The sequence below is a fragment of the Vipera berus genome, assembly GCF_964194415.1.
Source record: "Vipera berus genome assembly, chromosome: 1".
Classification (NCBI taxonomy): Eukaryota; Metazoa; Chordata; class Lepidosauria; order Squamata; family Viperidae; genus Vipera; species Vipera berus.
Window position 1 is genome coordinate 258,649,695 of NC_138202.1, and position 144,179 is coordinate 258,793,873.

A 144,179-nucleotide genomic window follows, 5' to 3' on the forward strand; every position below is an offset into this window, starting at 1 on the left:
ACATAGGCAGGTGGCCTATGAGCCCTGGATGACCTTCTCAGGGTTTGCTCACTGACCTGGGCAGCCTCATCATGAGTTGCGACCTGGCTCTGTGCCCCTTCGACCACATTGTCCTGGTGAGCCAGGGCTTGATGTTCCAGTTGTTGTTCAGTCCTGCCAAAACTTCCTGGTATTAGTTCAGTGTCTGTGAGGTCCTCCTCCATCCCAGGACACGTGGTAAGGGTAGGCCCATGAACCTGTGGCTTTTCAGGACCCTGTTTCCTGATTTGGTCAATGTGTCGCCTGACCTGATGGCCCCCCTCCACCTCTACAATGTAGGACAATGGCCCTGTTCTGTCAATCACCACCCCCTGAACCCACACATGACCCGGCCCATAGTTTCTGACCCAAACCAGGTTGCCAGTGTGTAGCTCTCTGGTGAAGATGGGTTGTTCCGCCTCTGCAGCCACTCTGTCAGGATGGAGTCTGTCCAACTTAGTGATGAGCCGTCTGCCCCAATGCAGCTCTGCAGGGCTCTTGCCAGTGGTCGTACACGGTGTAGTGTGTTGTGCAAGAAGGAATTGGGCCAACCTTTGGTGCCAGTCTCCACTGATGATGCGTCTCAATGTGTCCTTGGTCATCCTCACCATATGTTCTGCTTGCCCGTTGGACGACGGGTGGAAGGGCGTGGAGGTGACGTGTTTAATCAAGTTGGCCCTCATGAAACCCTGGAAATCAGATGTGAATTGTGGGCCATTATCCAAGACTATCACATCAGGCAGGCCATGCATAGCAAAGAGTCCCCTGAGCACCTGGACCGTCTTGGCTGTGGTCATGCTAGTAACTGGTACTACCTCAAGCCATTTGGAGTAGCTGTCAACTACTACTAGGAATATTTGACCAGTGGCGTAGCGTGGGTTGTCAGCACCCGGGGCAAGGCAAGTTTGCGCCCCCTAACCCGTGGATTTTAGCACTCGAGTCTGCCGCAGGGAGCCCCGCATCCTGGGCGTCCGCCGCACCCCCACCCACGCCTCCCCCGGGAAAAGGGGGAAGGTCCAGCATCCCCTCCCTCACGTGCGGCAGAAGCGCCGGGACCCGAGGCCGTGCCAGGAGGCGGGCGGCGCAGCAGAGCCTCCGCTTCGGAGCTGGCGGGGGGGCAGCTGGGGGCGCCGCCATCCCTTTCTTACCTCTGATGCCTGGAAGAGAGCGGGACCCGCCAGCGCAGCTGCCCGTCTCGCTCAGGCATGCACTGCGGCTGGCCGGGGCTTCCGCCGGGGGCGCATCCGGGCACGGGGAGCAAGGGAGGGGGCCGGCACGACGCCCCGTGAGCTTGTCAGCCCTTGGCCGGAGCTGCGGCTGAGCCTGGAGCCGCACCAGCCCGCACCTGCTGCCCCGGGAGAGCTTGGCTCGCTCCTCTGACCCCCCTCCCGCCACCGCCGCCCCCTCAGCCACGTGCGCCGGGCCGCCACCGCGGGGGCCGCTCTAGCGCGGAGAGGGGGAGGCCGGTCCCCGTTCGGCCCGCCAGCCCCGGGAGAGCCCCGCGCGAGCGCCTCGCCAGCCGCTGAACTCTGGCTTTTGAGCAGGAGCGACCTTGCCCTGCTTGCCCTTGCCCGGCGCCGGGAGCAGCCGCCGCCGACCACCCCGCTTTTCGCAAGCCCCGCTACGCCGCCGCCACCTGCTGCGGGGTGAGGGAGTCGGGGCCGCACCGGTGGGCGCTTCTCTGGCAGTGGGGCATGCTGGTGCCCTGTACTGCGCTCCGTCTGCGGGGGCCGCCCTGGGAAAGGTGGAAGTGCAGCTGTGGTCTGGGATGGCTCCGAGCCCTGTCTGGCCGGCTTTGTGCCTCCGTCCCCCAAGAGTAGCTGGTTGTGAGTTGCTGCTTCCCCGAGTGCGCCTCAGCCCCGGATCCCCCCCGCGGGACTCCAGCCGTGCGAAGGGCGCTTCGGCGCGTCTTCCATCCCTCCCGAGTGCGAGTGTGCCCCCCCCAGATGTTGCGCCCGGTGCGGCCGGCCCCCCCTGCACCCCCCACGCTACGCCACTGTATTTGACCCTGAAAAGGGCCAGCATAGTCAATGTGGACTCTAGACTACGGTTTGTGCGTCTCCTCCCACTTGTGTACTGGTGCGTGCGGCTGTTCTGGACTTGACCTTTGGCACGTGTAACATCCCGCGACTTGTTCCTCAATAGCCTTATCAAGGCCCAGCCACCACAAGTAACTCCTGGCTAACGCCTTCATCCTGACTATGCCGGGGTGACCCTCATGTAGTGACTGTAAGACCCTATCCCTGAGTTTCTCAGGAATGATGACCCTGCTACCCCACAATAGGCATCCCTTATGAGAAGACAGCTCATGTCTCCTCATGAAGAATGCCTGAAATTCCGGGCCTGGACTCTTTTCTTGCCACCCTGAGGCTACCCATGCCTGTACCCTGCTCATGACCTTGTTAGCTTTGGTACCAGCAGCAATGTGCTTAGCGTGGAGCAGGCATTCTGGTAGACCCTGGATGTCCATTATCTGCTCAGCAGGTGCCAGATCCAGTTCAGCAGTGGCTAGTGGTAACCTGCTTAATCCATCCGCATGGCCCATGTCCTTTCCTGGTTTGTGCACCAGTTTACATGTGTATGCTGATAGGAATATGGACCACCTCAGCATCCTGGGTGATAAGATCTGTGGGGTTTGTCTGTCAGTCGTGAACAACCCCAACAGAGGCTTATGGTCCATGAAAATAGTGAATTCCCTGCCATATAAGTAGTCATGAAATTTTTTGACTCCCGTCACTATTGCCAGGGCTTCCTTATCTATTTCGGCGTAGTTCCTCTCTGCCCTTGACAGTGTTTGGGAGTAATAAGCAATGGGTCTCTGCTCCCCATTGTCCTCTATGTGACTTAGGACAGCACCCACCCCATAGAGGGATGCATCCCAGCGATGCAGATGGGTTTGTTTTCTATAAAATGTGTGACAGTTGAGTTACAGGACAATAGGTCTTTTAAATTCTGGAAACTATGCTCGTGAACCTTGGTCCAATTCCAAGGAGTTTTTTTGTCTAAGAGCCTGTGCAAAGGCTCAGCAATTGCTGCTTTGTGGGGCAAGAAAGCATGATAAAAATTTAGTAACCCCAGGAAAGCTTGCAATTCAGCTTTGTTTTTAGGGGTTGGAGCCATCTTAATTGCTCTTACCTTGGAATCAGTGGGGTGAATTCCCTTGGCATCAATTCTGAACCCCAGGAATTCAGTGGATGCCACTCCAATGCTGCATTTGTCCTTTTTTACTTTTAATCCTGCAGAGCGGAATCTGCTTAAAACAGCCTGCAGCCTGTCAGCCAGGACCTCTTCAGAATCTCCAGTGATAAGGACATCATCAAAGTAAGGGCATACTCCAGGTATGCCCTTCAGAGTCCTCTCCATCACCTCCTGAAAGATTCCAGGAGCTACAGAGACACCAAACTGCAAACGGTTAACTCTGAAAGCCCCTCTGTGTGTAACAATTGTCTGAGCATCAGCCGTCTCCCTGGTAACAGGGAGTTGCTGATACGCTTGCGCCAGATCGAGCTTAGCAAAGATGGCGCTGCCCTGGAGTGAGGAGAGGACGTGTCTTACCGTCGGGACAGGGTAAGCGTGGGGGTTCAGGGCCCGGTTCACTGTAGACTTATAATCCGCACAAATTCTAACCTCCCCATTTGCTTTAAGTGGGGTGACTATAGGAGTCTCCCACTCTCCCCCTTCTACTGGTTCTAACACCCCTTGATCAACTAATTTGTCCAATTCGCTCTCAATCTTGTGCTTGAGAGCGAAGGGAACTCTTCGGGCCTTAATTCTCATGGGAAGGATATTCGGGTTTAACTTAAATTTTATGGGGGGGGGCTGTGTATTTGCCGAGCTTGTCGAATACATCTGCAAATGTTTTGCAGACAGATTCGAGGCTTTTGGACTGGGTGTTATGGATCCCTGAGATCCCTATTCCCAGAGCCCCAAACTAATTCAGCCCCACTAAACTGGTCCTCCGTCCCTCGGCTACCAGGACGTCCAAGGGACCCTGGAAGTCCTTGAACCCCACTAACATGGTGGCCTCCCCCTTAACCTTAACAGGGGCATGCTGGAAATCGGATAACTGAATGCTGGTGGGTTTCAATTGAGCCCACCGTTTGCTCCAGCCGCAAACTGCTTTAAATGTCTCATAAGAAATTATGGAGACTGTGGACCCATAGTCAAGTTCCATCTTGCAAGGTACACCTTGCAAATGGACCTCCAGTTTGATTTTTGGTGTGAGTAACTGGTGGATCTCCATGTGAGACATGGTTCCCCTCTTCTCACAAAATTTGGTATAGGTGGGCTGAGGGGACTCAGTACCTTTAGGCCACACGTCCATCGATTGGCGTTCATATAGGCTGTCTTGTGTGCGATTCCAGCAGATGGCTGCGATGTATCCCGTCTTGCCGCAGGACCGACACCTTGCGGTTCGGAATTTGCAGGTCGCTCTCGGATGATTCCCTCCGCAACCGGCACACTTTTGGGTGGTTTGTCTGTAGGTGCAGTCAGTACATTTGGTGCATTTGTCGGCCATTGTGGGCTTCCGCTGGCTTCCGTTGTCGCGCCACGTTTGATGTCTCCCTTGCTTTTGTTGTAATGCATCGATCTCCGCCTCCTCCAACGCGTCCCCGCTTCCGCCGTTCGCAGCCTCTCCGAAATGAATGGAATCACCTGGACTGCTGGGTCGGACTTGATGGGTCGCGTTGACTGCCCCACTGGCGGCTTCACTGGCCAAGATCTCATCCTGAGCATCTTGGAGTGTGATAGTTGGCCAGGCATAAAGTCGCTGCTGCAGATGTTTGTCCCGGAGCCCACACACCATGTGATCTCACAGCCTTTCTTCTAGGTTGCTAAAATTACACAGACAAGCAGCATCCCGCAGAGCTGCGATAAATTCAGAAGCCGACTCACCTGGCCATTGGCACCGCTGGGCGAACTGACCTCGCCAAGCCAGTTCAGATATTCGCAGCTTAAAATGGTTGTTCAGCTTCTCTACAATGTCCTTCTACGACACGGTCTCGATCGCCATCGGCGCTCACAGGTTAACTGCCAGGTCGTGGATTGCTGGGCCACTCAAACAGGTCAGAGCTGTGGCTTTTTGAACATTGTCGGTGATGTGGTTAGCCCGCAGGAACGCTTCTACCTGGCTGAGGTGAGATGCCCATCTCTCAGGGCAGCAGGTGTCGAACGGCGGAACCTGTCCAAATTTTGCCATGGTGTGTCCTGTTTCTCTGTTTTCTGACCGCAAGCGCTTGCTTGCCGGCCGTAGATGGTTTGGGGAAAGATGCTTCTTTCCTCCAATCCTTAGTGACTTCAGCTCCTCAGGAGAAACAGGATCCCACCTTCGTCACCACTATTGTGTAGTGGGTTCAGACTGCATGGCAATACGATGGACAAAGGTTCAGCATAACAGCTCTTTATTGGTGGAAGTACTGAATTGGACAATAGGGGCTACCTGTACCCCCTTATATACCTGGCTAGGTACACAGGTAGCCAATCCCTTTATGTGGTTTTCCCACCGGGCACTTATCAGCCAATCCTGTCACGGTACAGCACCACCTGATGGTACCAGCGAGCCGTTGCTTGTATTTTATTTATCCCCATACATAACAGTAAACTGTACAACTGCTCTAAGCTCTGTATTTACAGAAGCCAAACATTGCTGTCTATTGCTATGTAATTCCTCATTCGAAGAAGGGCACTACAAGCAAAACAAGCATTATTGCAAAAGAGTCAAAGTTTTTTCCCCCAGGTGACAAAACTCTGGATCTTATCTGCATGTTCCCACTGGCTATAATTCAGCTCCAATTTATGAGATATGAAATACAGCCAAACAGCGAGACTTGCCAGAAGATTCAGCTTAAGAATGGGTATCTGGAACTTTGCAAGCATAGGAGGTGATAGGTACATGGCATAATTAATTTAACTAGATAAGTGCTTGCTGAATCTCTTTCTAAGCTAAGTGTTAATTATGAATTCCTTCCAGTGTTATAAAAGCCCAAAAGAGCAACCTCAGTAGAGAGAAATGTGTGCTGATTGAGCATAGATCACCAACTGTATGTTCAGCTTCTGTTGTACTGATAACAAAGGCAGGGGTGGGGGGTGGGGGCTGAGGCCAATTACACTGATCATTTTACACAGCCTGAATACTTTTTTCTATCTCATATAAGAAGTGGGCATAATATTTGAAAACATGCCTAGTTCAGCACAAATTGAAGACGGCATTGGACAGAGCAACGGATTTCTTATTTTACTCTTTAAAAACCAAACAAATGCAGCCATGGAGCTGAAAAAGAGCACTGAAGCTCTTGCTAAGGTAATTTTTAAAATATCAAAACATATTTTGAATGTACTGCTAAAATATGTACAGACAGGTATCTTCAGGGGAAAATACTTTAAATATTGCATTCAAAACAAAGAATTGTAGTAATATACACATCCTTTGTTTCAAATGTTCAAAATACTCCATATTTACAAATCCGTGGGGGAAGGCCAATATTATCTTCGTACTGTAGAAGGGAGGAAAGAGACTGCACAGCAATTTCATACGTTGAAAGTAGTATTTGGAGCAATTCAAGATCAATGTACATAATAGCACAAGTTCTACAGCAGGGAGAAAACGAGACAGCAATTTTCAAGCTCACCATAACATCAACTTAAAAAAAAAACACTGGCAGAAATGTTAACAAAAAAAGCGCAGAGAAATAGAGAAGCAACCTTTTGGGAAATAAATTGTAATAAGATTGTTCTCAAGAAGCTTCTTTAGCATAGACTAGGAAAAGAATACACAGATGACAGTTTAAGGATACAGAGAAATCCTGCTACTACATTATAAACTCTTTAAGCACTTACACAGATACACAGATTTTCAGCTGCTTTCTCTTTGTATGGACATTTGGCCAAGCTAGTTCCTAGAAATCCCAGGAATAGCTTATTTTGGCTTCAGAAATCCAGATGGCCAGCAAAAGGCAGCAAAGAAACATAGGAAACCTCAATTCTTTGCTAGTATTTAGTGAACCACTAAGATAAATACAACCAGCTAGGAGATGTCTAGCCTTAACAAGCTCAGCCTACTATTAGATGAAACCATAACATCATCATTGTGATTTATAATATGCCACTTATTCAGAACTTTCAAATGTCCCAAACCGTTTGTAATCGTATAATTCTTTTAACACCGTTTACCCATCAGATCAGGAGGGTCTATACAAAACAGATTGCTTCATGATTTGCAGGAGCCAGGTTCAGCAGAATAGTGAAATGACTTACGTGCCTCTTCATTGGACATTACAACTAGAAGATATGACTTTGTAGCTCATCAGCCAATGACTGAAATAAGATATCAACAGTGAAAGTTTTCACTTCATACATGCTAACTCACAGGAAGGCAGTCTGCACTTTCAGCTGCAGCTTGCTGAGAAGCACAGTACAAATTGACAGATATGTGGGCGTAGGTAATTCAGAAATTCATCACTGAGTCTGCAGTTTCTCTCCAGGGTTTTTGAGTAGAAAATTTCAGCTATATGTGGAGTTTGGTCTCAGCACATTCTATGAGCAAAGCAGGTACTTTGTGACTAAGCCCTAACCTAAAGCTGTTGTTCCAAAAGCATTTCTTTAGGAGAAAACCCCACTAAATTCCAGGCAAGTAACTTCTAAGTTGTTACGCCTGGGGCCTGCATTTTAAGTTCCCAGGTTTTTTTTAAATCCACAGTTGTTTCTTCTGTCTTTCCTCTCCATTTCATCAGTAAGAGGGCAATGGAATTATTACAGTGATGGTAGGGGTTGTTTTTCTGTTGCTGGTTCGGTGTAACTGAAATGTGGATATATAAGTACATAGCAGGAGATAGATCAACAGAAACCTCGTCTAGTCAGGTTCAACCTCTTCCATGCACTGCAACCCCCAAATCCAATTGTAACCTTAATTTGGTATCTGTCTTTTTCCCCTCTTCCCCAGCTTCTTTACAACTGAAGAGCTGTAATGCTGCTTATTGCACAGTAAGATGAAAATGATTATTCTCTCTTGACAGACCTGCACAGCACTCTCTGCATTTAACCAGGGCCCTTACAAGTGGGATCAGGGAAGAGACACTTGATAGCGGAGGCTTCCATGGTTGAAATATTTGTGAAGTTAACGCATAATCTGAAAGCAGAAGCTAATAAATTATAAGGTGCTAATTGGGGCCCGAGTGGAGCTGTCAATCACATTTCCCTAAACACACAGAGACCCTCCTAACCTAAAAAGGCAAGAGAGTCTCCAAGAACAGCTCCCAGTTGTCACCAGCCATGACATCCTGATCCGTCTCAACAAGGGCATACATAAGCTGTCAAAGCAGACCATGTTCAAAGACGTTAGGTTGTCATCCTATGTGTGCTTTCTTGGCAGTTCCATTCTACACAGTACGAGAGAGCTTTTTCAGAAAATGTATATCCCAAGGCTGTTCTTTCAAGAAGCTCTTGTAAAGGTCAAGCTTTATATCTGGGAAGACACTCCAAATCGAACTGCAGCAAGCAATCAACCCTCTGTTTGCCAAACATTTAGCAATCCTGCACCTATCCCTACTCACCACCACCACCACTACCACTAGAAAATGAATTTCAAGGACAGAAACTTCAGTCTCACAACAAACAAGATTTGGTTTTATTTCTTCATAGAATTCTACAATTGTACCACAAAGTTTTTTTCATACAGGCAGCTGTTGATAGCAAAACAAATTGTTGTTCATGTGTTGTCCCAGTTAATAAAGGTTCTCCTTGCAGCCACGTTACACAAAATGACATCTCTGTACTGAAATCTTCAGTAACAACTTATCACCTGCTTCAGTCATGAAATACTTTCCTACCACTAAGTATTTTCAGTTTCAAATGCATAACATTAAACCTACCATAACACAGTGGGAACAGCACAAGCTGTGAGGTAGAAGATCGCAGGCTGACTATGAACTTGGACTTGAAATTCTAGATGGCCTACTATAATGTAAACACTTGCCTCCCTGATTGGGGCAAATGCCCAACATAGTTTTGAGCAAACCTCTTGTATCTTGTGAATTCCAGTCACATTTCTCATTTACAAACACCATGACTGCCCCAATAGCGATTCAAGTTTGAGAGGCCCCCAAACTAACCTCCCTACCTCAAAACTTAGCAGACTCAGAATTTGTTTGTTTTGCTATAAAGGGAGAATTGAAACCATCAGTGTTATTTTATTTACCGTGTTCATGAATTTCCCAAAAAAATCTCTGTGCAGCTTTTTTTTCCTGATGGAGAATGTCTTTGCAATGAAGTAAAGCATGTTATTTTTTTCTGTGGAGAATGTATCATGTAGAATAATGGAATGTCCATTTTTATTTGAAGTACAGTATCTTCAGCTCTTCAATGTTCAATTGATAAAATCTGTTTTTTTATCACAACTGAGTGTTTGCTTGACTTCTCCTCTGAGATATCTTGATTATTTATTTTATTTATTTTAATTCCATTTATATCCCGCCCTTCTCCGAAGACTCAGGGCGGCTTATAAGCTTAGCAGTAGCCTTCATTCTATGTATATGCCTGCTTATTAGGGCTTTCACACACACACACCCAAGCGGCATTATTACAAAGTCAGCTTAATTGCCCCCAACAATCTGGGTCCTCATTAGTTATGTCTTCCAGTGTTCTTTCCTTTTTTGCTTTCCCATCATGATCATCCAATAGGAAAGCAGAGGACAGGGGGGAAAAACCTAATACCAGGCTAACTAAAATTTCTAGGACAGATGACCATGTACCACTCCTTTGTCCCAAGAGTTCATTAAGCTCACTTCCTGTTCAAGAAAGCAGCAACGAGGGTTGTCCTGGTTTCTGGAAAGTTAGAAAAATGGCCTTATCTGTCTGGTTGCACTTTACTGCATTGTTAGCAATGAGGAATAAACTAATGAAGCTTCTTTGAAACAGGAGCCTTTTGAAATAGCCACATCATTGCTTCCAAGTATACAGTGACATAACAACAACTAGAAGAACTCCGAGGTCCCTTCCAGCTCTATTCTATTTGAGAAAATTTACATTTTAAACTGCTACAAAATAAAAATTGGAAATGCATATCAGGATAATTCACCCCATTTCTATTTTCTGTCCACCTTGAGCTACTTACTCCTTAGCTTCATGTATGTAAAGATTTGTGTCCACAAAATAATTGCCATGCAATTCAGTGCATCATTACAATGCAAGCATACCAGAGTACTTGAGGTTATATATGACAGTTTTCACAAAATATAAAAGAAAAGCATATACTGTCTGCTAATCACCTTATTATGTTGTTATGGAATAATTACCCATAGTTTTGAACTTTTAGGCCTGGGGAGTTTTATCAGCAATTTTGGCCTGCATGCAGGCGTGGACGTGCATTTCTCCCCCACTCACGCTAGTGCCTGTGGCCGTTTGTGCATGTGCGTGGGCGCAAACAGGAATGCTAGCATGGGGCAGTGTCTGCAGCCCGTTTGTGCATGTGCCGCTAGCCCAGGTGGTTTTCACTGCCCCTTTACGTATGTGCAAATGGGCCACTAGCCACCGTGGACGAACGGGGCTGATAGTGCCGCACCAGTGTGCATGGTCCTGTGCATGCGCACACCAATTTTGAAACTGCTCTCCTTCCCTCTCGTCCTCGAGCCCGGAAAGTTTGGAGATCTCTGATCTAGAGGCTCTTTTAGTTTCATCTAACCATTATTGCCCATACATAACGGTAATGACAGGCTTTAGCAATTAGACTTATATACCACCTCACAGTGTTTTACAGCGGCAGCCCCCAACCTTTTGGGCACCAGGGACCGGTTCCATGAAGAGGGGTTTTTCCATGGACCAGAGGGGGTTTGGTTTCACATGCTGTCTGCATCCTGCAGATGGGGCTTCGCTATTTGAGTGGTCCGGTTTCTGGCATGCCACAGATCAGTACCAGTCCACAGACCAGAGGTTGGGGACCCCTGCTTTACAACCCTCTCTAAGAGGTTTACAGAGTCAGCATATTGCCTCCAACAATCTGGGTCCTCATTTTACTGACCTCTGAAGGATGGAAGGCTGAGTCAACCTTGAGCTGGTCAGGATCGAACTCCTGTCTGTGGGACTTCAGTTAGCCTGCAATACTGCATTCTAACCCCTGCACCACCACAGATCTTGATGTTGGAAGATACTATAAGTGACTAATAGGAAAACGGAAATGCTATGATGCAGTAGGGAGATTTCATTCCATTTTATCCCATAGACCCAGGCAGTGCAGATAATAATAAAATGTTAATGATAAAACTGTATTTGTTGTTCCTACCACATGTAGGAATATATCCTTTTCTTCTTTTTTGAAAAAAGCAAGCTGAAGAAGGAGAAAGGCTAACTACTTTGAAAAGTTTCTGTTCCAACATATCAATCATCTGATGGAATGAGAAAAATAATAATCTTTGTGAGTTTGTCCTTCTCCCTTGAACCTCTTGCGTTTCCTCCTCTTAAAACCTGCTCCAGAAAAACCAAACATTAGACTCCTGTCCAACCCTCACCGGGCATTAATATATGCAGCTTTAGTCCTTGACTTACAACAGTTCATTTGGTGACCATTCAAAGTTACAACAGCACTGGAAAAAGTGACTTGTGGCCATTTTTCAAACTTAAGACTGCTGCAGCATCCATGTGGTCCATGTGGTCAAAATTCAGGTGCTTGGCAACAGGTTCATATTTATGACGGCTGCAGTGTCCTGGAGTCATGTGATCAGCTTTTGCAGCCTTCTGACGAGCAAAGTCAATGGGGAAGTCAGGTTCACTTAATAAATGTGTTACTAACTTAACATCTGCAGTTATTTACTTAACAACTGTGGCAAGAAAGGTCATAAATGGGGCAAAACTCACTTAACAAATGTCTCACTTAGCAACATAAATTTTGGGCTTCATTGTCATAAGTTGGGGGCTACCTATATTTGTGTCTGTAACCAGGATTACCAAGATAAATCTGTGGAAATGTTTGTTTATTATTGTACCAACTATTCAGTAGGTAAATTCTTTTTAATTAATATCAGTGCTACTGCAAAAGGCAATATTTAGATTTGCGCTCATTTAGGAAGAAAAAGCAATACAGTTTCTTTTGGGGGGGTTCAGTTTTAAAATTATTTTTACTAGCTAATTTACTAATTAGCTAGTAAATTAATTTACTAGCTAAAATTATAATTCAGAAAGATATTATCTGACCCAGCTGAAAAGAAGGAAACAGGTTTTTAAACAAAATAAAATCCTCAGCCATGATAAGAAATAGCTAAGAAAATATTTCATACTTGCATTCCAGTTAGAATTAAAGTAATATTCATTAATTCAAATCTTTCCCCAAATATGTTATTTTTAGTATTTAATTTTTTTCATTAATATTGTCACAGGGACATAAAGGACAGACTATCATAAATAGACCCAACTAAGTATAGAACATTGGAGAAGCAGTCACATTTCTTCCTTACATAAATAACTAGAGATGATGAGGTGAGCTAAATACAAATATGTATGTCACTGTGTTTTTACCAGATATAGTATAGATTGTTTATTTTATCAGTAGGACCACAAAATAAACAAAATACTGCTTATCAACCCTTAGTTTTTCCTCCCGATTCACTTTTAAATAGTGCAAATTTCACTTTGATACACAATTGTGATATTCACAATACAGTACAATCATACATTCACAATCACTTATCAATCAGATGAAAAGTACTGTATACATTTAAAATTATTTGCATACTACTCTTGCAGGAAAAATCTTCATCATGGTTCAGTCCAAGCCAGGAATAAACAACATGGCGACTGCTTTAGAAAGAAGGCAGCAGTTTATTGAAGAGGAGAGCCAGACAGAAAGATGGCTCTGGAAAAAAAGAGAGCAAGCACATGTAGGGAGTGGGTTTTTATAGCCTCTGGAGCCTTTTGTTTGGAGTTGTTCCTGTGGTGTGAACTTTGACCTGAGTCTGAGTGTGCCCTTTGGTATCTGTGGGTTAATCCTATTATGTCCTGTCTTAGAGTTTGGGTGGGGTATGTAGATTTTAGGTGTCTTTGTCTCCCTAAGCTTCTAGCTGGGGACCTCCAACCTTCCTGGATTATTTACATCTGCATTTCTACAGAGCTGGTTTCTGCTTGTGGGAGGAAGACCTGGAACTATTAAGAAAACTGGGCATGCTTTTCTGCCTCTTTAAGATCCTTTGAGAAAATATATTTTTTCTGTCTTTTTAATATTTCCTTCTCTGGGGGGCTGACTTACCACACTACCTATGTAAGCAATATGACCTATCTGTTCCTCTGGATTACACCATTTCATAAAAACAATTTTAAAAACAGTCAGCATTTAAAATAAAATTATATGTTCTCCTGATCACGAAAACACACACACACACACACACACACACACACACACTGTGTGTCTCAATAAAGACATTCACTCTGAAATCATATATGCTTATATTACTAACATAGTACTTTCCTTATTTGTGGAATTTAAACTTCCTTCCTTCCCTGTATCATGGCTATTGATATTTGGAGGCAAAGGCAAGGTCAGTGAAGGCTCCGTGCAGCATCAGCACATAAAGGAGCATGAAGGGGAAGCAGCTGAGAAATAAACAGCAAAACCCAACGCTTCTCATTATTTTCAGAATTTTATATGAGGGATTACTGAATATACCTTGAGCCACTTTGGAGATGTACAAATTTGCTTCTTCTTCTTCCCAATATGCAATATTGTCCTGTGTCTTAACAGAGCTCAGTTGTCCTCTCCTGTTCTTCACTAATTTTGGAATGCCAAATGCTTGGAGAATTTGATTTTGAGAAAAAGGGAGGGCAGAAAACCTTACTCCAAATGAAAGGGTAAACCCAGGAAGGTAAATGTTGATAGCAGATGGTGGCCAGTGGCCAGGGAAAAGGGGGCAGCCCTGTGCCTTTGGATATGCCAAATCAATGTTTTCAACCTTGACAGTTTTAAGATGTATGGACAAACTCCAAAACATATATGGGAAGGATTATAGATTTAATATTTCAAGGTATGGTAGAACAGGGTTGGATTAAGAGGTAAAAACTCCTTTTATCACAGTATGCAAAGAGGCCATGTGAGATTAAATTTGGGCTGATGGTGAAATGAACTCAGGCTTATAAGGCTGCCACAAAAAGGAGGGGGTCAATTTATTTTTCAAAGCACTAGAAGACAAGACAAGAAACAACAGATGGAAACTAATAAAGGAGAGAAACAACCTGGAATTAAGGAGAGACTTCCTAACAGTGAGGACAATTAACCAGTGGAACAGCTTGACTTCAGACATTGTGGGTGCTTCATCACTGGAGGTTTTTAAGAAAAGACTGGACAGTCACCTGTCTGAAATGGTATAGGATCTCCTGCTTAAGCAGGGGGCTGGAATAGAAGACCTCCAAGGTCCCTTCCAGCTTGATTCTGATTCTGAATCTGAAGAAATATATTAATGAAATAAAACAAATAAAATAGTAATGAAATAAAACAATAAATAAAAATATTAATGAAATAAAGAAATATATCATTAAACAGCATTTTGGAGATGATTTAAATTGCATGTGGAAAAGAGCCTAAGTGAGTATCTTTCCAAGATTCTGCCCAGTATCCATGAAGTTCAGCTCTTCTTTCAACTTGGCAGGCTCCAGATCTGTTGGGTCTATACCCCCAGAATAGCTAAATAAAAGCTTTTCTTTGCTTTAGCAATATTTACCACATTAAAATTAAAATTGATGAATTTACTACGGCTACTGCTTCTCATGAATCTTCAATGGGATTTTAATATTGAGCTATTTTTCAACTTAAGCTGGCAGATAATTTTGTTTTCAGTCTCCTGAGAGATGCACTCCAGAGATCCTAGGTAGGACCACACTTGAAAAAAGTGTTCTAGAGCAAATAATAATGGACCTTACTCATATAGTAACTTTTCCCCATCTATGGATTATCTCATGCATCCTCTCAACTTTGCAAAGTCAGCTTTTTCTCTCTCCTGAATTGCAAACTGAGCTGAGGCTTTGTTACCTCCGGCAAGCTACTGAAGAGGTAGCAAGACTTGAGCCAAGAATTTCTTGGAATTCAGGTCATTAGTTTCTTGGCCACACCATTTTACATCAAATCACCTATTGCTGTGCTAGAAAATGATGCTCTTTGAGCAAATACCTTGCGGCAGAAACAGCCAAATTTATCTACGTATCTCTATTCATATCCATATCCATATCCATATACACACTTTTGTGGGAAAGAAATGGATAGCCATCTGGACTGCCAGTTAGGAATTCTATGTTTACAGAAAACAAATTTATATATTTATTGGGGAAGGCAGGACTAAAAAAGAGAAGGCATGATGCTTTCACCAGAAATATGCTGAGAACAAAGTACTGTATTGTTCTCAGGGATTGAGAACTATGTACAGAAATAGTACGGGCCAAGAAGAAAGAGCAACAGTGCAGACCTTGGTAGGAATTCAAGTATGTTAACTGTGGCAAAGCAAAGCAAGGTCTCATTTAAAAATTCCAGCAGGCATCCAATGATCACTTATGATATAAATAAATGAATAAATGAAGAAAGGAAAAAAGAAAGAAAGGAGAGAGAAAGAGAAGGAAAAAAGAAGGGAAGAGAGAAAAAGAGAAAGGGAAGGAAGAAAGAAGGAAAGGAAGAGAGAAAGAAAATTTCAGTCTTCAACCATATTTTCTACGGCATATCCAAATCACATCCAAGAATCCCATGGGCAAAAATATTTGTGTGCTTTGGCTGATAGTTTCAATGTAATACACACTGAAAATAGAAAAGTATTTTATTTCATTTAAGTTCTATTTTAAGGGTTAAAAAGCAAGTTGATGATATGAGATAGACTTTGGACATTTTGCTCCAATCTCTGGCCTACGCCCTTTTTCATGAATCAAATTATGTGAGCTGGCAAAAATGCTACAGTTTGAATGTTTCATCACAGATCAGACCATACTCCAATCATGGCTATGTATCAATCACAGGTTTAATAAAATAAATCTTTAATTTTGCCCTTGTTTATCTGCACAACAACTTTATAATAAGACATATTAGGTTCCCATGAGAACACATCTAATTCCCATTTCACAGGCAGATTAATTCAGCACCATTTTGGAGTTTCTCTCAGTCTAAAGCAAGTGTATTGTTCCCTAGCAAGGACAAGGTGAAGAGGATTCAGTCACTGTTAAATAGGAATGCAGATGAAAATCCTTTTAGCTCAAAACAGATGCTGATTGAAGAGGATGATGATGAATGATGAGAGTCAGTCAGAAATGGTAAGATAAAAATAATAGTTGTTTTCAGCTGCTCTCACAGACCATTGATGCATAGTGGTTACTTTTTCCAATGGAGAATTTCTGGGACAGCTGGTGCCTGCAGGGAACTCTGGGATCTTTTTGGATCAGGTTGCATCCAGACTTGGCTAAGCACCAGAGGATTTTAGGATTTAAGCAGCTGTAATGTGGATGGCTACAGCCATTAACATGAATGGGACACTCGATGTAGGCATGGAAGGGCAGAGTAAAAGGACTGAAGGGACCCAAGAGTGGCCTAGACAGATTATAAGAGACAATGAATTTATTTATTTTATTTATAAAATTTATTGGCTGCCCATCTCACCATAGGGTAACTCTGGGTGGCTTACAGTAACATCTAAGTTAAAACATAAAAAGTTAAAACATAAAAAGTTAAAATCAAACATTAAAACCAAAGACATATGGGTTGGGATCTGTTATTACCCGCGTTTCCCCAAAAGTAAGACCTGCCCCCAAAATAAGCCCTAGCTTGATTTTTTGGGAGTGGGCCTAATATAAGTCCTATCCCAAAAATAAGCCTGGGTTTTGGGATGAGGCACACGCCTAAAAATCAAGCTAGGGCAGGGATGGGGGGGTGGAGCTGCCCCCATGCGCCCTGCACCCTCTTACCATTGCAGCCAGACCTCCCATGAATTGACACCTGCCTCTCCTCGCTGGCTCACTTCTTCTGCGGCATCCCCCGGCCTGCATTTCACATTCTGGAAAGGCTTCTGCAAATTCAATCCATAGCTCAGTTCTCGGCTGCAGAGGCCTGGAAAGGCCTCTGATGGTGAAATGCAGGCCAGAGAGCCATTCTCAGCTGCAGAGGCATTTTCTTTGGCAGAAGAAGTGGGCTGGCTGGGCGGGGCTGTCAGTGCCACTGCCATGAGGTGAAAGGAAAAGACACCCCTGAAAATAAGACCTGGTGCCTCTTTTGGGGAAAAAAAATAAGAAGACCAGGTCTTATTTTCAGGGAAACACAGTACTCAATCAACCACCTCCATTGTGTTATTCCCCCACTGGGGCCCACAACCTGACTGGCAATCCTATGTCTTTATGCCCTTACAAAAAAACAGGATAGGCGGGTTGGGGCCAATCTCACTGTATGATCGTTATGAGTCTATGGGGATTTGACCCAGTGATTTGAAAATCTCAGTCCAGCACTCTGGTTTGATAGTGGTATAACAAGTAAAGCTATCATCTCTCTCCCACCTATTTCAAAGTGGCTTATACTGAAATGAAACCACCCATTCATCTTTACAGGTAGTCCTGGACTTGGACCACAACTGAGCCCAAAATTTATGTTGCTAAGTGAGCCACTTGTTAAGTGAGTTTTGCTCCATTTTGCGACCTTTCTTGCCACATTTGTTAAGTGAATCACTGCAGCTGCTAAGTTAGTAACACGGTTGTTAAGTGAATCTGGCTTCCCCAATGACTTTGCTTGTCAAGAAGGTCGCAAAAGGTGATCACATGACTCTGGGCCACTACAACCATCATAAATATAAGTCAGTTGCCAAGCATCCAAATTTTGATCACGTGACCACAGGGATGCTGCAACAGTCATAAGTGTGAAAAATGGTCATAATTACACTTTTTGTAACTTTGAACAGTCACTAAGTGAACTGTTGTAAGTCAAGGACTACCTGTATTTACCAACTTCCTATCACCATCTACTGTACATACATGTTTCAGTGGCACAGGATAAATGGATGGATGGATAGATGGATGGATGACATAGACATACAGGCAGACAGACAGACAGATTTCTTCTTTAAGAAATCTTAATTGTGTTTTACACAATTAAAACATGATTACTTAGTTGATATGACAAATAATTAATGCTTTATTAAGGTAATAGCAGAATACTGTCTCACAAATCTGATATGTTAAAGTTTGATCCAGTGATTTAGGATTGACTGATTGAAAGAAAGTCCTGCATGTACTTAAAATTTCAAGCCTACATTCAATGGCTATAGAGGAAACCCAGTGAATTCAGCAGGATACCTATTAAACATATTCTGGATCACATTATATATTTTCTCTTGAAAGTTCAGTAAATTCTGAATTTCACAGAAACTGCACAGTTGTATTAATATATACCAATGAACTATATAACTACTGAAAGTCACCCATTTCTGATTTTAAAATGTGTCATTTTATACAGATTGGACTGGATGGGATTTTTCTTGTCTTTTCCAGATCTTCCCTGGCTATTTTAATTCTGCTTCTATGGCACTTTTGTCCTTCATTTTAAAGTTGGAGCTCCTGATTTCTGATCACATGTGAAAAAATCTGTCCTTTATTTAGGTGCCAATTTGAAAGCTGAACCCTTGAAAACCTAGCACTAGGTATCAGTGAAAGATGAGTCAACTTTTCCAGGCATCAGGCCCAATATTACAAGATGCTGGCCACCCACATCTTTTATTAATTTCAAAGGGTACTGTAAGTTCACAGCATCCTGGAAGATGGTTATATACCTTACTTACATGCTTCAGAGCAGATGAGGTATCAGATAATCCAACTGGCCATAAATTATATTCAGATTACAGTTTGCTGCTTGCTTTTCTTGAGAAATATAGCCAACATATGCTATCTGGAGATTCTTTGCAGGTTTCACCATAATAATAATAAATTGAAGATGTTCAGTTTTGGTTTCCTTATACCTTCAGCCAATCATTAAGTTATCATCTACAATGGACTTGAATTGATCTGAATTAAGGAACTCATTATTCCTTTACAATATATAAAGGATCAGTATATATTGCCAGTAATGAGAGGCATTGTTTACTACACTTCTTCACATCATCTCTCTTTCAGCCTGCACCTCTAGACAAAATCTCCCTTTGATGTTATTCTGGTTGCAAAATTTACCCATCATAATAGTATACTGATGGGAAAGGACACCACACATCTTTAGCCTGACATAGAAAAGAAGATGACAGCACATTCCCAATTCAGAAAGCTGGAGCATTCTTTGTACTCTTTTTAGTTTTGACCCCTGTGGCCAGGAGGTCAAAATCTGTTTAGTGTGTGTGTGTGTGTGTGTGTGTGTGTGTGTGTGTGTTATTTTTTGAAGCAATGCACTTTGGTTGACTGACTCCACAAGAGATTAGTTGGATGCCCAAGATCCAAGAGTTCTTTTCCTGTGGAAGGCTTAACTGGTTGAGAGAGAAGGAATGGCATGACCTTGGCAGGAAAAGCCATCTCAACTCAGCCAGCAAGTTTCTCATAGTTTTTAGCTGGCTGTCAAGTATATTGCTGTGCCCTTCTACAGGGTCTCATTTTGAACTGTCAAATAATATGATCCCCAAGGAAATGAAGGTTAGCAAGTCAGTGAAGAAAAGCATGATTCTGCATCAGAATCAGGGGCTGACTAACATTCCAAGAGTCAAATTGCTAAGAAGAGAGCTGAGGTTTATCGGTACCTGTTCATAGTTCTTCTCCCTTCTGGATTGCTGGAGCAACTTAAATGTGCAAATAATAATGTCAGCTACAGCACTAATAAACAAACTTTGGCTGAAAGTTTTAGCGTGTGCTTCAATGTTATCCGGCAATATCTGTGGCAATAGCATAGCACAATATAGGAGAATAAACCCATCAGGACAAGATTGCATTTAGAAGACAAAGGTCACTCATTCGAAGACAGCAAAGGTCCACATTTTGGACAGAGAGGACTGCTGGTTTGAAAGAGGGGTCCAAGAGGCCATCTATGTCAAAAATTGAACAGCCCCCTCTCAACAGAGGGGGAGGGATACGACATCATCTATCTCAGTCCTTTCAACAGTTCCAGGAAGGCTCCACACCCATTTGCACCACTCAGGTGACCCTGATGACACAGATAAACCTCCAATGACTCTCTAAAAGAATGCAAATGACCAGCTGTTGGCATGGGATATAAATCCTTACATTCCTCACCATCCAGTCAGAGCTGAAGAAGCTTCTTGAATGCGAAGCGAAAGGTCTTCAAAGGAAAAACAAGAAAGTCCAGTTGCCTCGTGAAAAAGCATCTTTGGGACAACTATGAGCTGGATGACTTGAGAATCTTCATAGACATGTGGCAATAGCAGTTAACAAGTTGCCTAGTTTTAAAACTGGGGCTGTTTGGGGTGAGGGGAGTGTAATTTTTTTATTATTATAAATTTGTCTGAATATGTAGCATTCCACTTTGGCAGTGTTTTATTTATGAAAGGGGACTTGGAAATTTAATAGACAAACAACACAGTTATTTATTTCAATGCTTGTTTAGAAAGCATATTTTTGTGAGATTGTAGATCTTTTAAACACACATTTCTAGAGTGGATTTTTTTTGTTTATGAAGCATACATATAATAATTTGCTTATTTAAGACAGTTCTAGCTTATGAGGTATTATTTTATTGTCATGATTGCTATTAGGAATAAGAAGCAATACTCATCACAGAAATAAGCCAAACAAACAAGCAAGCAAGCAAAAGGATGCTATAGGATCAATCCAAACACTTACAATTGTATATGGAGAAGATGTAGTGGATTATATGAAGCTCCCTTATGATGTGAGAGTTAGACCCTGATCTAGGTAGTGTTGCCTACTCAGATGGAGGTTCTTTAGGATTTTTGACCACCATTTTTCTTGCAATCAAACCTTCTTAGTTATAGATGCTGAAGAACTGGCACATGGAATCTATCTCCAAAGGGGAATGAAATTTATTTGAGAAAATTTATATTGCCGCTGAACTCACTCTCATGTCTCCAGGTGACTTACAAGGAGAAAATCCCAACACAGAAAAATACAAAAAACAATACCCCACCACCACTCCACTAGTGATAACAATCAAAGAGCTATTTATTTAGTTGATATAGTTGTTAAAAGGCATCAGTAAAAACTCAGGAGACCATGAGTTCTGCTTAAACACAAAGCAATCTGAGTGGCTTTGGATAGTCACTTTCTCTCAGCCCTAAAAAGAGGAAGGCAATGGCCAAACTATTTCTGAAAACCTTGCCAAGAAATCTGCTGGGATTTGTCCCGGTAATCATCAGGAATTACATCTGATTCAAAGGCATGTGCTTTTTTCTCATATGAAAACAAGTCTTCTATTATGAATGACAGCCTTCATTCCAGAACTAAGTACTCATATAAGTTTTATGTTTGAAAAATAGTCCAAATATATCTCTAGAATGCAAACTGATTAAGATGCCACTGGAAAGGCATAAATTGTCAGTGAATTCAAGATCTATTAATTCTAATGTTTATCCACCCAGTATTGTAAATGTCATACATGTCCACCCTGTTGTCCAAAACTAGGAAATCAGCAGTGTTTCTGGCAGACAGAAGGGGAGATAAAGAATTGGGTGGACAGGGTGGACGGATAAGAATTCAGATTGGTTGGATCTACTGTGGTTTGTTAGAATCTCCTACCCAACAATCAGAACTGAACGGGGGGAAAAGAAATAAAATTCAAAACATATTGAGTTTATTCTGAGCTCAAAAGTGTTTCTTCAATACCAAAATGTAACCAAGGTCCAATCATTTCATACACAAATCAATTTCTATTTTATTTCATGAGCTTTCTTCATTTCCATTGTATAATTTGGTGAGGAAAGAGATTTGATTGTTAAATCAGTAATAGGAATGTGATAACAGAGGGGAAAGAATCCTTTCTTAAATGGATACATGCTTATTTATAATAGATAAATAGAGTCTTGGGGTGGGGGCACCTTTGTAAAGACTTACATGAGCAACCAAAAAACCCCTCTATATTATCATAGCTAGGTCAATATTTCCATATATTCACAGACCTGGTTTACAGCACTAGGAAGGTATACCTGGATGAAAGCTTATACAGCATCAAATATGTTTAACCATGCCATGGCTGGCAATCCTCCACATTTCATAATCATATTATGCCTTAGTAGCAAAAGGAAAAGGTGTGTGTGTGTGTGTGTGTGTGTGTGTGTGTGTAAGTCCATTGCTGCTCCAAAACAAACACTGGTATAGCACGATGGTTTAACAAACATTACCTCACTTTTGTGAAAATGGACAACAATTAAAGAAATAAAAAGAATGGAGAGAGGAAATTACCACACTATTCTTTGTGAAATGCACAGAGGAAAGGGTAGCATTATTTTGCGAGGACCAACATATAATTGCAGTTTAAGATAGTACTAGTTTCAGCCATTTCAATATTTTAACTGAGCTCAGACCTCTCTAATATCTTGTTCTGCATAATTCCTAGATTCTTCTGTCATTCCTATTTCTCAGATTAAAAGTATTGCAGGCTTGGAATTGTGTGGACTCTATTCGCATCCAACTGGAAGGCCAGAAACGAAGATATTCTTCTGTCACAGAGTCAGTATAGTTATTATTACTGATACTTTCATGGCATTTTCATCTTGGTTCAAGCTTACTGTAGACTCTCTTTGCATTCAAGGACGGTTTCCAGCCAGGCTTCGGAATCCTGCCACAAGACCAGAGATTCAAATGCCTTCTTAGAAAGAACAAGTGCCACAGAAGTCATCTGCAACATAATTTCTCTTGTAAACAGATACTTTCATTGACATCACATTCATGATCTCTCTTGCTGTATATGATCTTATGATGTTTAGGCCAGCTCCTATCTATGTTTTTAATTATTATTTAATCTGATTATTTTTTGTCATGAAAATGATTAATTTCAATAAGAAAATATTCATTTCTGTATGAGTTGATATTTATTTCCTTTGAAAACTCTCTCTCTCTCTCTCTCTCTCTCTCTCTCTCTCTCTCTCTCTGTGTGTGTGTGTGTTTGTGTGTGTGTGTGTGTGTGTGTATATATGTGTATCCTACACATATGTAGGATAATGGTGACACCCTGTGGTTGGAATAAACTACTACGACATAGTTTTGTCTCATTTCCTAGGATTTCATATTCAGCCCTGGAAGAAGGTGGTATTAATAGAGATTTCAGAAGTAAGTTGCCCCAACTGACCTCAGAGGATTCCACCCAACAGAAATTTCTCCTACGCAAGCCCCACTAAAATAGGTTGGGGCTGATTTATGAAATGCACAAATAATTGCCCAAAACTAGTGGGATTCCTTGAATCACTGGGCAAATCAGAATTTCATACAAATACACATGCTCAGATACTATATTTGCAGATGTTTCTATCAGATGTCTCATAGAACAACACCTATACCTGAGCATTGTAGCATAATTCCTCCTTCAATTCTATTCCCTTGTACATTTCCTAAGCCAACTCTGGACATCTAGGGATTGGTATGATTCGTTGTACCATGCATAAAATGATGACAGGGGCAGTGCAGGGCTGGGGCAAGAACACCACCAAACTCAGAGAGCACCAAGGACCTCATAGAAAAGTAAAGGGAAATCTAACCTCAAATGGATGTCTGTTCATGTAAAATGTTAAGATGCTGAGTTCTCTCTCCTTCTGCATCAACAGTGTCAAATTTCCAGATGTCTGAGAACTTTTTGCAAAAGATTTTATCAGCCTGGCCACCTCAGATGATTACTTTTAGGAGGAATTCTGCTTGTCCTCTTCTCAGCTTGGTCTTTTCTGAGACCACTTCTCCCTAATGCAATGTTATGATCCACTTTTGTTCTACAAGCTGCTTAGTTCTTCTTCAGGGCAATCCCTTATGATAGTGTCACATTAAGGCAGAGAAAAAAATACACAGTATTCAGTACATAGAATCACTGAGTGCCCTTCTTTCCATTGGTCACAAAAACAGACACATTTTTTCCACAGTATGACAAATATTATTCTCTAAGTATAGTATACTATGGGGATCTGCAAAGTACCATAAGGTGCAACATAAAATTAGCCTCTTTAAAATTTTCCTGAAAAATTGCAATTATCTCTGTTGGGAAGAATATCTGTGGAAATGACTGTATTCCCTCAAATGTTGTTCTTATTTCAGAGACTACCTGTTTTGAGAACTGAAACAGTGGCAAAAAGATATATCTAGATTTATATAGCAGAGGAAGAAACCAAAGGTTAAATAAATACAGGATTCGCCAGGAAAAGAAAGTGGATAATTGTGATTATCTGATTTAAATTGTATTTTGCTGACTTGTGTTTGATTTGGATGAAAGAATGGCTTTTGTTAAGAAATTAATAAGTCTTAGAATTATAAGATCATGATCTGAGGCTTGGGTGGCACAATTATTTATGGTAGGATAAAGTTAAAGGAAGATTTTAAAAATCATGTCAGGAATGACATATAACAAATATGGAATAGCTATAAAACCAGGCTATGCCCAAAAATACCTTTATTGGCCAGCTCAAGAAGTGTTTTACAGAAAAGAAACAACACGCAAAGACAAATGGCTAATATACAGTGATATGTTTTCCTGTACAGTAGAAGAGGAAAATGGGAGGCTTAAAATGAAATCAAGAGAACAATTGCATAGGGATTTAGTTTTCAATGGCTGTCATATTAAGATAAATATTTAATATAGATTTAAAATGTACTGGAAATAAAATATGATAAATCAGAATTTGAAAATGAAGCATTGCATGTACAGGTGGATTGGATGACCTTCCTTGCATCAGCAAAGAGGAAAACACATTACTGTTGTGGTGAGGCCAAAAATGTCAGAGGAAGGTCTGGGGCAAGCTGAGGTTGACATCATACATTTCTGCTCTTTCAAAATGGTTGGAGGCCTGGCCTCACCTTAACGTAAATAAGTCAGGGTTGGTCATAAGAGCTAATAGAGATGCTAATCCAAATTCTCTTAAGTCAGAGGTCTCCAACCTTTCTTGGTTGGTGGACCAGAGGGAAAGGGAAGCAATTTACACACATGCGCGCATACACACAAACACACAAATGGGGCCACGAGCACACACAACGCAAACGGGGTGGTGCTAGCTAGCACCGCCCAGTTTTTGTGCCGCATGCCGCCTGGTTTTCCCCCATTTTCGCACCGTGAAGCACCTGGTTTTCATGCACAGCCCGGGTTTTCGTGCTGTGCACTGCCTGGTTTTCACACCATGCGCAGCTTGGTTTTCCTCCATTTTGTGCTGTGTGCTTCCATTTGCATAGTGGTGGTGCCCCATTTTCACTGCACAGCGTCCCGTTTGCATAGCAGCGGTGGCACTAGCATGAGTGGGGGTGTGTGCACACCTGTGCGCTCTGGCCAATGTGTACCACAGCCTGGTGGCCAGTAGGCCACAGATTGGTAGTGGGCCGCGGACCTCAGGTTGGGGACCTCGGCTCTAAGTTATGTCTATATAAAAAATCTGGCAAATGTTCCAGAAGCCAAGTTTTCTTCCTTTCTGAGAAGTGAATTTAAGATTTATTTCCAGTAGATGGCAGTGTAACATGCTGTCAATTAGATTTGCCAATGAAAAACAAGTTTAAAAATCCTGGATTCTTTTGATTCCATCCTACTGGTGATACGTTTCTTCTTCAATCTTGGATCCTCTACCTTAGAGTTTGAGGGTTCCTATAATTTTTCATTCTTGCTACTCTTTTGATTTATCATCGGTGTTTTCCTTTAAAATTTTAAAGACACAGCTAATTTCCTTTGTAGATCCTGTTAAACATCCTTTCCTAAGTCATTGTTTTTGGCCTGTCAATTGTATATTCATACATATCTCTGCCTTGACAACATTTGTTTGATATTTGTCATTTCTTCAATAACATCTTTTGGGGAAGTCTATCCATAGAAGTAAACATCATTACTGACACTGTTGATATTGTGGCTACTATTTTCTGATTTCATTCTTCATAGGTCTTCTTCGGTACTTTTATTGTTAGAACATTTTGCAACATTTCGCAGGTTTGTAAATCTTTCTTCTGCCTAAAATAATTAGTCCTCTCTATTTGCCAAGTTTTTGAAATCATAAGATCTTTGTTGGACCTTGGAAAAATCTAAACAGGACCTATTTCCTATGATAAGCTGTTTGTTCTTTGTAATTAATTACAAAATCTTATTGTAAGTTTCAATATTCCAGTTTTTATCTGACAGCCTCTTTACAACTTTCTAAGATCAAAATCTTATTTGCCTTTTTGTTGTTGGTTTCCTTTAAATTCCTAAGCTTTCTTTCACACAGGATTGAAGGCAGACTCATCTGGTGTTTTCAGACTTGTTGGTCTCAAGCTATCTAATAGTAGTTAATGAGTAATTTCTGAAGTGATTAGAAAATGAGGTTTATGAACTTAAGTGTTTTTAATGACTCAACCATGATGTGAGCAAGATGGCTGATCCTGTTGTCTCCAGGTGCTCAAACCTGCAGAAAACCACTGTCTGGGGTCTCCTTGCACATAACAGTCACCCAAGCACATGTGGGCAATCTTCCAACATCTCCTTATCTGGAGATGTCCCAAGGAACAGGTCTTCCCACTGGCTCTGTGGCTTCTGCTTTTGTAGCGCTGTCTTCAGTTTTCCATGACTTCCCCAGAGGATTCAAGGATGATTTCCACTGAACGGAAATCATATTCTTGAGACAGAGGTATGAGGTTCCAGTTTATTTATTTATTTATTTTATTGGATTTATATACCGCCCTTCTCCGGAAGGACTCGGGGCGGTGTACAGGGCAGTTAAAACACAATATACAAAGTTAAAAATAAATTAAATTAAATTAGCCCCAACAAGTAAATCACATTCTAAAAATTTAAAATCCCAAACCCTCAGTCCAGGCTGGCAAGCTCAAATAACCAGGTTTTCAGGTCGCGGCGAAGAGCGAAGGTTGGGAGCCATCCGGAGCTCAACAGGGAGCTGGTTCCAGAGGGCAGGCGCGCCCACAGAGAATGCTCTCCCCCTGGGGGCCGCCAGTCGGCATTCCCTGGCCGACGGCACCCTGAGGAGGCCCTCTCTGTGGGAGCACACAGGACGATGGGAAGTTGACACCGGCAGGTGTTCCCGTAAATATTGTCTATTCCTCAGCTGATGCTCATAATACTTTGTGCATCTTTGTACCCTACTTTGTGCATACTTTGTACCTTACTTTTTCCTAAAACTATAAATGTTAAGATTTGTCTACTTGCCTACAATAAGTACTAATTTATTTATTTATTTTGCTAAAGAGGAAAATTAAGAGAGGGAAAGGGTGCAATTTATAGGAATGATGATAAACACTTCTGTGTCGCATGTATGTTCTGTAACAGTAAGGTAATGTAATATCAAGTGCACTGCGGTCGAGTCTCGGTGAGAGAGGATCTAGGAATAATAATAATATAATAATAATAATATTCTTCACTGGGAATAGGGGTCGAGGGAGAATCCAGGGACTCCTGCTTTGGAAATCGAGCTTGTTATTAAAAGTCTAAGGTTTGATCAGCTTTCCTCCGCAACAACCGTATTTTTTTTCTTCCGAAAAAGCCGGGTTCCTCCCCCCCCCGCCCCGCACTGCCAAATGCTTTATAACAGGGGTCTTCAAACTTGGCCCTTTTATGACTTGTGGACTTCAACTCCCAGAATTCCTCAGCCAGAATTCTGGGAGTTGAAGTCCACAAGTCATAAAAGGGCCAAGTTTGAAGACCCCTGCTTTATAACGTCACCTGCACGGCGACCAGACGTGAAGGGAGATCGACCGGCCACGCGGCGAACGAGAAGACAACAGATCCTTTTCCCACAAGGACCCAGAGGGAGGGGCTGGACCCGAGGCTCCGCCCCTTCCCGAGATCCAATCAGAAGAGCGGTGCTTCTTGCTTTCTTCCTTCCTCGCTTCCTTTGCCCGCGGGTGGGAGGTTGGTAGCCAGAGGGAAGCGCTGCTCGTCTGGCTTCAGAGGATACGAGGCGTCTCTTTGGGGACGTCGCGTCCTTTGAAGAAAGAAAGAGCGGCTGCGGCGCATCAAGCTTTTTTTCCCCAGCCGGGCGCGGGAGGAAGTTTTGAAAAGGGCTGGGAGAAGCAAGCGAGCGGGGCCAGCAGGTCCAGGGACTATATGGGGTGCAGTCGGGAGCTGAGTGTCCTCCTGCTGCTGCCCGCTTTGTTATCCTGGAGCTCGCCGGCGAAGCTCGGTGAGTCGGCCTGCCTGCTAGGCTGCACGTTGGGGTAGGAAGGTTGAGTGGAGCGAGGAGTGGGGGTGAGAGCCTGGAGGTGGATGGACACCCGCTGAGGCACGATTCTTACGTGCTGACTCTCTGGACCGAGCGGACGAGCCCTTTCTTTGCATGCCAGACTTTTTCCCCTTTCGGGCGAAGCTCCTTTACACCCGGAGGTCGTAAGAGTGCTCGAGGTTTCTTTCTAGAGGCGTTCGAAACCTTCAAGCTTGCCTTTTATCCCGGTGCATCTTCAAAAACGTTGGCATTAAAAAACGGGCTGGGCTGTTTTTGTTAACGCTGAACAGACTTCTTCTCTTTAAAAACCTGGAATCGAGGCGCAACCAAAGGCTAGAAGTTGTTGATTGCCCGAGTTAAGATTTGTGGTATTCCGATATTGTCTGTCGTTTTTATCCTGTAGTAGTTCTTTTTACCTGCTTTCAATTTCAGCGATTGTTAACAACAACAACAACAAAAAACACCTGAGTTGTGTCTATTTTGCAAATGGATAACTGGGCCCGTAAAGTTCCCCGATCCACTCTTTGACCTTAAGCATTCTGGAAGTAGAGGGTTTTTTTGTTTGTTCGTTTGTTTTAAAGAGCCTTGGATTCTCCAATGTAATATAGAGGGTTCTTCTGGCATGTACATCTGAATCCTTCATTACTATCATCTTGTTTGCAGGGTATCTTGGTATATTAGAGATGGGCACATGTATTGCTCAGAAGTGAGGTAGCCATATTGAGAACTGTGGGCTTGTCCTGCCTAATAAATTCCTACCTTTTCACATGGAGTAGAAAAATCAGAATCAGGATTCAGTTTCTAGTTTGGGAATACCTGCACAGTCACGGAAAGGGTAAGAGATTCCACCTGATTGCAAAAAGAGACCTGCACAGTTACAGTTTCTTTTCCATTCTTCCTGAGCAATGTGGAGAAAGCTGTGAGTGGAATGAATGGAGTTAGCACATTCACATTTATGAATGCCTGAATAAGGCTGTGGGTCATGCTGGGATAAGATTCTGATGGGTCTCACTCCAACATGTGTACCTAAGGTTTGATAAATGTTGTGTTGAAATGAAATATTACACTGATAATATTGACACTGGTTAATTCAAGTACATGTTACCAAACACCTTTTTATCCTGTAGAAGCTGGGTCTTGTCTGAGGAAAAAATCATCTGCAAATCCCAGAAATCACACTTAACCTTTAAAAAGCATGGTGTGTGAAATGTATCTTTTTAAGGTGTTTGGAATTTGTGGCTTTAATTCCTCTAGCATACCTTTCAGGTTTTCTCTGCAAAATTAAATCCCAGAGTGATTGTGGACCTGTTTTAAGCAACATGGTTTACGATTAGCAAATGGGTGATCATATTCTTTATTATTAGCTGCTTGCTTTTCAACTTCAAACTAGTTTTTCTACAGCATAGTCTCAAAAAGAAACCCCCGCTGTGTACTAGGATGTACCCTTGATTTGCTTTCTTTTTAAAGGAATAAATCCTTCAGTATTTATTTTGTTCAGGTGAACTTTGCTATTTGTAACCTTGTGGGAATTTCAGCTATCAGAACAATCAGTTGTAACTGAGAAATAGATAACGGGTGAATACATGTTAGCACATGCAAATGGTTCCTTTAAAATTATACTGTGCAAATGCAGTGTTCTAAAATTGCTGACTTTTTGACATACAGTATGGTTCTTACTTCCTCTGAAGTTTTAAACTTCCACAAGACTGCCTTAATACAGTATTCTGTTAATTAAGAAGACTAAAAATACCCAGTTGCTGTAGTTAAACAAAAATATTGAAAAATATGAGTAGATCTCGCAGAGGATGGCCAAATACAGCAGTGGTCCTCAATCTTTTCTTCCCCATGACTCCCTTTAAATACCTTTTGTAGCCATGGACCATGGTGACAGACCCCCAAGGCTTAACTCAAGATTTAAATCACAACATTTCTTCAAGCTTTCCTGGACGCTCTTTGATGACATTGTGTCCCCTCCAGGAGTCTGTGGACCACAGGTTGAGAATCACTGTTCTACAGCAATTTAAAAGGGGAAAGATTCTTTCTTTTGAACTTTGGTTTGTCTAATAAGCTAGAAAACATGGCTTTGCAAATAGAACCTTGAGTTATACTGTATTAGTTGATTTGAGTGCTTTATATTGTTTGACCCAGTTATTTCATGACAGCTTTATCTGTTTATCTAGTTATAAGATTGTAAAAGAACTACTTTGAGGGGGAAAGGGGGAAAATACAAAATCCATAGTTTGGTCAACATATTCATTAGAATTTATAACTGTAGTTTTCTAAAACAAAAGGTGGTGGTGGAGAATAGTAAGGTTCCGAATTCTCAAGAAGATAATACACAAAATAGGAGATAGGAGAAAAAATGTGTTTAAGGAAATAGGACAACAGTTCTGATAAAGAAGCCTGCAATTTAAATGGAGAATTTTGCAAAGTGCATTAGTCACTGAGTATTGCAAGTATCTGATTGTATCTAGTGCAGTAAAGAAGTAATACATACAGTTTCTTAAAACCCTTGAAGATCAGCTATATCTTAGACCTGTTTTTCACTTTGGGCAAAACTAAGCATTAATAAAAAATATTTTATTTGTTATACCTTTTAAAAAGCCCAAGAATGAGTGCTGAGGGATCAGTTGTTTCAAACTTATATTAGTAGGTAACTAGGCAAATCAGTGCTTGTATCTCAGCTTCTTTCCCATCAGCATTACAATACAAAACTGCCCATCATACGGGATTGTTATAAAGAGTAAGTCAGATAATGTGACATTATAACTTGTATTAAAAATAGATAACTGCCAACCTTTTCCTGATGTGTGGCTTGAACTAAAATGGAGGATAGGCTGATGAGCAAAGATTCTCTCTTATTGTTTGTGCATATTATGTAAAACAGTAGTCAAAGAGAGTTAATTGTTAGCCAGTAAAACAGAAGAACATAAAACCATAGAATTCAAGAGTTGGCAGGGACCCTGAGCATCATCAAGTCAAATTCTCCTCAGTGTGCAGAAAAATAAATTCATGAGAGGTGGTGTCCAACCTCTTCTTTTAAAAAATCGACAGATGGTCGACCCAGAACTATTCCACTGTTATACAGGTAGTCCTCGACTTTCAACAGTCCGTTAATTGACTGTTCAGAGTTAACAGTACTGAAAAAAGTGACTTATAACCAGTTTTTACACTTATGACCATTGTAGCATCCCCATGGTAATTAATGGTTGCAGCGTCCCAGGGTGGTTACATGGTCCCCTTTTGCGACCTTCTGACAAGCAGAGTCAGTGGAGAAACCAGATTTACGTAACAGTTTGACTAACTTAACAACTGTAGTGATTCACTTAATAACTCTGGCAAGAAACATCGTAAAATCAGACAAACTCAATTAACAAATGTTTCACTTAGGAACAGAAATTTTGGGCTCAATTGTGGTCATAGGTTGAGGAGAACCGCAGGTTATATGTTATACAGAATGATTTATTTCTAAGGTTTGTCAGCAAGGATTTAATGCACAGTGGTTGATTAGTATACTAATTATGTTTATTTCATAATTATCTGTAATTTAGAAAATTATTCTTGTTTTTTTATATTATTCTTACAAGGAGTAGAAGGCAAGCCACTGTAGGAATCCAACCACGGTGAGAATTAACATTTTAACTTTAAGTGATCCTTCTTGAATTTCAAATATATTAAAAACTGCTTCAGCTTCTTCTGTCTTACTGTGGCTGAATGCTTTTAGAAAAAGTAAAAATGGTGCAGTGTGTCATATTATCTTGAGTAGCATCCCAAAAATAAAATTTAAGAAAAATATCATTATCATTGCTTTACTGGAGATACAGCTGAAAAGATTACATTTTAGTTTGTAAAACTTAATAAGGTGATGATTGGGTTCACATATTGCACTGAGACAAGCATGTCAAACTGTCGGCCCGCAGGCCGGATGCATCACACCGAAACAACGCCCACCCCATTGCCGGCAATGGGGAAAAAGTCACGATACGTCGCACGACGTCATGTGACGTTGCAAGTTTGACATACCTGCACTAAGACATAATTTGTTTAACCCATCACTTATTAAATATAGTTGGATTTGTCTAATATGCTAAAGTGGCTAAACCATAAACTTTTGTTTGCAAACTGTGGTTGTACAAGATAGCAAGCCAAAATTTGGCATAAGAGCCATGGTGGCGTAGTGATTAGACTGCAGTATTGCAGGCTAGCTGCCCACAGCCAGGAGTTTGATCCTGACTGGTTCAAGATTGAGTCAGCCTTCCATCCTTTCGAGGTCGGTAAAATGAGGACCAGATTGTTGGGGACAATATGCTGACCTGGTAAACTGTTTAGATAGGGCTGTAAAGCACTGAGAAGTGGTATACCGTATATACTTGAGTATAAGCCGACTCGAGTATAAGCCGAGACCCCCAATTTCACCCCCCAAAACTGGAAAAAGTTATTGACTCGAGTATAAGCCGATCCGCCGTTCTGCAAGCCTGAATACACAGGAATACCCTGTGTGGCCGCGGCTCGTCGGCAGGTCTCCGTTCCTCCTGCCGACCTTTGGGGAGGTTTGGGCGCCTCCCCAAACCTCCCCAAACGTCGGCAGGTCTCCGTTCCTCCTGCCGACCTTTGGGGAGGTTTGGGCGCCTCCCCAAACCTCCCCAAACCTCGGCAGGTCTCCGTTCCTCCTGCCGACCTTTGGGGAGGTTTGGGCGCCTCCCCAAACCTCCCCAAACCTCGGCAAGTCTCCGTTCCTCCTGCCGACCTTTGGGGAGGTTTGGGCGCCTCCCCAAACCTCGGCAGGTCTCCGTTCCTCCGCGCAGACCTGCCGACCTTTGGGGAGGTTTGGGCGCCTCCCCAAACGTCCCCAAACCTCGGCAGGTCTCCGTTCCTGTTTGGGGAGGTTTGGGCGCCTCCCCAAACCTCCCCAAACCTCGGCAGGTCTCCGTTCCTCCGCGCAGACCTGCCGACGTTTGGGGAGGTTTGGGCGCCTCCCCAAACCTCCCCAAACCTCGGCAGGTCTCCGTTCCTGTTTGGGGAGGTTTGGGCGCCTCCCCAAACCTCCCCAAACCTCGGCAGGTCTCCGTTCCTCCGCGCAGACCTGCCGACCTTTGGGGAGGTTTGGGCGCCTCCCCAAACGTCCCCAAACCTCGGCAGGTCTCCGTTCCTGTTTGGGGAGGTTTGGGCGCCTCCCCAAACCTCCCCAAACCTCGGCAGGTCTCCGTTCCTCCGCGCAGACCTGCCGACCTTTGGGGAGGTTTGGGCGCCTCCCCAAACGTCCCCAAACCTCGGCAGGTCTCCGTTCCTGTTTGGGGAGGTTTGGGCGCCTCCCCAAACCTCCCCAAACCTCGGCAGGTCTCCGTTCCTCCGCGCAGACCTGCCGACCTTTGGGGAGGTTTGGGCGCCTCCCCAAACGTCCCCAAACCTCGGCAGGTCTCCGTTCCTGTTTGGGGAGGTTTGGGCGCCTCCCCAAACCTCCCCAAACCTCGGCAGGTCTCCGTTCCTCCGCGCAGACCTGCCGACCTTTGGGGAGGTTTGGGCGCCTCCCCAAACGTCCCCAAACCTCGGCAGGTCTCCGTTCCTGTTTGGGGAGGTTTGGGCGCCTCCCCAAACCTCCCCAAACCTCGGCAGGTCTCCGTTCCTCCGCACAGACCTGCCGACCTTTGGGGAGGTTTGGGCGCCTCCCCAAACGTCCCCAAACCTCGGCAGGTCTCCGTTCCTGTTTGGGGAGGTTTGGGCGCCTCCCCAAACCTCCCCAAACCTCGGCAGGTCTCCGTTCCTCCGCGCAGACCTGCCGACGTTTGGGGAGGTTTGGGCGCCTCCCCAAACCTCCCCAAACCTCGGCAGGTCTCCGTTCCTGTTTGGGGAGGTTTGGGCGCCTCCCCAAACCTCCCCAAACCTCGGCAGGTCTCCGTTCCTCCGCGCAGACCTGCCGACCTTTGGGGAGGTTTGGGCGCCTCCCCAAACGTCCCCAAACCTCGGCAGGTCTCCGTTCCTGTTTGGGGAGGTTTGGGCGCCTCCCCAAACCTCCCCAAACCTCGGCAGGTCTCCGTTCCTCCGCGCAGACCTGCCGACCTTTGGGGAGGTTTGGGCGCCTCCCCAAACGTCCCCAAACCTCGGCAGGTCTCCGTTCCTGTTTGGGGAGGTTTGGGCGCCTCCCCAAACCTCCCCAAACCTCGGCAGGTCTCCGTTCCTCCGCGCAGACCTGCCGACCTTTGGGGAGGTTTGGGCGCCTCCCCAAACGTCCCCAAACCTCGGCAGGTCTCCGTTCCTGTTTGGGGAGGTTTGGGCGCCTCCCCAAACCTCCCCAAACCTCGGCAGGTCTCCGTTCCTCCGCGCAGACCTGCCGACCTTTGGGGAGGTTTGGGCGCCTCCCCAAACGTCCCCAAACCTCGGCAGGTCTCCGTTCCTGTTTGGGGAGGTTTGGGCGCCTCCCCAAACCTCCCCAAACCTCGGCAGGTCTCCGTTCCTCCGCGCAGACCTGCCGACCTTTGGGGAGGTTTGGGCGCCTCCCCAAACCTCCCCAAACCTCGGCAGGTCTCCGTTCCTGTTTGGGGAGGTTTGGGCGCCTCCCCAAACCTCCCCAAACCTCGGCAGGTCTCCGTTCCTCCGCGCAGACCTGCCGACGTTTGGGGAGGTTTGGGGAGGCGCCCAAACCTCCCCAAAGGTCGGCAGGAAGAACGGAGACCTGCCGAGGTTTGGGGAGGTTTGGGGAGGCGCCCAAACCTCCCCAAAGGTCGGCAGGTCTGCGCGGAGGAACGGAGACCTGCCGAGGTTTGGGGACGTTTGGGGAGGCGCCCAAACCTCCCCAAACAGGAACGGAGACCTGCCGAGGTTTGGGGACGTTTGGGGAGGCGCCCAAACCTCCCCAAAGGTCGGCAGGTCTGCGCGGAGGAACGGAGACCTGCCGAGGTTTGGGGAGGTTTGGGGAGGCGCCCAAACCTCCCCAAACAGGAACGGAGACCTGCCGAGGTTTGGGGACGTTTGGGGAGGCGCCCAAACCTCCCCAAAGGTCGGCAGGTCTGCGCGGAGGAACGGAGACCTGCCGAGGTTTGGGGAGGTTTGGGGAGGCGCCCAAACCTCCCCAAACAGGAACGGAGACCTGCCGAGGTTTGGGGAGGTTTGGGGAGGCGCCCAAACCTCCCCAAAGGTCGGCAGGTCTGCGCGGAGGAACGGAGACCTGCCGAGGTTTGGGGAGGTTTGGGGAGGCGCCCAAACCTCCCCAAACAGGAACGGAGACCTGCCGAGGTTTGGGGACGTTTGGGGAGGCGCCCAAACCTCCCCAAAGGTCGGCAGGTCTGCGCGGAGGAACGGAGACCTGCCGAGGTTTGGGGAGGTTTGGGGAGGCGCCCAAACCTCCCCAAACAGGAACGGAGACCTGCCGAGGTTTGGGGACGTTTGGGGAGGCGCCCAAACCTCCCCAAAGGTCGGCAGGTCTGCGCGGAGGAACGGAGACCTGCCGAGGTTTGGGGAGGCGCCCAAACCTCCCCAAACAGGAACGGAGACCTGCCGAGGTTTGGGGAGGCGCCCAAACCTCCCCAAAGGTCGGCAGGTCTGCGCGGAGGAACGGAGACCTGCCGAGGTTTGGGGAGGTTTGGGGAGGCGCCCAAACCTCCCCAAACAGGAACGGAGACCTGCCGAGGTTTGGGGACGTTTGGGGAGGCGCCCAAACCTCCCCAAAGGTCGGCAGGTCTGCGCGGAGGAACGGAGACCTGCGGAGGTTTGGGGAGGCGCCCAAACCTCCCCAAACAGGAACGGAGACCTGCCGAGGTTTGGGGAGGCGCCCAAACCTCCCCAAAGGTCGGCAGGAGGAACGGAGACCTGCCGAGGTTTGGGGAGGCGCCCAAACCTCCCCAAAGGTCGGCAGGAGGAACGGAGACCTGCCGAGGTTTGGGGAGGCGCCCAAACCTCCCCAAAGGTCGGCAGGAGGAACGGAGACCTGCCGAGGTTTGGGGAGGCGCCCAAACCTCCCCAAAGGTCGGCAGGAGGAACGGAGACCTGCCGAGGTTTGGGGAGGCGCCCAAACCTCCCCAAAGGTCGGCAGGAGGAACGGAGACCTGCCGAGGTTTGGGGAGGCGCCCAAACCTCCCCAAAGGTCGGCAGGAGGAACGGAGACCTGCCGAGGTTTGGGGAGGTTTGGGGAGGCGCCCAAACCTCCCCAAAGGTCGGCAGGAGGAACGGAGACCTGCCGACGTTTGGGGAGGTTTGGGGAGGCGCCCAAACCTCCCCAAACGTCGGCAGGTCTGCGCGGAGGAACGGAGACCTGCCGAGGTTTGGGGAGGCGCCCAAACCTCCCCAAACGTCGGCAAGTCTCCGTTCCTCCGCGCCCTGCCTGCCTGCTTCTTTCCGCTGCGGAAAGAAGCAGGCAGGCAAGGCGCGGAGTTTGGGGAGGTGCGCGCGCACCTCCCCAAACCTCCCCAAACTTCGGCAGGTCTCGGACGGCGGTGGCTTGGGAGAGGTGCGGGCGATCCCGGAAGCACCAAAGCCTCGGCCGCGCACAAGTCCTCGGTAAGTTTTTTTTGTTGACTGGAGTATAAGCCGAAGTGGAATTTTTCAGCCCAAAAAGTGGGCTGAAAAATTCGGCTTATACTCAAGTATATACGGTATATGTCTATGCCCTATTGCAATGTGTGTTCGTTTTTTCAAATTGTGCTGTATGAATCAAATAACCTTTTTTCAAAAGCCTTAGTATTCAGCTGGGTACAAAAAAGAGAACTTCAGACAAGCAGAGAATGCCAATTTTTATCCAATGTGTCCTTTAGAACCAGCCATATTACCATGGGATGTGATTATCAAGAGACCACTCCTGCAAGAATACAACCATTGATCAAATAGAGATTGTTACCTCCAGATATCGGATTGTTTGGGATATACAGTCCTGGTGTGCTAAACCGTAGCCTGGGTGCTAAACCATAGTTTAACAAGTTAGAAGAAGAAAGCAGGTCTTTCCTCTTTTGCATGTTAATCTGTTTTATAACTGAAATAGAGAATTGTGGTTCAATATGACTTCACCTAAGAAGTTATGACACCTATGTGGAACACAAAGTGGAATGAACAATTTGCCTAAAATTAAATGTGTTTCAATACAGTAGATTTAACTCTATGGCAGCTGTATATACTGTAGAATATACACAAGAACATTGTTCCATCAAATAATTCCCACCACTTTCCTGTGAAACGCAGTAAGCAGTTATTGTAAAAACAGTGGTTTCATAATTATTTTGGAAGCAAGCAAAAGTGCTTGTTGGAAATCTCTGGTCCTACTTAGTTTGGGCAGATATTCCTTCCCTTTCTGCGTTGGATAAAATTCAGACAAGGAAAGATTACTTCTATTTAACTGTGCTGTGAAAAGAAAATGGGAGAGAGGTTCCAGCTAAGGAACAAAAGAGAAGAGTTAAGCCAGAAACAATGCCATTCCTGGAGACCTACTATTTCTTTTTCAGGAAAGAAAACTGGAGCTGTTTTCTGGGTGGCGGAAATCTGCTTGAGAATTTAACTCCTTTTAGCTTAGTTAATATGGAAGCCAAACCTGCTTCTCAACTGAAAAACTAGTGATGCATTCAAGCTTCAGTAAACTACGCCCACTTCCTATGAAATGCTGAAAATCTTCTTTTCTGTCATTCCATTAATTGAAGAAGACAAAACACAGATTCCTTGACATTAACAAGTGGGTATTGTACCTGTACAAATCAGAGTATTCAAAAGATCAGTTTAATATAATATGAATATGGGGGATCACTGTCCAATTTAAATGATACTCAAACATTTTCAGTTGAAGAAATGAGATCTAGTGAATAAATTCTCTGTTCTCATATGGATCTTTTCTCAAAAACCTGGAATTGGTGGCAGCTGCTTGAAGGCATGACTGCATTGAGGCTCTCCCAAGCTCTGGATGTGGATGTGCCTGGCTAGGAAACACTTCTACCAGAGCCAAGGAGAATATCTTTGGGACGTGCATGTGTCTGTCCAGCAGGCCTTAAAGCAACTCTGCCTATCTTTTAATCAGCTGTGGCTACTTTCACATATTTCAGCAGCTCTGCATTTGAAACCTGGGTCTATTTTTTCTTGTTTGCCAGAGGAATCTTGATTTTCCCTTAATGTAAAGTAGCAAACTATGGATCATATATCTAGGTATATAGCAGTGGTAATACTTGCAAGCTCTCTCCCACTACTACCTCTGCCCAGAATAGCAACATTTTAGGTCATATCTTCCAAACATATTTGAAATTTTGAGGAGTTGGATAGACAACAGATGGGTAAGGTTGTTCCCCATCATTCTGTCAAGTTTCTCATGATGCTTTCTAGCATCTCAGTGTAACTTGTCTTTTTTTCTAGGCTTCCGGGCATATTATTAAACAGAACACCACACTGTAGTCACCACCATTTTATTTTCCAAGAATACTCTGAAGTGTTCATGAGGACCATCAGCTTTGATAGAAAGATAGATCCTATACTTCCATGTGGGAAGCACCGAAGCGCTTTCATGGTGAAAGGATCAGCTGGTGACAGCACCGTTGCCTGGGAGTTGGTGGCTCCTTTCATGTCCCCTTTCATGTGCCCACTGAAGTGGTACCTATTTATCTACTCGTATTGACACATTTTCAAACTGCTAGGTCGGCAGGAGCTGGAGCAAATGACAGGAGCTCACCCTGTCACATAGCAGTTTTGATAAAAATAGATGCTGTAAATCTATCGTAAAGCATTGATAGATTGAGCTGTGAAGAACATGCAGTGCAGGAGACCAGACTTTCTATAACGGGTCATGCTTGCTGGCATACATTTTTCTATGTACAATAGTTCCTTGCTCTATACCCGTTTTTAATTTGCTTTAAATAATACATTATTTTGTGCTTTGTGGTCTTTTGCGCCAAGAGATTTGTCAAGAAATGCCATGGGATGGGTTAAAATATTACATTAAGCCATTGTTCTAACTGTAGGTTAGCATATTTTCTGTGGCATATTTTGTTTGTTATATATTTTATATGATTTTCAATATTTCCTTTGTATTTTTACAGAGAAGTAGGGAATAGTAAATAATGTATAATACATAATATTTTGTAATAATAGTTGTTGCTGATTAGTTGTGATGTACATCGCATATCATTAGGACTACTAAATTTTTATGTGAACACTATGCCTATAAGTTACCGGTACAAATAAAACCATTAGTTTGATGCTCAAATGTTGTGTCTTCCTTGCCTGCATTCTTGCCTAAAAAGCATATGATTTAATATTTATTAAAAGGCTTAACATTAATAATTTCTACATTTTTATTCTTTTATTAAAAAACAATTAAGAGATTTTCATGGGCCCTGGGTATTATGCCTCTTGTGCCTAATGGGTAAATTGGTTCTAAGCACATTTTTTTCACTATTATTTTTGACAACAAAGAACATTTTTTCATGCAAGTTTAATAACCCCTGAACTGATTCATGCCTCCCTTTGTTTTTAAGAGATAATTGAGAACCTACTTGAAAAACAGATGTTCAAATCTAGGAGAATAGTAAGTGGGCAGTGATATTTTAAGAGCTGAATGTGTGGTGCATTGCAGCAGATAATATACCTATTATTTTCATCTTTCTTCAAATAGGTGATGGATGTGGTTCTGTAGTCATCTACCAAGACAGTGGAACTTTAACATCCAAAAACTATCCTAGGACTTATCCCAATCATACTCTCTGTGAAAAGAAAATTCAGCTACCTCATGGAAAGCAACTGATCTTAAAAATTGGAGACTTGGATATAGAATCCCAGAAATGTGAATCTAACTACCTTATCATCTACAATTCTACAACAGTGTACGGTATGTAAAGAGGTGATGGTGCAACTGATTTGTTGGAAGGCATTTCCACAGTACTGTTGTCACTCCCTAAATCATCAGAATCATTTTCAGGGTGGAGACCCATCCTCATCCTAACTGCCGGCTCCCACGTTATTTGGATGAGCTGCCCAAAGCTCCCACATACTGACCAATAAGGGAGTATAAAATCAGCACTCTACCTTAATCTTTTCTCATCCTTATCTGCACTGTGTTTATTCAGGAATTTGATTTATTTTATTTTATTTTTAAAAAGCACCAATCACTGAGGGAGCTGTAGATATACAAGGACACTTTGATAGTCTGGTGGTTAATCAGCTACAAAAAATAAGGATGAGCCCAAAGATCAGTAATCACTCCCATCAGGGTGAGATGGGAGTTATCATTACCTAGTGCTTCACTTTTTCTTTTTTTAAAAAAAAAGCAGCTGAAATGCACAACTGAATATTCGTTCTGTGTTAGACTTATGGCACCTAAAAGCAATAGCACAAGTTAGCTGATGCAAGAAAGGATGATTAAAGTGTTTAGAAAAAAGGGTGTGTAGATATGGTACAAAAAATAGTGCCCAGGTCATCACAGTGATTCAATTGGCCACTCTAGGCCTAATTCTGTAAAGAAAGGTGGAAGACAGGATTTATGAATCCAATTAGAGCTGATGCACACCACATATACAGTCATGGCCGAAATTGTTGGCACCCCAGAAATTTTTCCAGAAAATCAAGTATTTCTCACAGAAAAGTATTGCAGGAACACATGTTTTGCTATACACAGGTTTATTCCCTTTGTGTGTATTGGAACACAACAAAAAAAGGGAGGGAAAAAAGCAAATTGGACATAATGTCAAACAAACTCCAAAAATGGGCTGGACAAAATTATTGGCACCCTTAACTTAATATTTGGTTGCACACCCTTTGGAAAAAATAACTGAAATCAGTCACTTCCTATAACCATCAATAAGCTTCTTACACCTCTCACCCGGAATTTTGGACCACTCTTCCTTTGCAAACTGCTCCAGGTCTCTCTTATTGGAAGGGCGCCTTTTCCCAACAGCAATTTTAAGATTTCTCCACAGGTGTTCAATGGGATTCAGATCTGGACTCATTGCTGGCCACTTCAGAACTCTCCAGCGCTTTCTTGCCATCCATTTCTGGGTGCTTTTTGACGTATGTTTGGGGTCATTGTCCTGCTGGAAGACCCAAGATCTCGGATGCAAACCCAGCTTTCTGACACTGGGCTCTACAGTGCGACCCAAAATCCTTTGGTAATCCTCAGATTTCATGATGCCTTGCACACATTCAAGGCACCCAGTGCCAGAGGCAGCAAAACAACCCCAAAACATCATTGAACCTCCACCATATTTCACTGTAGGTACTGTGTTCTTTTCTTTGTAGGCCTCATTTCGTTTTCGATAAACAGTAGAATGATGTGCTTTACCAAAAAGCTCTATCTTGGTCTCATCTGTCCACAAGACATTTTCGCAGAAGGATTTTGGCTTACTCAAGTACATTTTGGCAAACTGTAATCTTGCTTTTTTATGTCTCTGTGTCAGCAGTGGGGTCCTCCTGGGTCTCCTGCCATAGCGTTTCATTTAAATGTTGACAGATAGTTTGCGCTGACACTGATACTCGCTGAGCCTGCAGGACAGCTTGCATTCCTTTGGAACTTGTTTGGGGCTGCTTATCCACCATCCGGACTATCCTGCGTTGCAACCTTTCATCAATTTTTCTCTTCTGTCCACGACCAGGGAGATTCGCTACAGTGCCATGGGTTGCAAACTTCTTGATAATGTTGCGCACTGTGGACAAAGACAAATCTAGATCTCTGGAGATGGACTTGTAACCTTGAGATTGTTGATATTTGTCCACAATTTTGGTTCTCAAGTCCTCAGACAGTTCTCTTTTCCTCTTACTGTTGTCCATGCTTAGCGTGGCACACACAGACACACAATGCAAAGACTAAGTGAACTTCTCTCCTTTTTATCTGCTTTCAGGTGTGATTTTTATGTTGCCCACACCTGTTACTTGCCCCAGGTGAGTTTAAAGGAGCATCACATGCTTGAAACAATCTTGTTTACCCACAATTTTGAAAGGGTGCCAATAATTTTGTCCGGCCCATTTTTGGAGTTTTATTTGACATTCTGTCCAATTTGCTTTTTCCCCTCCCTTTTTTTGTTGTGTTCCAATACACACAAAGGGAATAAACCTGTGTATAGCAAAACATGTGTTCCTGCAATACTTTTCTGTGAGAAATACTTGATTTTCTGGAAAAATTTCTGGGGTGCCAACAATTTCGGCCATGACTGTATATACTTGTAGAAATGATGTAACAGCCAATAAAACAAAGCTTCTTGGATGAGAAGCCAAACGTCTTCAGAGAAAAACAAGAAAGTCCAGTTGCCTCCTGAAAAAGCAACTTTGGGGAAATCCAATAAAATAGAACTGATGACTAGTCTAGTCTGAAAATGTGATAATCTAGGAAAATAGGCAGTAGATCTTTACTCTGATATGACTAAATAGTGCTCATTTTACCATGACCTTAAGGCATAATCCTTTTCCAAGTTGTGGTGTTTTTCTTTACATAAACTACCATACAGTGATTAGTATAACAATACAAGAGCGTGCAGTTTTATTCTAATCTGTCAGTTATGAGAACTTGTGAATAGTCAGTCTTAAACAGGCTTCCCAGAGAGCAATTATGATGGAAAGTGGCTCTTATTTTTAAATAGATATGGTCAGATTTGTGTTATTAAATATTATAAAGAATAAAAGTTAGGAATCAGGCTGTCTTTTGAACCATAAAGGTGTTTTTATTTTCAATTAGCACTTGATGGCTAAAGAAAGATTGTGAGAATACCTGATTATAAAGAATCAAGTAGCCAAAATAGAGGATAACCTGACTTATGTTATATGGAATATTGAAAAAAATGGCGGAAGATTAGAATTTTAAGGTTACATTTTATATCATTCCTGCCTGACAGAGAAGGTGGGGGATACACTATAGAAGATCTGTTCAAATAGCTGTTTTTATGCAGTCTTGGATTCTGAGTGCTGTTTAAATCTTAATAATTATATATTTTAACACCATTGCTTTTCACCTTATAAAAAGACATAAATAGTTGTTTTTCTGTTTGATAGTAAAAATATACATTTTAATGAGGCAAATATTTCTCCTTAATAAATATGAAAATGCTGACATTTATATGGGATAATAGGCTTTTTAAATGAGGCGCTTGGAAAATAGACTTAGTTAGATACCATTGTGGTAAGTACAGAAAAAGAATTAGGGTGTTATTGCAGTACATAGAAGCACTCAAATGAATTATATATTGCGGAACTATATAACATTAAAATCATCCATTGGGCCATTTAATACAATACTGTCTCCCTTGGCAGTGATTCTCCAAGATCTTGAACAAAGGCTTTCTTCAAGTTTTGCTATCTGAGATTCATTTAAATAGAAAGATATGTCTAACTCTGGGACTTTATCGCATGTGCTTTAATGCAACATTTTAGTTTTCTTCAAAAATTCCTTCAGCAGGAGTTTGGGTTCTCTGAACTAGAGACGGTAACACTCTTCAATTTTCCTGGAATTAGACCTGTATTATTCACAAGCTTTATGCTGAATTATTGATAACTGTTTCTTTACCTTATACTTCTCTTTTACAGAATTGTGAAAAGTATTCTTGTTTGATCTGTTGATTCTAAATCTGAGACTTGGTTGACTTCTTTCGCAAGTGCAGGCATGTCTGATTTTTTTTTTTGTGCAGAATTTATTTTACAGTATCTGGAATGCTGTATGTTTCCTAGCCTCAGACCAGTCAACCTTAGAATGAATCAGCAGTCTTAATTACTCTACACTTGAGGGCAAGACAGGTCGTTAGGAAATATAAGAGATACTAGAAGCGTATCTGTGGGAAAATGTCTGGAGGCAAATTTAGTCTGAAAAAAAGGAATGGGGAAAATGTATTGTAACCTTTAAAACATAAAATAACCATTTCTTTCCATTCTATTTTTTAAAGTACACATTAAGTATTGACTTCCAGATCATTTCCAGATTTATTTTTATTCATTGAACAAATCAATTTACAACCCTAATAAAGCCCGGAATTAACGATTGTAATTCATGGAAGGTCATTATGGGATCACACCCAATTTTATGACCTTTTTTGCACCAAATGCCCAGTTATTAATTGAATGCCATAGTCATTAAATGAACCTGCTTCCTCTAAATCAAGGGTAGGCAAACTTGGCTCTTTTATGACTCGTGGACTTCAACTCCCAGAATGCCTGTGCTGGCTCAGGAATTCTGGGAGTTGAAGTCCACGAGTCATAAAAGAGCCACGTTTGCCTACCCCTGCTCTAAATGGAAATTTTTTTGCTGGAAAGCAGCAAAAAATGCCAAAACCCATTGTCACCTGACTGTGGGATACTGCAAATGTGAGCTGGTTGACAAGTGGTCCATACATGATCATGTGATCATGGGGTAATGCAGCCATCAGAACTTTGAGAATGGGTCATCAGGAGTTCTGGAGTGGCCTGCCTAACTTTGAATGGTTGCTAAGTGAAGACTGCCTATATATATTGCACAAGAGCCTTGGTGGAGCAGTGGGCTAATGCCTCCTTAAGTAACACGAGCTGCCTGCAATTAGTGCAGGTTCGCATCCCACCAGGCTCAAGGTTGACTCAGCCTTCCAGCCTTCCGAGGTAGGTAAAATGAGGACCCAGATTGTTGGGGGCAATTAAGCTGACTTTGTAATAATGCCGCTTGGGGTGTGTGTGAAAGCCCTAATAAGCAGGCATATACATAGAATGAAGGCTACTGCTAAGCTTGTAAGCCGCCCTGAGTCTTCGGAGAAGGGCGGGATATAAATGGAATTAAAATAAAAAATAAAATAAATACGCTGACTGGGAACTGATAAATCAAACCCTGGATGATTATGAAGGGACAGTCAAGCTGAGGTATTTCACTCTCTCCAATGTAATATTACCATTTTTGTGAAGAATCACGGCTGCATCTGAAAGCTTCCTCGGTCTGCTGTTTAATGCTCCAGAGACTTTTATAGCCAGTATTAGTTTCTCTTGAGGAGTTAATTGCAGTCCTTTGTGCCTTCAGTTGTTATATTTTTAAACCATAACAGTTATTTTTGTGGTAGAAATACCACCTAGAAGTATTAATAGTGAAAGGCTGGTAGAAATGGTTTCTAATGATATAAAACACTTTAGACTACAGCAAAACAAGCTGTGATTATGCTTCATCACATACCTCTTAACTCTTAAAGCAAGTAAGAACATTTAAAAGTGTGTGCTACACTTTTTGGTGGTCTGTAATTTAGGCCTTCTACTAACATAATTCAGACTTCCTCAAATCTGTCTTTTATTAAAATAAAAACTCTTAAGCAAGCATAATTACATCCTGCAATGGCTCTTTAGCCTTAAGGAATGTTTAAGGTCTTAGTAATTTAACAGGAGACAGGAGACAATAATTCCTAGGTGTGTGCAAAATGTTTTGAATTCAAACTTTTGAATTTGAAACATCCTGTTTTGAGTTTGAAACCCTCTGTTTTGGATGTGAACTTGGTTGTTGTGATCATTTTTGAGGATTTTACACTCAGAGTAAAAAGATTAAACCTTTAATCTTTGAATACTTTCTTTGTCCTTCAGGACATCAGATCTTACATTAAAGATAACTTTCTCTTCCAAGTATTTCATGCAACTTTGAATTGATTTCCCGCTGATATGTACATAGGTCTGGTCAACTTCCATGCTAAAATGAGGTCACATCTAAATGTTTCTGAAACATTTTGTTGTTAGTTTTATCTCCTAACTAACCTATCAACTTGACTCACAATCTTTATACCTACAGAATTCTCAATAAGTGAAACCTACAAAAACCTGAATTACTTGCTTTTGTGGACATTGTAATTCTCTTTAATGTTTATATATTATATAATAATACGTATGACTAGATCTAGAACACAAGTGTCAAACACATCACGTGACATGTCGCAACATATTGTGCCTTTTTTCGCATTGCCGAAGCTGGGGTGGGTGCGGCCTCTGCATGATGCAACCGGCCTTTGGGCCGGCAGTTTGACACCCCTGGAATAGAATAATACTGTTTTACATCCTGCACATAATAATTATCTTTTACAATTTATAGATTGCTATTCACTCTCTTTATTTTCTGCTATCACTAGATCTCCTATCTTTTTTCCCTAATTTTTTTCATTTTAATTTTTACAAATTATATCTCCAAATTGTTTACTACTTTCAGTTGAGCATTTCCAATTGTTTTCACCTTGCTTTCTAACAAATATTTTATAATGCTTTGAGGAAAGTAATTCTGCATTAATTATTAAAAATTACAGTTAGATAAAATGGCGAACTAAGCCAGCAAAATCATTTCCTAATTTTCTAAAGAGTTCAAATATAAAAAGCAACATCTTAAAATGTTTTCATTAATGAAATTGGTTCCATTATAATGCTCTATAGTTTGGATCTAAAAATGTTTAGTGCATTTATCTTCCCATGTAAAAAAATAAAATTGTTACTGAACTTTTAATAAACTATTTCTCAAAACAGAAGAAGAAAATAAGGAAAAGGATTACTGTTTTTGTTTTTCATAGAAATAACTAAATGTGAATATATATTTTGCAAATAGTGCTACATATATTAATGTATTTTAAAAATTTATATGGCTATCTTAAAACATGACGGACAGTTCACAGCAGTAATAAAACTACAAATCATAAATTCACAAAACTAAAACCAAGAACTAAAAAATCATACATTATATGAATATATTTATTACATGTTTACATATTTATTACATTTATTATGTATGTAATTATCACACATACTGTGTTAAGACCTTAAATGACAATTGTCGGGTTTTGTTATTTACTGCTCTTTTAAGAAAGCTATACTTTCAAAACTACCGAATTCTGGTTACGTTACAGTACTTGAAACTAAAATAATCTGAAATGTTAATATCAGTGTTTCTTTTTTATTGAATGAAAGGTGGCAAGATTTTAGCTATTTTAACTAACTTCAAAGATTGCAAGTCAAATATGCACATAGTAAACTAAGTTCTATGGATTTGGTGGGGGGTTTTTTGGGTGTGTCTCTGTTGTATGGAGCAAGCCTCCAATTATACTTGTTCTGTTTTTAGGACCTTATTGTGGCAATGTGCCCATCCCAAAAGAAATAATCTTGGATTCTCGTGAAGTAACCATTCGCTTTGAGAGCAGGTCCCATATATCTGGTAGGGGTTTTCTCCTGTCCTTCACCAGCAGTGATCATCCAGGTAAAGTGGAAAACCTCAAATGAATATAGGTAGGAATTGAGATGAGCTGTCAAGGGAACAGTGACTACAAAACCAATTGGTCACTGTTCTCATTCCTTAGTTTTGGGAAGCAAGAATAACCTCAATGCTAGTGACCTCTAATCACCGTCCCTTATTTGGCTGCCTGCTTGTCTTGCTTCTTATGGAAATGGGAAGGTGGCCAGACTGCAGCGAGAGTGCCTTTTTTGCTGGCATGCCAAGCATTCTGAACAGAAAGGAGAAGCAAGCAGAGGGAAATTGCCTTTCATCTTACTATTTCAGTACTAATGGTTGCAGTCAGAAATTGATACTGGAAAAATCTGTATGTTGGCATGAAAGAACTTGAATCTCTACTCTGTTGCCAAGTTGTACATAAAAGTCTTATCTTTTCTTGTTCTTGATTTATGACGGAGCATGTAAGTCTGACTGACTATCATACCAGGCATAAGACAGTTCTTGCTAAACTAGAATTTCACATAAGTAAATTCTGACATTAGGGTTCTAAACGATGACTCTTCCCTCAAGACATTTGTTAAATTGAAATTTTGCTGTAATTATTTTTTTTTGGGGGGGGAATGTAGATCCAATTGAAGAAATCTATGTGAAGGATAGGGAAGGTAAAACAAAGATTATGAAGGGGGAACAAACGTTGCAGGGCCTCTGTGGCTCTTAATTCTTCTTAAATGACACTTTAGCTTTAACTGACTAAGTCTGTATGTATGGACTTACGAATATAAATTCACAAGTACTTGTATCTTCCAGATTGAGAAATAACTTTTACTTTGCACAGATATAATCACATGTCTGGAGAAAGGCAGCCACTACACAAAGCTGGAGTATAGGTACGTATAGGCTTAAGGGCTAGACTCTGGCTGTCAAGTTGCATCTTGCTTGTAACATGTTTATTGCTGTAACCAGATAATAGATATGACCATAAGCCAGGAACCCCACTGCCAACCACAGGAATGTGTTTGTCGGGAAATACTTGGAGGCATCTGCCTATGTGATTATCTACTTGATGCTTGTCTGAGTCTCAGGCAGTAAGGACTTCTTTGGGAAAACTTTACATTCCAAATGTAATGAAGGAATGCTGCAGCAGAACACTGCACCGTCCTAATATATAGTGACCTGTGATGCCAAAATAAGTCAGGACTGTGCTTTTGGTATTGATGATGTCTGGCTCCTAACCACAAAAAGAAGTATCTCATGCAGTAGCTTGGAAGATCAAGGCACATAAAGCAAGAAATAGTTTCAGAAGATGGGCATCTTTTTTAGCTGGACTTGCTGCTGGCTAATGAGTCGAGGCATATGCGTGTGACCGTACTGTTATTCAGAGCATGCATGCTTTGTTCACACCCAGAAGAATTTTAGTAAGGATGAATGAGACCACAAAGCAGACTCTCAGGAGTGATCTCACTGGTTACTTTCCTCTTTTTATTGCTTTTTTTTTCAAACTCGTTGTTGTAACACTCAGAAACCTCCAGTGTCTTTGATAGCTGCTGCTAGTGGACTCTGTGCTAAAGCAGCAGCATCTTGGAGAGTTGTCCACATCTGTAAAAGCTACAGAAACAGTTTAACATACTCCAAATGCTAACAAGGTCTAACTAGCCATGTTGGGAGGGCAGGTAGAACTGTGACAATATGTAGTGGGTTATAAAACATCTCTTTGTACATAAGATCCAGCTCAAGTATGTCAGCAAGAAATGAACAATATACATTCCAGTTGCTGCTGTTGTGGGTGTTTCTGCTATTCCATAGAGCGTGAGAATTGACTGGAATTTTGAGGGGGAAGGCCTTGGTCTTGGTGTCATTTGTGTTTATGCCTATATTTATGAGTGTGTGTGTCCATACTGCACTTCATTACTAATCTCTACTTCAAATAATGAGCCCCCCCTTTTTTTTCCCCTGGCAGCAGATACTGTCCACCTGGTTGCAGAGATATAATAGGAGATATTTCTGGTAATGTCATAGAAGGCTACAGAGATGTAAGTACCCCAACATAAGAGCAGATTGAGAAGAAAAAAGTAGCAGCACTGTTTTCTAGAAGTTTTTGACTAATCAATAAAACATTTAACCTAGGTCAAAGCAGGTACAATAAATTATTATGCAACATGGAGCATATTAAGATCTGGAAATAGTGATATGAACAGAAGCAGATAATCTTGAAAAATCAGGCTTTTTACATAGGTGTCTCAGTGTTGCTCGCTGGAGCAAAGCAGCGCTTCAAATCTAAAAACAAGCTCTGCCCCATTGCCTCTAGTAGTTGATGCTTTGAGGCAGACCACTTCACGTGTTGTTTCGCTTGAGTGAAAATGTCTTCTGGCACATATGAACAGAACAGCCAGTAAGACAGTTGCCTTGCTACAACATTGCAGCTTCACTGTAAGGCATAGCAAAAGAGGTATTGCTTCACCCGAAGAGCTGCATTGATGGTCATGGAAAGATCAGTTGAAGCCACATGTATATTTAGGCTTTGCACACAGTTTGGAGGTACAGAGTGAATTATGTATGTTTTGATCTGGTCAATGTAATGACTGGTTGTTCTTTTATTATTATTCTCATAATGTTCGCTTGTATGTATATGTGGGTGTGTAGTTTCATTTAGATCAATTGCCAATTGATATAATCTTCACGCACCATTCCTTTTGATCCACTTTACATATCAGGCTTAATGGACTCTTTTAGGCAATAATCCAGTGTCCTCCTCCTCATTACAATTAGAGTATCTAAAGTAAAGGACCCAAGCAGGTGGCAATATTCCTCTCCACCTGTATTTTGAGGAAGTGGCACTTAATGATTTCTGAGCAAGGAAAGATTGCTGCATTGTAAAATATTAACCTCAGAACATATTTACCTAACAAGTCAAGTTGTTGCAATCTTTTCCCAAGTAATGCTGTCTCTTCTCCAGTTAAATAGATAATTTGCAGAGAAAGGGTACTTTCCTTTTCTGCTAGACTTGATTTTTGAAAGAGTGGCCTCTTTTGTTGGCTAGATGGATGTGAGTTATTTACTAAAATATAATCTTTGGTTTGTTTGTTTGTTAATTTGACTTTGTTACGCCAGACGTCCTTTTTGTGCAAATCTGCCATACACGCTGGAATTATTGCAGATGAAGTGGGTGGCCAGATCAATGTAGTTCAGTTGAAAGGAAAAAATCGGTATCAGGGTATCTTGGCCAATGGTATCCTTTCCCAAGAGTAAGTATTGTTTTGTCTTTTGGCTTATGATATGCTTACTTAAAGGCAGGATATAGTAGTGTGCAGCATATTTCCTTTTCTTTCAGAATTAAGTCATAATTAAACTAGAAAGCCTAAATAACCGTAATTTGATCTGCAACTAAAATTATGTCTGCGTATGCCATCCTTAACATAATGAAACATATAACTGTGTTCCCATACAAAGTTGTTTCCCTTTTTTTTATGCAATTGGTCTGCACGTCCCTTAGCACGAGCAACTGAACCATATTTTCTAAAGTTAAATATTGTTCTGTTGTAATTAATACGGACTTCCCAGTTTGCTTGATGAATCATTCAAAGAGAAAAGCCAATTGTGGGAATTAGCTTTGTTCAGTTATTAATTGAAGATATATGTGTCAAAACTCAGTGGTTGGTTGCTAAAATGTGATATTAGACTACTTCCTGAACTAAACAGCAAATAAAATGCATTTATTACTGGGGTCCTTCGCACAACCTCAACACTACAGTTAAATAATAATAGGCATCAGATCTGTCACCGTTATTCAAAGTCATGGAAGGAGTTCATCCTTTGAAATAGAAGTGCTAACAATATCATACATAAAATAGCTTTGATTGGTTGGTTGATAAATATAGATGAATAATACACACAAAAACATATCTATGACAATAGATAATTAACATTATGGTATCTTTTTTTCTTGACAGTGGATCTCTATCAAACAAGCGATTTATTTTTAACTCAAACGGTAAGGAGTGTTATTATTTTGCTTTTTTTGTTCAATGAAGCCTAACTATTTTAATTAGTACTTCAAAGCTGTTATCATTATAAATATTATTCAGATATTACTCAGAACTAAATCCACTAGCTTTGCTATTGAGTAGGCGTTTAGACAGGCTATCCTCAACTTACAACCATTCAACGACCATTCAAAATGATGATGGTGCTAAACAGAGTTATTACCTTTGTCTGAAGTTATGGCTGTTGCAACAGCCTCACTGTCACATAGTCAAGATTCAGGCGCTTGGCAATCTACCCATCCTTGTGATTGGCTGCAGGGGCACTGCAACTGCCCCTACCTATCTCTCTCCCCCCCCCCACCATTTCACCAGTTCACTAGCACGCACGAAGCTGGCTTGGCACTTTTTCTCACCACTTATGTATGTGTTGTTCTGCAGCTGCTGACATGGTATGCCCAGACAACACAAGACACAGCCTTCCTGTCAAGACTGCCTCATCTCTTCCTGCAAGTGAGTCACCTTCTTGTAACGGTTCAAATTGCCTGATTTGGGGAAGGACCCTTTGAGACAATGGGGCCTGCTTGCAGGATGGCACGAGGTGACCTTGGGAGGAAAGCTGCGCCTCACATTGGCTGGGAGTATCTGTCAGCAGTTACTGAACAACATAAAAGGTAAGTAGACCTGGGTGTGATGGGTCAGGGAGAGGACCCAGGCTTCTTGGCTCATGGTAGGTTTTCAAGTGCCAGTGGGTGCTGGAGGTCTTCTACTCGAGACACCCAACGCTCCAGTTAACGATATGTGCAATCACTTAATGACAGCAGCTGGGAAGTCTTTGAGTGAAGCAGTAAGGTGGGTGTCTCATTTAACGACTGCTTTCCTCAGTGTCTAAAATTTCAGTCCCAACTGTGGTTGATAGTCAGTGACTACTTGTAACTTTATGTAGCTGAATTCTTTTACAGTGTGCTTGGGTTCAACACACTTTGAACACCAACTATTCTTTATTGCGTTGTTGATGATGCAACTTAGAATTAAGACTATTGCCAGAATAATACCATCTTTGGAAATCCAAACCTTCAATTTGGAATTTATCCAATTCTGCTAAATAATTTGTTAGTGCTAAGTTCAGATGTTGGGTTCTGATTTGAGTAGAGCATTAAACATATCCAGGATAGATGTCCTACTGGGCAAAGCAAGTATTTTTATGAAACAGTGTGTAGAGTGAAAACAAAAATGCACATTCTTTTTATAATTGAAAGGTTGTGACAAAGCACTGAATTTAGGAGGTGGAGATGCTTTGAATATTCAGATGACTGCATCATCATCCTGGGATGAAATCAGTGAAGTTGGGGAATTAGTTGAGTGGTCTCCTCAGAAAGCTTGGCTTAAAGTTCCTGGACCATCTTGGGCAGCAAACCAGAGTAACCATCAACAGTGGCTGGAAATTGACTTGGGAGAGAAAACTAGAATTACAGGTCAGTTTGTAGGCTTTCTGCTCAGTACAGCAGCATATGCTTTTGACATGTGTCCCATGATGTCGTGCGTAGTTATGGTAAGTGTGGTCTTTGCATCATGAGGGCACAACCACTGCTTTTTCATTTTGAGTGTTGGATCCTGCAGATGCTTCTGAGTCAATTATTCATGGAATATAATGATTCCATAATTCAATGGTATGTTCAGATGGCATGGTAAGTTAGAGCTAAACAATTCTGGCTAGGTGTTGCTGCTTTGGGCTCAAACTTTCTCACTTGGTTCTGATGCAAAAGGAAGTGGCTAAATAAATCTAAATCTCTGTGTCTTACAAGAAGAGCCCATGTTTGTGTACTGTTCATATGGTCTTGCTTTGGTTGCATTTCTTGTGCTCTGTGTTTAGAAACTTGCTTTTGCATCCGGAAGCCTCCATTTTTTAAAAAGAATTGTATAAACCAATCTGGTGTGGATGATAAAATACAACGTGAGAATTGTTCCTAGTTGCTAGCCAGTGAAATCATTTATGCCTTATTAATGTGGGGTCGAACTACATTTGTATGTAAAAATCACAATCCAGAATTTACATATTTTGTGGTTCTTATTACTATTTGTGGAAAATTATGCTTCTTGAATGGACACATTTGTATCTACTGATAGAAGGTATGCATGTAAACAAATGTTTAGAACATCAGTAGTGGAAATGGTGATAAAATATAACGCTAACAGTGACACTTTTAAGTTTGGTCTCAATATGTTAATATTATTTGAAGAAACGTTTAGTTTAATTTTTACTAACTAATAAAAACTATATTTCTCTTTTGTTTCATTACAAGGAATTAGAACTACTGGGTCAACTGTGCTTCATTTGAATTATTACATTAAGACATTTGTTGTGAATTATAAAAATAATAACTCAAAATGGAGAACTTACAAAGGAATCTTAAGCAACGACGAAAAGGTAATGCTGGTTAGGGGATGGGGAATGGAGGAAGAAAGGGATTATTAGGTTTTATTCCTTCAATACTTTGGTCTTTTTTATGATTGGAGCAGCAGTGTTAGACTCATCAAGGTGAAAATCTTGATTGAAATGAGGTTCCAGTGGCATTAAGTGTACCGAATAGCTTGCTATATTCCTAGCATTCATCCTCGACTTAACAAAAGTTCATTTAGTGACCATTCAATGATACAGTGGCACTGAAAAAGGTGACTTATGACCATTTTTCACACTTAGGACTGTAGCAGCATCCCCATGCTCGTTTGATCAAAATCAGGTGCAACTGACTCATGACAGTTACAGAGCCTTGGGGTCATGTGATCATCTTTTGTGACTTTCTGACAAGCAAAGTCAATGGGGAAAGCCAGATTCACTTAACAACTGTGTTACTAGCTTAATATTTGCAGTGATTGACTTAACAACTGTGGCAATCAAGGTTGCAAATACAAATGTCTCACTTAGCAACAGAAATTTTGGGCTCAATTGTGGTTGTAAGTCAAGGACTACATGTATTTTTATATGTGCTCCGTACACTAGCAGTAATGAAATAAGAAATTTTGTTAACAAATGGACATCTATGGAGATTCTCAGTCATCAAGATTATGTTGTCCCACAGGTGCTTCTTCCAGAGGCAACTGGACTTTCTTGTTTTTCTTTGAAGATGTTTCACTTCTCATCCAAGAATCTTCTTCAGCCCAGAAGCAACTTCTTGGATGAGAAGCGAAGCATCTTCAAAGAAAAACAATAACGTCCAGTTACCTCTTGAGAAAGCACCTTTGGGTTAACAAATGGACAAAATCTTAAACATCCAACAGAAAGGTTTGCGCTTATAAACCTATTTTTTCACATGCAAGGCAGAGTGTGGACAGTGTATGCCCTCGTTAAGAAAACTGTACAAACATTTAATAGCAATTTGTTTATGTAATGCTTCTCTGAAAATTTAACCAAAAATGATATTTATTTACTAAAACCTGGGGAGGGGAGGGATTAGAAAATGGTTCCGAATGGGTCGGTTTTTTCCCCAATTTCTTTCAACAGGTGGGAAAAGGCCCTCCTAGATAGAATGAGGTAGCCTTTCCGTTTTCCAGATGTCTAAGCTTACAATGGCACATAATGATCCTGTAAATTTCATTACCATAGGATACAGAAATAGCCACTAGCCTGGATAGCTTTAAAGGGGAACTGGATACATACATAGAGAATAGGATTATTGAGGGCTATTAGTCCTATAGATTCAGTATTCTCTTGGGGTGGGGGAAGCATGATTGCAAATAGCAGTTGCAAACAAAGTTGGATGGAGTTTTGAGTACAAGGTTGACCACTATGAGAAACAAAATATCCATTTAAAATGGGCCTTGGCCCAAAACAGTAGGGCTTTTTGTTATTGTGCTGACTTGAAAGTTTGTGGCATCCAGATTCGGATTCTTCAGTTCTATCAAGTAGGTTTCCTCTATGCCAGACACTGCTCAAATTAGGGCCTGACAGAGCATTTGCTATTAAGCCAGTCAAAAAAACTACGCTATTTCTATTATTGTAGTCATTGAGAAAGCAGACTTGAATTGCTCAGTTTAACCTCCTGTCACAATATTTCCTTGAAAGATTAATTTGTGGAATAAGAATTATGTTATTGTCTTTTATTAATCTCCATTTTCTCTTTCTCTTACATTGATCATCCTGTTTTGTGTGTGTTGAATTGTTTCCCTCCCTGTTGCAGGTATTCAAAGCCAACTCAAATCATGGAGATGTAGTTAGGAATAATTTTATTCCCCCTATAGTAGCTCGCTTTGTAAGAATTATCCCACAGACCTGGCACAAAAGAATAGCCCTGAAGGTGGAACTTATTGGTTGTCGAGCAGCCCAAAGTAAGCCATTTTTATCGTTACAGATCTGATAAAAAGTAGAATCGGATTGTCCCACAATTGGGATGTTGACATTTTTTTCATCTGTTTCTAGGTAACAGCTCTCTTATTCATCCACTCGGGCAGAGACCAAGTCAAAGCACAAGTGTTTCAACTAAAAAAGATGACCGATCAATCACAGAATATATACCGTTAGTTGAAACCAATTTAGGTATGACGGTCAGTGTAATCTTATATATGTGAAATGGAGGAGAAAAGTTGCCATCCATTCTTAGCTGTTGAGAACAGCCATTCAAAAAAAAAAACGGTCACACTGCCCGGTCCCCAGGCAGGCAGTTCCCATCCCTCCCCTCCTCCCCCCCCAAATATAGACATTTCCTGTGCTTATCTGCTTTCCTCATATTTGTCCAGCATCTCACTTGTGGCTTCTGCTTCCTGAGATGGTATCACTGCAGTCTGATAGGACAGTCTTTCAGTGGCATATTTTGCTTTCTTCAAAACATAAAACGGAAGAGGAAGTGGGCAGCAGTCTGCTCCCATTTTCATCCTTAATACTCTCTCCCAGTAGTCTGAAATCACACCATTGGAATTCTGCCATGTTGGCAGCATCGTTTAATCGTGATGGGCTTGAACCAGTGATTCGATAAGCTTATTGAATAATGAGCCCTACGCCAATGTGATCCAATTATGGAGGACAAGATATTTGGCACTTAACACTAGCCATTTTTCCATCACAACCTCTCTGATATGTATAGGTTTTTAAAGTCCTAGTAGGCTAGCACTCCCATCGATTTTGTTTTTGTAATAGAATAAAGAGTGCCTGCTTTACAAGAGGTGTACTCCTATTTGTGTGTATGATAATGCAGTGTGATCATTAGTGCATAATGCAGCTCTCAAGTCAGCTTTCTAGCTTTGTTTTCAACATATTTTAAATCTTGATTTATATTTTACTTAAGGATTGAATCTTATGGCTGTCATTATTCCAACGCTGGTGGTGCTTTTGCTGCTCCTGTTACTGGGAATCTGGATCTTTATTGCACTGCGAAAGTATGTGATTTATTTCTCATTTAGAACTGAGATACATAATCATTGTCATAATTTGGATAAATGCAGCCTCTTTATTCATTATAATGTTTCAAAAGTAATTGGTAGATAAAAGCTAATTCCAATGGGGAATATATTGTTTTGTTTAATGATTTTATATATTAATTTTTTAAACTATTGCGTGTCTGATACCTCATTTAATTCCCAACAGTTTTAATTACCGTAGTCTAGTTTATCAGGCTCCCACAATTCCGAGTCTCCAAGAGATGTACGCTTTCTCTCTCTCCTTCCCTCATTCACGTAACATTCATTCGCATACCGTATATACTGGTGGATAAGCCCATCAGTGAATAAGCTGAGTCTTGAATTGTAACCAAAATACCATGAAAAAATGTGCCACGTGTAAATAAGATGGCCCTCCAAATTTTTGAATGTTTTCATTTTTACAATTGGCTATCAATGGATGGTATAATTTTCATAGTATTTTGTTTAAAAATTCCAGGGTTGACTTATCCATCAGAATATACACAATACATGGGTTCTTTTTTAAAAAAAACAACAACAACAAAAACGTTACTGTATATGTTAGCTGAAAAGCCCCATCGATGGATAAACCAAGCCCAATTTTGGTGGTGTATTTTGGAATCTACAATTCTTGGTTTATCCATGAGAATATGTGATAATTATAAATTGCACCTAACAAAAAGGGAGAGATTTAGGGAGAGCTGACTGTATATCTTGACAAAGTGTGCCAGCCCAGAAAGGTTCTTTCCACATTTTGTGGGCGAGCATAGCAGAAGAGCAAGATCAAAGCATTGTTTCAAGATGCTTTCAGGCACCTCTGTGAATTCGTTAAGTGTTAGTTATTTGCATGAAGGATTAGCTCAGAATAGGATAGCTGCACTTGGTTTAGCCTTGAAAGAGAGAAACAATTTTTTTTAAATGCACTCAATCATTAAAAGAGAGCTGAGGCAGAGGGGGAAAAATGCTTTGTAATGAGGTATTGTTGTGATTTCTGAACTTAGGCAGAAAGAAATAGCCTACGAAAAATATCCTCAGAGCAAGTTATTTTTTTCTCCCTCTCTTCCTTCTTTCTCCTTCTTATGAAGACACTGTTAAATAAGACTGTAGTTTGGTGATTGTTGGCTGATCATGGAACAGAAACTTATTTACTCTGAAACCTTGATTTAAAGTATTGCTCTTTAGTAAATATTAGATGCAAAGGACCAGATTTCAATCTGGATGTCCACCCGTATAATGGACAAATCATCTAAATCCAAAGTAGTCTAGACGAGACAGATATAGTTACTGTGTTTCCCTGAAAGTAAGACCTACCCCCAAAATAAGCCCTAGCTTGATTTTGGGGGATGGGTCTAATATAAACCCTACCCCCAAAATAAGTGCTAGTTTTGGGTTGAGGTGCACACCTAAAAATCAAGCAAGGGCGGGGATAGGGGGTGGAGCTGCCCCATATGCCCCGCACGCACTTACTTTGCAGCCACTCCTCTTCTGCGGTGTTCCCAGGACTGCATTTTACAGTCAGAGGCCTTTCTGAAAGGCCTCTGCAGGCGAGAGCCGAGTTATGGATTCAACCATAGCTTGGTTCTCGGCTGCAGTGGCCTTCCAGAAAGGCCTTTGACTGCGAAATGCAGGCCAGAGCTCCATTCTCAGTTGCAGAATGAAGCTGCTGCTTTAACTTCAGAAGAAGTGGGCTGGCTGGGTAGGGCTGTCGGGGAAGGGCTGTTGGTGTTGAAGGTGAGTGGAAAAGACACCTCCCCCCAAAAAATAAGACCTGGTGCCTCTTTTGGAATATGTGTGTGTGTGTGTGTGTGTGTGTGTGCGCGCGCACACACACACACAGAGCTTTTTTGTCATAGAACGCTCAGAATAGAGTTCCGGCACCTTTTTTGGATGGAACCTTGTAGGGTAGGCAAGGCGGGTTGTATGACATGTGTGCATTCCAGCACCTTTTGTAGGGTAGGCAAGGCGGGTTGTATGACGTGTGCATTCCGGCTTATATATTATGTTTTTGTAGATTTTCACGGGTATAGGTATGTAGGTCTTGGCGTATTCGGGTCTATTCCCGTGTAGGATTGAGTGTGTCTTGGCGACGTTTCGACGAGGTCCCACTCGTCAGGCTGGTGGCTTCAGCTTCGTTCTTCTGGGAGAAGTGTGTGGTAGTGGCTGTTTGTTCCTCTTTTTTAAACTGCCAGAGGGGGTGTGTTCTGTGGGTCGAGGTGTGCTCTGATTGGGTGGGGGGTTAGCTGTGTTCTGACTGATATGCATTTCACTGTTGTGACTACTGCCTGTTGATGGCCTTTGGTTAGGCCGAAACAGGAAATAAAGATTTGTCCCATGTTTGGGGCCTAGCAAGGTAATCTAAATAGTTAACAAGCATTTAACACATATCTCCCTTGCTTCTCAGCTAACAAAGTGAGATAGAGCTTGTGGCCTAGAGGTTAAAACAACTGCCTAATGTGCAATCAGCCCAGGTTCGAATCTCAGAAGGGTATGGCTAACTGATGAAAACAAATAAGTTTGAAATGCATATCAGTCTCCCTTTAATTCTTTGTTAGCAATCTAAAAAAATTTACACAAATATGAGCTGTCACTGTTGTGACTACTGCCTGTCGATGGCCTTCGGTTAGGCCGAAACAGGAAATAAAGATTTGTCCCATGTTTATATATATACATACACATATACACACACACACATACACACACACACACACACACACACATACATATACATACATACACACACACACACTGCTCAAAAAAATAAAGGGAACACAAGATAAGACATCCTACTATTAAATACAGTACCTTGTGTTGTTTTAAGTGTTCCCTTTATTTTTTTGAGCAGTATACACACACATACACACACATACATATACATACATACATATGTGTGTATACACATATACATACATACATACATACATATAATATGTCCCAGATTTCATTATGTGGTTTACCTTTCAATGTGCATAATACATTAACAAAAATCACTGATTATGTACTGTACTTTCATATTTAATAGACATTTGGGAGTATTCAATACCCCCTTCCTGCAAGTTATTCCTAGTAAAATAAGGTTTCATTGTCCTGTAGCTTTTCACCATGCTTTCGTTCTGAATTGTATTATATATCACAGTAAGCCAAAAAAAGTGAGTTCCACAGAGCTGCATGGAGATTGCTTTTTGAGTAAGCACATGTTCGAGCTGCTGGTGAACAGGGAGAAATTTGCAGGCATGGACACAACCTGATTGACACACTGAGTTGACATCCTGTCAAATCATCTTACACTCCGTTTTCCTCCTTGCCAAGTCATCTAGTCTTAGTGAAGAATGAACTTTCTAACTCCTCTTCACCCTAGAACCTGATGAAAGGAATAGCATTACTGTACAGGCAGATACGAACCGGTTCCTTATCTTAAGTAATCTTTCCAAATAAAGAATTGAGTAGGAGCCATCTGCTGTTTTAAGCCACCTTGAACTCATGAAGGAAATGCTATCAATTGAATAAATAAAGGGGGAAATTGTTAACTTCTTGATTTGTTTGTTTAATGAAGCTGTGAATATAAATAAAAATTATTTAAATCAAAGCCCCATAGCACTTGAACTTGGAAGTCCAGTGAAAATACAGTAGGAAAGCTATGTATCTGATTTCCAGGAAAAAACAACAGATTTGCAGATTCTTGACAATATCCATGGTAGTAAAACTTGGGAAGACGTAGGCCTGAAAAATTCAGAATTGTCTGCAGTTTGCAATTTACCAAGTGATGGATCTGGTGAAAGTTGAACTGAAGCAGGAAAATGTGCCACTGATCTTGTTCTTCATTACAGAAAAGGGAAGAAAGGTGCTGCGTGTGGTTCATCTGACACTGGAAAACCAAGTTAGTGGCAATCTTTTACTTTTGTTATATGACAAGAAGAAATTTAAAAAAAATGTTTCCTGTTGATCAGTCATATCTTTTGGGACTCCACCTTTCTGTGTCGTGACCTACGTATCATGTTTTATATATAATGGGTTGAGTAGAGCTGGACCTTCAGAGAGAGCTGGCACTGATATCTCTGATCCTGCTCATCCTGTTTTTCAGCTTCTCTGATTGCTCTGTGGGAGAGGTTCTTTTATTTGTTCCCTTGCCCTTTGTGGCTGCATGTATGATGTATGATGCCCTACAACCACCAAGGCTTTTACAGAGCACTCTTATGTCTTATGCTGCTGCTTTGACTCCCCAACAGGGTCTGGCTTTGAGGAGAAGCACGGCAAGGCCAAATTTCACATTAAAAAAGTGTGACATATTTTCATGACTGTACAAGAAATAAAAAGCTGCTTTCCACAGGGCATTTTGTAGAGCTAGAAATCTTGTGTATACAAGCTGAGGTTTTGCTGTCTCCCTTGAGAAATAGCTTCCACACACTAGCTCTTTGCCATCTAAAAAGGAACATATAAACCTCCATTACTATAAGAGGTAAGAAAACTAATTGCATCCTAGCAAAATTCCTGCCCATCTCGCAGTTCGGAAGCATGCAAATACAAGTAGGTACCACTTTGGTGGGAAGGTCCCGTGCGCCTTTGGCATATAGCTGTGCTAGCCACATGCCCACGGAAATTGTCTTTGGACAACGCTGGCTTCCTCGGCCAAGAAACAGAGGTGAGCACCGTGCCCTGGAGTCAGACACAACTTGATAAGGAAACTTTTACCTTTACCTTAGAATTCCACTCAAGTGGGCCTCTAGCATTTTGAGCCTTACAGAGATAATTTGATAGTGCTAATGATAGTTGTGAAGATTCTGATACAAACTACAATTAATTCTGTCCTGTTGTTTTCCAAATCATTTTGAACACAATGTTATGATAATCACCTAATAAATCTATATGCCACCAACAACTTTAAGAGTAAATAGATTCTATGCATGCAGTGCTTTAGATTAATTTACCTTTTGAGATTAAACATAGCTAGGATCTAAATTTCTAGGTTTCTGTTCTAGGTTTCTGGAAACAAATCCAACCACCCTTTGTCCGATATCAGTCTGCAGAATTCACCATCACTTACAATAATGAGAAAGAGACACCCAAAAAGCTGGAACTGATCACAAGCGAGATGGCAGGTAACTCTTCTGAAAACAGTCACTGTTTCTGACACTATAACGTGCAAGACATTTGATCTCCCTCTCCGTAGCTAGGAAAGGGCAGTGTAGTTCACAGATTTATAATAATTTTCTCTGTTCAGAAAGGCTTGCTTTCCTAGATTCTAAAATGCATTACGGGGGAACTTTCCTGCCCTTTGTCAAACTTTTGCATGTTTTAAAAAAGTAATGTCCTTAAGTTACAGTCATTCATTCAGTGACCATTCAAAGGCGCAAAGGTGCTTTTCCAAAAGGCAACTGGACTTCCTTGGTTGTTTTTTCTTTGAAAACATTTTGCTTCAATTCGTGTTTCCCTGAAAATAAGACCCACTCTTATTTTTATTTTTTTTATATATTTTTTGCTCCAAAAGAGGCACCAGGTCTTATTTTTGCGGGTGTCTTTTCCACTTACCTTGTAGCGGCGGCACCAACAACCCCGCCCAGCTGGCCCACTTCTTCTGCGCCCAAAGGAGCAGCTTCTTTCTGCAGCTGAGAATGGAGCTCAGGCCTGCATTTTGCAGTCGGAGGCCTTTCTGGAAGGCCTCTGCAGCTGAGAACCGAGCTATGGATTTAATCCGTAGCTCGGTTCTTGGCTGCCTCCGACTGCAAAATGCAGGCCGGAGTTCCATTGACAGTTGCAAAATGAAGCTGTTCTCTCGGCCACAGAAGAAGTGGGCCGGCAAGGTGAGGTAAGTGTCGATCTATGGGAGGCCTGACTGCAATGGGGTAAGCTCCACCACCACCACCGCCCTAGCTTGTTTTTTAGACATGCACCTCACCCCAAAACTAGGGCTTATTTTTGGGGCAGGGCTTATATTAGGTAGCTACACTTTTTCCTTGAAGTTATGGCCATTGTAGCAGCCTCAGGCCTGGGATCAAAATTCGGATAATTGGCAACTCGCCTGCACTGTAAACTACAGAGGCACTTCAACTCTCCCCATCCATCTATGTCTTCCCCCCCACCTTTTTGACTTCCCTGCATTCCACTGGCCCTGTCAGCCCACCACATTGGCCTACCGGCCCTGACACCCTTGCTCAGAAGCCTTCCAAAATCTCACAAGAAGCCTGCATGTGATTGGAACAAGGGCATGCATTGTCTGGACAAGGGGAAGGTGTGGCTTGTCAGAAGAGGCAGGAAAAAGACAGCAAAGATCAGATGGAGCAGTAAGGCCAGGAGGGGCAGTGAACACAGGACAGTGGAGTACAAAATAGCCAGAAGGGCAGAGATGGGGGGAGAGGGAGGCGCGTCAGAAGAATTGAAGAGGAGACAGTCCCTTACCGTAATCAAGGCTCAGGGTTGGGATGGATCAGGCTGGAAATGGCTTGGTATCAGAGTGGAACCTTGGCTCAGAATCAGTGGGATTCAATTAACGGCAACCAGGACTGCTGTCATTAAGGACACGTGACCAGATGCTTTATAACCACATCACTTAGAAAACGTTAGTCCCAGTTTCTGTTGTAACTCAAGGACTATCTGCATTATGTTTTAAAAACATCATTATTAATATGCTTGTATAAAACTATTTCCGTTGTTGGAATGTGCTTTTCCCCAATCTCTTCCCCCATTGCTGCTAATATTTATGAATATTTATAAAAACTTAAGAGTGTTGACTAAAAGGGTTCCTGTGGCAAGAGACCAGGCTATGCACTGACACTAAGTGAATTCTATTCATGATTGAGGATTTGTTGAAATGTTCTAGAAGTTGGGGCTTTGCAATTCACTTGCTCTAATGCAAGACAGCATGAAACTTTGATTAGCTCAAATAAGCAGACGGGGAATTAAAAATGGATGGGCCTTCTTTCCGTGCTTGTTAGTGTGCATGCATCAGTATCTTATTTGAGGTATATGCATAATCCAAAGGCAATTTCTACATGGGGGGAATAGAAGTTTGTTTGGTAGTTCTTCCCACCAAAAGAAGAGGCCACATTCAATTTCAGAAGTTCTAAACCAGGGCTTTTCAAACGGTGTTACACGTATCACCAGTGGTAGATTGGCACGTGGCAGGTAGTACACAGCCATGCCCAGCCTAGACAAGTGTAGTGGGGGAGGAAACGAGCCAAAGCGGTGCAATGCCGTGAGAGAGTCCTCAGGAGCAGCAGGGCTGCTGGGGTGAGGCAGAGGCCCAGGATTGGCACTTTCGGCTCACCCGGAAGGGAAAGGAGGAGGAGGGGGGCAGAGACAGGAAGGGATATAAAAGTAGGCAGTTTGGATGGGAGATGGAGAAAAAAAAAAGACGCAGCCTTGGGAGAAGAAAAAAGAGTCAGCTGGATCTGCACCGAAGAGAAAAGGAGGAAGAGGGGCGAGAGAGGAGAGGAGATAAAACAAGCTGAGCGCACACACAGGTGGCAGCAACAAACAGGCAAGAAACATAAGTGGGGAAGGGTCGGGACATGACAGTCCATGTTACCTGCGCTACACCACCCAGACCCCAGCCTGCCCACTTTTGGCAGGCAGCGGCGTGCTCTCCTCACCACATGGAGAGGCTGAGCCGGGCGAGGCAAACCAGCGAGAAGCCGAACATGCCTGTGTGCACGCAGAGGCGGCGGTGAGCGCCTGGCATCGCAGGTGACTGTTTTACCCTGCAGGCTGACCGTGTTCTGAGTTCTTCCCTTTCACCCAGGACCCTGGAGTGGGTTGGGCTGCAGGGTCCTGGTGCCCTGGGAGCTCGAGGGCCGGCCTGGGTGTTTGCCCTCTGCTGCCGAGGGCTCCAGGCAGCCCACGCCACTGTCCGGAAGTCCCCCGCACTCCACTGGACCATGCCCTGGCGCCTACCACAGTCCCACCCTCCCCCCTCCACTGGAGATCCACGGATTCCTTCCACAGCCCCACCCGCACTCCCCGCAGGCACCTGCAACCTGAGTGACGAGCTGGCCATGCCCCCTCCCCAGCCATTCACTTCGCTTGTCAAAACAGTTGCAAAAAGTGATCAAATGACCCTTGGGACACTGTGACCGTCATAAGTATGAATCAGTTGCCAAGCCTCCGAATGTAAATCATGTGACCCTGGGGATGCTGCAATGGTCATAAGTGTGAAAAATGGTTATCAGTCACTTTTTTCAATGCCGTTGTAACTTCAAACAGTTACTAAGCAAACTGTTGTAAGTGGAAGCTACCTGTACTTTTATCACTTTTTTTCTTTTGGGGGGAGGGGGTCACGTTTTTGACACCTTGCTAGGCGACTGGTGGTACTCGAACATTGCCATATCCTAAAAGCAGTACAATCTGTGAAAAGGTTGATAAGCCCTGTTCTAAACAACTTTGGAAACAGGCACTTTTTCACAAAATTAATTTCCATAGCTTTATGAGAGATACGATCCTCAATCTTGCAGGCCCAATTGCAGTAGCCGTTGAAAACCTAGCAAAATTACAGGGAGTTCTCAACTTGCCGCCATCCATTTAGTGACCATTCAAAGTAACAATAGCACTGGAAAAAAAGTGACTTATGACTGTTTTTTACACAACTGTTGCAAAATCCCCATGGTTACATCACAAAGAAAATTCGGACACTTGACAACTAGCCTGTACTTTTGACACTGTGCCAGGTCCTGTGATCACCCTTCGTAACCTTCCCAGCAGGCTTCCGACAAGCAAAATCAATGGGGGAAGCCGGGTTTGCTTAACAGCCACATGATTCACTTAACGACTGCAATGATTCCTTTTACAAATTTGTCAGTAAAGGTCATAAAATGGGGCACAACTCACTTAACGACTGTCCTGCTTAGCAACAGAAATGTTGGACTCCATTGCAGTCATAAGTTGAGTACTACCTGTATGCTGCTAATGTTTGGTGGAGAAAGGATAGTTTGGGAAGCATTTTTAAAAATTTTCTTTTAAGGAGGAGGAGGAGGAGACTAAAATAAGCATATTCAATTTTTACCAAGTTTAATGCGCTCTGTTAAGGGGTTTTTCTAATTCACAGGATTTAATGCAGGATATAGTGCACAACGTATCTTCATGCATTTTTCTCTTTTTATTAAGCTATCAAAACAGCACTGAATTTCAATTCTTGCAGCCTAACTTGGTAGATGTAATTTACAACTGCACTCCGCTGTTCCTTTCTTCCACTGTTGCTTGGAAGACAATCACAGAGATTTGAAATATTTTAAACGATATGTTTTCGCTACTGAGAATGTTTGCAAAGTGGTAATGTTAGCTGAATTTGTATATACGTATCTATAACACTAAAGAACTCTACTTCTCTTTAGAGCAGACATGTCAAACTCGCGTCGTATCGGGACTGTTTTGCCATTGCCAGCAATGGGGTGGGCGCGGCTTCCGTGTGACGCTTCCGACCCACGGGCCGGCAGTTGGATGACACCGCTGCTTTAGAGTTAAGAGAGACAGGTCAACATTACCTCTTTCAGATTGCCACTGGTTTTTGTCCCTAGTTGGGGTAGCATGGGCTCTTGTCTTTCTGCCCTTCATTTTTGAGTCTTGCCCCCAACCTCTCCTTAAACCTGCAACACTTCAGCTTATAAACCTGTCCCACGAAAGTTCACCAGACAATACTGCAACGTTTCTTAGCCATCACTATTCATATAATACAGGTAGTTCTTTGCTTAATGACAATAACTGGAACCAGAATTTCCATCACTAAGTGATGCAGTTGTAAAGTGCACAGTCCTTGGTTACATCGTTAAGCAAATCACCATGGACTGTTAAGCAAGGATCTCATGTGACCCCAACTTCCTACTGGCTTCTCATTGATTTTGTTTATGGGAACTCAGCAGGGAAGATTGTAAATTGTGATCACATGACCACAACACACTGCTATGATCCAAGCTGTCTGCCAAGTATCCAGATTATGAGCATGTGATTGCAGGAACTCGTATGAGAAACTTGGAAGACCGATCATAAGTACTGTTCTGTTCCAGCCTACGACCGGCCCTGTTTGAATGTCAGGGACAACCCCTTTTTATAGTCAACAGGCTGGAAAAACCCAACCAAATTTATTTACAAAGAAATCAAAAGTTCAAACAAGAGTTAAACAGGAATAACAGACCAGGACTCTAGCAGAAGATCTTCAAATGGTTTCCTTCATCAACCAGCACCTCCCACACCTTCCCCTTTTTTCAGCAGCCCCAAGGCGTGGCTTCATTGTCTTCTCCTCCTCTCACCGAGTTGCATCATTGCCTTTCTCTGTTCTACTCTGCTGGATTGCCTCCTGCTCCTAGCGTCCCTGAATAGATCCAGCTGTGAATCATCTATGTCCAATACCTCGTGCTCACACGGCTGAGTCTGATGAGGAACATGATGGGAGAGGCCAGGCTGAGAGTCCTGCAGTGCATCAGAGCCTCCCTCTGACACCAAAGGCTCTCCAAACCCCTCCTCCTCCTCCTCTTCAGAATCATCAGACTCAGCTGCAGGTATCACAGGCTGACGCTGAATCACAAGTACCATTCATTCAGTGCCATAACGAATTCACTAATGTACAGCAAACTATTCAGAAATTAGCATGAAATAATGTGGCTGAATAATATTCAATCTGAACTGGAATTTTAAAGATGATGTTTCTGTCTCCTGTCTAGATTATCAACAGCCCATCATGATAGGAACTGGAACAGTTACCCGGCAAGGATCTACTTTTAAACCAATGGATACAGAGGATGAGAAAAAATGTCTCTCAGAAAACAGAAATCATTACAACTGCCCACAAAAAAGAAATCACCATGATTATGCACTACCTTTGACTAATCAGGAACCGGAATATGCCACACCTATTGTAGAGCGATGCATGGAAACTGAAAATGTTTTTTCTTCAGATAATTGCTACAACATTCCTACCGTTTCCTCTTTTCCTTCTGGTACTTTTATTGCCTTTTGCAAGGCAGATGGGAACAGTGGAGATTATAAAATACCACAAAACATTAAAGAATATGATAAACCTAAAAGTAGTATCTTGCCCGTGGTGGACTATAATACATGCTATCAAAAACACCAGGCCGAATCCCTCACAAATGAGGGTTATTCAACACCTAGATACAACCTCAAACCAATTAATCAGACTGCAGTGACAGCACTCTTATAATCCAGAACTCATGAAAAGCTATTGATCCAGGGAAAGAAAAACTGAATACTGACATTCCTGCAGAATTAAAGTGAGTAATGAGCCAATTTTCCTTCCTTCCACCATGAGAAGCCTTCAGAATGAAGTCTGCAAGCAGTGGATTCTCTACAGCTGGGTTGTTGGTGCTCCATCTTAATATTGTGCAATGTGTACATACAGTTTTAATTTAGAAAATAACTTAAAACTACCTTTAATTTGTTGTCTCTCTGTTAATGAATGCACTGATTTCTAGGTGAGGCAGCATTCTAAATTCAGATAATGCTCATTCTTGGAAGTTCATATTTAGAATGGATGGCTAAATAAAAAAAAGACACGTTTAAAAATTTTGCACTTCCCATACAACACAGATTTTGCCATAAGAAAGTGTTTTGCAATTTTATGTATGTTGCGTGATAGTAGTCCTTTTTAATTTATTCTTGATAAGTCACATGGAAGGTAAGGTGCAGAATTTTCATAAGTAAGAATATTCTTTTGCTCCTCTTAAGTTTTCCATTGGTGCTGCCTACATTATTATCAAGTGTATATTCATTCACAAGTGGTAAGAATTAGAAAGTTTGTTTTTAAATGATGAACGTTTAGATTCTCAGGGAATAGAATTAGTCACAACTTCAGTGACATACTACATTCCTGTACTCCTTCAAAATCTCTCAGGTCATATAGTGCTGTTAGCATCTCAAGATGAGTGGCATATATATTTGGACCGAATCTGGTTTCTTTTCCTTTCTATTCTAAGCAAGTTATGTTTATTTCTTCTTTAGGAAATAATGGGAAGAAAATAAACCTCCTACCAAAGTTATGCAAACTGCTACCTTTGTTCTTTTGGGGGCAGGGAGAGGGGCCTTCAAGTCAGTTTTTTACTAGTGGCAACTGCCTCGACTTGTCTGTGTCGTTTTCTTTGCCTGGTTTGGCCTTGTCTGCTTCTTGGGTCTGAGAGTAATTGCCTAAGGTCACTCAGCTGGCCTTGTGTTTAAGGCAGGATTAGAACTCATGGTCTCTTGGTTTTCAGTCTGATGTCTTAACCATGACACAAAACTGGCTCTCTTACCTTTATTCTTTTAGGTTGGTTTTAATATTTTTTATTCTTTTTAATATGAGTATTTTTATATATCTAATCTATATGTCAGTGTTTGCAGACACTATGACAGAATGAACAGAAAGTAGTATTTTCAAATCTACTTTTGCAGATTAGCTTATACACAAAAGCTGCAATTCGGAGAATATACCAAGACATATTTATAAATCCCAGACCTATTTCTAAATAAATATACAAAAATGTGTGCTATACATTACTTTCGGGAGATAAAACCTGTATTAGGTGTGCAAAATGTTAAAGATTCAATTTCTTAGCAGCTGAAGCTAAAAAAAAGATTAATCTCCAGATTTGAATGGCAGAATGCAATTCAAGATGCATACATTAAACAGCTGTTTAGAACATCTTAAACCTTATGCAATTTTTGTCAAGAAGAATTACAGCTGTGGAGTACAGTAACCTGCTTTGGGGTATTCTATAGATTCTCTAGAAGCTCCAAGCTCCAATCATATTTTGCTCTTCAGATCCAGATCTCTGGCTAGCCCTATAGATTACCAACCAGTGGTGGGATTCAAATATGTGATGCCACTTCCGGAAGTCCATTCTGGGCCTGGGCAACAAAAAGTTAGCTACCGGTTCTGCTGAAGTGGTGCAAACTGGCTGAATCTCATCACTGATTACAACAATGACTAGGACAGATGATAATTTAACTGAGGAGAATCCAGCCCATGGAAATTAGCTAATGCCTCTGTTGTGTGAACATTGTAAATTGAATAGATCATGAATGTTGTTTGAAAACATGTTATAAATTTGGTTTCTCCTCCAAACCTTTGGGAAATATAATTTCCATAATTGTCAACTAGGATAGTGGGTCGGAGGATGTGCTACTGAATTGAACAGTATAATCCAGTCAAGAAATCTTTCCATAAAACAACTACTATGTTTCCCTGAAAGTAAGACCGATAGTAAGCCCTAATTTCAATTTTTGAGGTGGGCCTAATATAAGCCCTAGTTTGGGGCCAGGCGCACCCCTAAAAATCAAGCTAGGGTGGGGCTAGGGGGGTGAAGCTACCCCATGAGCCCCACATCCACTTACTGGTAGGACCACCACAGCCAGGCCTCCCACACCCTGACACCTGTCACGCGGCTGCTTGCCGCCACTTGCGGCTGGATGCCATGTGGCGCATTGCACCGTTGCTGCTGATCACAGCAGGACGCCAGATGGTGCTTGGGGCTGCTTCTGCTGCTAGCAGCAAGCCACACAGCACTTCAGGCTGCTTCTGCTGCTCACACGCTTTGGGCTGCTTCTACTCGCATGCTTTGGGCTGCTTCTGCTGCTCATGCAGTGCTTCAGGCCGCTTCCGCTACTCGTGGCAAGAGGCCACGTGGCACTTTGGACCGTTTCTGCGGCTTCTGCCACGAGTAGCAGAAATGGCCCAAAGAGCCACGTGGCAGAAGCAGCTGAAAGTGCTGCATGAGCAGAAGCGTCCCGAAGCACCATGCAGCGTCTTGCCGCAAGGAGCGGCAATGGCGCAATGGCATCCGGCTGCAAGTGGCAGCAAGCAGCCGCAGCAGTCAAGCAGCAGCACAACAGGTGTCGATGTGGGAGGTCTGGCACCCTCCGAAAATAAGACCTGGTGTCTCTTTTGGAGGCAAAAAAAAAATAACACCGGGTCTTATTTTTTGGGAAACACAGGTAAATACAATGTAATGAGAAAATTTCCAGACAAAGCTAAGCCATGGCCCATCTCTATTAATTCAGAGCACAGAACTTTTCTAATAAAGGATAATTCAGAGCAGATGTAAATAACATTTGGTCTGCTATAAGACATTTTTGTTCAGCTAAATTGCTTTAAAATCTGATGTAGGGAGCATTCTCATGGCAATTTATCTATAGAGGTATTTTATTTTTGGCCCATTGTTTATGCAGCACTCTACAATCTTTGGAACTGTCCTTTGAAATAGTATTATTAGCTCAATGAAACTACACTGCTAATTTATTTTACAGATTTCTTCATTGTTTGTCAGAGCTACACTAAACTATATTCAGCTAATACAATGTGGGTAGGGGTAGAAAATTCAATAACTAAGACCATGGTGGAAAAAGTATTCCTGTGAGGCTGGACAATATGTAACTGCCTCAGTAGTTTCCATATGCTGAAAGATGATCTTTTATTTCTTCCTTTTAGTGCAATCATAAAATATTCAGTGACCTACAACAGAATGACTGTGGACTAGATAATTTTAAATGCTGCTTATTCCAGTTCCCATTTTTTAAAAAGTCTGCTGATGTACTTCTCTGAGAGACATAGTGATAAGAGCCCCAAAATTGCTGATTAATAGCAAAGAATACAGAAATATACCTCCTTTTTGGCAGTTAGACAAGAACAGCAAGAGTAGTTTTGGCAAAATCAAAAAACAAAACATGGCAAGTGTCATGTTGTGATAGGGCAGCTAACTAGTTCTGACAGGTTACAAATAAGTAGTTAGATAATTTGATTAAAGATTTATTTCTTGAGATTAAATCCTATGCTTCAGAGTCTTTTGTTTTTAGGTACATGTTTAACTCAGGGCTTTGCTCTGGGTTTTTTTTTTAATGAGTCAAAGTGTACTGGAAAATAAATGTTCCACTTGCACCATGATGTGTACAAAACCTTTCCCTCTCTTTCCCGCCACCCCAATTAGGAAAAAGATCACTGCTACAGCAGGGAATCAGTTGACCCTGAGCAACTACACTAAATAACTATACTTGAAGACTGGGGTAAAGTTTAACATAAACTCACAAGGAAGATGCTCTCGCTTCTACAGTTCAAGATACTTTAAGGGGAAATAATGTCTGAATTAATTTCTACTATATTGTTAAAGTATATATAAACATGCTTTTTAATACAATCTTTACATATGCTACACCCAGCCTTCAGTAACTTATTCCCTCTCAGATCTGTATGTAACCTTATAGGTTTTAACTTTCTCTTAATTGGGGAAATGGAGCAAACCTGAAATCCAATGTTTACTGCACTAGGGTTGTTGTTTTTTAAAAAAAATTGTTTAATTAGAAATTCAAGTCTTTTCAGCTATAGTTGTTTTGAACTCTGAAGAAAATGTTGCTCAAAGCAAATCTCAGAACCACTTATTGCCCAGAGATAACAATACGGTCAAAACAGATAATGCAGTGACTCCTGCCCATGCTTTTTATCTAAGAAACAATCACTTCACTGTAATACATGGACAGTTTTTGTTGTTGTTGTTTTGTAATTCACTGTATTACCTTCATGTAGTGGTTAAGGTGCTGGCCTAGAAACCAGGAGATGGATTTGTAACTGCCTGAGAAACCATACTCAACAAGTAGTCCTTAATGGTACTACATCTACATGGCCGGAAGTAAGCAGAGGGTGCCACAAGGTTCCGTTTTAGGCCCAGTACTCTTCGGTATCTTCCTAAATTACTTAGATGAGGGAATAGAAAGGGAATTCATGTAATTTGAGGATGACACTAAGCTGGGAGGAATAGCCAATACCCCAAAAGACAAGCTCAGGACCCAAAAAGATCTTGACAGACTTGAACAATGGGCCTTATCCAACAAAATGACATTTAATGTGGAGAAAAGCCAAATTTTACATCTGGGCAAAGGTACAAGTACAGATTTATTTATTTAATCCCATTTATATCCCGCCCTTCTCCGAAGACTCAGGGCGGCTTACAATCTAAGCACAAATCAATGTGCTTAGCAATAGCCTTCATTCTATGTATATGCCTGCTTATTAGGGCTTCCCCCCCCCCCAAGCGGCATTATTACAAAGTCAGCTTATTGCCCCCAACAATCTGGGTCCTCATTTTACCTACCTCGGAAGGATGGAAGGCTGAGTCAACCTTGAGCCTGGTGGGACTCGAACCTGCACTAATTGCAGGCAGCTGGTGTTATTTAAGGAGGCATTAGCCCACTGCTCCACCAAGATTAGGCGAGACCTGGCTCAAAAACATTAACTGTGAGAGGGACCTTGGAGTCCTAGTGGACAATCACTTAAAAATGAGTCAGCAGTGTGCAGCAGCCGCCAAAAAAGCTAATACAATCCTTGGTTGTATAAACAGAGGCACAGAATCAAAATCACGTGAAAAAATTAGTACCGCTTTGTAAAGCCTTAGTAAGACCACACCTGGAATGATGCATCCAGTTTTGGCCACATTACAAAAAAGATGTTGAGATTTTGGAAAAAGTGCAAAGAAAAGCAACTAAGATGATTAAAGGCCTGGAGACTAAAACATATTAAGAATGATTGCAGGATTTGGGTTTGGCTAGTCTAGAGAAAAGAAGGCCTAGGGGGGATACAATACCAGTATTCCAGTATTTGAGAGGCTGCCACAAAGAAGAGGGGGTCAATTTATTTTCCACAGCACCAGAAGGCAGGTCAAGAAACAATGGATGGAAACTAATTAAGGAGAGAAGCAACCTGGAATTAAGGAGAAACTTCCTAATAGTGACGATAATTAACCTGTGTTTTGGGGAAAACAGGCAAAGGAATAAATATGTATGTTTTGCTGCCTTGAGTAATTTATAAAATAATAAAAGGGGGGGGGGGGGAAAGCCTAGTGAACAAACAAAAGCAGGCCAGATAGTAAGAAAAAAAGAAAGCCACCACTCTGCATTAAACTGAAAAATAACATTATTTTCTGGGACCGGAAAATTCTAGATCACAGCTGAACCTATCAAATATGTTTATAAATGTTATATAAAAGCAAAGAAGAGCAACTAAGATGATTAAAGGCCTCAAGACCAAAACATATAAGAATAGTTGCAGGATTTTGGAATGGCCAGTCTAAAGAAAAGAGGACGAGGGGGGACATGATAGCAGTGTTCCAGTATTTGAGGGGCTGCCACAAAGAAGAGGGGGTCAATTTATTTTCCAAAGCACCAGAAGGCAAGACAAGAAAGAATGGATGGAAACTAATCAAGAAGAGATGCAACCTGGAATTAAGGAGAAACTTCCTAACAATGAGGACAATCAACCAGTGGAACAGCTTGTCTCCAGAAGTTGTGAATGCTCCATCACTGGAAGTTTTTAAGAAACAACTGGATAGCCACTTGTCTGAAGTGATATAGGGCTCCTGCTTGAGCAAGGGGCTGGACTAGAAGATCTCCAAGGTCCCTTTCAGCTCTATTCTGATTGATGAACATTTTCTGTGATAATTCAGTTGGGTATCATCAGTATGCTTTTCATTTCGACCCCAAACCACCCCAGTGATGCCCTCGACGTGATGTCCCGTTGCCTGGAGGCGGTTCGGGTCTGCATGGGGAGGAACAGGCTTCGACTCAACCCTGACAAGACTGAGTGGCTGTGCGTACCGGCATCTCGGGATATTCAGGATATTCCACCCCTCGTTATGGGGGGTGAGTTATTACCCCCCGTAGATAGGGCTCGCAACTTGGGAGTCCTCCTCGATTCACAGCTTTCCCTAGAAGACCATATAGTAGCTGTGACTAGGGGGGCCTTCGCCCAGGTTCGCCTGGTGCGCCAGTTGCGGCCCTATCTAGACCGGGATGCCCTACGTACGGTCACTCACGCGCTCGTGACCTCTCGTCTTGACTACTGCAACACTCTCTACATGGGGCTACCCTTGAAGACCACTCGGAGGCTCCAACTGGTACAGAATGCAGCCGCGAGAGTTGTGTTGGGAGTTTCCCGACACTCCCATGTCACACCTCTGCTCCGCGAGCTGCATTGGCTTCCAGTTGTCTTCCGGGTGAGATTCAAGGTGTTAGTAATGACCTACAAAGCCCTACATGGCATGGGTCCGGAATACCTTGGGGAGCACCTGCGGCCGGCGTCAACTTCCCTCCGCCCAGTACGCTCCCACAGAGAGGGCCTCCTCAGGGTGCCACCGGTCAAAGAATGCCGACTGGTGGCCCCCAGGGGGAGGGCGTTCTCTGTGGGCGCGCCGGATTTATGGAACCATCTTCCGGTCGAGCTCCGGATGGCGCCTGATCTCCGCTCCTTCCGGCACGATCTTAAAACCTACCTCTTTGAACAAGCTGGCCTGGCCTGATGGGATGGGGTCAGGTTTTATAAATTGATCTTAACCTTTTAATCTGTATTAATTTATTACGGGCATTGCTGTTTAATTACTTTTTAATTTTTGTACCTTGTTTTTTATTATGTATTGCCCTGTTCACCGCCCTGAGTCCTTCGGGAGAAGGGCGGTATACAAATTAAATAAATAAATAAATAAATAAATAATAAATAAATGTGTTTGCACAAGTATCAGTATGATAAATGTTTTCTGTCTGTATCTGAAGACAGTAAAATATAACTGAATAAAATCCAAATTATTATGCCTATTAGATTTGCAGAAATTAAATAAAGGTTCTTAACTACAAAGTGAAACACACATAGAACACAGACTTCTCCACAAAATAGATTCAAAATATTTTGGGGTTGTGGGGAGTCAATGTCCCCTAGGTAGTCAGTGATTTTGCTTAACAACTTATCAACTAAACAACATCAGAACAAATTTAGACAATTTATCATACTATTTTTTAAAGTTTCACAAAAATAAACGTAGCCAATACTATCACAGCAGATGACTACTGATACAAAACAGCGCTTTTGAATAATAAAGTAACAATGAGAGCGTCCCTACTACAAAAAGTGAAATGTTAGGTATGCTATTTTATTCCTCAAATCATTTTAAAGTTGAGACCAATCTTCTAAATATCATATTCAAATTAGTGATTAAAAATACTACTACAGAATCAGTAAACTGATTATAGGACACCTATACCCACACCATCTTTCTAGAAATGTGAATTTTAAGAAAGCAAAATCACATGCACTTTGATTTCTGTTGAAAGCAATAATCTAGGAAAGGATGCATACAAATCTAACAAGCAGATCTTATTGAAGACAGCTTTCCTGATTTATGAAACAAGCAAAGTTGTTTTTCTTTCAAGCATATCATCTGTTTACCGACAGTTTGGTAAATATACATTATGTTATGCCCAACAACATAAACAAAGAGTGCAACTAAGTCTTATTGTAGACATAAATCATAGAATTGAAAACTACATAAAATATACAAATTAATTTGGTAGCATATTTTTATTCTTTGCCACCTAGTCGCTGGCAAAGATGCTGAAACATATGTGCAATAATGTAAAGTTTAGCTTCAATTTCAAAGAATATTTATATGATAGGTTTTAAAATCTGATATCGTATTCTACTAACTCAGGAGTATTTTACTATATTCAATCCTGGGTAAAAGAAAGTTGCTCTGCATTTGAAATTACATGCCGTATTTAATAAATATTTCAGTTGAATGAGACAAACTAAAGTAAGCTTAAGAACATTTACTTATGCCCACTAAAAGCTCAATGGAACCAACATCAGTTCTGAAACTGCAGTATTAGTATTAGTCAAACATTTTATTTTTCTTCCCCTAGCTATGACACCAAACAATAAAAAATCTACTTTCAAATCAATGTTACATCTATGTACTAAATCACTGATTTCCTGCAGAAAGCATTTCAAAAGGCAAATGAAATCAAAGAAAAGGAGGATTGTATCATATTTTTGTTAATGATTCACACCCAAATCAGTTAGGTAGTTACACATCCAAAGCAATCTCTAGCTAGCCAAAAGGAAAAAGGAGTCACTGTTATTTATAAAATTCAGTCTCTCTTCTCCCTTGTAATAATTTACCCCAAATAACTGAACTTATCCTTATTTGCTACATTTTTGGAGATCAAAAAAAAAGTACCTCTTTAGAATGACTTCTAGGGATGAATAGTTATGCTACACAAAATGGTAAGGCTTTGAAGTGATTGGTTATAATTGCATTGATTTTTTGTTTTTAATTTGATTATAATGCAGGTGGTCACTGCAAGTCTTCAGAAATGGAATGACACAGAAATCACAGCAATAAAATACATAAAAAATTAAAAGCTGCATTATAATGATGGCTTCTATTTAAGCTACTAATGACTAAGCAACTTTCACTACAATTAATACACTGTTAACATCCAGCCTCTTGTAAATTTAAACATCCTTTTGAATTACAAAGTATGTCACATCTGTTAGAGATGAATAGTGATAACAGACCATACAGACATCAGTCATTACTTCAACAATTAAACAATTGTGGAATAAAAAATGAATATATTTTTACTGTATACTTTAAACAATAGAAATAATGGATCATGTACAGTACTACTTTTGCCATCAGCTATTGTAAGTACCCTATTGGCAGAAAAGCAGAATGCAAATCAAATAAATATTATGCCTCTTCCATACCAAAAAAACATGTCTAATCATCTAAGAATTAAGCCTAAAATAAACAGTCTTCCAGCACCTATATAAAAAAAACCCATCATTAAAATCAGCCAAGATGCATCTAATTTTATGTGTGTTTTCACCAAAAGTATTTCCATATGTAAATAGGAAAATAGTAATTTTCACTTTGGATGGGGATTGTATATCATATTATATGCCACACCAGAAATTTTCTGGCTCCTGGGAGCAGCTTTGCAAGCATGTGAGATGCTATTCTTGGAGGGGAATATAGGGGTTATTTGAAATCCTGTTCAAGCTTTGCAGATATTCACAAAGAATGAATATGTTCAGTGAGGAAATCTGCCCCATTTGCTACCTTTTTCTGACAAAAGTCTTCTCTACTTAGGTCTACATTGATTGGAATTGGAAAATTGGATCATGAAAAATGACAATCTCCAGTTTCTTTTCCCCCAGCATAGGTATTTATGTTGTTTCAAAACGTATGAGCAGCTTCTTGAAATATTAATAAAAAATTTCAATTAAATCTGAACCTCATAATACTCTGTCTACTCCTAAATCATTACAGGAACAGCTATCCTCCAACATTTCATCTTTTTCTCATTAATTCAAATTTGCTGTTACCTAACTGAAGGGATGTTAATGAAATGAATGGAAAAAATATATTAAGCCTTAGACTAAGCTACTAGTTTAATATAACTTCAGCCATTTAGTTAACAATTATCAGCAGTAAATATGGTTACACCACTTCACAAGTACTTAAGTACTTTTATTTTTCATTTTGTGAAAGAAAGTTTGCAGGTTCTATCAAAAGCAACCAATTCCTTCAAAACTTTTATATTAACTTAGACTAATTCAATTTACAAGAGCAAGGAAAAACTGAATGTCCAAAAATGAAATACTAATCTCTTTCCTTTATAATCTTTGAATTAACACTTTCACATCAGAAAAACATAAAACTATTCAGGCTGACTTTTCCTGGAACTCTAATTTGTAATATCCCTAGAAAGTACAAGATGAATATTTCCTTTATTGCCAGAGAAGGGGAAAATAATGAGAAGTCACTTCTGGTAAATCCGTTACCCTGCCAGTCTAGCAAGCCCCTAGGGATTATTAAATAGCAGAGGAATTTCTATCCACTTATAGCATCAGGGCAATATTTCAAAAAATTATCTAAGTATGGCCAGAAACCTCTTTCCCTGCTGTTTGTTATCTGTCATACAGTTCAGTGGTTTGTTTTTAATAAATGGCAATGTGCAATGAAAATAAAACAGAAATGGACTACTGAAATATTGATTATCTAAGGGGAAAACAGACATAAGGCTCTACTTTGAGTATAAAAAGTGACACCAAATAGAAAAAAAAAACATTTTTAAATTCAAGAGAGGGGATGCAATTTTTTTTCTCATGTGTTCTGTACCCAAAAATGAGCTGCAGCATTACAGTTACATCTCTCTATGTGTTGGGTGAAGCAACCGGTCTACCAAATATAAAGCAGTCTGTTCTGTGTTTCGCTCCAGTCTAGGAGTATCTTCTCTTTGTCAGTCACAAAATTTTGAGTTTACACTGTTCACAGTAGTGACCTCTGCCTGCAAAAGATGCTCCTAGACTGGAGCAAAATGCAGAACAGACTGCTTTATTTTTGGTAGACCAGGTGCTCCACCCAACACATAGATATATATCCTCCCTGGCCTCTACTGACAGGAGTGAGGGGGAGCCTGTGGCCTAACATGCAAGCTGCCCTAAAAAGCTTGAAATAGCAATACTAGTATCCCTTTAACCCTTTGTCAGTCACAAAATTTTGAAGTTACATCTGTCTATACATTATCTATATTCCTTTTCAGGTCCCACTAGAAGTTATTCTGTAAGTATTCTATCAGCCTTTTCAGAAGTTTTGTCTGCAATTGTTTTTACTGGGCATTATTACTGATACTACTGGTGTGGACACTAAGTTGATGTTGAATTTAATTACGGCAGCAAGACTTTTAGTAGGGCAATATTGGAAGAAGGAAGAACTGCCGACTATAGAAGAATGGACTTTAAAAGTTTCCAACCTGGCGGAAATGGCAAAGATCTCAGCGTATTTGAAAGACCATTCGCAACAGAGATATATTGTAGAGTGGAAAAAATGGATTGATTACATTCAGAATAAATATGGGACTAAAAAGTTTCATTTAGCATTTGAATAAGTACTGATGTGATATTTATGTTGCTTGTAGTCATTTTATAAGAGTTAAAGTGCGATAGATTTAACAGTTTATTGTTGTTTGCATATGGTAGATTATGATTATTTTTACTTTTATACCTTCTATTTAGCTCTGGGAAGTCGGGGAGGGGGGAGGGAGGGAGGTGTTGGGGAGGGTTGGGAAGAGGGGAGGGGGTTGGGAGGGGTTTTGTTTTGTTTTGTTATAAATAAAATGTACTGTAAAACTTTTCAATTAAAAAAAAAGAAGTTTGTAAATATATTAGTGTTTCAATCTGAAACTTGCACTTTAAAGTCCTGCCTCAACTTCTTTGCATGAATGTAGAAAATAAATGCATCTTTTCAAATGCCACATCCAATTTATAGATTACTTGTGTTTCCTGTTGCAAAACAAAGACCATTTAGATAAAAATTAAATCCCCAAATATCACATATAAAGTACCTAATAGACAAGATAGCAACTTTATATATTCTTTTCAGTCTCATTGCCTAACTGAAAATCCTGGCTTGCCTTGAAAATAAATGTTCTGGTTAAGATAATTTTAACAATGAGACATTCATCAGGGCAGCAATTAAAATTTACTGCAAATTAAATACAATTTCATAAGCAAGTAAGTGAAATGAACGAAAGTTATTTTATGAGCAACATTATAAATGGCAAAATATTTGCATACAGTATTTACATTTTAAAGTTCTCTATAAACATGTATGTAGTGCACCTAGAAGAGATATATTTAAACGTGTTCTATAACACAACATTTTAAACATTGAACATAAGGTTAACTGACATTACATTAAAGGCCTTTTTATACTGTCTCCATTTATGTACAGTCAATAGAAAAAAAACACAAAGTTTCATGTTACATTATTTCCACTCTCAAAATACATTTTTAAATATTACATTTCAATTGCCTGTAGGAAAGTGAATGGAAAGCAGGCATTTCATGCTTTATCCTATAATTTAAAAAAGCTACATGGTTTTTAACCATTTGCATACAGAGTGTGCAGTCTAATATGTCACATATGCATACATTTATATGTGGGTATGTGGGTGTGTAGGTATGTATACACACATGTACCTAAACAAACACACACACACACACACATACACAGCAGTACAAGAATTTAGCCAAGACAACCCCATTAATATCAACATATTCTAAAAGTGCCTTGAGCTTTCAGGTTTTGGAACATTTGAGCTTTTTAAAAAATTATACCAAAAAATATAGTTCTGTGAAGTATCAGGGCTTTAATCATTTTTCTGCCAGTCCTGCATGAACCTCACAAGATACAGAATATGCTTGACTATCCCTTTTCAGAGATGGCTTGTGCCAACGTCTTCACGTAACATGACATGAGTCACTGATGGCATTGTGACTACTGATTAGCAATCTGAGTAGTAATTATTAAACCCCCATCATCATCATCATCATAAGTAGAGAACTTCACCTACAATAGCTCTACTCACGGAATGGACCTGACAAGTTAGCTTCTGACAAGACTGCTGCTATAGTCTTGCCTGTAAAAAGTCAGGTATGATCGGTGCTTACCAAAAATTTATTTTGGAGATGACTTGGGCAATGATTACATGACCAATTATCCCACATAAATTGATGACTAGCCATGAACTGATAACTTACAATGAGGCAATGCTGCTTACTATGTGCCCAATAAATTACCTCATGTGAACCTACTGCTTTTGCAGAGAATTTTAGTAGCAAATTTAAATAGCCTTTCCTCGTGCCATTATAAAAATCACCCCTCCCCAATTATCACTAAGAATACAATCAGATAGATTGTGAATAGAAACTGAATGATCAGTTTGTAGTTATCTACAATATGATCAGGGTAAAGGTGAAAGAGGGCCCTTGGAACGGCCCAGAGCTAATTTAAGTGAGCTATACTTTACAACTTTAGAAATATACTAGAATTACTAATCTATGGAACACTGAATTCCTTCAGACAAGCTAGTTCCTACTTGACATGTGCAGTGATTATAAAATTATAGAGCAATAGGATGAACCACTATATGAATCCAAGTTTACTCAGCTCGGAGAAAATGGACACTTGTACAATTTTATGAGTAGACTTAAGTAAAGTTAGTTCATTTCATATTTTGTGTTTTTCTTTAAGTTACCATAATATTCTGCTTGATGCTTTAGGAATATATTTAAATCCAGCATTGACAGGCAAGAATATCTGAAAGAAGAAAACTACAAATTCAGAGCTAAGTAAGATTGCTTCCAAATAAATACTTAATCGTTACTTAAAATCTTATGTGTGCATTTTAAAGCAACATATATTTTTATTTTGAATATTATAAATATTATGTTTTGGGGGGGTTGCTTCTCACCTTCCTGCAAGGTGTATTTTAAAACCATTAACCATTCTTACTTGTTAGCTGAAGCCTATTTTATTAGCAAATGGATACCATTTTATTTGTTTTTGGTATATGTGAGAAGAATCAAGCATTAAAGCTCCTCTGCATCTCTCTATACTTGCATTCATAGGTACAATCCAAAATGACCTCAGGAGAAGTCTTGGGGGAGAAAGTAATACTTTGGTGCTATAGTTCATAGGCAACTTTTTAGAAAAGTGAAACATTTTGCACATTTAGACTTGTTCATAACGAAGCCCTGAGGTAATCAATCAGAACAGATTTGTTTTACAGACAATGGTAACACAGTGTCTCTTTACCTTATGAACAGTCCTTCATTGTAACTTTCTGTGGCATTTAGCATATAGAACAGCCCATGAAACCCATCTTAAAGGAGAGACTAGTCCCATTCAGGGGGGGTTAGGCTAAGCTCTCAGAAGACTGGGCTAGTTTAGATACAGTCTCTTCAGTTTCAATTGTATTCCCCAGGTCTCCATTTTCATGGCCATCAATACTTGCTTTCTTATCAAATACTGTAAGAAAAAAAATAACACACTGTAGAATGAAAGGAGCAACTTTTTTTGACAATGATCAACGTTGCCAATAATTTGGTCCAGGCACCAAATTAAGATAGCAGAAATCCCAAGAGAAAAAGAAAGAGATAAACACATACTTTAAATGTGAGATTCTATGGAGGACATACAAGGGCATTGTTGATGTTACAGCATCCAAGAGAAATTGCAGTGTACTATAAATTTTAAGATTTATAATTTTAAAAGACCACCTTTTTTCCCTCAAAAAAAAGAAAGAAAGAAAGCTTGTTTCACTACTGCATTAAGAATATATAATTTTAAGAGTTCTGGGAAAAGGGCTATTTATATAGAAAAATAAAAAAAACAATAACTAGAACAAGAATGATTATTGCCATTCTGATAAACTCTTCTTTCTGCTATTTATCAATCTTGTGTTATTGAGGTTGCAAAACCCTTTCTAAAGACATAGAATCCTAAGTGTAATTGGCAAATAAATTTAGTAACATGCAGGGTTTATTTTAATTAACATTTACCAAAAGAAATATATGAAAACTAGAATAATTTAATTCTGATCTAGTGGACTTTTATCTATAGTCTGTCTTTTAAGAAACTTTACCTAGTAATGGTTTATCTCCACTTCCATCTTTTCTACCGGAAGCACAATTGCTACCTTCTTCCAATTCATCAAGATACAGACGATAGCGATGTCCACTCTCATCCTCGTATTCTACATTTTCATCATCTGAGTCTACTTCAGGAGCAACGTATACAACTTCAAATTCGATTTCTCCTCTCTAGAATACAAAATAAAAATAATCTGGCTAGAAAAACGAGTTAGAGAGAAAGGAACATTACATGTAGTATGTCATACTGAAGATATATTAGTAAGAAGACTTTGAGCAATTAACTAACATTGATTATGACAATGTAGAAATTAATTATTACTCATTGCTTTTTAAATACATGAACCCAGACAAAATGCTGTTTGCTAAATATTAAGAATGTTATTTTAAAAAACCTAACTCTAACCCTAACCCTTACCCCAACCCTAATCCTAATCCCAACTCTACAAAATTAATAAATATATGAAAACAATTTATACATGATCCTCTAAAAGAACAAAAACAACTGAATTTTAGATGTCTGTGTCCACTATGATGCTACAAGCTACAAGCAAAAAAAAGAAATAGTAGAATTAAATGTGCATCTCATCTGTCTCTTTTCTGCTCATTGCACTGATTTTCCTCTCTTAATTTAAACATCAAGCAATGGATGCTTAGAATCATAGAAGATATATGATATAATAGCAAAGAAAAAAAGAGTAAAAAAGATTAAGTTGCAAGATGAGAAGTCTTAAAATAAATATCTATATAGAATATTCACTGACAGTCTGACTCATCAATGGAATAAGACATTTTTAAAAAGAAGCCTTTTTGGTTATTCTGAATTAAAAGCCAGAAATGCTTAGCTTTACTTCTGATCTATGGGACTATTTTGGGGGATGTGAGCAGTACGCATGAAATTTATTTATTTAATTTTTAGACTGCCCAATCTCAGGTTTCTGGGCACTGTATAAACAATATAAAAAGACTCTGTTAAATCTTACTGTGTCAGTTATATCCTACAACTCCAAAAAACATATCCTCAAATGCTTGTTTGGAAAGTTTTTCAGATTTTCTTGAATGCCAGAAGTGAAGGGGGCAAGGTACATCTTCAATGGCAGCATATTTCCATAATAGGAGGCAACGTTTAAGACCTTTCTTTTACCTGCTCCTCTCACCCCCTACCAAGACTAAGTTATTCAATATAATTTGTTCACTTATGGAAAAACAAGTACAATAATATACAAACCTCAATCTGTTTACTTGACTTATCCCTTCATAAACTATCAAGTAAATTCCATCTGTGGCAGGGAGAGAAAATGTCCTTGAAGGCTAGGAGGAAGGCAACAGTAATATAAAAGGGGCCTGAGTCTGGGTCAAGAAAGTAACGTGAAAAAACACTGCCATCAAGCCCCTCCTTAATTCATGTGAAGATAAAGGGAAGGAGGAGGAAACACATTCAGACTTGAAAGATTGATGTCAGCTCTACAAGATAGACCAGATTTTTTTTAAAAAATGTCACATAGATCAGTACTATCTTTATTGTAACATAATTTTGCAATTGGAGAACTATACATCAACATCCTGGTTTAGGGTAACTCAGAGCTCTTGGAAATTCTAGTTACTTACACTGATGTATTTAATAATAGACAATTATCATTTCCCATAATTAGAAAACATAGTAACGCATGGCTGAGATGCTGAAACTGAAAATAAATCTTCTGGTATACTTATTCCAAAAGAACAGGGAAATATGATATGTATAGTATATGAACATTAACACATACAAAATTACCTGTTGCGAAAGAATAGTTACAGCCTCTTTGTGTTTGGCATCTCTCAGATTAACTCCATTAACTGCCAGAATGGCATCTCCAACATGCAGACCTCCACACCGATCAGCAGGCTGACCCGGATGAATTTCAGAGACCAAAATGGGAACACCATGCTCCTTTCCTCCCTATCACACCAATATTTAATAAGTCAAAAATTTCTTCATATAAATCAGAATTCTTCACATTAAGTTTCAAAAAAAGTGTAGAACTTATATTGCTATCTATTCAGCAAAACACACTAATGTAATTGCTACTGGGTATTCAACGGCAGGGGTAGGCAACCTTGGCTCTTTTATGACTCATGGACTTCATGGCTGGCTCAGGAATTCTGGGAGTTGAAGTCCACGAGACATAAAAGAGCTAAGGTTGCCTACCCCTGGCCTACGGCAATTTGGAAAGCTTTATATTTTTATAGTGAACTACAAATCTTGTGGTTTTAATTAGAATATTAATATGGAACATTAGATAAATAACATTAGATCCTGGAAGACCTACGCTCTCCAACGCACTCGTTGTGATCTGGTCGGTGTCGCTGGATTTTGAGGGGGCTCCAGGGAACTCAGTAGACTCGGGGGAGTCAAACTTTGTTGATCACACTCTGGAAGGCCCCAATAACTATAGAACTGAGGGCCCATGGAGTTGTGGTCAGGTACAACTTCCTGGAATGGCGGAGCAGCGGGGGACTTGGCCGTTAGCAGACCTGACTATGATGGCTTGTTACCTTACTTTATTCCTGCCTTTACAATCTATTGTGCATTGTCCTTTACACAGCATCCCCAAAGGATTCAGAGCACTCTGGGTATTAGCCACCGTGAGAGGGTGGCTTGAACTTACATCTGCTGCCCCTAGAGGTGAGAGCTCTATGGGGCATGCTATACCCAGAGTGGTTGTTTCAGACCACCATCCCCCTGGGAATTGGCTCTGCGGCCGTCGTGAGAGGACGGTGGTTGGCCTGCCCGGGGGGTTTACCCAGCTGAGTGGCAGCGGCTGGGCGGAGGTCTGGGACACCTATCTACCCTCTGTCCAGATCCTCCTTACTGACTATCACTTATGGACTGCCTTCTATCTGGACTGCTTCTTATGCCTTCTCTTAAATACTCTTGCACGGACTTGTTCGCCCTCAGGGGTGCTCCCCCTTCCTGGGTGTGACCCGCCTTTCTAGCCACTTATAATCTCGAGGAAGGGCCCATTTATTGGGACCCTGAGAGATGGCTGGGCACGGGTAGGGGCCTTCGACGTAAACCTAACAAGAGGCCCCTGATTATTTTTTTGTCTAAATTTTTTAGGGGGTTAGGGAGGGGGGAGGGTCCTTTTGGTTGTTTGGACAAGGGGGGCAGTCCAACAACCTCTGTTCAGGCCAGTGCCGATGTAGATCGCAGGGGGAAGGAGCGGGGGTCGGTTGCCTCTGGGGCCCCAGGGCTGGTCGTGGGATTACCTATTCCCACGACATCAGGGAATGGCAGCAGGTGTAGGAGCGGAGGGCCGTATCGATCTCAGGGAAGGCCTCTCCGCTGCTTACAAGCGGTGAGGCACTCCGACCCTCTGGCTCCGCCCCAAGGTCCCGGGAGTGAGGATGTGCAGCCTCCCGAGCTCCGGCTGGTGTACCTGAATGCCAGGTCTGTCGCTAATAAGGCTCCTCTCGTCCGTGACTTGGTTGAGGGTGAGCAGGCGGACCTGGCCTGCATCATGGAGACTTGGTTGGGCCCAGAGGGCGGGATTCCTCTGGTTGATCTTTGCCCACCAGGTTTCCGGGTGCTACACCGGCCTCGGGCTCAGGGTAGGGGTGGGGGTGTGGCTGTTGTTATGAGGGAGACCTTGTGTCCGCGGGAGGCCACCGTCCCCCAGATAGTCGGGTGTGAGTCTCTCTTTCTGAGATGCGGCCCTGGTGCGCAGTTGGGCTTGCTGCTGGTGTACCTTTCGCCTAGTCACGCAGCAGCAGCCCTGCCTGAGCTTCTCGATGTCCTCTCTGGGTTGGTGATTGAGTTCCCGAAACTTATAGTTTTGGGGGACTTCAATCTACCATCGCTGGGAGGATCATCTGAGTTGGCTCGGGAGTTCATGGCTTCCATGACGGCCATGGACCTGACGCAAGTAATTTTGGGACCGACTCATGAGGGAGGCCACACCCTTGACCTAGTTTTCTTATCTGGACGGTGGTTAGATGATCTTGGTGGGGGCTCTCCAATTACTATGCCCCTGTCATGGACCGATCATCATCTCCTGCGGCTGGTCTTCCGTTTTGCCACCCCCCGCCGTGGGTGTGTGGAACCAATTAAATGGTACCGCCCCAGATGCTTAATGGATCCCGAGAGGTTCCAGACGGCGCTGGGGTCCCCAACTGCCTCCTTTGCTCACAGCTCGGCAGATGCCTTAGTGGAAGCCTGGGAAAGGACAGCCACTGAGGCTCTTGACCGAGTTGTACCCTTGTGGCCCCTGACCCAGTGCAGATCCCGTCAAGCCCCATGGTTCTCCACGGAGCTCCGGGAGATGAAGCGTCGGAGACGGGGCCTAGAGAGCGGTTGGAGATCCAGCCGATCCGAACCCGACCGATTGCGACTAAGAGCCTACATTAGGTCTTATCTCGCTGCGATAAGGGAGGCGAGGTCTAACCACTTCGCCACCCTTATCACGTCCGCAGATAATCGCCCGGCCGCCCTGTTTAGGGTGACTCGCTCCCTCCTGAATCAGGAGGTGAGGGAGGAACCCTTGCAGGGTCGTGCCGAGGAGTTTAACCAACATCTGTCGGACAAAATCGCTCGGATTCGGACCGGTTTGGACTCTGACTGGGCAGAGTCTGACGATCAGGACACGGGCGGTCTTGTCGATATTACCTGGGAGGAGTTTGATTCTGTGACTCCGGAGGAAGTGGACAGGATTATGTGGAGGCTGAGCTCCACCACATGTTTATTGGACCCGTGCCCTTCCTGGCTGGTTTATGCAGCCCGGGAGAGGACGTGCAGCTGGTTCCAGGCAGTTATATCGGCTTCTTTGAGTGAGGGCTGCTTCCCTGCCGTCTTGAAAGAGGCGGTGGTGAGGCCTCTCCTCAAGAAGCCTGCCTTGGACCCAACTGTATTGAACAACTTTCGTCCGGTCTCCAACCTTCGCTTCCTTGCGAAGGTTGTTGAGAGTGTGGTGGCGCATCAGCTCCCTCTGGTCCTGGATGAAGCGGATTATCTAGACCCGTACCAATCGGGTTTCAGGCCCGGGTACAGCACGGAGACGGCATTGGTCGCGCTGGTGAATGATCTCTGGAGGGCGCGGGACAGGGGACATTCCTCTATTCTAGTCCTATTAGACCTCTCAGCGGCTTTCGATACCATCGACCATGGTATCTTGCTGCGGCGTCTCAGGGGATTGGGAGTGGGAGGCACAGTTTTACAGTGGTTCTCCTCCTATCTCCAGGGACGTTCGCAGTCGGTGTTGACAGGAGGGCACAGGTCGACCGCGAGGTCTCTCGTTTGTGGAGTTCCTCAGGGGTCGGTCCTCTCGCCTCTCCTGTTCAACATCTATATGAAACCGCTGGGTGAGATCATTCGTGGCTTTGGAGTTGGGTATCATCAGTATGCTGATGATACCCAGCTTTTTCTTTCGACCCCAAACCACCCCAGTGATGCCCTCAACGTGATGTCCCGTTGCCTGGAGGCGGTCCGGGTCTGGATGGGGAGGAACAGACTTCAACTCAACCCCGACAAGACTGAGTGGCTTTGCATACCTTCATCCCGGGTCTATTCGGATATTCCATCTCTTTCTATGGGGGGTGAATTATTACCCCCTGTAGATAGGGCTCGCAACTTGGGAGTCCTCCTAGATTCATGGCTTACCTTGGAAGACCACATAGTGGCTGTGACTAGGGGGGCTTTCGCCCAGGTCCGCCTGGTGCGCCAGTTGCGGCCCTTCGTAAGCCGGGATGATTTATGCACGGTCACTCATGCGCTTGTGACCTCTCGTCTGGACTACTGCAACGCTCTCTACATGGGGCTTCCCTTGAAGACCACCCGGAGGCTCCAACTGGTACAGGATGCAGCCGCGAGAGTTGTGTTGGGAGTCTCCCGATACTCCCATGTTACACCTCTGCTCCGTGAGCTGCATTGGTTGCCAGTTGTCTTCCGGGTGAGATTCAAGGTACTAGTAATGGTGTTTAAAGCCCTACATGGCAGGGGTCCGGAGTACCTCAGGGAACACCTGCTGCCGGCATCAATCTCCCTGCGCCCTGTGCATTCCCACAGAGAGGGTCTCCTCAGGGTGCCACCGATCAGAGAATGTCGATTGGTGGCCCCCAGGGGGAGATCCTTCTCTGTGGGCGCTCCGGAGCTATGGAATCAGTTACCGGTAGAGCTCCAGATGGCGCCCGATCTTCGCTCCTTTCGCCGCGATCTGAAGACGTTTTTGTTTGCACAAGCCGGCCTAGCCTGATGGGGGATTGGTGGGGTTTTTATTTTTGTATTTTTATTGTTGTATCTTTGGGGTTTTATAATTGTAGCATATTAATTGTTTTAAAATCGGGCAATTATTTAATTTCCTTTTAATATTTGTAACTTTGTATTTTATTCTTGCCCTGTGAACCGCCCTGAGTCCTTCGGGAGAAGGGCGGTATAGAAATATTATTAAATAAATAAATAAATAAATAAATAAATAAATAAATAAATAAATAAATAAATTAGGCTAGTATAACATGAGAGGCATGCAAAAGGATAGAAAAGTAATTTTTTAAAAAATCATTTCTGAGAATAAAAAATTGAAATATTACTGTAATTGAAATGCCTAGTCCTTCGTGATCTTCTTTAACCAAGAGAACTTTTCTGATTGGACCAACACCTTGAGTCTTCTTTAAGGAATCTGGATTCTAATTTAGAATTTAAAACAATATGAAAAAGTTTATGTAGGCTTTTGGGATAATTATAAAATAGTAAATAACAATTCATTATCTTTTTGTTTAGTCTGGTTTTATTTAGATCTGTTCAGTCTCAATATTTTTTAAGAATTTAGCAAGTAGTGCTCTAATTAAGTTTCCTCTTAAGAATATGAAAGTGAGATGCTTATTTAAGATTCTCATATATAGCAATTGTCCTACGTTTTATCAAATGTATTGCATCAAATATACGGATACACTCAACATGAATCATCAAAAGCAAAACTATATGTAAACAAAACTAAAATCAACTTACATGCCCTGGGGGTACTTGCATGGGTCGTTTTAGATCGTTTCGACCTCGGCATGCCCTGATTACAGTTTTGTGCCGGTGAAGATGGATTTCAGCTTCTAGCTGGTTCCAAAGTTTGTCATGGGCAGGTCCTTTCATATCTCTACCTAACAACTGAATTTGTTGAACCCTACATAATGAAAATAAAATGTGATACACGTTCAGCTATCTTACACTTTCTTATTCTCATAGTCAAACATTATCTTGTAATTAATATAACTACAATTACAACTGCAAAACAAGGTAGGCAAAGCAGAGAAAGCATTAGCAATATTTTGGGTTTGAATCACATGAGCAGCAGGGAGGAGAGAGCAGAGTTTAGAGTAAAGGAGTTGGCAATATTCTGTGCAATTGTCCAACTGCTTCTCTCAAAGAGAAGCACTGGGTGTTTTTTTTTTAAAAAGAAAGTTTTCTTCCATAGATATCAGCCTGATTCAGCCCATTTTCATACTTAATAATAATAATAATAAAGTTGGAAGGGACCTTGGAGGTCATCTTGTCCAACCCCCTGCTCAGGCAGGAAATCCTGTACCATTTCAGACAAATGGCTGTCCAGTCTCTTCTTAAAGACTTCCAGTGTTGGAGCATTCACCACTTCTGGAGGCAGGTTGTTCCACTGGTTAATTGTTCTAACTGTCAGGAAGTTTCTCCTTAGTTCTAGGTTGCTTCTCTCCTTGATTACTTTCCATCCATTGCTTCTTGTCCTGCCTTCGGGCGCTTTGGAGAATAGCTTGGCTCCCTCTTCTTTGTGGCAGCCCCTGAGATACTGGAACACTGCTATCATGTCCCCCCTCATCCTTCTCTTCATTAAACTAGACATACCCAATTCCAGCAACCGTTCCCTATATGTTTTAGCCTCCAGTCCCCCAATCACCTTTGTTGCTCTTCTCTGTACTCTTTCTAGTCTCGACATCTTTTTCACATTGTGGTGACCAAAGCTGGATGCAGTATTCCAAGTGTGGCCTTACCAAGGCATTGTAAAGTGGCATTAATACTTCATGTGATCTTGATTCTATCCCTCTGTTAATGCAGCCTAGCACTGTGTTGGCTTTTTTGGTAGCTGCAGCACATTGCTGGCTCATATCTAAGTGACTGTCCACTAGGACTCCAAGATCTCTCTCACAGTTGCTACTATTGAGCAAGGTACCACCTATACTGTACCTGTGCATTTGGTTTTTCTTGCCTAAATGTAGAACCTTACTTTTTCCACCACTGAATTTCATTTTGTTAGACAGAGCCCAGTGTTCAAGTCTGTCCAGATCCTCCTGTATCTTAAGCCTATCTTCTGGAGTGTTGGCTATCCCTGCCAGCTTGGTGTCGTCTGCAAATCGGATGAGTTCCCCATCTATCCCCTCGTCCAAATCGTTGATGATGTTGAAGAGCACTGGGCCCAGAACAGAGCCCCGGGACACCCCACTTGTTCTTTCTTTTGCCATTTTCTCCCCCACAATCAATTTTGGACCTCTGTTTGATGTATTTGTGCTAAAAGGCAGCTGACTAGCTAGATAGAGGATCCTGTCCTCCTCATCTAATATTTTGCTGGGTTGAAAATAATGAAATAATGAAAAAGGCTATCAGACTATTCCACAGCTAAAATAGTATGTGCACATCTCACCTCTTTTAGAGATAACTACAAAGAACGATCCTAATGGTCTCCCACCACAGATACTTTTAAAATAAGCCCTTAATTATAACAGCTGGAATTTTTATAGCAAATTCTTCCATATTCCTCATGCATTCTCATAAATACTACTTGGTAAGTTTTCTTGTTGTTGTCAAACATACCTTCCAGCTAGTTCTTTATCTAAATATTTAGCTGCGAGTCTAGCTCCATATACTTCAGCCTGAAGAACAGCTATGTGTCGACGAAGAGCCTCGTTTTCCTTCCGGAGTAATTTCACTTCAGCTTCAAGTTGAGCTTCTTTCACTTTTTCCTTCTTGCTGGCTTCAAGTTCTCTCTCCTGGAAAAATTAAACAAGATCCTAATAACTTTCATCCCAAATTTAAGAGCCTCATTCTATAGATATGAACAGTACTAACACATCAATGGATTTTTTTTTTACAGAAAGTTACCTATGACACAAAACTATGCACAACTGAATGCTACACTTTTGACTTTTAAAGCTCTTTCCTGAAAGAAAGAAAAAAACAACACTCGTCACTAAGTAAAATAGTCCTTTGTCTAAAAACAAAAACATGCAAGCCTCCACAAAACCTTCAATAATCTAGCTGCCAATTTCTCTGTACAACGGAAAGCAATTTGGCAGAAAATCTGAAAAGCTTTTTGTACAAAAATAAATAGCTATAAATGATAAACATGTGCCCCTTAAATTGTTCCTGAGAGGGATGAGTGAAGTCATTAGCAGCGTACACCAAAAGTGTATGTTCCCAGCACAGATGCCTAAAGCCTGAAGGGCATTCTAGCTGCCCAACTAAAGGAAGTTGAATGCCTACATTGGGCAGTAGAGATACAAGAAGATGCTGGAGTTTGGTGATAACATTAGTGACAATGGCACAGACGTAATTTTTACACTGCATGGGAGAAAGCAATGGTAACAACTCCTGTATTTTACCAAGAAAACCACATGGTAGGCAATATAAAGTGACTGATAATATAGCACTACATGATACCAGACATCCAGTTGCTGATGCTGCCATGCAGGAAAAGAAAATCTAAAGCCGCAAAGACAAAATTACACAGGGAAGATGGGACATAAGAAATATAAACATGGGGAAGCACAGCACAATTGACAACTTTGGTTATCAGTGAATTAAAATGGATTGGAATTAGATGCTTTCAATCAGAAGGTCATACAATTTACTTACAAGGTAAAAATCTTGAAAAACAAAGGCCATAAAAAACAAAGAATCAACAGCATCGCTTTGATAATCGAGATGGATATGGGAAAGAGAGTACTCAGGTAAGAATGCTGCCAATGATCAAATAATATCAATTAGATTTCACAAACAATCTTTTAATATGACAATTATCCAAGTTACTGATGCAGCCACTATTGGAAAACAAGAAATTAATGAATGTTATAGACAAGTCCAATCTAAAATTGATAGAACGTGCCATAAGATAAGTTACCTATGATGGAGCCTGGGATACCATAGTTGGAAATAGGGAGAAAACATAATTGTATTCTGTGGCCTAAGAAATAGAAATGAAGCATGATAATGACTTAACAGTTTCTGCCAACGCAATTATTTTTTCATTGACAACATAGTCTTCAAACAACCGATATCTGTAGACCTAGATGTCACCAGATGGAGCACATAAAAATCAAACTGACGAAGAGATGGAAGTTCTCAGTTATAATAGTAAAAACATGGAGAGGCAGATCATGTGCAATTTCCAAGTAAGGTTAAAGCGAAACACAAAGCCAACCAGTTTCTACAATATGATTACCATTTTCATCAGGAATCATTTTGAATTCCTGAATTTCATTGACAAGGAACCAGTGGAACAATGGAAGAAAATTAAAGAAGCTGTTAAAGATGAATATGAAATAAGACTGCCAAAGACCAAGAAACAAAACAATAGCAAACTGGATATCAGAACAGATGTGGAAATTGCCAAAAAGAGAAGAAAAGACAAAAAAGACCAAAATCTCAAAAAGCAAGTATATATAAATACCTCCTAGATCTAGAAGATTCAAGTATGTCTGAACTACATTACTTTGGAGATTCTGATAATCAGTAACACACATACACACACACACATACACATATACATATATACATACATCCAACTGCGTAATCAGGTTTAGTCATGAAGCTAATGTTTTTATGAAGACAAATTACCTAGAACAGGGGCCCCCAACCTATTTAGAGCCTAAGTGTAACATGTTGCTGTTAAAGGTATGCTAAATTCCTAACCAATGGCCTATCTGTGAATCTTTAATAAATTTCAACTCAACTTCAATAATCCCTTCACATTTTTCTAGTTAGTCATAACAATTAATATCAGCAATACAATCATGCAAGTTGGATAGAAGAAGGCATCCAATCTAACAAATGAACTCACAGGTAGTTGGCTAGGAGGTTTCAGAAAAGGCAAAAAATATATTTGAGATTAACTGTCATTAAATGTCAGGGCCAAAATATGTACAAAACTCCTGTGCAGTTTTGAATTTAAATATGGCTGAAGGCATCAAATGAACTTACCATATCATCCAAAGAACAGGCAGACTTAAGATGAGAGAAAAAAAGTATAATTAGAAATATTGGCCAAAGTATCGAAACTAAGTTAGATCAAACTACAATAGCCCAAAGCTTGCAATCTCACTCAGTCTGGTGAAAAACTGACACAGTGGAACTCAACACACTGTTGACTTCATTTAATGTGGTGGTATCAATACAGTTATCCAAACCATTACTATCTATATCTCTCATTTCCAGAATAAAGTTTCAATCCATCAAAATAAAAGTTATATAAGAATCATCCTCAACACAATATTTTCAACAATGGAGCAACCCTATATAATCTTCACATAGAATGTATTCTTTTTCTAGGTTTATATTAATTACGTTATTAACTAGGATTGCAGCATAAAGATAAAAAATATCCATTATAATTACAAATGGGACATCCATCTCTCTTTCTCCATACAAAAACTGTAGCAGAAACAAGAAAAGCAGAACTATTTCCTCTCTTTTTTAGGATTCTCTCAAGAACTGCACTACCTACTTATTCAAGGACCTTTAAGAAAATGAACCAAGTATATATTATGCTTTGAGGATAAGGGGCTAGAAGCAAACTGGGGGAAAGTTTTTACCGCTGACACTATTACTGAGTTAAGGAATAGAAAGGTGTATAATGGAAGATAGACTGCAGTGGAAAAACGCCAGAAATTCCTCTCCAGATCTCACATTGTTGCCTTTTGCCTCACCATTATAACATCCTAGGACTTTCACATTATTTTAAAGCTTTCCCCCTACAGTGCTTAATTTGCACTGTAGCAAAGTATGTTGTTAAAGAAAATAGATGAACATATAAAAATGGCCTCTTAATAATCTAAAGCAGACAAACCACATAACCTGAAACTTCTTAGAATGGCAATGCAAAAACTAAAAGCTGTAACAGGCGTACAAAATATTTTGAATTTTAACTATAAGAATACTTTTTTCTTTAATAAGAAAGAACACTTACCAATTTTGCCTTTATTGCCCCCGAATCAACATTCAGACCAGTCTTTGCATGAAGCTGAAGTTGAATGGCGTGGAGTTGCAATAGCTGGTCGTGTACTTCTTTTTCTAATACTGTCTTTTCAGCCTGAGTTTCTGTCAGTTCTGATTTCAGATCTACTAGTTGAGCCTGGAACACACAATGTCATTGAATAATTAACATCACTGAAAATCGACAACACTGAAAAGAAATCTAATCCTTAAAGCAATGACCTCTCCTACAAGTTTTTCTAAATTGTCACTACCCAAAATATTTTTTTCAAACATACAAAAGTCAAATATCAGATGTGATGCAACTTAAGTAAAAGGGATTCCTCAAGACGGCAGATTTGTAATGGCGCAGAATTACTTTAAGTTGTGTAAGTTCACTACTCTAAAACTATCTCTACGATCAGCTATCATGTGAATCTTCAGGTAATATAAATTACGGTGCATGAGCATGTAATATATATTTATCAAGTTAGCATATTTTCTTAGATTGCTTGTTTTCTATTGTATTAACGACACACCATTCATCATAAACAATGCATGCTAACATTCTTGATTTAGAAATAGTGATTCCGATTTCCAAAACTCTGAATGGAAAACATGATGATTTTATTCCTATATTTGTTTCATTCATTACTTACAAAACTTTACAACTAAATCTTGATGACAAGGATTATCAACTGTCACAACACAACTGTTCTGGGTTAATTTTCTGAGTATACACTGAATATACCCTAAAGATTTTTGGATAAGAATCTGACATATTAAGAGATAAATAGGAGTGTTTGGACTGACTGATCAGAACTGGGAATGATTGGGTAACAACTTATTTTTTTTTATTTTAATTCCATTTATATCCCGCCCTTCTCTGAAGACTCAGGGCGGCTTACAAGCTTAGCAGTAGCCTTCATTCTATGTATATGCCTGCTTATTAGGGCTTTCATACACCCCCCAAGCAGCATTATTACAAAGTCAGCTTAATTGCCCCCAACAATCTGGGTCCTCATTTTACCTACCTCGGAAGGATGGAAGGCTGAGTCAACCTTGAGCCTGGTGGGATGCGAACCTGCACTAATTGCAGGCAGCTGGTGTTACTTAAGGAGGCATTAGCCCACTGCTCCACCAAGGCTATAATTTGCAACTATAACACAGCCTTGTTTGTCGTGATCTACTTGGACGACAAACTATAACAAGGCTGTGTTATAGTTGCAAATTTGGATAAATATATTGCATAAATCTGTATTTGACTATAATGATATCAAAAGGGGACCACCTGCTGCCGGCGTCAACTCCCCTCCGCCCTGTGCGTTCCCACAGAGAAGGCCTCCTCAGGGTGCCTCCGGTCAGAGAATGCCGGCTGGTGGCCCCCAGGGGGAGGGCCTTCTCTGTGGGTGCCCCGGCTTTGTGGAATCAACTGCCGGTTGAGCTCCGGATGGCACCGGATCTCCGCTCCTTCCGGCGCGGGTTAAAGACACACTTATTCGAACAAGCTGGCCTGGCCTGATGGGGAGTTAATTTAGGGTTTTAAATATTTGTATATTTTATTGTTTTATTTTGGGCATTAATTTAATTCTATTTTAACTTTTGTATTTTTGTATTTTTATTATATGCCCTGTTCACCGCCCTGAGTCCTTCGGGAGAAGGGCGGTATAAAAATTTAATAAACTAAACTAAACTAAACTAAAATACTGAGGCCTTTTTTTTCTTTCAATTCTTCAACAGGTCTGATTTCCTGTGAACAAAATGTCACCAATCCCTATACAGACATGTGTATCTTCACTGTAGAAATACAAGGAAAATGTAATTATTCATTTTAAAGCTGTGCTTCATTTTATCCTGCCTTTTATTATAAGGATTCATTTGGAGCGTCAAAGAGCTGCTGGGTAGTGTTTCTGGAAGTGCTTAAGCAATGAAATAAAATCAGCAAAACTTAATTCATGTTTCATTGTTTTTATAAAATTTAAGAGGCTGGCATTCATTATTCACATTTAGCTCTCAACAATACTAAAAGACACTATTTAAAGTCAGTATAAAAACTATTGGAATAATAAGCCCTGGATCAAAAGACAAACCTCTATGCTCTGGTTTTTATCCATATAGAAATTAGGTATAATCAATTGTACTACTCTGTCCTTCTTCTGATTAAAGCAATAGGGAGATTTTGAAACTATTGATTTATCACATTTCTAGAGGTAAATAATATTAACATTTAAATAGTTCAAAGGCTTCTCACACTGAAAGATCTCAGGATAATCTTTTTGCCTTTCTAAACTGCAAACAATAACAAAAATGCCCAAATGAAACATACTGTAGAACCAAAGAGGTTATATTTGAAATAGCAGCTTCCTTTTCTATGTTTTGCTCTAACACTATAACTCTTCGGGGATTTCAAAGCCAGGATGCTGCAGATCCAAAATGATGAAAATACTGTAGAATGTAGAGTAAAATGCTTGAACGTTTTTCAACTTGAATATTTTTTGACTGCGTAAAGGTCACAGTTTAATCTAAATGGCTAGAAATTCTAGGAACTGTAACCCCATTACATCAGGGATAGCAATTTGAGGATGGCATTTTTACATAGTGACACTGCAAGAAGTAGTGTGAATAAAAACAGATAGTGAAGCAGAAATCTTTCAGAGAAAGGAAGCATATTTTGTAAGATATAACATTATTTAGTTAAAATATAGGAATATATTTTATTTACTCATCCTGTCATAGCATATACTAGCATATACTTTCTTAGTGTAGGGGAACAAAGGCACAGTCAACCATGGCTTTATTTTACTACAGGAAAATCCTGGAAATAGTAATATTTCAAGCTGTTTAATAATAATAATTTATTATTTAATAATTTTAAAACTACCATGTAGTTTCCAGATGATCCAAATATGCATTCAGTTTTCTACTAAATGCAGTCAAAATGGTTTTAAAAGCCAAGCTAGCAAATTGGCTTCTGTGGCTTCGGAATGAAGATGAAAAAGCAAAATGATATGGAAAAGTAATTGTGTACAGATCATTTGGTCTGTTGGGTCAGGAAATTCACCTTCTGTGAACAATTAAACTGTCAGAAGTTTTCATGTCTATCGGGTGTACATTTTTCTATTTTTCCTGGAATTGGAAACATTACATTTGTGAATATTTTTTAAAAATAAGACTTTATTAAGTTTCAACAACAGATAAAATACAAGGAAACACAGTAAGACAAATGTTCAGAAATTATTTTCTAAAATGAGGGCTGGATTCATTGCGATAAGTGAGGTCTGCTTAACCACAGATTGTTGTGGAACCACATAGCTGTGTTCACCTAATATTTTAAACCTTAAACTGCTGTTTCTTAAGCTTTTTTTTCCTCTCAGAACCTCTTCCTCTTTTAAAAATTATAAAGGACCCCAAAGTATTTTGTTTGAATTGGTTACGTGGATCAATATTTACATTTTAAAATTAAAACTGATGCATTCACTGCTGCATCTTGCAAATGTTTGATGGGATTTTAATTAAATATTAAATAATTAAATATTAAAATCCCATCAAACATTTGCGAGATGCAGCAGTGAATGTATCAGTTTTAATTTTAAATTGTAAATATTGATCCACGTAACCAATTCAAACAAAATACTTTGTGGTCCTACCTTGATTCAAAAAAAAGGTTGTTTATATACAATATATTTAATTATATTTCAGCATAGGCTGACAAATAATTTTGTTTTTGCAGATCCCTGAGAGAGTCATGGGGACTTTTAGGTCAACACTAAGGCCACACTTTAAGAAACACTGCAACAAACTATAATTCATAAACTGCATTAACAGGATTACAATGAGAATGTTGAAATAAATGCAAGAAATGGGAAGGATTGACACCTTCTGAGCCAATATTAAACCCTTCAGTTTATTTTTCATTATCTAAATCTTTCTAGTCCTAAAGGAGCTTGTCTCTCCTCTAGAGGTTTCTAGGTAAAGTGATCTGGTGAAACCAAGGTGCTGTTTCAGCAGAATTATTTTAGAATTATTTCAGCAGAAATAATTCTAAAAATCTCCCACATTTTCTTTTAGGCACAGTTTTTCTAGGTGAAATTTTCTGAACTACTGAGAAATTCTGCAGTCGTATGTTAGAACTTTTCAACTATCACTCAATGATCATACTGAAGCTGATACTTCTTCTCCAACATGTTGATACCAATGCCTGTTACTACATATTATCGCTGCATTCTTATATTTTTTTGCCTTTGGACAGTAACTACTCTCTTGTCAATAATTTTTACTTATAATATGGATTTAATAACAAAATATTAGTTTTGAGATTATAGTATTCTAGTGAATTAACAGTATTTTACCATCTCATACTTTGCCTTCAGCCCAGATTAAATATAATATCCCACAATATACTGCAATTACTGTAAATGTTTAGCTTCCTTAGTTTCTATAAAACTACTTGAGTAATTTTTATTATACTTAGCACATGTTGAAAATAAAAGAACAAATTATAACAAATGCATGCCTATTTATAACTTAGAAAAACAACTTATTTAAAATTGATACTTTTCAATTTGGCAGAAAGTCAGTAAAGAACTAGGAAATATGTAACCTACCCACTCATACCTAAAATAGTTCAAGATTATATTTATCAGTACAGTATTTCTGTGAAGTAGTTGGGAACAGAGAAAGATAATTTAGACCTACATTCATCCTCAATTTGTACAATGTTTCATATATCTATAGCGGAGTTTCCAATAAAGAACTTTAGGACAGGTATACAGTAGTCCTTGACTTACAACAACTGAGCCCAAAATTCCAGTTGTTAAACAAGACATTTAAGTGAGTTTTGCCCCCATTTTACGATCTTTCTTGCCTCAGTTGTTAAATGAATCACTGCAGTTATTAAGTGAATCTGACTTCGCCATTGACTTTGCTTCTCAGGAGGTCGCAAAATGTGATCAGATGACCTTGGGACACTGTAATTGTCATAAATATGAGTCAGTTTCCCAGTACCTGAATTTTGATCATCATGCAGTATCCATGGGGATGCTGCAACGGTCCTAAGCGTGAAAAATGATCATAAGTCACATTTTTCAGTGCTGTTATAACTTCAAATGGTCACTAAACTGTTGTAAGTCGAAGGCTACCTGTATTCAGAAAATTAATTGCTGCATTAAAAACCTTGCTACATTATAGCTTTCAAAACCAGTTAACTTATTTATATATTGTTTCTGTCTGTTCAGTATTTATGTCTACAAAATTACTGGTTTTCAGATCATTTTTTTCACGGCTTTTCATAATTGATGCAGTATATCAAGTGGCGCCATAGTTCTACCCACCAATTTATCTACATAAATACTGTTGTTGCTTAGCAAACTTGATGGATTACTTACTGACCTTGGGAGAGTTTGGCTAGACGCTTAAGTTATTTTCCTGCTACCAAGCATCCCTGGATGCTTAATTTGCAAGTTTATTTAACTAGCAATTACTTGATATTTACCACAACAATGAAGACATTTTTTAAGATTGTGCTCTCTTAGGCATGGAGACCTCAAACGGCTATTTTATTTCTATTTTACTTTCCCCAACTTTTGCCACAGCCAATTAAACCTTGGCATGATTGAGTTTTAAAAATACAGAGTTCCATTTGTAGCATGTTTGTGTAACATAGCTCTTTAAATTAGCAATACTCTCGCCAGTACCCAGTAGACAATAGTTGAGCTGTGTTTTGTAACAGATCCAAGATCTTCACATCATAAGTGCTTACTGCATCACTTAGTTGCAGGCCTCCCTAGGCATCAGTTTCACAATACACATTTACAATTCTATCCACAAAGGTATCTTCATACAGATCACACACAGATGCAGAATTCCAGTATTATCTTTTCTCTCACTACTGTACAGCATTACTTCCTAAAAAATATCTTATTGAGCTTAAGGTTAGTAAGTCCCTCAAAAGCATGACTACGGTATTTGTATACGACACAAGACTCCACAGACTGGACCAGAAGATTTTTTTTTAAAAAAACAGGACATTTTCTTACGCATAAAATTACCCCAGGCTCAAATAGGCTAAAAAGAGAACTATTGGCCCTAAATCATTAAGAGATACACAAAACCAACAATTTGAACCTGACCACAGCCTGGCCTTGCTGACAAAAGGACAGATTCACACAGAGGGGCCTTGGTAACATCATCAGTGCTAGTTTTGGTAATGAAATGTCTGCAAGAAAACAACCAAGTTCAAAGACCACAGAGGATCCCTCATTTCAGCTCTGAGCGACAAATATTCCCCTTTATTGGTACACAGCCCATGATATCAGAGGTAGTCCTCGACTTACGATCACAATTAAGCCCAAAATTTCTGCTGTTAAGTGAGACATTTGTTAAGTCAGTTTTATTATTTATTTATTTTTTTTTGGGACTTATATGCCACCCTATCTCCCAAAGGACTCAGAGCAGCTAACAATAAAAGACAATAATACAAATGTTAAAAAAAATAAATTAAAGCCCCAATGATAAAATATTAAAAACATTTCTAAAAATCCCTATTGTCAGTCCAGGTCAGCCTGATGAAAAAGAAATGTCTTAAGGTCACGACGAAAGGACCGGAGGTCTGGGGTCATCCGGAGCTCAAGGGGAAGTTGATTCCACAGGGCAGGCGCTCCCACAGAGAAGGCCCTTCCTCTGGGGGTCGCCAGCCGACATTGTCTAGCCGACGGCACCCTGAGGAGGCCCCCCCTGTGTGAGCGCACCAGGTGATGGGAAGTCGTTCCTGGCAGCAGACGGTCCTGCAAATATCCCGGGCCTAAGCCATGTAGGGCTTTAAAGGTAAGAACCAGCACCTTAAATCTCATCCGGAGGGCAACCGGTAACCAATGCAGCTCACACAAGAGGGGTGTAATATGGGAGTATCGGGATGCTCCCATCACAACCCGTGTGGCCGCATTCTGCACCAGCTGGAGCCTCCGGGTGGTCTTCAAGGGCAGCCCCATGTAGAGAGCATTGCAGTAATCTACACGGGAGGTAACGAGCGCATGAGTGACCGTATGTAGAGCATCTCGGTCCAGATAGGGGCGCAACTGGTGCACCAGGCAAACCTGGGCAAATGCCCCCCTAGCCACAACTCCTATATGCTCTTCAAAACTGAGTCATGTATCCAGGAGGACGCCTAAGTTGCGCGCCCTATCAACGGGAGGTAACACCTCTCCTCCCATAACCAAAGATGGAACCTCTTGGACTAAACGAGATGCTGGTACGTAAAGCCACTCAGTCTTGGCCGGGTTGAGCTGGAGCCTGTTCTTCCCCATCCAGATTCGTACCACTTCCAGGCAGCGGGACATCACGTCGAGGGCATCACTGGGTTGGTTCGGGGTGGAGATGAAAAGCTGGGTATCATCAGCATATTAATGATACCTCACCCCGAAACCATGGATGATCTCGCCCAGTGGCTTCATATAGATGTTGAAGAGGAGGGGAGAGAGGACCGACCCCTGGGGCACCCCACAACTAAGGGGCCTCGGGGTTGACCTCTGCCCTCCTGCCAACACCGTCTGCGAACGGCCCGAGAAGTAGGAGAACCACCGTAAAACGGTGCCTCCCACTCCCAACCCCCCAAGACGTCGCAGCAAGATACCATGGTCGATGGTATCAAAAGCCACAGAGAGATCTAATAGAACCAGGACAGAGGAACAACCCCTGTCCCGGGCCCGCCAGAGATCATCCACCAGCACGACCAATGCCGTCTCCGTGCTGTACCCGGGCCTGAAACCCGATTGGTACGGATCCAGATACTCCAATTTTGCCCCATTTTATGACCTTTCTTGCCTCAGTTGTTAAGTGAAGCACTGCAGTTGATAAGTTAGTAACCCACTTAAGTGAATCTGACTTCCCAATTGACTTTGCTTGTCAGAAGGTCGGAAAAGGTGGATCACATGATCCTGGGACCCAGCAACATACGAGTCGCATGCTGCCAAGGGTCTGAACTTTGATCCCACAACCAGGGGGATGCTGCAAAGGTTGTAACTGTGAGAAAAAACGGCCATCGGTCCCTTTTTTTCAGTGCCGCCGTAACTCTGAACTGTGACTTAATGAACTGTTGTTTAAGTCGAGCACTACCCGTAATGTGAATTACAGCGCTGGGCGAATCAGAGCAGAGTTTAGATGAGCATTCACTTGAGCAATGTTGCATTCCTTCCCCGCCTATTTAACAAACATTAAAGATGCCAGGTATTCCTACTTCAAAGAGGAGAAAGTGAGGGGTGCGGTCAACTCTCACCTCCTCCGGCAAGGAGGCACTTTCTCTACGTCCGATCCTTTCTGCGGGCCCCCGCTATCACGGGGAACCAGCCAGTACCCACCCGCTTTGCCCAACCCCCCCCCCACACACACACCCCGGGCCCACGCTCAGAAAGTCACCTCCAGCTTGTGGTTGATCTGGGACACCGTTTGAGCCTTGTGGCAAAGCTGCGCGAAGCAGGAACTCAGGCTGGTCATCTTCTGCCGCCCCTCGTAAGTGATGTCCGCCTGGTCTGGGTCGATCTCGCCCAGCAGCAAGTCCACATCCACGAACGCCTTGTCGAATTCCTTCTCCAGGACTTCCAGCCACCGGAACATCGACAGCCCGCCGCCGCCGCCGCTTCCACCGGGGGAACAGGAGGAGGAGGAGGAGGAGGCGGCCGTGCCGCCGCAGGCCCCGGAGCCCGATCCCCCGCAGGAATCCATCCCCACGCCGGACATGGCTCGTAGGGTAACGTTGCGCTCCTGCCCCGACACGCTACCGCCCAACCTCGGCAGGACTGCGGGACGCGCGGCCGCCCGCCCGCCTTCAGCAATGAAGAGACACGGCGGCAGCGGCAGCGGCGGCGCCGTCCTGCCCAGCGACGCAGGCGGAGAAGGAACCGCGGCGATAGAGAAAGCGGATTCCTTCTCCCGGGCGCATGCGCTAAGAAAACGACTGCGCTTCTGTCACTCGGCCGGCTGCTGCCGGAGAAACCCGTTGCAGAAGATCGGCCATCGGCTTCTTCGGCCTGCCACAAGTCAGTCTTAGTTTGTGTTTTTTTTTGCCAAGGCAAAGCGGGACGATGCCCGAACTCGTCGAGCGGGGCCGACGTCGTCTTCCGCCTGGACTTCAGGAGAGGACGCGAGAAGCGACTGAGACGTTAGGGTGGCTAGGATGCGAGTCCGCGGGCGGATTTGGGGGAAGCTCACCAGTAGTTGAAATTCAGCTGGTACCTAATCTCTGACTCGATACAACGTGTTCTGAACGGGGAAAATACATGCAAAGAGTAGTGGGCGAATGGAGTGGGTTTATTATTATTATTATTATTATTATTATTATTATTATTATTATTATTATCATTATCATCATCATCATCATCATCATCATCATCATCATCATCATTATTATTATTATTATTATTATTATTATTATTATTATTATTATTATTATTATTATTTTCTTTTAAGGTCCTTTCAGCATTCTCATATTGCAGAATCCAATCTGGGCCGTTCTCCGGGACCAGAGGTTTGTCTTCTGACCGACTCAGATTGGATCCGGCAACATTATCCTGGGACACGAATAGTCGCCGATTCTCATATTGTCCCAGAATGCGTAAAGCACAATTTTGTTGTGTTCACGAGGCATGTTTAACGTGTTACTTTTTAAAAATTATTTAAAGGGGGGGAGGAGTCAAGAAAGCCAGAAGCTGCATCTCTTTATCACATAGTGCTTTTCAAAATGCAACTGGACTTTCTTGATAAGAAAAAAAACACAAACTTTACACACCGACTATAGGGATTGATTGGTACAGCACACTAGGCAAATATGTGACTGGCTACTCTACTTCGGTCCGTTCTACGAATGCAGCCTTTTTTGTATTAGTGAAAGAAAGAGAAAGCAGACACTAAATGAAAATAAACTCTCCCCCCCCCAAAGCTTCAAGAGTTAAGTTTGTTTTTAAAATGTAGCTTTCTGAGGAGCCTTGCCAAACTTATGCTAATATTTAAAATAATAAAAAGAGAGGAATAACATCGTTCCTGGTTTTAAGGCAAAGCGATTGAACAACAAAAAAGGTGCTTTATTAAATGTATATGCTGCCAGTCTGATTGTCCTGAGTTCAAGAGTTCATCCCCTTATTGAAGCACAAACTTAACTTAGGCAACTGGTTTTTGTACTATATATTCATGACATCACCTTCCTCTTTTCCCCAGCCCACAGCTGATGGAGCTGACAATCTTTTTTTTTGCTACTTCCAAAGATGTTGTTTCCCCCTATTTTCCCAATATAATTTTTGCTGTGGACCTGATCTTGGTTGCTTTGTTGACTATGTGGCTGCTGAGGCAGTTATACAGGTGGAAACTGCCAACTCCTACTGACCACTTTTGGGTACTGCAGGAACACAGATAACCCCTTTGGTGACCCCCAAATCTCTGGTTGCTGGAAATTTTCCTCTATGGCCATTTTGGCTTGGGTTGCAGGAGAAACTAAATACAAGTTAGTCCTTGACTTACGATCACATTTGATCCCCAAATTTCCTTTGCTAAGCAAGGCAATTATTAAGTGAACCATTTTACGATTTTTGCCACGTTGTTAAGCAAATCTGGCTTCCTCAATTAACTTACAAATGCTGATCACATGACCCCAGGTCAGTACAACTGTCATACAGTAAATGCATCCCAGTTGCCAAGCGCCCAAATTTTTATCACTTGACTGTGGGGATGCTAAAATAATTGTAATGTGAAAAATGGTTATAAGTCATTTTTTCCAGTGGTGGTGTAACTTTGAATGGTCACTAAAGAAATGATTTATTTATTTATTTATTTAGCGTATGGCTGGTCACACACAGAATTAAAAGCACTTCATATTTACAAGTTAGAACAGTTAAAACATTTTTTTAAAAAAAGAAGCAATTATAAAACCTAAGAGGAAAGCAGAAATAACATTTCAGAGTTTAATCTCGAGTTTGGAGATCCAGTCAGTAGCTGCCGTTGTTACGCAGAGGAAGTCCTTAAAATCTCCTGGGTATCTTCTATTAGTGCATTCCCTCACTATATGTTGGATAGTGGATGATTGTAACAAATGATTGTAAGTTGAGGATTACCTGCACAAGTCTTCTGCGGAAGCACCTGTTCACATCATGCCTATCTTGTGCCATCCAGAACAATTATCTAATCTTATCTAGACTCCCTATCTTTACAGTCTTGGAAAAAAACTGGGCTCATTCCTATGACAGAGAAGGACTAACAATCAAGTCAGCAAATTTTATGCTGGTTCAAGAATCAGTGAATGTCATTTTTTAATGTGGATTTCTGATGATGCTCTAAAATCTGCTTTTCAAATCAGTCTGTACAATCACATGGCAAAGGACCATCATATCTCCTTTCTGCCAGTGTACCTATGGTGCATCAGTTTTAGTTGCAGTGGAAAAAGTTTACCATCTTTCACAAACCATGTACTGGAAGATATTTTTTTTGGTAAAAATATATGGTAGCAAAATAAAGACCCAACTTTTTGAATTATAAAAGGAGTAGAAAGGAATTAAGTATTGTTGAAAGGCTGAGCTAAAATAAATAGAAACTAGATAAAATAATCTTAGTAGTGTCTACTATTGATTTCCCAAACAAAATAGTTTTACATAGGTAACCATAGTGATAAATGGTCATATTCTTACAATGTTTGTGGTAAAAAAAATGGGAGCAGTTTATCATTGCCTTCTTCCAGGATTCTTTTTTATAATGTACTCATTCAAATCTATTGTCTTGAGATTTACTGATGTTCTTGCACCCAAATACTAAGCCCAGCCCTGCTTCACTTTTTCAAGGTCAGTAAGGGTTTCCCCTGTTCTAATGTTTTCTAAAAACAAATAGTAAATCTTCCAGGGAGGATCTTGACATGTATAAGGAGACAGCCAGCCAAATATGCTGCTTCAATTAAATGATATTCTCTTGTTGGGTAATGAAACATCCACAAGCAAACAATCAAGCTCAGAGAGCACCAAGTACTCCATAATGGTAAACTGTTGAGGCAGGCCAACCTCTACATTTTTTTATATATTCAGGGAATGCAAAATCCTTACATTAATAAAATGTGTAAATTATATTTTCTCTATGCTCAAAACATTGCTTATATTATGTGGAAAAATACAGCTCATTTTCTCCATTTTCCATGCAACAATTATGATTGCAGAATATAGCTACTTATAACCATCAGTTCCTGCTTTTCACACTTTTAAAAGCCTTCCCTAGAAAGAGCAATAGCAATAGCACATACTGCTCCATACTGCTTTACAGCACTCTCTGAACAGTTTATAATGTTAGCATATTGCCCCCAACAATCCGGGTCCTCATTTTACCGACCTCAGAAGAATACAAGGCTGAGTCAACTTTGAACTGGGCTGGATCGAACTCCTGGAAGTCAGCAGAGTTAGCCTGCAATATTGCATTCTAACCACTGCACCATGGCAGAGAATGTGGAGAGAGAGTGTGTAAAAATCTTTATTTAGCAACGTCAATTGTGTGATGGAATGTAGAAAGGAGAAGGGTTACAAAGAGGGAAGAGTAAGACGCAACTCAGCCTAGACATGTGCAAGATAAAAAGAGGGTGAAGACGACCTCCCCTAACATTAACAAAGTATATTGTAGATCAGTGTTTCTCAATATTGGCTACTTGAAGACATCTGAACTTCGGCTCCCAGAATTCCCCAGCTAGCCTTGCTGTAGATAGTAGAGACCTCAGACTAGCAAGATTTTGTCTATAGGTGGGAAACAAAAATTACCTGACAAATTGGGATCAGCAACACAGTCACTAAATGGAAAATCACATAACTGTGCTTCAATTCCATAATAATTCTGAAGAAAAATCCTATCCTCCTTAGATAAACAGATAAAAAGAGTAGCTTCCTTTACATTCCGTGGAATATTTTTATGTGTAGAGCAGATAAGCACTTGCTCATCGCAAGACAACCAATTCCTTGTCATCTAGAGTATGTGTTAAAACAGTACAACAAACATTCTCATGTAATAAAGATTTTTATCACTAACAGGTGCAGTTCTTTCAATGCCAAAATCCAAGGACAAACCTCTGCTCAGTGCTTACATACACACACACACACACTAAGTATGCCACCCATAACTTAAACATTCAGACTTGCCTTGTATGAAATATATTACCTTTCCAACACAGTTCTCCCTGAATTTTATCCATGGGTCGACTTCATTAAAACCATGTTGTAATTGAGAGTGTGAACTTCTAAATCCTTCAGGAGATATGGGACCTTGAAAGCCAGTCCAATAGCTAGAAACTCCTGGGCTAAGGCTGTTGATTACAAAGTGAACTTCTTTCTAGTTTGTGAATAAGATGAAAGGTAGGAGGAAGAACTGCTAGTAAAGAACAAGGGAAGGTTACATTGATAACTGTTGTAGCATCTAGTCCCTGGATCTGGATGCAAAATAGATGTTTCTGAGTGGGTTGAGTTTCCTAAATGATCAATCCTTACCTTTCTCGTGTAATAGAGAATGCAGTGTATTTTCCCCACTTCTGAGTTGTGTGTGCGTGTATATAATATGGCTAAATATAGACATATTATGAGGAAATATTTACACATTGGATTTTTATTTGAGGCAGCTGTAATGTGGACTGTAGTTTGGTCAGGAATCAAATGATGAGGCAAGGCAAAAGAGTAAATTAGCCTTTTAATATGTTTAGCTTGTTCACACAATATACCAAGCTATTATGTGATATGTCTGCTTTTGCCTTAGTATGATGTGGGAATCCAGCAAATTGTGGCTGATTGGTACAGTGTATGAAACAAGTTGTTGGTTTCCTAATGGGACAATGCTGCTGTCAACCAATGGGCTTGTGAGGTTTTCCCGCAGCTCCTTACCGGAGCTGTCCAGCACAGCGCCTCCTGTAGCTGTTATCCTGTATGTCACTCACATACATTACACCCCTTCCCCCATAAGAACAGACATGCCATCCACTTGTATTCCCCCCCCCAAGCTAAATGTATAACTACTACTTACTATATATTCCTCTCAAGACCGCACATAATCTGAGACGTAGCTCGGGGGGTCTGTGTTCCCGGCCTGACCACCTCAGCGTCCCCCCTGAGTCCTGTGTAGTGTTGTTTCCCTGTCTGAGTTGTCTATGTGCCTGGGTATTCCCCTGGTCCTGCTGTTGCTGTGTCTGTGTGGGCCCTATGGTCCACAGATCAGTGTCCCCACTGCTATCTTCTGTATCTGATTGGTCCGGGTTATCTGATTGATCAGGGTGTTTGAAACCTGGGCCCTCCAGCTGTGTGGTGCTGTCTGGTGTGTTCTCAGGAGCTCTTCTCCTTACTTGGTCTACATGTCTCCTCCATTGACGGCCCCCCTCCACCCTTACTATGAATGATAATGGCCCCGTTCTCTGAATTACTTCCCCCGGCACCCACACGTGTCCAGACCCATAGTTTCTTGCCCAGACCTGTTCTCCGATGTTGAATTCTCTGGGGGGTTTGGGTTGTTCTGTTTCAGCTGCTACCCTGTCGGGGTGAAGTCTGTCCAGTTTTGTGATGAGTCTTCTGCCCCAACGCAGCTCCGCTGGAGTCTTTCCTGTGGATGTGCAGGGTGTGGTGTGTTGATGGAGTAAGAATTGTGCTAACCTCTGTCTCCAGTCCCCATGGATGATGCGTTTCAGAGCGTCTTTGGTTGTGCGCACCATGCGCTCTGCCATCCCGTTAGACGATGGATGGAATGGGGCAGTCGTGATGTGTCTAATACCGTTGGTCTTTGCAAAACCTGGAATTCCGTAGACGTAAATTGAGGACTGTTATCCGAAACTAACACGTCAGGTAGGCCATGTGTGGCAAAGAGTTCCCTGAGCACTTGGATTGTCCTTCCCGTGGTCATACTACTTACTGGCACCACCTCCAACCACTTAGAATGGCTGTCCACTACTACTAAGAATGTCTGTCTTTGAAATGGTCCCGCAAAGTCAATATGGACTCGGGACCAAGGAGTGTGTGTAACTTCCCACTTGTGGACTGGTGCCTGTGGCTGTTTAGGCCGAGACCTCTGGCAGGTATAATAACCAGCTACCTGTTCCTCTATGGCCTTGTCCAGTCCCGGCCACCATAGGTAGCTCCTGGCTAGGGCCTTCTTTCGCACAAATCCAGGGTGCCCCTCGTGGAGTGAATGTATGACTCTATTCCTCAACTTCTCTGGGATGATGACCCGGCACCCCCACAGCAAACAACCCTTGTAGGCAGATAGTTTGTGTCGCCTGTTAAAGAATGCTTGGAACTCCTGTCCTGGTGATTTATCTTGCCACCCTGTGCTTACCCACAAGTGTACCCTGCTCAGCAGTTTGTCAGTCAGCGTTGCTGCTGCAATGTCCTTTGCATTGATGGGACACTCAGGGAAATCCTGCAGTGACAATATTTGATGTGCGGGAGCTGGATCAGGTTCAGTGCTTGCTATGGGTAGTCTGCTTAATCCGTCAGCGTGGCCCATCTCCTTGCCTGGCCTGTGTACTAGCTTGCAAGCATAAGCTGACAGGAATATGGACCACCTGAGCATCCTGGGAGACAGGATCTGTTGGGTCTGCTTGTCTGTGGTGAAGAGACCTAACGGGTTTATGGTCAGTGAAAATGGTGAATTCTCTGCCATACCGATACTCATGGAACTTCTTCACTCCTGCAACTATTGCCAGGGCCTCTTTGTCTATCTGTGCGTAATTCCTTTCCGCCGCTGACAATGTCCTGGAATAATATGCAATGGGTACTTGCTTCCCATTGTCTTCTAAATGGCTTAGGACTGCCCCCACCCCATAGGGGGATGCATCACAAGCAATACAGATTGGCTTGGACTCCATGAAGTGAGTGACTGTGGCATCACTTGCTAAGAGATCCTTTAATGCCCTGAAACTCTTGTCATGCATGTTTGCCCACTTCCATGTAGTGTTCTTGTCTAGAAGCCTATGTAAGGGCTCTGCTATAGACACTTTGTGGGGTAAGAAGGCATGGTAAAAATTTAATAGCCCCAAGAAGGCTTGGAGTTCTGCCTTATTCTTTGGTGTGGGAGCTCCTTTAATTGCTGCCACCTTGGATGCTGCAGGGTGGATACACTGAGCATCTATCCTGAACCCCAGGAATTCAGTCTCTGTTACCCCAATGCTGCATTTGTCCCTTTTGAGTTTGAGACCTACAGCCCTAAACCTTTCAAGCACAGCGTGTAAACGCTCAGCCAATACCTCCTCGTTCTTACCTGCAATCAGGACGTCATCAAAATAGGGGCATACTCTTGGAATGCCCTTGAGCATTCACTGCATGATCTCCTGGAAAATGCCTGGAGCTACGCTAACTCCAAATTGCAACCGGTCTACCCGGAACAACCCCTTGTGGGTAACAATTGTCTGTGCATCTGCAGTCTCTTTGCTGACTGGCAGCTGCTGATACGCTTGTGCCAGATCGAGTTTAGCAAAAATTGCGCCGCCCTGAAGCGACGCAAGGATGCTACTGACTGTTGGGACCGGGTAAGCATGCTGATTTAAGGCTCGATTGATCATACATTTATAGTCTGCACAGATCCTCACCTCGCCGTTTGCCTTGAGTGGGGTGACTGTACGAGTCTCCCACTCGGCTCCATCGACCAGCTTTAGGACCCCTTGCGTGACTAATTTATTCAGCTCCCTCTCTATCTTGTGTTTGAGGGTGAACGGTACCCTCCGGGGTTTGATTTTGATCGGGGTAATGTTGGGGTTTAATTTAAATGTGATTGGTGGCCCTGTATACTTCCTAAGAGTCTCATCGAATACGTCTGCAAAAGCATTGCAAACAGATTCGATGTTGTGAGCTCGGGTGGTATGTATTCCTGTTATCTTGATGCCTAGGGGCTTGAACCAGTTTAACCCTATGAGGCTAGTCCTCTGCCCTTCGACCACTAGGACATCCAATTGCCCCTGGAATCCCCCATAGCACACTGCAAGTGTTGCCTCCCCCTTAATTTTGATAGGCGTTTGCTGAAAATCTGTTAGGGTGAGACTAGATGGCCTCAAGGTGGCCCTCTGCTTGCTCCGGCTGCAAATCCTGGCAAGTGTCTCGTGTGAGATCACTGAGACTGCCGAGCCAGAGTCAAGCTGGGATACCCTGGAGCCGCACATCCAGCCTGATCTTTGGAGTTAATGGCCGGCGGGTCTCCATGTTATAGACAGCTCGCCTGCCTTCGTAACAGTTAACCGACGTAATTTGCTGTTGAGCCCCAGTACCTGTCGATTGATGGTCTTCCACGTCCACGTCGTGTAGGCTGTTGCAGGTGTGGTTGCGGCAGATGGCCGCAATGTGACCGGTCTTTCCGCACACTCTACACTTGGCCGTCCGGAACTTACAGGTAGACCAGGGGTGGTTGCCTCCGCATCCTGCACACTTCGGCTTGGTGCTGCAGCAAGAGCATCCGGAGCATTTCTTTTCTGGGTTGGCTGCTGTCGACCGTTGTCCCCTCTGGTCGTCTCGTCGCGCCGGTGGTTGGCCCTGTTTCATCTGGATTGCGTCCACTCCAGTCTGGTCGATGGTGCCTCCGCTTTTCCTGCACGCGTTCTCCTGGTGAACGGCTCCCCCAGAACTGCTGGTCTGGGACTCTGATTGTTCTGGTTGTTCGGCCATCTCTCGGGCCAGAATCTCGTCTTGGACCTCCTGCAGCGTCATCTTGGGTCGAGCAAAAAGTTTCTGCCGCATCTTTCGATCCTGGAGACCGAAAATGATTCTGTCCCTTATATGTTCTTCCAGGTTGTCGAACTTGCACAACCTGGCCGCTTGCCGGAGCCCAGCGATGAAGTTAACGGCCGACTCGCCGGGCCGCTGATCTCGCTTCACGAACTGGTATCTCCAGGCCAGCTCTGACATACGCGGGTTAAAATGCTGGTCCAACTTGGACCGGAGATCACTGTAGACGGCTTCGTCTGGGGATTCTGGAGCACACAACCCTACTGCTATATCATACACATCCGATCCACTTGTGCAGAGTAGGGCTGCCACCTTTAACTCATCGTCCTTGATGCGGTTCATTTTCATGAACAGCTCCACTTGACCCACGTGTGATCTATGCGTGATGTCGAACACAGGTATCTGACCAAATTGTGCCATAGCGTCAAGTCTTGCCGTTTCTCTGCTCCTGGGTTCCGATCCTGCTTCAAGCATCCGCCGGGTTGACCAGTTGAGCTCGGCTCTACAGCGGTCAACGCTGGGTAGACCGGTTGAGCGCCGCTGCTTCAGCGGTTGATGCTGGGTAGACCGGTTAGGCGCGGCTGCTTCGGTGGTCGATGCTGGGTAGACCGGTTGAGCATGGCTGCTTCGGCGGTAGATGCTGGGTAGCCCAGTTGATCACAGCTGGTTGCAGATACCGAAACAGGATCCCACCTTCGTCGCCACTATTATGTTTGGAGCAGTAACACAAACACACATGGAGGTTACAATTGGTCTTTATTGGAACGGCAGACTGGAACAAAGTGAACTGGGGAAAGGAGGTTACTTTTAGTCCTTTTGTATCTGTCCAGGTGAATGCTAGCCAATGGATTCAAACCCAGGTTTCCCGCCAGGCTGTCAACCAATGGGCTTGTGAGGTTTTCCCGCCGAACGCGGCTCCTTACCGGAGCTGTCCAGCACAGCACTTCCTGTAGTTGTTATCCTGTATGTCACTCACATACATTACACAAAGCAAATTATTTCTATGAAGATTATTGCCAAAAAAAGTTGGTACCAATATAAGGTGTTGAAAACCACAAAGGAAGTACATTTTGCACAAGATTTGCAAATTGTTAATCTTAAAGGTAACTTTTTGTCAATAACAAGTATGAGAGATCACTTTAAATATTCTAAATGTTTTTTTTAATCATCTTTAACACGGTGACAAAACTTGCAAATATTTTATAGACCTCTATAAAATACCTCCTTATCTTTCTTCCCAGCTCATTTTGTAGTCACTGTCACATTTAACCAAAACAGAAAATTGTGGTAGTAGAACTGCTTGCTGATTAAATGCCAGACAATAAATCAGATTAATGTCCCAGCCAACCAAAATTAAAGTTCTTTATCATTTGCTCCTCCTAAAGCCTGCTGATTTTCCAACCTAGTCAAATTAAGAAGTTATCTTTTCGGTCTCTCCCAAAAGCTGTTGTCTACCAGTCACTAAGAACTGCCCTATGCAACATTTTCCTTAGGCTGCAAAAAAGCTTTCATACCTTCTTTCTACAAAGCCATCCTGCATAAGTGATGCTTGAACTTCACATTCTATAATATGTATTAGAGCTTATGTGGGTTCCTTATGAATGCTAGTTTAATGGTCTTTGGAATGGTTTAATGGTTTGGAATAGTCTCTAATGGTTCTATGCCAGGGGTCCCCAACCTGTGGATCAGTACCGGTCCGTGGTATGCCAGCAACTGGTCCGCACAAAAAAGCAAAGCCCCATCTGTGAAATGCAGGCAGCACACAAAAATCACACACTCTCCGGTCCGTGGAAAAACCTCTCTGCATGGAACCGGTCCTTGGTGCCCAAAAGGTTGGGGACCTCTGTTCTATGCTATAGAGAGACCTGATTTAAACCAGGAAAGAGAGCTAGCCATGGATTGTTAGTTTTGTCAATGTTTGATACAATTAAAAAGTACTTTATTGGCATGTGATTTTTTATTGTTTCTATTGTGATATTATTTTTACTATGTCTGAAGACTTGTGCAAGAAATCTGTATCTATTGGCCTAACTAGACAACATTCTCAGGATGGGTAACAGACAACTGTAGTTCTGGCTGTTTGTGCAAGATAACACCCCTTGGGAGAGTGGTGCATCCTTTTGTCCATTTCATTCTGGCTTTGGTAGTATTATATGCTATGGTGGTAACTGGTCCAGCCATTACAGTCATAACTGAAGAATTATTCAAATTTCATGAATGTCTATGATTATGATATGAGTTAATATATACTGAAATTGAAGCTTAAATGGCTATTGTGTATTCTTTATTCTTTATTGGCCAAATGTGATTGGACACACAAGGAATTGGTCTCCAGTTCATAAGCTCTCAGGGTACATGCAAGCAACAAGTGATAAATCACGATCCTAATCATAAAATACAATCATCAAAAATCATAAGATACAACACTCAGTGATAGTCATAGGATACTAAGTAAGCAATCAACATAAATCATAATAGGATACTAAATAAAAGCAATCAACATAAATCATAAGATACAAGGTTATAGTCATAAGAAGCTAAAGAAATGAAGCTATAGGAAAGATGAGAAGGATAATAGTAATACAGCCCTGCTAGGTGGTTTGACATCCCAGGGGCATAAGACAGTGTTGTAGGAATTAGTTGTTTAGCAGAGTGATGCATGAGGGGAAAAACTCCTTGTGTCTAGTTGTTTTGGTGTGCTATGCCCTATAGTGTTGTCTTGAGGGAAGAAGTTGAAACAGTCTGTGTCCAGGATGTGAGGGGTCTATAGATATTTTCACAGCCCTCTTTCTGGCTTGTGCAGTATACAGGTCCTCAATGGAAGGTAGCCTGCTTGCAGTTGTTTTCTCTGCAGTTCTAACTATCCACTGTGTCTGTGTCTGTGTCTGTCTTGTTTGGTTGCAGTGCCAAACAGACAGTTATAGAGTGCAAATGACAGACATAATAATGATAATGATAATGATGAGAAGAAGAAGAAGAAGAAGAAGAAGAAGAAGAAGAAGAAGAAGAAGAAGAAGAAGAAGAAGAAGAAGAAGAAGAAGAAGAAGAAGAAGAAGAAGAAGAAGAAGAAGATGGAAGGGACCTTGGAGGTCTTCTAGTCCAACCCCCTGCTCAGGAAGGAAACCCTATACCATTTCAGACAAATGGCTGTCCAGTCTCTTCTTAAAAACTTCCAGTGTTGGAGCATTCACCACTTCTGGAGGCAGGTTGTTCCACTGGTTAATTGTTCTGTCAGGAAGTTTCTCCTTAGTTCTAGGTTGCTTCTCTCCTTGACTAGTTTCCATCCATTGCTTCTTGTCCTGCTTTCAGGTGCTTTGGAGAATAGCTTGACTCCCTCTTCTTTGTGGCAGCCCCTGAGATATTGGAACACTGCTATCATGTCACCCCTCACCCTTCTCTTTGTTAAACTACACATACCCAATTCCAGCAACTGTTCCCTATATGTTTTAGCCTCCAGTTCCCCAATCATCTTTGTTGCCCTTCTCTGTACCCTTTCTAGAATCTCAACATCTTTTTTACATCGTGGTGACCAAAACTGGATGCAGTATTCCAGGTGTGGCCTTACCAAGGCATTGTAAAGTGGTATTAGTACTTCACTTGATCTTGATTCTATTCCTCTGTTAATGCACCCTAGCACTGTGTTGGCTTTTTTGGCAGCTGCAGCACACTGCTGGCTCATTTTGAAGTGATTGTCTACTAGAACTGCGAGATCCCTCTCACAGTTACTACTGTTGAGCAAGGTACCACCTATACTATACCTGTGCATTTGATTTTTCCTGCCTAAATGTTGAACCTTACTTTTTTTCACCATTGAATTTCATTTTGTTAGATAGCGCCCAGTGTTCGAGTCTGTCCAGATCCTCCTGTATTTTACGCCTATCTTCTGGAGTATTGGCTATTCCTGCCAGCTTGGTGTCGTCTGCAAATTTGATGAGTTCCCCATCTATCCCCTCATCCAAATCGTTGATGAAGATGTTGAAGAGCACTGGGCCCAGAACAGAGCCCTGGGGCACTCCACTACACACTTCCTTCCATGTAGATGCAGTTCCATTGAGGACCTCATGCTAAGTACGGCCTGTCAGCCAGCTACGAATCCATCTGGTGGTGATGGTATCTAACCTACATTTTTCTATCTTATCAAGTAGTAGTTTGTGATCTACTTTATCAAATGCCTTACTGAAGTCCAAGTAAATTATATCTACAGCATTCCTCTGGTCCACTAATTTTGTCACTTGGTCAAAGAATGCAATAAGATTTGTCTGGCATGATCTGTTTTTGACAAACCCATGTTGACTTTTAGTGATGACTTTGTTTGCATCAAGGTGTTCGCTGATTTGTTGTTTGATTATCTTTTCCAGAATCTTCACAGGTATTGAGGTCAGGCTGATAGGTCTGTAGTTTCCTGAATCTATTTTTTTCCCTTTTTTGAAGATGGGAACTACATCAGCTCTCTTCCAGTCCTCTGGTAGTTCCCCAGTGCTCCATGATCTTTGAAAAATATAGTTCAGTGGTTCTGAGATCACGTCTGCCAGTACCTCGAGAACTTTGGGGTGTAATCCATCTGGTCCTGGTGATTTGAACTCGTCTAGGCTGGACAGGTGTTCACTTACCATTTTCTTGCCTATCTTAACTTGTGTTTCTATTCTGTTTTTTATGGCACTGGTTTTGGTAGGTTGGACTGTTTTTTCCCTTTGTGTAAAGACAGATGCAAAAAACGAGTTAAATAGTTCTGCTTTCTCCCTGTTGCTTGTCACCTTCTTGCCATTTTCCCCCACTAATGGACCTATCATTTCCTTAACTTTTTTCTTGTTTTTTATATGTTGAAAGAAGCTTTTTTTGTTATTTTTGACTTTGGTCGCAAGCCTTAGTTCATTTTGAGCCTTAGCTTCCCTCACTTCATCTTTGCAGGCACGGGGTATTTACTGATATCCTGCCTTAGTTATGTGCCCCTCTTTCCACTTCTTATACTTGTCCTTTTCATCTTTTATCTTTTAATCTTTTATCTTTTACAATTCCTTTGTAAAACTGTATCAGCAGCTCCATGGGCAATCTGAGCTTTCTGAGTTGGCGCAGGAAGATCATTCTTTGTTGTGCTTTTTTGATGACATTTTTGATATTAGGTGTCCATTTTAAGTCCTGAGATATTATGAAAACTAGAAATATGAAGATCTTTACTGATACTAATAGTTATATGAATTAAATTTAAGGATATATATCTTGCAGACTAGATTTTGTTCTAATCAAACAAATGAGATTTGGTCTCTCCATGTCTCCAGGATGAATGTAAATATGCTACAAATGCTTTATAATGTAATATAGTAATTAAACTGTTAAATCAGGATTGGGGAAATGGAGATTCAACACTGGAAGTTTTTAAGAAGAGACTGGAGAACCATTTGTCTGAAATGGCATAGGGTTTCCTGCCTGAGCAGGGGGTTGGACTAGATGACCTCCAAGGTCCTTTCCTCCTCCTCCTCCTCCTCCTCCTCCTTCCTTATCATCATCATCATCATCATTTGATTCAAACTTATCCTCCCATGGAAAATCATTGTGTAATGTTGGGTCAATCTCTGATTTTCAATCCAATCTCCCCTACAGAGTTATTTTAGAGCTAAATTAAGATAAACCTTGAGCTCTTCTGGTGAAAGATGTGGTGGTGATGGTGGCAGTGATGATGATGATGATGATGATGATGATGATAGGATGGAGAAAGAGGAGAAACAACTGCTTTATTTTACTTCTCTCATCTCTTGATTTTTGCAGCATCTCACCTGATAATGAGTTCTGGAGATTCAGGCATTTTGATTTGTTCTAATAAATTAATCTCCCATCATGGATTTGGGCCATTTGAATACAGTAAATTCTGCTCCGGGAACTGTATCCTCTATTCCCATTGTTTTGATCAACAGGATTCTATGCCAGTATACTGAAAAGTATATTTCACAAAATTCAATTGTACATATTTTCAGTTATGCTTAGAATTGTTATAAAGATATGCCTCTAGAGGGCCCCAGTTTGCCATGGAACTACAGTAGCAAGCTACCCCAGTTTATTTCCTGACAATATATGCCTATTCTGTGGAAGCAGATGATTGTCTATTAGTTCTGGCTTTTCTCTTCAGATTGATGACATTTATTGAGAGAGATTGACTGGTCCAAGGCCACCCTCCAGGCATTCATGCCTAAAGCAAGATTAAAACTCATGATCTTCAGCTTGCTTTAATGGTTAAGGGACCAGGTTAGAAACCATGAGACCATAACTTCTAATCCTGCTTTAGTCATGAAAGCCAGCTGGGTGATTTAGGCCACTCACACTTTCTCAGACCAACTCACCTCACAGGGTTGATGTGTGGGGAAAATAGGAGGAGGAAGGGGTGCTGGAAAATATTTGCTGCCTTGAGCTATTTGTAAAAATAATGAAGGCAGGATACCAACAAATAAATATAAGAAAAACGAACTCACAAATCTACTTTCCTTCCAGAAAACCTTGACATATTGAAACACTGTGACAATTTAATAAGGGTTCTTCTACCTGAATATGATTTTGAAAGTTTTTTGTAAAGAAATAAGAGAACCTGGTATACAAACCAATTTGATTTTGTTTTTTCCCCTTCCTTTACTAGTTTACAGAGGTTGACTTTGGATGGAAATAACACAGAATCTGTCTCTCGGTCATTACACCTTCCACACCTAAACTATCTTAGCATGGAGAATGGAAGACTGCAATGTTTTCCAAGAAGCTTGTTCATGTCTTTTTTATAATTTGTTGTTTCTTAATTTAAATGGTAATCTATTCACAGATCTCCTTCTGATCTGCTAATATAGGGGTGTCAAACTGCTGGCCTGCGGGCTGGTTGCATCATGCAGAGGCTGTGCCCATCCCAGCTCCAGAAATGCGAAAAAAGTCATGATACATCACGACATGTCATGTAATGCGGCGAGTTTGACCACCTGTGTGCTAATACTGTATTGTCACTGAAGCTGTAAAGGAACCAGCTGAAAGTGGTAAAATTTGGAGATGTGGAAAAATTTGTCAGGGGTCTGGCCTGTCTGAAAACCAGGTTTCACCAGTTGGTATGCAGCTTTCTTTCAGGTTTAACGAGGATGATCCTGTCAAAAAACAAACTCCAAACAATCTCACTCAGATTGCCAGAAAATTGATTTCACAAACAATCTGAGAGCATTAGCGCACAAGAATGTTAGAATCTATGAAATTTCAACCATCTGTTCCTTGACAATTGTATCGTCACTACATTTGAAGATGGAGTGCTTCAAAAAATGTACACTATGGTCTAATTTAGCAGGTAAACAAAATCAGCTTCATTCTATTCCATTAAAGTAAGTGACTAAGACACATAATTTGTCAGGGACTTGGAATTAAAAAACATAAGTTGAATTTCATTGTGGAATCAGGAAATATATTATCTGTGCAATAAAGAGTGTATATTTTCTGTAATATAAATACATTCAATTTCAGGATTGAAGAAATTAGTTTGGTTTCTAAAAGAAAAAGAAAAGTGTGCTGCCAAAGGCTGAGTTGCTGTAATCTCATTCATACTATATCATGAAATTTTAGAAACGGCTCAAATTACAACATTGTTTAATTTGCAGCTAGGAAGCTAAGTGGGTGGCATGTTACTTATTTCTCATTGTAATGATAGGTTATTGTGTGGATAAATAGTTGGTTTGCTGAAAGCAGTTATAGAAGCGATAAACAATATTTTTCTTTACTTTTTTCTTCATAGTCCCACATGCTCTAATCAGCCTGGACTTAAAAAGAAATAATGTATGAAGTATTAAAGAAAAAGAATTAGCAAATTAAAAAGGTCTAAAGGTATTATATCTAGAGAACAATTAGCTATCCACTCTTAGTTACAATTTCCTAACATTCTTTGTCTCAGATACTTGATGACAATCCATGGTGTTCTACTTAGGAACTTCTTCAAACCAGAAGTGTGCTCACCACCAAAGGCACAGAGGTAGAAAGCCATGATGAAAGCTGTATGTCTTCAACAATGATCTTGCATTTATATATACATAAAATCTTTATTAATTATCCTATATGCTGCATTGATGGGTTACCAATATTTATCAAAATATATATGTATAGTACTGTATATGAATGTGTGAAAGGACCAGTGGTGGGATTCAGCCGGTTTGCACCACTTCGGCAGAACCGGTAGCTAATTTTTTGTTGTCCAAGCCCAGAATGGACTTCTGGAACCAGCATCCACACAGAGAACTGGTTGTTCACATACTTGAATCCCACCACTGGAAAGGACCCAAAGGTCCTTTCTAAGAAGGATCTTTCTATGCATTTGTGGAATATGTGAGAAATAAGGATGCAAATAAACAGACGTCTGCAGCCCACAAACAATATTTTAGTTCAGTGCATATTTAGTTCAGTGCATTTTCACTCCTACAGTTCACCTTCACTCCTGGTTACGCAATAAGCCATTATAGGAGGTTTTTATCCAATTGATCTCCACAACTGGCTATCCAGTTTGAGCAAACAAAGGAACCAGTCGCAAGATTTGATTTGTTTCACTATCACGCACATGGTGACCAAGAACGGCGGAACTTTAACAACTCACAAACCTCCGCCAGTAGATGTCGCAATATAACATTAAATCCGTCTGTGGCTGCAAAAGGACATCCTTAGGGCTTCCCTCTTCGTCAACTTCCTTCGGGCCACGTCATTTGCTCTATCAATGCGGAAATGACCTAGTCCCGTTGCTTCGACCAATGAGCGGCAGCTGCGTAGGCTAGAGGGGAAAGGTCAGCGCAGGTCTAGAGATGGTTGCACTAGCGAAAGTTGCCGGGCAGATAAAACCGTCTCCGTGAGGCAAAGGGAGGCGAGATGGTGCGTTCTCCGCGGTGCGGCTGATTTCCCCCCCCACTTTAACCGACTCAACCGACGATCCCCGCTCTGCTCCTCTCGCGTCTCCCTCCGTCCAGACCAATGAGCGTCGCGTACGAGCTGCTGTGGCGTTTGCTGCACGCCCTGTTCAGCGTCCAGCGCGCGCTGGTCGCCTGGGGCCGCGGTTGGTTCGGAGGTCGCGGCTCGTGGCTGAACCGTTGGCGGCGGCGCGCGGCTACGGCCGCCACCGCCGCCTCGCGGGCCCTGTTAGCTCCGGCGGCGGCCGCGAATCCTTTCGCCTTCCACAAACCGGCGGCGGTGGGGCGGAAAGTGGTGGGCGCCGGTGGCCGGTGGCGGAGGGATGCCAAATCTCTGCAGAAACTGCCGGGCCACGTAGGGCTGGTGGTGACCGAGGAGGAGCAGAGCTACGCCGATGTGGCCAGCTTAGTGGTGTGGTGCATGGCGGTGGGCATCTCCTATGTCAGCGTCTACGACCACGAAGGTAAGTCACCTGTCACAGCCAAGTTGCTCTCACCCTTTTCCCGCCGGGGCCGTTTTAACCTCGTCTCGATAGCGGGGTCGACTTTGAACGTCCTACCGGTAGATGCTTTTTTTCCTTTTTTTTCCGCCCTGCCTGCCGTCGCTCCCAGTTACAGGTAGTCCTCGACTTAACAAGAGTTTAGTTACAGCAGCACTGAATGACCATTTTTCACACTTAACAGCCATTGCGGACATCCCCGTGGTCACGTGTTCAAAATTCAGATATTTGGCAACTGATTCATATTTATGACTGCTTTGCGGTGTCCCAGAGCTATGTTGCCACCAGCAAAGTCAATGAGGAAACCAGATTCACTTACTTACTAATTAATTAATTAATTAATTAGTAAGTAAGTGAATCTGGTTTCCTAATTAATTAATTAATTAATTAATGGCACTTATATGCCACCCTATCTCCCAAAGGACTCAGGGCGGCTAACAACAATAAAATACAATAATACAAAAGTTAAAAAGAAATTAAATTAATAGCCCCAGTAGAATAAATTAAAATTAAGTTAAAAATTAAAAACATAATTAAAGTCCCTGTCAGTCCAGGTCAGCCTGATGGAAAAGGAGTGTTTTGAGGCCTCGGCGAAAGGACTTAACAACAGTGTTACTAACTTAACAACTGCAATGATTCACTTGACAACTGTGGCAAGAAAGGTCATAAAATGGGGTCAAAATTCACTTCACGGATGTCTCAGCAACAGAAATTTTGGGCTCAGTTGTAATTAAGTCGAGAAAAAAAACTATATTAAATGCCAGCTAAGGCAACTAAGGTTTGTTGAAACAGGGAGCGGCTTTATTACAGGGTATGTTTTCCTTCCCTAGCGTGAGCTCAGTACTAGTGAGTTTGGCTGATAGAGAAAAATATAAACAGTAGAAAGTTAAGAGGTGAAGGTCAATAAAAGAACTATTTTCAAGAAGTTCATTGGTTTTGTTATTTAGCTATTATTCAATTATGGAACTACCTGACTCAAGATGGACTCTGAGCAGTTTTTTTCTGAATCTTTTTATTAGTGCCTACTGAATGCAATTAGTTTAATCCCTATACTTTATTTTACTTCTCTTACTGCCGTTTAGAATATTTTATTAATTTTTTAAAAACAAAAGAACCCATAATAACTAACACAAACTAATCAAGAATAATCGTTTTGAACAACTGTTTGAAAAAATATTTTTTGCAAATATTAGTGCTATACATCCTATTTTTAGATTCCAATAAATATCTGCCGATGTTCATTTTAGCAGACATATTATTGTATATATTCCCAGAACCACCCACTCTTTTGCCACCATAACAGGATCTATTTGTTCAGGAATAATGGGATGGCCTCAGATTCTCCATCTCTCAGATACAGATTTTTTTTTCTTTTGCCTGGTAATACATATTTAATTGATTAGTCCAGAAATGGTATTGACACAAAGATCCAGAATGTTTCAGCAACTGTATCATGGTGATCTGAGTGTTGTGCTTGATCCCAGGATTTTTCAAATTGTTTTTTGAACCCTAGGGATCTGCGAAGCAGGAGCAGAATGGTATTTACAGTCCCTTAAGCTCTCAGAGCAGAGGTATAGGTTCCTGACAGTAATATAATACCTATACCTCTCTGCTCTCAAACTGTCATGTTCTGATTTTTGCAGTTTTACTTACTTACCCTTCTCCTTTATTATCCAATAAGTATCAAAACAGTAACCCTATTTGATTCTACATAATGCCAAAAACTGAAAATGTATATTGAAGTTTTTAGTAAATGCTTATTATCTTAATGTTTTGCTTCTTTTCAAAGGAAATTAGAATTTTTCAGCCATTGTAATACCTCCTATGATTCCCATTGTTCAATACTATGTATCATCTCCACTCCACAAATATTATTAATTACTGTGTGTGGTTGATAAATTGGCGATAAATTGGCACTGCTTCAGCTAGCCAAAGTAATTTCAAAGTGATTTGTCTGAAATTATGATATTTAAAATATTATATTTGTTCTTTTTAATTCATGAAAACTGATAAGAAAATGCCATGTATTTTGTTTTACATTCTAAGAAATTAGTCTCATTTGCCAAAAGCAGCAATATCTGATTCAGTCCTGTATGGGCTTAATGTCACTTTATTTGTTATTAAGATTCATGTGACTATGTGACTAAGATTAACATGCTCATATGTCATATAATGAATTGAAATAAAATCTTATTATTTAAATGCATTGCAAGTAGTCCTTAATTAGCAAGCACAATTGAAACTGGCAACTTGATCATTAAGTGATTGCTAAGTAAAACCATGACTGTGAAGACAATCTTCCTTCAGCTTTCCTTTGCAAAGGTTGTAAATACTAGGATTGTTGTAAAGTTATTTTTTCATCACTGTCATAAGTGCAGCCATTTGCTAAATGAGGACTACATGTAAAGACTGGGATCACATTTTATCAACAGCATTTTAATAGGATCAACCTATATGATGAAGTTGACACCCAAGTAAAGAAACTAAAAGCTTGTTTAGATTAAATAATATACCATAAAAAACATGATTGGAGAAACTCTGACTTGATGGTGGACAACATATATCCAATTTAAAATAAACTTATTACTTTAGGAGAAGAAGGCCAATGTTGTATTTAGCACCTTTAAGATATAAGTGGGCAATTACAATCATGGTGGAATGGAAAACTTTAGACAGCCAGAATTTATTAAAGTATATGTGAGAAAATGAAGTCTTGAAGAATAGCTTCAGTTCAGTAAAAATTTAATTACATGACTACAGCTCTTAAATATGAGTCACAATGTTAAGTCCAAATGGGATAATTTGAAAATTGCTCAATTTGTTAAGGAATAATTACATGCATATTAAAAATGGACCATCACTAAACAGATAACTAAGAAACATATTTGCATTTTCTGTTCAATAATGAGCCTATTTAATACACAGATGCATGGCAAAAAATGCAAAGGGTTAGACTAGGATGGGTGTCAAACTGCCAGCCCGCGGGCCGGTTGCATCATATTTATTTATTTATTTATTTTATTTATATACCGCCCTTCTCCTGAAGGACTCAGGGCCACGTCCACCCCAGCTCTGGCAATGCAAGAAAAGTCGCGGTATGTCACAACACGTCATGTGATGTGGCAAGTTTGACACCCGTGGACTAGGAAGTTGAGAGTCTAATATAAATTTGGTTTATTTTTTGTCAAAGTTACTCAAAGATTGAAGAGTCTTGGCGACTCTTCCTATAATTGATGAAAATGTTTTCCTATTTCTCTTTTAATCTATGCAAATGTTTGTAAACAAGGGAAGTTGAAAACATTCTATGCTAAAAATGTTGAAAATAGATTCTATTCTAAAACAAAAAAGTAGTACAGGTAGTCCGCAACATACAATGTTTCATTTAGTACTGAAAAAAGTGACTTATGACCATTTATCACATTTATGACCATTGCAGCATCCCCATAGTCATGTGATCAAAATTCAGACTTTGACAACTGGCTTATATTTATGGTAGTTGCAGGGTCCTGGGGTCATGTGATCTTTTGCGACCTTCGGACAAGCAAAGTCAATGGGGAAGCCAGATTCACTTTAAAACTGGGTTACTAACTTAACAACTGCAGTGATTCACTTAACAACTTTGCCAAGAAAGGTCATAAAATGGCACAAAATTCACTCAATAACTGTCTCGCTTAGCAACAGAAATCTTGGGCTCAATTGTGCTCATAGGTTGAAGTCTATATGTAGTAGTAAAATAAAACCAAATATTTTTGTATTAATACTGTATCTTACTGGGTAAGTTTTGAAATGAAAACTCTTATAAAAGGTGCTATAAGAAGTATGGAGAAACAACTAATTTGAGTATCAAAGTCTTAGGAATTTAAATTTTAGGGGATCAAGTAAATAATTGGAAGCAATGTTTTAATTTTGAATGTATGACAGCTTTTTAAAATAAAGTTGACAGGTTGCTCACTTGGATTTAGTAACCAATTTTAAAAAACTGCATAGAGTTTTTAGCTAGCTAGAACAAGAATTCTGAAGTAGTAACATATAGTCTGGTCAGAACTGAAATTGTGTATATGCTTACCCTGTATCTGTGTGCATGCGTGTGCACGTGTGTGCACACACGTTTCCAATCAGTTTCTTACTAGTTTTTTGACACTTGGGGCTAAATATGAATCAGTTGCCAAACATCTGAATTTTGATCACATGACCATGGGTGGCTGCAATGGTCCTAAGTGTGAAAAACGGTCCTAAGTCACTTTTTTCAGTGCCACTGTAACTTTGAATAGTCACTAAATGAACTGTTGTAAGTCGAGGACTACATGTATAGTGGCAGCAGTTGACATTCAGTGGAATGCTGCATCATACCTATGCTATATAGATATAATTGTCATTATTTGCAGATACTTTTTTGGTTTTGGAAAAAACCAAACTTGAAAGGTACATGCCCAAATTAACTAGAAGCTCTATGTGATTTATAACATTTTATAATGCAAAGTCATTCTGTAGCTGCTGTTAATGGTTCAGACCAGTACCACTGGTATAATAGTGGTTCTTACCTGTATCCAAGAATGTGTGCTTGTTTTTTTGTTTCTCTTTAAAACAAAAGCCTAGTTATCTTTAATACCTTTTGCTGGGACGTTTGTGTTTGTATGTGTTTGTGGAGAGACAGATAACAGCTCAGGATAATCAAAATAACCTGTATCACATTATGAAATTAACTTTATAATTCACTAGCAGAAGAAATATAATATTAACTTTTATTTAAAAGCTCTGATTTTCCTGCTGCTAATAAGGCAGAAGCTGAAATTCAGCAGAGAAGTAGGTTATGATTTGTTTAAGAATAAGTCAGGTATCAGATTTGGACCTAATTATAAGGATTGTTTTTTCCATGCTGTTGATTACTGATTCATTTTCCTTTGTTGTGAGGAGCTATGTTATAATGACAGAGTGTAATACAGTAGAATATTTGTTCTAGAACAATTGCCAGGACTGTCCCAAATTCTGGCCTTTTTTTGTGAATACTCTGTAACTAAAGGCATCTTGAGCTTATGTGTACCAAATAGCAACTCTTCCATGCCGCGTGTCTCAGCATCTGGCTGACTTTGGCTGTGGAAGCTATGCAGGTTTCAGCCTATTTAGTACTCAGATGAAAGATAAGCAGTGCAAGGGAGATAAGCTAACTGGATAGTTGAGAAAACATCCTGAAAGAAAGCAGTGACAAACTATTGACATATCCCAGAAATCGTGAGAAGCTGAACTCAAATGAGATTTTAACTTTACTATATTGTGCAACTGATTAATTTCTGATATGGAATGAAGGAGTTTGTTTATAGGTAGAAGGGATGTCCCTAATTTTGTGGTTTTTGAAGTATATCTTTTTAAAATTCAATTAAAATTCATAGCAGTGTATACTTGTTCCTACTCTCTGTCCAATGGTTGAATATACAATTGTGTGCAGAAGATATATTTCTGGTCTGTCTGGTATTTAAACTCTCTTTTGATTGCAGAGTCAAATTTCATGGAAAATAATGGTTCCAAATCAGTGTCAGACATTTTATACAACTAGAAATCTATATGTACCTGAATTCAATTTTTGAATACTTTTCCTGGAGTACATCCCATACTGTTTTTAAGGACAGCAATTGGGAAAAAAGGGAATCTGCCTTGCAAATGGCCAACCAGTTATGTAATTTGGGATGGCTATTTAGAATATAGAATTTAGTCCCTGTTGTGCTATATCACTTACTTAGTATAGTCCAAAAGAGGTTTTAGTTTGTTGATACTCTTATAATTAAATAAGCATTTATTATATATGTATTATGGCTACCTTTGCAAGATATAAGATTTCTGTACTACCCGAATCATAAGATTTTGAGTGGCTTATATAATTATAAAATCGCAAACTAATCTTAAAAGAATAAAATAAGGAACTTGGCCTGTAATATGTTCAAAATGGGCAGTCACAATGAAAGCAAGTTATCTAGTGCCCCTCTCATCTTTACAGAGAGTGGGTATGCAGCATGCCATCATAATTCAAATGTGTAGAACAAATAGATTCTATCTACAGTAACCAGGACTAAGCCATGAAGAGATTTAAAGGTGATAAGCATTTTGAATGAAATGTATAGAATGGAGAAGTATTGCTATGCTGAATCAACCTACTACACCAAGTAAAGTTTCTGAACATTCTTCCTGGGCAGCTCCAAGTAATCTAAATATCATTTCTGTAGCAAGGTAAAAAAAAATTACCAGCACATGTTCTTTCTCCTCTTTCCCCAAGGTATTTTCAAAAGAAATAATACAAGACTGATGGATGAAATTTTAAAACAGCAGCAGGAATTGTTGAATCTTGACTGTTCCAAATATACAGTGAAATTTGCAAATCAGGAAAAAACAGATCAAGGTAAGATAATTTTTTAAAAACCCTGTATTGTTATTGAGGACTAAAATACATTGATTACACAAAACTAATCCACAAATACTGATTACTTCATTTCTTCAATGGGAAATTTCCATGGCCACAACTTCTTATATATCTGGCTATATACAACTCAGTGGAATAAGATAGATGTATATAAACATGAATTAAGAAAATTTTGATTCTAAACTTCTACTGGCGTGTTATTATTTTAGCAAAGAATTAGGGATGTTCTACAAAGCATACTTTAGTAGGATTATTTAAGTAGCAGTGGCACTGAGACTTATACACCACTCCACAGTGCTTTAGTGCCGTCTCTAAGCAGTTTACAGAATCAGCCTATTGCCCCCAATAATCTGGGTCCTCATTTTACCAACCTCAAAGGGGTTGGAAGACTGAGTCAACCGTGAGCTAGTTAATACTGCATTCTAACCACTGTGCCACCACTGCTTACCAGTAGTAGGAACTTTGACAAATTGCAGAGTAATGGGGAAAATGTCATTTTAACTGGAGAATTGTAAGCCTCTACAGTAACTTTAGAAAAAACTGATTTCAAGCAACTGTTTCTGTTCTTCCACTTTCATTGTTTTATTTTAATTTCAACTGCAGTTTTAAATTGCCAATCTGTACTGAACGTGCTGTCCTCAGAGGATGGAAAAACAGATATCGTAAGAGCAGCTCAGAAATTTTGCCACTTAGTAGCACAAAAGCAAAAGAAATGCACAGATCTGGATATGAACATCTTGGAGAATTTATTAAGCAGTAAGTGTTAAAGCAAAATTTATTTACTTTTTTGAGTAGTTGTTGGAGTAAAATGGCTAATCTAACAGTAATATTTTTTTAAAAATATAATCAAACTCTTGGTGTAAATATCTGGATTACATATTCACTACAGGTAGTCCTCAACTTATTACCAGTTGTTTAGCGCTCTTTTGAAATTATGACAGACCCCCAAAAGGTGTTTATAAACCAATTTTGAAGTTACAATGGCTGCATGTTCCATCCATAGTGAGATGATCACCTTTTGGGTACTTGGCAATCGACTCAGCTTTATAGCTGTTTGCAGGGTCCCACCATTACATGCCCACAATTTTCAACGTTTTTTGCTGTTTTCCAGCAGAAAACACCAATTGCTATTATGGATTCCCTTAATGACTGTGGTCTTCGCTTAAAGATTACCATGCTTGGTTAATGACCACCTCAGAAAGTCTCATAAAGTCATGTCCAGTTACATAGTGACCTGCTTCACATCTTCAACAACTCATGACTGTAATTCCAGACAGTCGTAAGTCAAAGACTACCTGCATTCAGTCTCTAAATTCTATGGGGTTACTTTGTAGAAGATCTCCTTTTGAAATATGTCTTTGTAATTCTTGCTATGTAGGTGTACCTTGCCAAATAAGTGCAGTCATTATTTGTAGTGGTACATGGCCTCATGAAAGAAAATCCATTTAATTTGGAAAAAAATCACATTTGTCTTCAGGTTTATATGCAGGGGGTACCAAAAGCCAGATCCGATAAATTTATTTTATAAGTTATATTCAATTGGTTGCTGTTTCTTTTAAACGCTTCCTTACTCATTTGATGTTTGATTTTCAAATATCCCTAAATGTGGTAATATTTTCTTTAGAAAACAACAGTAACATAAGATTGGCCTTTGCGGCCTGACATTTAGGAATAATCTACATTTTAAATCTGTCGATCTGAGCATTTATCTTCCATTAATACTCAAAATTGCCCATTTCATTGCAGATACAGATACTTAAAAGCAGTGTTCTGAATGTGGAATTTATTTGTTTTGACCGAATTACTTACAAGCTGTTTAATGTTGTTTCAAAAATCCATGTGGGATAATTGACCCCCAGAATTTGCTTTTCTGTGAATATATTATTTGGCTACAGTGTATTCTGCTGACTAGGCTATTTCAACTCTATTCATTTATTTTTATTTATTTATTTATTTATTTTAATTCCATTTATATCCCGCCCTTCTCCGAAGACTCAGGGCGGCTTACAAGCTTAGCAGTAGCCTTCATTCTATGTATATGCCTGCTTATTAGGGCTTTCACACACCCCCAAGCGGCATTATTACAAAGTCAGCTTAATTGCCCCCAACAATCTGGGTCCTCATTTTACCTACCTCGGAAGGATGGAAGGCTGAGTCAACCTTGAGCCTGGTGGGATGCGAACCTGCACTAATTGCAGGCAGCTGGTGTTACTTAAGGAGGCATTAGCCCACTGCTCATTCATGAATGTTATGGTGAACCTGTGTATACCCCTGATAAACTGGGTAGTCTTGATTCTGCAATATTATTGTGCCCTTTTTCTAGGTACTAATGGCTTTCCTGATCCTGACCTAATAGTAAAGTTTGGTCCTGTGGACAGTGTCCTGGGATTTCTTCCCTGGCAAATCAGATTGACAGAGATTGTGTAAGAACATATAATTCTTATGTATTTTCAGTAGTTTTGATTCTGATGTTCAATCTGATAGAAAAGTGTGGATATTGTAGTAAGTCAAACAAAGAAAACAGTTCTTTCCAATTATGTTGAGGGCTAAATAAGAAATGCATTAGAAATACACTGACAGTTTTTCTCTTGTACCCTTTTGCAAAGGAAGAGAGATCAAAATGCAGCTTCAGTGTTTCTTGTCATTCTCTCCAGATTGCAATAGGTCACTAATTTTCTTTACTAGACTAACAAAAATAGATGTGTTAAGCTCACATTGCTAAATTGTACTTTTAAACACTTCCCTCAAAAGTGGAAAAAAGGATTCAACTTCCTTGATACCACTCCCCATTCCTGCCCACTATCCAACACTGAAAGCATTAGGAAAAAAATGCTTCTTCCAGCCTCAAAGATTGCCAGCTGCAAAAAGAAAAGTACAAATTCATGAACAGCTCAGATTAATAGTTTGCTTGCTGATACATACTTTATATTATTATTGACCCAGTGTATAATCATAAAAGATGGTAAAATTTCTTGATAATCAGTATAATGTAGGTTCTGTCACCTTGTTAATATTCTATTTGTCCTGTGGAATGACTTGCTCTCTATGACATGCCTGACCCACACAGAGGCAATTTAGGAATCTTTAAGAATCCATCTTTTTATGTTTGCCTTTTCTAGCCATTAACTCCTTGTAATATTTTCTTTTATTCTATTTTTATGACTATAATAAACCATTGGATGTTTCTGAATTATGAGCAATGGTTTGAAAATTAGGGCTGTGTAATACTCTAGATTTAAAGGAAAAATTATTTCAATACTATTTGGATGTACACTTTCTTAAATCCAATGCATCTCTGCTTGATGTATTACAACAACAGCTGCACAAGCCCAGGAAAGATGCAATTTCTATAAGACATAGCTATACGAGTATCCCTAAATATTCCAGATATCTTTATCCCTCTGAATATGGATTGGGCTATCCACAAATAAAAAAAATACAAATAATAAAATCCTTTAAGATTGGCATCTTTAACTTTTAAATATTTAAAAGTTATAGATTTATTTAAACAGGTTGCAAACCTAATTAATAATTAATTAAAGCCAACAATGTCCAGAAGAATCTTGCGGTTCTTCATTTGTTGCAGAATAGCAAGCTTTGGATTAATAGTGAGTCTGATGAAAGCTATGATTCATCAATATCTGATGGGCTAGAGGTATCCCATCCTTGCAATAAATTTCTTTTTTTCCTATTAGTGAATATATTTTCATCATTTGAGCAAATTCATGTTGAATCCGAACTCAGTGTTCCATGGAGAAGAATATTCTTACCATAAGAGAGCATCTCTAACTATGCACTGTGTACTTTTGCACATAGGTACCACAAGTTGGGGAGATCTTGTGGAATCTTGCGTATTAAGAATAGATTCTTGTATAGCCAAGCAATATGCATCTGTTAGCATATTCCTCAGCTATAGAGTGGATAGAAAATTTGAAATATCCTTAAGTTCATATATTATTATAAAATTTCTATGAATTGTCATATATCGTTCAGATATTGTCATATATCGTTCAGAGCAAATTTTTAGGAAAGTGATAACAAACTTAAGTATTGTATGCATTCCCACTTATACTTAGTTTTCTTTCCAATTATTTTTTCTCAGTTCTTTGCCTTCACATGTGAATGTCAGCTATGATGAATTCTTCTCTGCCCTTTGTTACTATGCATCATGTGATCAGCGTGTTGGAAAATGATTTATTGCAGAATTCTATCAAGATTTCTCTGGAAAGGACCAAGGTCTCTGTTTACAAATAGCTGTGATGCATACAAGTCCAGTATATAATCTTTTAATTTATCAAATTCAATAAAGTGTCTTATTCTTTTTAGAATTTGTATGTGTGTGTACTCATAATCTATGAAGGTATGAGAAAGCAATGCTTTACTGCTGTCTAATAATGGTATATCATGAAAGTTGTAAAAATAGTTGTTTAAAGATTTCAGACTTATTTTTTTCAGTGATCAAATTCTTAATACTAGAAATGTTTACATGCAGTTATATATATAAAAAAGTCAAAGTAGCACTGCAGTCAATAAAGTGCACATTCTCAGCTGAAGTCACCTCATGATTTTCTGAAATCATACTTTACATCTTCTTCACCAGACTTACACTTGACTTCCTAAGCCCTAGATTCTAGGAACACATTGTGAATTGATTATCTGCAAACATTTATAAAAGTATCTGACAGGGTGAGATTGGACAGAGGGAATAACTAATGTTAAAACTGATTAAGATTAAATCAGCAATTGAATTATGGGCCTTATAATTATGGACCATTCTTTCTGTCTTGGAGAGCTGAAGTTTAAATAGCATGGTGGATTGTGTGGAAGAATGGATGTGGGAATAATGGAGCATCCTCATGTAAACTGAAATTTTCCAAATGCAACATGAACCATTGGACCTCTGTATTCTATTTTAGAATAGCATATTAACATCTCGGAGTGAAGGTAAGTTTTTTTTAAAAAGGCTTGTATTTTCCTTTATGAAAAAGATTGACTCCATTTTCAACATGAATATCCACCATGTTATCTTCAGAATACACTCAGTTTATGTCTGGCTAAGAAACAGTAGCACCAAACAGTGAAAGTGTTAATTCAATATGCACTGATAATTTCTTTGAATTTTGACATTGTCAATACACTGTAACATGATTACTTGCATAAATGATTGTGGCAGTTATTGTGTGACAGTGTATTAATACAACAATACAACAAATGTATTTAGGCTAAAATTCATTTATTTGTCAGCTAATTTCCTGCAGCAACTTCGTAGTGCTGCTTAATATATATATAGTGTGAGATTTTTCTCCAAACCTCTAACTTAATATATTCCTAAGTCCTTGTAAGTTTTTAAACAGACTGTCCAGTAAATACTCTGTTTCAACTGCATATTTTTAAGAATAGCAAAACCATTTTTATTATAATATTTTGGTTTAAAATGGAACAGAAACTTAAATCTATTTTGTGAATGGCTTTTTTGTAAATATCTCCAATTAGTCGAGTAAAATACTGCAGATGATAATAGTATTTTTCTCCTTTTTTAAATATCAAAGTGATACTTGATACATCTGTGACAAAATTATGGATTAATCGACCATGGGGTGTTTTTTTTTAAAGAATGCTTACTACTGTAAGCTTATGATATAAATGGGCATCAAGACAATATACATACCTCCTGGAATTTCAAAATCTATCTTCCAATTTCTGCTATAGTGATCATAAACGTGCAATATATTTCAGGAATGTTCATGCATTCATTTCTATAAAGTTGTTCAGGAAACTGCATTTTAATGAAGACAGGTTTTGGAACATATTCTACAGGAAATACTGAAAATTATGACTTGGTATATGTAAATTAATTGAAAGACCTAAAGAGAACTGACATCTAAATATCAGAGCTATGAGCTTAGCAAAGCAATTGTAGTGTAAGTTGTGAGAAACAAAATAGCAAATTTAAGATTCTTTCCCACTTTTGTACTTGATAGTTTTTTTGAATCTTCAGTTGCCAAAGAATAGTTTGAAGCACCACCTACATTTTGTCCACCCTTGTGACAATCTTTGACAACAGACTACTGTATGTACCAAGCTCAGTAGAAAATATGAAGTTAGATGTGCCAAAACACTGTGCATATCCACAATTTATTCTTTGAATGTATATGATTGCAGTAAACTCTCCCATCTAAAGTTATGTGAGAAGGCATAGTCAGCAGCAGTGACAGACTAAGTATGTTTGGATACTTGTAAATAATATGTAAAGCAACTTTTTATTATGAACAATTGACTTACTGGATTTCATGACTGAGAGTAAAATAACAACCTGTAAATAAATATTATCTTTTTACAGGCAATGCTGTTGTACGAATATACGCATCTGTTTTACATGTAAAGTTCTCCCTAGTGCCTATGCATACTTAAAATGTGTGACAAAGTGTTCTAGAAAACAATTCTCAAAGGCTTTTTTGAAATCGTTCATTTAAAAAAAACAGTATCTCTGGATATTATATTTTAAATTAGATCTAAATTCATCTTTGGGTGGACTGGAGAGACTGATTTGTAATCCCTTTTTGAAAGTTTAAAAAAATGTTTGCAGTTTAGGAATGCATGAAACACATTTTCTTTCTTTCCCAATCAGTTAAAGAGGATGTGGAAATATTTAATCGGTGTCTGGAAGTTATGATATGCTGGCTGCAAACATGCTGAAACAGATAAATCTGAGAAGTTATACTTTGTCACAAACCAGTCTAAGAAAGGCTGTTTCTTCAAAAAAAAATGGAACTCAGATATCTAAAACATATAAGCTATAGGGTGGATTTATTCAATTAGGACCAGTGTTATTTCTTCATAAGTTCACTGTATTTTCAAAATAGCTGATAGTTATGGCAAATCACCATATGAGCCATGTTAAAACTTCAAATTGATATACAACACTAATAACAAAATGTGTTTCTATGCTTGCGATGCTCCCTACTAGATTCCCTGAACTACATTTTAATTTGATCCTTTTTGAGGAGCTACAGTGAAATAACTAGCTTTGTGTTGAAATCCAATTAAGTTGCAGTTCCCATTGCCTAATCCTTAAATAAAATGTGTCATGGTTCCTATTCCTCACTGTGATGTTCTATTCACACCATGTTTATGAAAACTTCCCAAAATACCGTTCTTTAAATATCTAAATATCTTAAATGACAATATCACTGATTTTATTGTTAACATGGCAATTGTATAAAATATGTCTTCCCAATCTCAGGGTTTGTCTAAGTCAGGGGTGTCAAACTGCCAGCCCACGGGCTGGATGTGTCACAATGAAACTCCGCCCACCCCATTGCCGACAATGGGGAAAAAGCTCCAATATGTCGCACAACATCACGTGACATCGCAAGTTTGACATATCTGGTCTAAGTTCTGACCAAGCACAAAGTAGACATAATGAAAGTCGCTTTAATACTTTGGGGAAATTAAATAACATATAGCCAGGTTTGGTAGGCTAAGCAAAATTTCAGATATAAAATATGGTAAATACAAATGTTGAGAATGTAAATATTGACTACATGTAATAGTTATAGTAGAGAATTATAGTTCTTATCATATCCTATTTTTTTATAGGATGGAAATAAAAATGTTCAGTCCCACAGATTCCTCCTCTAACACAAAAATGGACAGTGGAGCTAATGATGGTACTTAATTTATATCTGGAAATCCTAAGCCAGGTATTTCTAAATTACAACATCTGATATGTGTCTTCACTGGTCATGCTACTTGAGTATACTAGAGTCTAAAGCCCAAAAAGATTTGATAGGGCAAAAGTCTCCTTATGCTATGACATAGGAATAGATGAAAGAGCTGCTGAGGTTATTGGACAACCAATTCATCCATTTTGATGATCTTAGGAATAGTTGTGCCTGGTAATTTTTCTTTGGCTTTTTTGTTAAGAGTTTCTAAATATAAACTACCAAATTAAGGGGGGGGGGAAAGCCATGTATTTAATTTCTAGTAAAGCACAAGGCTTGAATTTTATCTAAGATATTGTACTTTCCTCCCATGTATTCCTTCATCTAAGATGTGAAAAAGATTTGGATGAAAAAATGGAAATTATTTTTAAAAACACACTTCAGGTGAGCAAAAGGGGGATTTATTCATCCTCATGCTCACCCTGGATGTTAGGCTATGTTCTTCTTATCTATGGGGAAAAAAGGCTGAGGGATTGTCTATTTAATCCACCACTGATCTGAACCAATTGGTTTAAAGTACAAGGAAGCAAACTTAGGCTAAACATCAGGTGAAACATTTGACTTTATAAGCTGTCAGTTAGTAGAATAGACTACTACTTGAATGTGGTATGTGCATTTTTTGTGTGAAGTGTTCAAACAGAGGATGGGTATCGTTTGTCAGGTGGTGGATTATCCACTGAGCAGCAGCTGCAGTAGACAACATCTGTGGCCTCTTCCAAGGCTATGATTTTAATTTTGGAGATTAATAGGGAGTGAATACAAGTAACGCCATACCCAAGACCCAAAAAGTATTTCAAACAAATTCAGCTACTTCAAAAAGCAAGGCAAACATATTGCAGTAACTTTTTGAATCCTAGCCATCTATTTCCTCATTCACTTCCTCTTGCTATTGGACAAGTTAATAATTTCCTAATAGTAATTAAATTTTTCATAATATGTAGGAATCTTAATTCTTAGAAATACATTATGAAAAATATACCAAAGCACTCTGAAACTCTGAATTTGTTCCTCCAGTCTTTCCAAAAAGATAATTCTCTCTGCTCCCCACTCCCACTTTGCTGTAGTGGTTAAGGCACCAGGCTAGAAACGAGAGTGAGTTACAAAACCAGCTGGGTGATCTTGGGCCAGTCACTCTCTGTCAGCCCCAGGAAGGAGGCAACAGCAAACCACTTCTGAAAATCTTGTCAAGAAAACTGCAGGAAATTGTCTAGGCAGACTTCAAGAATCAGTACTGACTAGAAATCTCTCTCCCCTTCCTCTTTCACACATGTAAACACACATATTTAATTCCCTATGTCCAGAAACTGTGTATAAAACAAGGTATACACTAAGCAAATAACCCCAAAGTTTGTAGAAGTACTGATATAGGTTGTTTATTTTCTTTAAAAAAAGAATCCAGAAGAATGCATAGAATAAAAAAAAATCTGAATAGGAATACGCTATAAGATCTGTTACACTTCCACGTAAAATAAGCAAGTATAGTAGCAGGATCAGAACTCTGACAACTTATAATTTACAACCAAATATATACTGAATTTTAGAACTTGCCATTCTCCTTGACAATTTTAGTTTGTTTTTTTTTTAAAAAAATCTCTCAAAAACAACTGACTAATGAAATCAGGAGCCTATTCCTGTAACATATAATGCCCTGAGCTCCACCCAAAATTGTGAGAATAAACCTTTATTCACAATGGGATTTCTTGCTCTCTTTTCTTGTACATGTCCAATCTTACAGAGTGCCATTAGTCCTCAGGCTATGATAACAACTGGGACCAGGACCAGGATAGTCCTCAGGCTATGACAACAACTGGGACCAGGAAGCAGGATTGCCATTGCTAAGCAATACATTCATAAAGCATGATCATATGACCACATCACTTAGCAACGTCAATTCTGTCAGTCCCAGTTACCATTATTAAGCAAGGACCTCCTTGTGGGTCCTTATGGAAGGACCTCATATCATCATGGCTTCCAACTTCTTGCCAGCTTCCCATTGACTTTGCTTGGAGAACGTTAGCAGGGAATCTCAGATACTGTGATCACATGACCATAAGAATACTGCCATGGTCAGCGCTCCAAGGACCTATCATAAGTCCCCTTTATTCAGCACCATCACAGGTTTGAATGGTCATTGAATGAGTGATTAAAACCGAAGGACTACCCGTAGATTGAAGGTTTGTGGAGAACTGCTGGAGATGTTGTCTACTCTGTTTCAAGATAAACGTCTTTGTCCAGAACACCATATAATTTTTATTTCATGTGGATTTGGAAGTAACAGAACATGGGCCACTAGGCTATTTTTGTTTGGTTAAAAATATACAGCAAGATTTATTTTTTAGCAAAACTTACTTTAAGGATGGAAAAACAAAAATACAAACAAGAAATACAAAATCAGGCCACTTGGCTGTTTTGCTACTTGTTTATGAAATAAATTTCCTTCATGTCCTAGGGACTTCCAAATTACTACAATTAAACTGAGACCTTAGGCAGAGACCTGAGAAGCCATAATTCCCAGTGAACTTAATTTAATGCACCAATTTTGGGAAGTAACCATGGGGTTTCCTGTTTCCTTTTGCTCACTACCATGCTTCCCAAAACTACATTTTCTTTCTTGAATATAACAAACCAAAACTCCACCGTCTACATCACTACATCATCACTGGCAGTTCTCAGACACCGAACAAATTACGGCCAAGGGTGTGATCCAGTTTTAAAGGAACATGTTGCTTTGTTTTGATTTGACATGAAAATGTTTTCAGAATATAAACTTCATGATTTTTTTTTACTTCTCAGGACAAAAAAGTTTGTGGATTAGACCAGCTTTCCTGATAGGAAAACCTGATATAGAAAGAACACATATAAATAAGCTAATTACATAGTAATTCTCTCCAATTATCCAATTATCTGATGAATGCTCACTTTGCAAAGAAGCAGGCTCACCGCCTGTTTATAGCAACACAATGGTAGTTTATATGGCTTGAAAAAAAATAATTGCAGAGGGACTTAGGGTTGATATGGCTGGGATTATTTAAAATGTGTTAATGTCACTTTGATATTATTTGGAGGTGGCAAACGAGGGCATGGCTACTTTAGGCTTACTTCACAGATTTACTATCTTTTTAAAAGAAAGGTTTGCAGCAAGAATGTAGTTAATAAAGATCTTGCTATTAACTTCCATTCCTCTCAGAATATTTTGTTTCTGATGTAGGGAACTTTGAGATCCACTCTGAAATATCCAGAGGATTGTAAATACTTCCTTACTGGAACTCAGATGTAACCGTTTTCAATAATGCAGTGAATCAAATGATGATTAGCCTTAGCCTTTCTACAGAGTAACATTCCTTAAGGCAAGATGGAAGGACTCTCCAGATAACGATAAACTACAACTGGTCTAAATTACTTGGATGAATCATCCTATATAATGTAGCCCACTTACCTAAAGGATGGACTGCTGGCATGAGATAGACATCTCTTTGGAGAGAAAACTGAAGAAATTTGGCAAAATGTTGAATTTGATCAGAAAAAGAAATAAAATGCAGAGAAAATGCTGGATCATGGAATTGCCATTGGAAGTAAGATGTTGGTAATGTGATATGCTTTCGACCCGATCTTAAAAAAACAAAAACAAATCAAGTGAGTTCAAAGAGGAGATGAGGCTGCCAGAACAGGTGTTTTAGATGTGCTCTTTATGCACCTGTGACACTATAAAAATGATTAGAGCTTCAATTGTACAATTGTGCTGCCACTCTGACTTTTTTTTTTAACCAGACCCTACCAATACCCCTGGACAAGTAACTGGAAAAGCTGAGGGAATGAGGTTTTTTTTTTAATCTCTGAGATAAAATAGTTAAGGAGAAAAGATCATACTCTACAAGACTAAAATGCAGGACCTATTTTATGTTCATCTTGGAGGACAAGAAAATGGAATTGAAGTTATAAGGAGATACATTCCAGTTGAATGGCAAAAACAAACAAACAAACAGACAAACAAACCCAACTCTTCCTAATGCTTTTGACAGCTGAGTTCATAATACGGGGATATGGTGAACTGTCCTTCACTAATCTATTGAAGCAGAGGATTAAGACACCTTTAATTTATTCTAAGTTGAATTCATAAATATAGCATGTCTCATATCCTCTGGCAACTTTACGATTCTATAAAATCCTAAGAGTCTTAGCATTCCTCACCATTAGCAGCTCTCCCTAAGAGGAATAGTTGACGGACACATGGAAGCTACAGATTGCCCCAACTATCATAGAGTAATGGACCATCTGTAGCCCCTTCCTCGATGCTTTAGCTTTTGGAAACCTGTATCTCAAGACTGAGAGCTGGGGGCAGTGGCTTGGTGTAATCCAGGGGTCTTCAAACTTGGCCCTCTTATGACTTGTGGACTTCAGCTCCCAGAATTCCTCAGCCAGGCACGCTGGCTGAGGAATTCTGGGAGTTGAAGTCCACAAGGCATAAGAGGGCCAAGTTTGAAGACCCCTGGTGTAATCATTAAGGCATCAGGCTAGCAACCAGAAGAGCTTCAGTACTAACTCTGCTTTAGTCAACTGTGGTGATTTCGATCAGTCTTTGTCTCTCAGCCCTTGGAAAAAGACAATGGCAAACCACTTCTGAAAAAAATCAAGGAAAACTGCAGGGACTTGTTCAGGTGGTCTCTGAGAATTGGATGTGATTGAATGGGAGAGAAAAAAATATATCCTAAAACTAAGGAATGAGGAACTAGAGTCAGGGGTAGGCAACCTTGGCTCTTTTATGACTTGGGAACTAGACAATACATGGCATTGTGGATTATGCCTGAATTTCCATCTAATTTGTTGCAAAACATTGTTTAAACCAATTCTGTGCAAATTTAATGGTGTATCTTGATATCTCTACCTTTGGGATATCTGCCTTTTTCATGCTGCTGCTTTATTTTTGATAGCAGAAATGTTTTCAAATTGGCCTGTATATTATTCCCAGATTAAAAATGTAGGAAGGGAGGGAGGAAGATCACAAGAGATTACTAGGTGAAATGTTGAAAGCTTCTTAGCCAACTTTTCCTGCTAAGTATCTCCTGAGGAATGTTGTTCCAAGTATCACAACCCATAAATTGGCTTCCGAAGAGAAGTGCCAAAACTTGCTTATCTCTACCCTGCTTCAGGTATTGGTCAATCTGATGTTTAAAAATGAGTATTTGGCAACAAGCTTTCTTGGTTTGGTCTTCTGTGTTAGAATAAGAAAAATAAAAGTTATGTATCAAATTGGTCAGTAGGTGGTGCACAAAGGTTTTCAAAACATTTATTACCTTAGTAGTCCTAGAGTTGCTGGCTTTGTCATCCTCATTCAGGAAATTGCATGTTGAGTGTATCTTTCCTTAAGTTAAATTTATCCCTTTTTATTTTATATACTTTATTTTATATACTTTATATACTGTGCTTTACTGGCACAGAGGAATGATACATAGTTGGGAAGAAAAATAAATTGCATCTCTAAAATTGTTAAGCTGCTAGATAGTTGTTGGTTTGTATGTTTCTTCTGAAAGCAAAGGAATTTTTTGGGAAGAAATAAAGCAACTTCAGCAGAACTACCCCCCCCCCCCCTCCCCTGGCTTCCTCAGTGATACATAGTCCAGGATTAGCAAAACCATCATGGATCTGGCTTTAAAATGATATTTCTTTAATGGCCCCAGTTATTATTGTGTTTTTTTTAAATTCCATCTTAATGGAAAGTTTTGTTAAACATTACTACATATCTGTGATAAACTACACGGAGGATTTTTTTTTAAAAAAAATCAATATATCTAAAAGCCACGTGCAACTGTAGAATTGTGACTGCAATCATTCATTATCAGCTGTAGCAGGGAGGCACCCAATAAACAGTCCAACACCCACTTTGAATATCCTAATTGACATAGTCATTCCCAATATTTCAATAAATGAATCATAATGATTTCGTAGCAGTCTTAGATGCTTATTAGTGTTTATTGTTTGAGACGTACACCTAACAATTCTTTTCCTGAATGGTGCACAACCCTATTTAGTTAATCCAGTTTATGTCATAGATTAACTTGTGGGAAATCAAATTTTGGAGAGAAGAAGAAATTGGTGATTTATCATTGCAAATGACAAATGTTTTTTTTTAAAAAAATCAGGGAATGTTAGTGATTACAAAACAAACCAACAATCCCACAAAACCTGTTGGTTTAAAATCAGATTTTAATTTTACAGATAAAAAACTAGAAGTGACATGTTTTATAAATTATCCTTTGTACACTCATAGAATCTCTTGGGAGAGTACATAGAGCTGGTTTTGCAAGTTCGTTCTTTAGCAACATCAATCTCCCTTCCACCAATATAGTCTCTATACCAAGAAGCTGAAACCAGTGGGACAGGGGCAGGGAAACACATATGATTTGGTCTTCATCTTCTCCAAGAGGCCAAATGTCACCAGAGGTGAAGCTTGGGAAAAGAAAGTTTGTCTTCTGATGTCATTTGTTCTTTTGGTAGAATCAAAGTGAGCGCCTGTTACTGGTCCCAGCTTCTGCCAACCTAGCAGTTTGAAAGCACGTAAAAAATGCAAGTAGAAAAATAGGGACCACTACTGTGGAAAGGTAACAGTGTTCCGTGCACCTTTGGCATCTAGTCATGCCGGCCACATGACCACAGAGACGTCCTCGGACAAGCGCTGGCTCTTCGGCTTTGAAACAGAGATGAGCACCGGCCCCTAGAGTCGGAAACGACTAGCACGCATGTGCGGGGGAACCTTTACCTTTACCTTAGAAGAGGATAGAATAGAATAGAGCTGGAAGGGACCTTGGAGGTCTGCTAGTCCAGACCCCTGCTCAGGCAGGAGGACCTATACCATCTCAGACAGGTGATTGTCCAGTCCCTTCTTAAAAAATTCCGGTGATGGAGCGCCCACGATTTCTGAAGGCAAGCTGTTCCACTGGTTGATTGTCCTCACTGTCAGGAAGTTTCTCCTTAATTCCAGGTTGCTTCTCTCTTTGATCAGTTTCCAACCATTGTTTCTTGTCCTTCCCTCTGGTGCTTTGGTGAAAAACCTGACTGTTGTGATTCAGGGTCAGCCTGTGGCTTTGGCAGTTGGGTCGGATGACTCAGAGGAGGAGGAGGAGGGGGGTGTTGAAGAACTTGCTGAGGGGATTGATGAGAGCCCCCAGCCAGGCCCCTCCCACCTGGTGGAGACCCAGCTGTGTGAGCCTGACAGCATGGATGAAGATGACCCACAGCTGGCCCTGTTCAAGGACGCCCGACACAGGAGGCAGTCAATTAGGAGCAAACAGAGGAAGGCAATGGGGCTTCTAGGAAGGAGGCAGAGAGAAGCCACACCCTGAACTCTATATAAGGGGAATGTGTGGGGAGGGCTGGTTTGCTGAAGGCAACCGCTTGGATTGTTCCTGTTTCTTTAAGCTCCTGTTTCTTGGTTTGTCTTGTTCCGTTTGTTTTTGTAGTAATAAATTTGGCAGGCGTAATTCCAGCCTCTTGCCTTATTGTAAAAGGGGTTGTCCCTGCTTTTTCTGCAGGGCCGGTAGCAGGCTGGTACAGAACACTGACCCCCTCTGCCTTCAGACTCAACGCATTGAAAGAACTACCCTTATGAACACGTAATGAGTGTAATAGAGGGGTTACCTGAATATATAGATAATAAATAACAACAGACATGGTGAACTGGTAAAAATCAATCAAGTTCTCTCCAATTCCCCAAGCAATTTTTTGAATCTTGGTTCCGAAGGCATCTGAATGCTGGGAACATAGAATACGCTTTGTGTTGAGAGGAAAAATATGAATAGTTGTGTACCACATACCTGTCCAATATTTAACAGAATAACAGAGT

The 144,179-nt window shown here is 40.7% G+C and overlaps 3 protein-coding genes and 1 pseudogene across 9 annotated transcripts; 3 read left to right on the plus strand and 1 right to left on the minus strand.

Moving 5' to 3' along the window:
* Positions 1-27,958: 27,958 nt before the first annotated feature.
* On the plus strand, positions 27,959-79,921 carry DCBLD1 (discoidin, CUB and LCCL domain containing 1). Its single transcript, XM_081343507.1, has 17 exons — positions 27,959-28,235; positions 39,847-40,059; positions 47,245-47,379; positions 48,188-48,239; positions 49,310-49,382; positions 50,461-50,594; positions 51,300-51,340; positions 52,589-52,804; positions 53,633-53,757; positions 55,508-55,655; positions 55,747-55,863; positions 56,609-56,699; positions 60,545-60,594; positions 61,694-61,813; positions 67,361-67,930; positions 77,600-77,672; positions 79,056-79,921. The coding sequence occupies exons 1-15, from the start codon at positions 28,160-28,162 to the stop codon at positions 67,858-67,860; spliced, it is 2,091 nt and encodes a 696-aa protein (XP_081199633.1). The 5' UTR covers positions 27,959-28,159; the 3' UTR covers positions 67,861-67,930; positions 77,600-77,672; positions 79,056-79,921.
* GOPC (golgi associated PDZ and coiled-coil motif containing) lies at positions 59,730-104,404 on the minus strand. 6 transcript variants are annotated; one of them, XR_014028442.1, is made up of 11 exons: positions 103,532-104,404; positions 95,118-95,282; positions 94,133-94,156; positions 91,748-91,923; positions 89,927-90,092; positions 89,509-89,604; positions 84,722-84,886; positions 82,941-83,118; positions 82,112-82,324; positions 68,088-68,194; positions 59,730-60,078 (listed from the first exon to the last, which is right to left on the minus strand). XR_014028442.1 is itself a non-coding variant. In XM_081343524.1 (9 exons), the coding sequence occupies exons 1-9, from the start codon at positions 103,850-103,852 to the stop codon at positions 82,212-82,214; spliced, it is 1,404 nt and encodes a 467-aa protein (XP_081199650.1). In that variant the 5' UTR covers positions 103,853-104,404; the 3' UTR covers positions 79,993-82,211. The 6 variants fall into 6 exon arrangements, 2 of the variants coding, with proteins under 2 accessions (XP_081199650.1, XP_081199651.1); XR_014028443.1 differs by having other exon boundaries at positions 59,730-60,582; XR_014028441.1 differs by lacking the exon at positions 68,088-68,194.
* Positions 104,405-118,644: 14,240 nt separating this feature from the next.
* Positions 118,645-120,347, plus strand: LOC308679476 (annotated as a pseudogene). Its single transcript has 4 exons — positions 118,645-118,745; positions 119,435-119,538; positions 120,037-120,115; positions 120,289-120,347. The product of its transcript is annotated as an uncharacterized misc_RNA (transcript).
* A 1,220-nt stretch (positions 120,348-121,567) lies between these two features.
* Positions 121,568-134,962, plus strand: NUS1 (NUS1 dehydrodolichyl diphosphate synthase subunit). Its single transcript, XM_081335400.1, has 5 exons — positions 121,568-122,173; positions 128,475-128,597; positions 129,222-129,374; positions 130,942-131,041; positions 132,721-134,962. The coding sequence occupies exons 1-5, from the start codon at positions 121,774-121,776 to the stop codon at positions 132,809-132,811; spliced, it is 867 nt and encodes a 288-aa protein (XP_081191526.1). The 5' UTR covers positions 121,568-121,773; the 3' UTR covers positions 132,812-134,962.
* The last annotated feature ends 9,217 nt before the right edge of the window (positions 134,963-144,179 follow it).

Coding starts and splice junctions, on each gene's coding strand:
- NUS1 (XM_081335400.1), top strand. CDS start 121,774: ATGAGCGTCGCGTACGAGCTGCTGTGGCGTTTGCTGCACGCCCTGTTC. Junction 128,598..129,221: donor TCAGGAAAAAACAGATCAAG/GTAAGATAATTT, acceptor TTTCAACTGCAG/TTTTAAATTGCCAATCTGTA. Junction 129,375..130,941: donor CTTGGAGAATTTATTAAGCA/GTAAGTGTTAAA, acceptor CCCTTTTTCTAG/GTACTAATGGCTTTCCTGAT.
- DCBLD1 (XM_081343507.1), top strand. CDS start 28,160: ATGGGGTGCAGTCGGGAGCTGAGTGTCCTCCTGCTGCTGCCCGCTTTG. Junction 50,595..51,299: donor AATGGTATCCTTTCCCAAGA/GTAAGTATTGTT, acceptor TTTTCTTGACAG/TGGATCTCTATCAAACAAGC. Junction 56,700..60,544: donor ATCTTTATTGCACTGCGAAA/GTATGTGATTTA, acceptor TCTTCATTACAG/AAAAGGGAAGAAAGGTGCTG.
- GOPC (XM_081343524.1), bottom strand. CDS start 103,852: ATGTCCGGCGTGGGGATGGATTCCTGCGGGGGATCGGGCTCCGGGGCC. Junction 91,924..94,132: donor CCTGTTCTTTGGATGATATG/GTAAGTTCATTT, acceptor TAATTTTTCCAG/GAGAGAGAACTTGAAGCCAG. Junction 84,887..89,508: donor GACTAGGCATTTCAATTACA/GTAATATTTCAA, acceptor TTGGTGTGATAG/GGAGGAAAGGAGCATGGTGT.